Source organism: Rhinatrema bivittatum, chromosome 15 (genome assembly GCF_901001135.1).
Source record: "Rhinatrema bivittatum chromosome 15, aRhiBiv1.1, whole genome shotgun sequence".
NCBI classification, from domain to species: Eukaryota; Metazoa; Chordata; class Amphibia; order Gymnophiona; family Rhinatrematidae; genus Rhinatrema; species Rhinatrema bivittatum.
Window position 1 is genome coordinate 62272787 of NC_042629.1, and position 144179 is coordinate 62416965.

At 44.3% G+C, this 144179-nt stretch overlaps 3 protein-coding genes and 2 long non-coding RNA genes across 11 annotated transcripts; 1 reads left to right on the forward strand and 4 right to left on the reverse strand.

Annotated features, from left to right (window-relative positions):
• Positions 1–7811: 7811 nt before the first annotated feature.
• Positions 7812–51069, reverse strand: TMEM269 (transmembrane protein 269). The gene is made up of 9 exons (XM_029578046.1): positions 51003–51069; positions 50624–50863; positions 49726–50460; positions 42632–42697; positions 22908–23055; positions 21858–21955; positions 14849–14992; positions 13678–13878; positions 7812–10276 (listed from the first exon to the last, which is right to left on the reverse strand). Exons 1-9 carry the CDS (start codon positions 51067–51069, stop codon positions 10167–10169), a joined length of 1809 nt encoding a protein of 602 aa, XP_029433906.1. The 3' UTR covers positions 7812–10166.
• A 753-nt stretch (positions 51070–51822) lies between these two features.
• LOC115076943 lies at positions 51823–73503 on the forward strand. 7 transcript variants are annotated; one of them, XR_003852910.1, is made up of 5 exons: positions 51823–52003; positions 55749–56149; positions 58684–59052; positions 61134–61296; positions 72941–73503. It is a non-coding gene; the product is annotated as an uncharacterized LOC115076943 (long non-coding RNA). The 7 variants fall into 7 exon arrangements; XR_003852909.1 differs by lacking the exon at positions 51823–52003 and adding an exon at positions 52081–52208 and having other exon boundaries at positions 55749–56189; XR_003852908.1 differs by lacking the exon at positions 51823–52003 and adding an exon at positions 52081–52208.
• On the reverse strand, positions 58706–66732 carry LOC115076945. The gene is made up of 4 exons (XR_003852914.1): positions 65758–66732; positions 62991–63162; positions 61369–61480; positions 58706–58837 (listed from the first exon to the last, which is right to left on the reverse strand). It is a non-coding gene; the product is annotated as an uncharacterized LOC115076945 (long non-coding RNA).
• A 9771-nt stretch (positions 73504–83274) lies between the features above and the next one.
• Positions 83275–88803, reverse strand: LOC115076998 (skin secretory protein xP2-like). Its single transcript, XM_029579096.1, has 3 exons — positions 88769–88803; positions 86369–86399; positions 83275–83597 (listed from the first exon to the last, which is right to left on the reverse strand). The coding sequence occupies exons 1-3, from the start codon at positions 88790–88792 to the stop codon at positions 83314–83316; spliced, it is 339 nt and encodes a 112-aa protein (XP_029434956.1). The 5' UTR covers positions 88793–88803; the 3' UTR covers positions 83275–83313.
• Positions 88804–99749: 10946 nt separating this feature from the next.
• Positions 99750–122016, reverse strand: LOC115076727. The gene is made up of 12 exons (XM_029578519.1): positions 121882–122016; positions 116968–116989; positions 115176–115208; positions 113948–114110; positions 112571–112677; positions 107621–107786; positions 105669–105775; positions 104427–104604; positions 103056–103162; positions 102363–102528; positions 101532–101644; positions 99750–99820 (listed from the first exon to the last, which is right to left on the reverse strand). Exons 1-12 carry the CDS (start codon positions 121900–121902, stop codon positions 99813–99815), a joined length of 1191 nt encoding a protein of 396 aa, XP_029434379.1. The 5' UTR covers positions 121903–122016; the 3' UTR covers positions 99750–99812.
• Positions 122017–144179: the final 22163 nt, after the last annotated feature.

Consider the following 144179-nt stretch of genomic DNA (forward strand, 5'->3'; position numbering starts at 1 on the left):
TCAAGCCGTATTCCAATTTCTAAGAATTATTCTGAGGGCTAACAATAAGACTATTCTACAACACCGCCCTTCCCCGATTAACAAACCTTAGTCTCCCAAGTCCACCCTCGGAAGCACCCAATTCATTTTTCTAGGGATCGCACACCAGACCGCACACTCTGTAAAATGTAAGATTCATTGCCAAAATATTTGGATTTGTGGACAGAACAAAACCATGAAGGAGTAAGAGCCACTCTGACCACAACCTCTCCAGGAAACCTGAGTTGTCCCACAGATTTTTATTCAGACCAGGCATCAGTGTAGTCTATGAAAAACTTATATGCAATTACTCAGGTGTCTGAGTTTCCAGCATATTTTTCCCAGACTGTTAACACTTCTCCTATTTCCTGTCTACAACCTGCAAACCAATATTATTTTCCTATCTAGACCTGAGCTGATTCAAATTTTCTAGCAACCTTACCTCAAAAGATTATATCCTGTTGAAGCCTTCCTAAGTCCAGATTCCTCCAATACAATAAATATGGGTAAGGGTATGTCTGTTTTAGCCTGGAATCCATTCTTAACATATCCATTTTGCTCCAATCTCTAAACTATAAATATCTCCAGAAACCTCTTCCGCGTAACCCAAATTCTTCTTGTAACTCCAGAAAAGATTCTAGGTTACCCTTGTCGAAAATACCAGATACTTACAACGTGTCCTTTCCTCCCAAGGAAAACTGTTCCCTGACGTTTTTAGACTGGGGCTCCACCAAAAAGATGCATCCAACAAATGTTCGGAGGACAAACCCCAAAATGTGCACGCTTCCTTGCAAATTCATCAAGAGACCCCTGATAACCAGACGGTTAATCCCACTCCCCTTCCAATTCTGCCTCACCCCATCCAAGATATTGAAGGGACATAAAAATTCCCACTCTGTATTTACCCACTTGGTGGTTCTCTTCTCTAACATTTACCATAGCACACAACGCCAAGTGGAAGACCCATCAATGACGTTTAGGATAAGGCAGACTTAATCCTCTTTCTGTTTTATGTAATTCAGATGAGCTCTTTTCCTTAATTTAGCATGGTTCTTTTGCCATTAAAAAAAAAACGTGTATAGAGAATTTCTACTCTTTTAGAGTATCCGTCAGGTATATACAGGGGATAATGTGAAAATAATTATGTTCAGCTTGTGGTATCATTTTCATCATACGGAGTTTCCCCCGATATTGACAAAGGGGGAAATCTGACCACTTCCTGGGCTCCTCACTTTCCTTTGATAGGACCCACATTTGCCTCTAGCATGTTCTGTCATCCTTTAATTAAAAAATATACTCAAATAGTTGAGCTGATATATTGATTTGAAAATTCTTAAACCTGCAACATTTTTCTAAGTAAAATCTATAATCATAGACTTGGATCAATTAACTGAATAACTCAAAATATTCCCAAAATTCTGTATTATATTTGTAACCTTCCTGAACAATGAGTGACGATCATCTGTGTATGATAGCAACTTATTTTTCTACTTTTGCCACCATGGTTGTCCTTGGAGAGGGGTGAATTGGGCCAACAGTCCCCATTCCTGATTCTCTCATTTTTGATCTGTGCCTCCAATTCTGCTTCCCAAGAGCACCAACGGGAGCTTGGCTTAGGACAGAATATAAATTGATAAAGAAAAGAGATATATCAAGTATACATGGACTTTTCCTCCAGGGACTTGTCTAAACCCTTGCTGAACTCAGCCACACTAACTGCTTTCACCACATCCTCTGGCAGCAAATTCCACAGTTTAATTGTGCACAGAGTAAAAAACTACTTTCTCTGATTTGTTTTAAATGTGCTACCTATTAGCTTCATGGAGTGCCTCCTAGTCCCAGTACTACCATAAGCAGATTGCTGGGCAGACTGAATGGCCCGTTTGGTCTTTATCTGCCGTCACTAGTAAATATATTACTATGATGGACACAGATTTTTTTTTATCATGTAACAAAGCACAGGCATATGTCAATTAAACATCCTAGATATTTGCAGGTCCTGAAATATGCATGATTTTTTTTTTTTTTTGCATGAATGTGCATCTAGGTGTGTCGGTGGGAAGCAACTGTCTTGTGAAGACCAAATGCACAGAAAACGGTGACACCGGAACTAAAGTGCCAAAAGCCAAAACAAGAAAAAAGAAAATGAAGACTGTACACAGAACATTTCTTTTTTAATTCAAAACAGGACATCCATTTCAATTACAATGTTTTCGTGAACTCTGTACAAAATCTTTCCCTCCTTATGCAACCAAAAAAAAAAAATAAAAAAATCACCAGCATTGTAAAAATAATCAAAAACAGCACATCAGCACAAGAATATCAGTGCAAAAATAAATATCTTAAAAGAAAACAGAATCCTTTTATCCAGCCCTAGTCCAAAGAACTGTTACAAATGATTAATCTAGATTTTATTTCTTTTTCTTTTTTTTTTTTTTTTCAAATTCTATCCAGAACTGCACTCATTCTCAGACATTGGCCTGGGGCTGAAGAGAAAAACGCCATCTGCACACGTTTGGCTCATTAAACCCGTCAGCTATGATGTGATGCCCACAGGCTGTGATGTCCTTGAGTGCTACAAGGTCAAAACTCAGCTTTGCTCATCTGTGGGTCCTGGAAAACACCCAACTCCTTCAGAGTTGAAAGTCAGCAAAAAAAAAAAAAGGGGGGGGGATTGAGGAATAGTAAATGTGTGAATAAACGATAAGCGATCCAAAGGAGAAGGAAGAGAAGGCAGACCCAAAAATGAATGCCTAGGTTTTCCTCCCTCATCCTGACTCTTTAACTGGGAGGAGCTGGTACACGAGGGCATGCAAAAACCCGAGCAGCCATATTTAAAATGTAGCCTAAAAAAAATCTCAATAGCACATTTCTGCCAAATCTGAAAAACATGGGTGTAAAAGACTGGTTTGCCTTTCTAAGCCAGAGAGGGTGCAAGGTCATGGTGAGTGTCCTTCAACTCTGCTGGAGGTTGAGGGAGCCCCAGCCACTGCTAATCTGAGCATGGGACACCACCAGAGATACGGGATTTCCCTTCACCAAGGATAATGGCCTCATCTCATCCCAGAGCACCGGAAATGGACTAGAGTTGCAAGACCTTTTATAGACACTGCTGCTACTGTAGAGCTAGTTATACCATACAACAAAATCTTAGTATTACTGAGTCACCTCTGCCTAGGTACTTCATAGTCATACATTTATATGGAAGACTTTGTAAATTTCTAATTCTTTCTTTCTGTAGGGTAAGCCCATGTATGGAGAATGTGCCCAATGTCACAGGAGTGGAAGCATTGGACAAGGTATCCCTTACTGCCGTATTGCTCAGTAGTTCCATACCCTGTAGTTAAAATTACAGAAACATTATTCAGTGCAATCTCCAGGATTTACGTGCAGTATAGCTAGCCTGTGGCTACCCTGAAGTCAGGGGCTTTTAACTTTCCATTTCGTCTTCCATTGACATTAGCTATGGACAAGAATGTCTGTCTCTAGATTAGAGAATAATATAATTTTGGGTGGGGGAGCACAAAGCTCATGCATATTCATTGTGATTATTCTGAAAACCAGACTGGTTGGTCTTGGAAAGCTTCCAAGATGGTTCAGAGCCACTGGCTTAGAAGGCAGTATTTAAATTATATGTTCAGTGTTTTAAACCAACCTGAAGTACTGTTGTGCATGAATGAACATACATATCTATCTGTATATACATATGCACATGCATACAAACATATTACGTAAAGCTTTAGCTCAAACTATTTTGGTAAGGCAAGGAAGATTGTACTAGTTTGCAATCACTGAATGCTAGAACAGGTGCAGCTGGAAGAAAAAAGGGCCAGATGTTGTCCTGGTGACTGTCTGTGGCACCATGTGACCAGTGAGAGGTTAAGCAAATCCTTCTCAGCACTAGAGGTTGTGTAAACCGCAGGTCCCAGAAGGCGCTGAGGCTGAGATGCAAAGACTGAATGGGAAAAAGATCCCATCGATAGGGGAATACTCCTCTATTTTGAATATTTATAACAATGATAAGCTTTCTGTTGTCATATGTGTGTGAGGTGACAGGATGGAAGTAATTTTGGAGGCTCACAATCACCCGCTCTGTTTGAAAATGTATAAATTTTGGAAAATATAGAAAATATAGAAAAAAAGAAGATGAAAAATTGTAAGTTATAGTTGCATGTCTAGTTTTTATTTTCTTGTCTCTTGATTTTGATAAGAAGCCTTTCTACCATGAAAAGTGAAATGGGTAGGAAGTTCCTTTCAGGATTATCATTTTAAAAAGTTACTTTCCTTTATTTATTTATTTTGATTTGACAGTTTCCTCCTGGTCCTTTGTATTACCAGCCCAGTGGGAACCAGGCCTGAGATCATTCACAACTACCTGGGGGATGACACCTCTATTTTATATCTCTAGACTAGAGAACTGGATCGAGGAAGAGTGCTCGATGTGATCTACGTGGATTTCAGCAAAGTTTTTTTGCTGTGGTTTTGCATAGGAGACTCGTGAATAAAATAAGAAGCTTCGGAGTGAGTGCCAAGGTGTTGGCGTGGATTACAAATTGGTTGGTTGATTGATAGGAGACAGCGAGTAATGGTAAATGGAACCTACTCTGAAGAGAAAACCATGTTAAGTGGAGTGCCACAGGGTTCAGTTTTAGGACTGGTTCTGTTCAATATCTTTGTCAGTGACATTGCGGAAGGGATAGAAGGTAAAATTTGTCTATTTGTGGATGATACTAAGATCTGCAATAGAGTGGACAAGCCTGAAGGAGTAGAGAGAATGAAAAGAGATTTAAGAAAGATGGAAGAGTGGTCAAAGATTTGCAGCTGGGATTCAATGCCAAGAAGTGCAGAGTCATGCATCTGGGGTACAACAATCCAAAAGAGTCATAAGTGAGGGGGGATGTAAGACTGATGTGCTCTGACCAGGAGAGAGATCTTGGGGTAATAGTGTCTGGAGATCTGAAGATGGCAAAGCAATGTGACAAAGCGATAGCTAAAGCTAGAAAAATGCTGGGTTGCTTAGAAAGAGGAATAACCAGTAAGGAAAAGGAGTTGATAAATGCCCTTGTATAGGTCTTTGGTGAGGCATCACTTGGAGTACTATGTTCAGTTCTGGAGTCCATATTTCAAGAGGGACAAAGAAAGAATGGAGGCGGTTCAGAGAAGAGTGAACAAAATGGTGTGAGTCTGTATGAGAAGACATATGAGGAGAGGCTGAAGGATCTAAATATGTATTCCCTGGAGGAGAGGACATGCAGGGGATGATACAGACCTTCAGATACCTGAAAGGTTATAGTGATGCACATTCAACAAACCTTTTCTGTTGGAAAGAAATCAATAGAACTAGGAGTCACCAAATGAAACTCCAGGGAGGACGACTCAGAACCAACATCAAGAAATATTTCTTCACGGAAAGGATTGTGGATGCTTGGAATATCCTTCCAGAGGAAGTGGTGAAGACGAAAACTGTGAAAGACTTCAAAAGGGCATGGGATAAACAATGTGGATCCCTAAAGGCTAGAGGATGGAAATGAAGAAAAGAATGCATGGGGTAACTTGCTGATGCAGCGGTTACTACCCTTAATTAATAAACCTTCGTACTCTTGATGCAACTCCATTATGGCTCTCTGCTTTAATGGTAGGGGAAAAAGGGGAATTGAATTTGAACAGCAACCATCTTCCTCCCACTCGAGAATATGCAACTTCTCAGAGAAGGACTGCAATGAATATGCCACTTCCTTGTTAGATAAAATAAATAGATTAAAAACTCAATTCCTCACTTACTCGCTAACAAATGAACATGAAGAAAAACCTGGAAGTCCTACATGGAACACTTTCGACATAGCAACCAAACTAGAAATAAATCAAATCATCTCCAAAATTAAACCTGCTATCATAGAAACATAGAAATGACGGCAGAAGAAGACCGAATGGCCCATCCATTCGGTCTTCTTCTATCCACCTACTAGACCCAATTCCGACAAGTTCCCTGAAAATTGTACATAACGTAATCACTCCATGTATAGTGAAACAAGCCATGATCAAACCAATCCTAAAAAATAAAACTGGCAGAATTGATGAATGGGACAATTATAGACCAATGTCCAACTTGCCATTTATCATAAAAGTTCTGGAAAAAGCAGTGTTATCGCAATTGGAAAATCACTTAGAAGATAATGACATTCTACACCCAAACCAATATGGATTTAGAAAAGATTGCTCGACAGAACCTTTACTCATATCTTTATTCGACCCTGTGCTACAGGGGTTTAATAATGATAAATCCTATATCTTGGTACTATTAGACTTAACAGCAGCATTCGACATGGTTGACCACACTCTGCTATGCCATCAGATGAAAAGAATTGGAATAGATGGAAGTGTACTCAAATGGTTCTCCTCCTTCCTAGCTGATAGGACTTTCCAAGTCAAACTGGGCAACAACCTATCTGACACATTCCCAATTGATACAGATGACCCACAAGGCTCTGCTCTCTTGGCTACTCTCTTCAACATCTATATGCTCCTCTATGTAAATTACTAGCAGATGTAGGAATCAACTTTTTCTTATATGCTGATGACATACAATTCTACATTCCTTTCACCAAATCAATTGAAAATACATCAGCGAAACTCTCAACATTCATGAAGGCAATACAGCAAAAGCTATCTCAGCTAAAATTAACACTAAACAAAAATAAATCTGAAATCGTATGGCTAAGGAGAAACCAATCTCTAATTAAACCGCCATCCCTAGACCTGGGTAACTTTCACATCACACTCTCTGAGCAAGTACAGGATCTAGGAATACAGATCAATGAGAACATCACGATGAAAAAACACATAAACAAATTAATTAAAACAAGGTACTCCAAACTACAAATGTTACATGTGCTAAAGCCTCTACTCACATTCCAGGACTTCCGAACTGTTTTACAGACACTAATATTCTCAAATTTAGATTACTGCAACTCTCTATTATTACGCCTACCCTCGGATTAATTAAAATCATTAAAGCTCCTACAAAATGCTGCTGCATGACTACTGTTAGGGAAAAGAAAATTTGACTACAACACCCTTTCATTGATATTGCTTGCCAATACAAGCAAGAATATGAAGTACTAACACTCATCTTCAACGTAATCAATAATAGTAACTCCTGCTTATTAGGCATGACTCTCCAAACTTACACACCACGACGAACACTTAGATCGCAAAACAAAGGACTATTAACAGTATCTAAACTGCGGAACACCCATCTAACACAAATAAGAGATTGAATGTTTTCTATAGCGGGCCTCAAATTATGGAACTCCACCCAAATCGTTACATCTCATTACAGAAATAAAGAACTTCAAACGTGCACTGAAAACATGGCTCTTCAAAAAAGCGTATGATCTAACATAAAATTACACCTTGTAGAAAACTACATTCACATGTTCGATGAACGATCGACAATTACTAAGAGACTTAAAGAATATTAAGACAACTCACTGACAACCTCATGAAGATTACCTAAAAGAAACTAATTTATCATGAATTACTATTTAACAATCTAGCTAATGTCTTTCTGTTGTGTTGAATTATAATGTGAATTGCGTATGTTTTGATGTTGTGTGGACCTATAATGTAAATGTTGCTTTTGTAAACTGTTGTGATCTTCTTTTGGAATGACAGTATATAAAATGCCTAAATAAATAAACCAATGTGGGTCCCGACTTTTACAGTCTGGGGAAACAAGTATGGGGGTAACTTGCTGATGTGGATTTTACTATCCTTAACCAATAAGCCTAATACTTTGATTCAACTCCACCATTGCTTTCTGCTTCAACGGCAAGGCATAATGGGGCATTGTACTCAAACAGTAACCAACGAAAGCCCTGACTTTTATGGTCTGGAAAACTGATAAGAATGGGGGTAACCTAAACAGCTCAGCAGATACCAGCATAAGCTTGCTGGGCAGACTGGATGTTTCTATGATAATCCTGGTGCGGGGACCATGCTACAGGGATCCTTCCGGAACCTTGCAATCACGTCACGGGCCCAGAATCTTGTCGCTAGTTGTTGCCCTTAGGTAATGACTATGACCCCCCCACTGCTCCCCAAGGGGCTGTGAACACTGCCTGCGCAGCAGCCCCGACTCTTGGAAAGGAAAAAAGGTGCTCTGGAAGCAGCCATTTTTTCCCACTGGCAGAGGGAAACGTGACACATGACTAATCTGGCCAGTAGGTGCCACTGTTCAATAATGTTTGGGACTTCCTTCTTCTCTCTATGTCTCCCTCCACCCTACTATCCCCTTGGGGTTGTGAACACCTCTTCTGCATCATCCCCAATCTGAAGAAGCAACAGCCCAACTCAAGAATTGAACCAGAGACTCCGACCTGGCTCATTTTGTTACATAGAGGGACCAGCTCCATTTTCAAGCTCACATCTTGTTAGGTCACTGTATATATGGCTGGCTGGCAAGCCTAGATGTAGCCATAGGCACCTGCCCAGGGCATCAAAGAAGAGCCTGCTCCCACTTGCTTTAGGTCCATTGCAACTCTACTCCCCTCCCTGCTCTCTGGCCTTACCTATACATTCCAAAATTTTAAGATCAGTCTCCCTGGATGGCAGCATCTTGCCTAAGGTTCACGGTGTTAGTCTTTCCAAAATCTTTATCCATGATAGTCCCCAGTAGTAGAGCAGAGAGAAAACCACCAACTCTTGGGCTGACAAGGTTTTCAGTTCTGAACTCACTCATTTTACAGTTCAATGAAAAACAGAAACACTAAATCTTCATACAGATTAGTAGCACAAACATAACTTTTATTATTTTCTTTCTTACCTAAGCACTCTGTTGTTGGAACTAAAAAAAAACAAAAAACAGAACCCGTGTGTGCTGTTTTAGAAGCTGCCCTACATCAGGATTCATGCAGGAGACTCCAGAACTCCGTGTGGGCCAAGGGATCAGGCTGCAGTGCCCGAAATCCCTCCAGAGCTGGGTATTTATGTGCCTTCTTACTGATAGGAACTTGTGGCTCAGTCAGCTATCATGGTTGCCTGTGACCACTACACCCCTGCCACTCTGTGGCACCTGGGTCTCTAACAGAAGTGCAAGGCAGATCGGAAGTGCAAGTGACAAAGCTGTATAGATGTTTCATTTCCATTGGCTACTGTGATCTATGCTCAAGGTAATGTGGGGAAAACTCAAAATACTTTATACACGTTCCTCTTGGATACAATCAACAGGCTGACCATGGACGCCTGATAGTGGGGGAAGGTCATCTTTGTTACTAGAGACCTGGATATTATGCTGTGGAGTAACTATGAGGAAATCAGTGACAGATGTGGTAAGGATTAAGGTCCCGTCCCCCCCTCCTCCCCAACTTCTTTCTCCCCGTAACACACGATGGTGGCTGACCACCATGAGCTCAGTTCTGGAGCAGGTCTTGAAGGAAGACTTCCTAGCGATGGTAAATGCTGCAGAGACCTGCGTACAGAATGGCATGAGGAAAAAAACATATCGTCCTTTCAAGGCTATGACTATAGAAGTGAAAAGGGAGGCAAACCCTGTTTCCATACAAGAACAGGGATCCAATCCCCAACCAATCTGAAGCTCCCAGACATCTTACTGTACAGTCTCAGGCCCCAACCGGCTTGTTTCTGCCACCATGCAGAGAGGCGTGGCTACCCAAGTCTATTCAACTTTGCCAAAGAGCTTGAGTCTACTTTTCCCTTGTTAGGGATAATAAATGCTACGAAAAACAGTCCGACTCTAATACATCTGAGCAGGAAAGATGGTGGCAATCCCCCCCCCCCCCCCCCCCCCCCCCAAATCTCAATGCACGGTAACTCTGCCTGTAGCATGGGAACAGTGATCCTATGGATCATACCAGTAGTCCCATGGCAATCGCCCAGTGAATAAACCACATGCAATATAATTTCAAACACAAGTCACACGCGAGCTGGTACTTTCTACAAGTCACACTTGATTTGGTAAACTTGTGTGGCCAGGTTTACCGCAATACTATGAAAATGCTGCAGATGTTTTAGTGAAGGGTGTGGTTAAAATATAACGTTAACTCCAGGTCAGTCTGTATTTGGTCAAAGGCCGTGATTTTGACAGATCATATTAGCCCAGGAAGCTTCCCTCTTTGCTCCACAAGTTCTTACAGCTTACAGCTCCACAGGACAAACGGGAAGAGGGTGTAGGAGGAGGACCAAATGAGATAGTACAGGCTTGCCAGAAGAGATGAGGAACATAACAGCATCAGGATACCTGAAATACAAAAGCAATGAGCACAGGTTAGGAGCCTGCCACATGCACTGGTCAAGATCCTGTGCCCTTACAGCGGCTGACACCAGTGTTCATGATGGACCTCCGGACCTCTCAGAGATCAGCGGAAGGAGGAAGGGGCAGGGACCACAGCAGCCAAAACCCAGGAGCTGTCATGTCTAAAGAAAAGATCTGGAACCGCTGGGGTGAAATGCCTCAAGAACAATGCATCACTTCCCAAACTCTGTGCAACTCCTGACAAAAAAAACAGTTTTATGTTGTCTGCTCGCCCCAGGGTTCACCTTTCAGCCATTCTGCTGTTGCCTCTTATCTGCGGCTGCTGTTCCAGAAGCGTTCCAACAGTGACCTATGATATAAAGGAAGGTCTTCCCACCACCTGCAGCATCGGGAAGCAGGGATACTCCATTCATGTCATCTTTTATGTAGGACCTGTTGGGAGGCTTCTGCTCAGAGCTCACAGCTAAGGTACACAAAACCTTTCCTTTAAGGCAGGGGAGAGTGCTGCTGATTTAAAACAATAAAAACAAAACAAAAAACCCACTGCTTCTGTTTACTGTAAGTGATGCTCATTTCACTGATCCGACCAGAAGACCCCATTCACATAAATAAAAGGGACATGGCTAGTGTGACCACGAGACCTGTTCCACAATCGCTTCCAGGGTGGAAAAGAAAGCAAGCTAAACGCTCCCATCACTTTTAACAGGCCAGTCTGTTTGAAAGCTGATGACTTCACGACTTGATTTTCTATTTCAGTTTTTACATTGTTGGACAATTAATGAGTGCTGGCTTCCCACACACACACACACACACACACACACACACTTACACACACTCTGCCCCTTCACAGAACAGGCACAGCACTCGCAGCGGCAGTGCAAAGCACCCACATGTTCCTTGGCAGGCCTGGCTCACTCACAGCTGTAGCACTTGTAAAAGCTGCCAAGGGCTGGTGCTGAATTCTTTTCACCCGTGAGATGGACTGAAGCCCGCTGAGTGTGGGGTTTTGGTGTGAGGGTAGTTATGAAAGGAATCTAGCTGGTTAAGGAAGGAGTGAAAACAGCATCCCGCTGTGGGCAGGGGTCCAGGAGGCAGGATACGTTGAGGTGGGAGGGAGGGGGGAGGGGAGTGGGGAAAAGGGGGAGTTAGCAGGCCAGGCTCTGAGGCTATTCCTGCCTGCAGAGATATTTGGCTAGATCTGAGTGAAGTTTCAGCTATCTTGCCACTAACTCATATCAAATGGGCCCCAGCTCCCAGACATCCCACCTGCATACTCTTCCACATCTTTCCCATCACACGTTCGCAACCTTGGGGTTCTTATTGATAACCATCTTACTTTCAAACCCTTTATTAAATCCATCATCAAGGAATGCTATTTTAAGCTCCAAACCATAAAAAAACTTAGACCTATGCTACACTTTTCTGATTTCCGCACTGTACTCCAGTCTATCATTTTATCTAAGGTAGACTATTGTAATGCACTTTTGCTAGGCATTCCCGTTACTCATACTAAACCCCTACAACTATTACAAAATGCTGCCGCTAGGATTCTAACTAATTCAAAAAAAAGAGATCACATCACCCCCACACTTATCGAACTTCACTGGCTCCCTATACATTTCCGAATTCGCTATAAAGCCCTTTCTATCATCCACAAAAGTCTGCTGAACTCTAACCTTAACTGGATTAACCCCCCACTCCTCCCCCGTACTTCGATTAGACCAACACGTACAGCCCTCCAAGGAACCCTACGCGCCCAACCTATCAAATCTTTTAAATTATCCTCCACCATAAGCAGAGCTTTCTCTCTCGCCGGCCCATCTATTTGGAACTCCCTGCCCTCTGATATACGCCTGGAAACATACACTCCTACCTTCAAAAAAAAACTGAAAACATGGCTCTTCCAGCAAGCTTACCAGATTTCACCAGCCATTACTTAAACCCCCCTGTTTTACTAAAACTCTTTTTAACTAATAATCCTACAATATGACTAAGGAATTCGACCCTGTGGAATCTGTATTATGCCCCTCGATTTGGTACTTTTGAATCGGCTATTTATGTCATTATCTATTGTTTATAGTTTTGTTCTTATATGTATATAGTGATTATGCTGCATCTATTTATTGACTACATGGACTCTGCCCAGTATAGTCAGCTCTATACCCTTCCAAGTTTTAGCCTCCTTTTTATCAGTTACATGTAAGGGCCCCGCCCAAAAGTTACGCTGTTTTACAATGTTATATGTAAGGGTTTCCGCCCATCTGTTACTGTTTAATTGTAAACCGATGCGATGTGTGAACGGTCATCGGTATAAAAGAGACTTTAAATAAATAAATAAATAATAAATAACTATGCCGCTGAAAGCTGGCACTGGCACGTTAAGCTGACAGCAGTATTCTAGACAGCTGCAGGGTTAGGGGCTTGTCAAGAGTCCTGCAAAAAAAACCCAAAAACTCTCATGGATATGGGATAGATATTTATTTTGGAACTGCAAATAAAAATACTTTTTTTTTTTTTTTTTTTTTAAGGAAGGCTGAGCGTGACCCTTGAAACTTGTGTTACTGCTAAATGGTTTCACTGGATAAAGATCCTATGTACTGTGTTTTGCAGGACAGGTACAGTGCCAACCAGCAAAAGTGCTATCCAGCGTTTTCCCAGCCCTCGGGTGGGGGTCAGGATAGGGAGGCCCAGCCATTGTGCAGTGGCAACACTTGGTGGCCAGCTTCAGGTGCGGTGCTCTGGAGGGGGTCCAGGCCCCAGGCTGAGGACCATGGCCATCTTGGCTGGGCTTGACAGGGCTTGGGGGTTGCTACATCTGAGAGAAACCCTCTCTCCTATCCTCGAGAAGTTGCAAATGGAGACTTATTTCACCTAACCCCGATATAAGGCTGTACTGACTGAAGCAGAAGTCCAGAAGCAGCAGGAGGAAATCGCTGAAACCCTGATATAGCATGCGCCCCGCTGAAGTGCCTTATCCTATCACATTAATTTGGGTATGAGCAATCTTTCATTAAACTACGGTACTCTGATTCTGTCAAGCACTCGCTGGCCATCGTTATGCGGACGACCCTGTGATTAGGTGCTGCAGTCACCGTGCATGTCTTAAGCTGATCAGGTCATCAAGTCGTCGCTTCTGAAAAATGTCCTCTCTCTCATCCCTCCCTCCCGCTCAAAGCCTACCTCTCAGGAAATAAGTTCCCACACTAGCTGAGGTTTGGAAACGGAGCCCTCTCCCAAGGTTGAAACCTACGACTGTGTCCTTCCAGCCAGCCGCAGCGGCCCTTTCAGCTCACTGAGGTCAGCAGGGCCTGACCTTCATATAAATCCCCCCCCCCCACACACACACACTCCCCCTCCCCACATTGTCGGAAGCTATTTAAACTCACCTCCTAGAAAGACCATCTTTTTCCAGAGCTGGGATTCCAACACTTTGTCATGAGGATAAAAGCCCTGGTCCACCATGAAGAGGATCATAACGATGGCCACGGTGCGGAGAACCACGAGGCTGCCGCCCGTCAACAGGAAGGCGCAGGCTAGGATGCAGGAGGCGTAGGGGCAGGGCAGTCCACGATACATGAAAGGGATTCCTGAGAGCCAGTGATGAGAGTGAAGGCAAGGGTAAGAAGGATAAAGTGTAATGTACAAACCGAAGCACTGAGGATCGTGATTTGTTCTTTACTGGAAGGGCAGCATCCTCAATAGTGAGGTAACAAACCATCACTGGAGCCAAGAATGATGCCTTTCACATACAGGGCTGGATTTAAAATGTTCCAGTCAAAAAAGAACGATTATCCATCCTGTTTGTTTATTTTTATTTATCTTATTTTTATATTCCGCTTGTTGGCACTTCAAAGCAGATTACATTCAGGGCCTGTAGGTATTTTAACTTGGATAATTTTGGGCTTTTTGTCTGCATATTAAGTCTAAAAAAAAGGCAGTTGAGCTAACCAAAAGCCTCCAAGGAAGTGAACTTAGTGATGGATCACATCACCTAAAGCTGGATTAGCATTCTTTATAATTGGTGTCTTACTCTACTGCATTTTGAAGGCTCGGGGATTAAGCATAAACAGTTTTGAGTGTTGCTTGTTAAAATAATAATGAAATTTCTTCTTAAATTAAGCAGCCATCTCCTGATCTCAACTAGCAAGGTTTTTGGTGTGGAGGTACACACGCTCCATTGTAAAGTCTTTGTGCTAAGAGTTAAGCAATACACAAGCCAAGATGCGTCTTTTTTCCTTTATGTAATGATGCTCCCTCACTGCTCAAAAGGGAAGGTACTGGGGTTGCAGAGGGAAAATCCCCTGTTCAAAATCAGGGATTCAAATGCATCATGGAAACTGGAGAGATATGGCTAAGCTCAACACAGAACCAAAGGCCTTGCTTTGTTTCTTCACTGAGCTTTGATGCAATGAAGGCTAAAGAAAGAGTTCCTATTGAGATTAGTGTTGTCCTGAGTTTTCTTTTGTAAGGCACTAGCCAAGGCTCTCAGCCTTAGTGAGATGCCTTACAGGGTATAGCTAGGTGGGGGGGGAGGAGACTGAAATGCCACCAACTTACCGCTGCAGAAAAAGCAGAGCCGTACAAAGACCGCCAACACGTAGGCGACAACCAGGCATCCATCCAGGAAGTCGTGAGCCTGCAGCAACAAGGCGGTGGCCAGGCCGAAAGAAGTGAAGTCAGCAAAGTCATCTAGTTTGGCTCCTATAAAACACAAAGAATCAAAGAACACTGCACCAAATGGCACCAATAATTCAGATCCTGGCACCTCATGTAACAGATTGTAGGCGGGAGACTCCGACCTGATTATCAGGCTATGTTCCAGATGCTCAAGATGCTTCTCCAACTAGTGCACAGATGCAAGAATAGATGACCGGATGATATCTCCTTTATCTCCAATATGTTGTTAATACTTTATTCATCCTTGGACTGGACTCACCTAGTCGTTTTCACTGGCTCACATCAACGGTTCTGTATAGAACTGCTAATGTAATTAAAAATGGTAAATTTCTTTTCTAAGAAGGGTTGAGTGATCAACTACAGTGGGAGGAATTATTCCAGTTTTCTCGTACATACTGCTCAGTTATTTTTTGGAAGACCATCAGAAGGGATCTCTTAGGTAACTGGATGGATTTGAGCTTGTGTATAAATTAAAAGGGTGATTAAAGGTCATTATCTTTAAGCTGCATCAAACAGTGTCCACTATGGAGATCTTTACTTGGTTTAGATACCAGATCAAGTGGGAAACTGGGGGGGATCAAGCTAACTGAAGCCTCGGAGGGCTCATTTATGGAGAAATTTGTGCCGTTTGTACATAGGTTCCCCCATTTCGAAGCTTGGTTTCAGATTCTATATCAATCCTGCCCTATGCCGGCCTTTTTTATATTGAATTTGGCTGGACGCCCCGAGCTCTCGTTGTCAGGGCTGAAGAGATAAGGGATCCTTTAAATTCATCTGAGGGGACTGCGGCATACTCAGATTTTTCTGGGTAAAAGTAATTGGGCTTAATCAATAAGGTTATCAGAACCAAATGACCTCTGGACCTTCCACTCTTGATGCTAAGATGTAGTCCAGGAAAGGATTTGTTCTTGCTCCTCAGAAAAGGGCCTGGCTCATTACTTGCTGCTTGTAGTCAAAATTTAATTTGCTGCCAAATGGAAATGTATCTTCCTTTCCCAGCCTATCAGACTGGCAGTCTAAGATTTGTCAGTTTCTGGAAATAAAATATTTAACTTTTCAAGTCTCTACATTTTATGACATTTGCTCCCCATTTTTTTTTATATTTGCTCACTGTAACGTGATTGATAATGTAGAATGGTTTTGGAAGATAGGGTTGCCACCTCACCATGGGCCAACTGAGCGAGCTGATGCGGTTTCAGTTTTCCTCATGGTGTGCCAGAAGTTGTAGCTTTGATTGTCTTTTCCCATTGTTCTCCCTAAGAAAATCAGAATTCGAATTCCATGCATGGAAAGGGGCAAAGCCAAGACAGGGTCAGCCTATTTGGGTTGACCTAGGGTGAGGTGGCAGGACCTCTTTGTGTTTCCAGGTTGGAGTTCTGGGATTAGCCCTGGTGTCTTTTCTGCTGGCCTAACTTAATTAACATCCTAGCCATTTTAATTTTTTGAGTTGTGGTTTTTTTTTCATCACACGTTCGGCTTATAGATGATATACGTTCAGTGGGCTTTGCACCTCTGTTTCGCTGGTTTGTTTTAAATACAAATGATGTGCTTTGACTCCCTTGGAATGGGGGTAGGGAGGATTCGGAGGAAGGTTCTTTTTGTCCTGTGCATTGCTATGCCATGTACATATGACAAATGACACTGCTGAAAGAAGATATCACTCTGCAGCTAACCATATCTTGCAGAGGTGGCCCACTCCAGTCCTTGAGAGGCACAAACAGGCCTGGTTTTTAGGATATCTGCAACGAATATGCTTGAAATAGGTTTGCATAAAATGAAGGCAGTGCATGCAAACCCATTTCAAGCACTGCCTCACCTGGGCCCATTTTTGGCTCTTGAGGACCGGACTAAGTCAACCTTGCTGTGCCTCAACAATGTTTTGTGTTCTAGGATCACAACTCTTTCCATATAAAGTGCACGGGAAAGCAAAGCACAAATGCAACTAGTGCTCTCAACTGACTCCATTTGTAATTTTTATTTTTGCTTATAAAAGATTCCTAAGAACCTCCTACTTCCAGATCTGCATAAAAAGAGAGGAACTGATGACATGCAGGTGAACTGGGAGGGCAATGATGATTTAATATGGCATGGCTTTTGCTATGGGCCACTATACTATGACTGGCAGGGACCACTGGATTGTGACCTTGTACTGGGTGGGTGTCTTTTATGTACTGATTATATTGTGCTTTCTGGGGATGTTTTAAGCATGGACTTGCTTTAGCTCCATGTTCTATTAATCTATATCCTTGGGGATGGTACAGGTGGTTCTTGTATTGATTGTTGTATGTTCTTATTGGGTTTGTTTTATGGGAGGGCATGTTTAATTGTATGCTTTTTCTTGTGTGTTTCACTGTAAGCTGCTTTGATGTGTCAGGAAAGGTGGGATATTAGGCTACATAAATAAATTCAAAACAAGAGTAAAGAGTCACCTTTTCACCCCCTCCCCCTGCCAAGGTATTCTGACTTCTAGTTCAGGGCCTCTGATGCGGCTGAAAGAGGCAGCTGTCTGAAAGGCAGGTCTTGCAGAACACTAAGTTCACATCCGTTAACCCGATCAATACTCAAACCAAGAGCCTGATTTAGTCAAGGCTGTCTCATGTTGTGCCTGTGGCAAGGTCTCTTCGGGTCTGCTTCATCAAAGGGCTTCCCACACCACAGGCCAACCCAGACTCGCTCATCCAGGCCTGGCTTTGCCCCATGGCATAGATAGATTATGATTTCCCTAAGAAAAGCAGTAGCATATCTCCATGCCTCCAGTGGGTTAAAACCAGGATTGGATAGCAAGTCTCTTTTGCCATAGAGCCATACGGTCACCTTATCTGAAACCCAAAATCACAAGCTCAGGAATAGCACTATCACCCTCGGTCCTTCCAGCCCCCTCCCCCCATCCCAAAATAACAGCACACCGAGTCCCCTAGTCCTGGGATTAGGCATATTCAGTTGTTCACTATCAGTTGTCTTTTAAAATTTTTAAATGGATGTAGCTTCATGCAGAATGTATGCAGCCAAATGAACTCGGACTGTTCTTTCAACCTGGCTGGCACAGAGAGTTAGCTATGTCAGCTCTGTAAGCAAAAGGAATGTTTCTGCCTCCTACACCCACCAACTCCCACACGGAATTGGCATTGCAGGCTGGATATGTATTACAATAACGGGAGGGTTAAACATAGCCCTTGTTTAAAAAAAAAATGGATAGGAACCAAACAGCTAACTTTGCTGCGTGATTGAGTAATATGCTGGCCTGGGACAAAATGTACCGAACTGGATTGTGAATGCTTAGGTTTTTTACTTGCTCTATGATTCATAATTAAGAGGCTGTCCATTTGCAGAGTTCCTAGTTTCACATACACTTTCACACACACACACACACACACACACACACACACACACATACACGCAGCTCAACACTTCTAGCCAAGGCTTGTGACGTTCCCACCCCAGGAGTTACAGAGATGCACAAGCAACTGAAACCAGGCTTCAGACATGGGCCATGCAAGCAAATATTGTTTCTCCCACGGCAAGACTTCAAGAGATGCAATTCAAAATGATTCAGGTGCAGGCATATGCATCGAATAGCTAAAATCTCTGAATTGTTGGGCATACGGTAGAGATCCCAGTTCTATAAAACACAATTGTCTGCAGTGTTGCAAACTAGTGTCTTCTGGGGAAACAAAATTTGGAATGTTATAAAAGTTATTCCAGATATCCAGTTTGATGGAACGCTTCTATTGATCAGGCAAAAAAAACCCCCAGAATAAAAAAAATAACAAATTGCAGAAGATCGGTTAGACTTTGCACAGTAGTGGCAGGGTAAGCTATTTTGATTAAATGGACAGAAGAAAGGATCTTTGGGTTGGCATTATGATCATTTTGGGGGAAATGGGAAGAAATGACCTATGAGAGTCAAACATGCAGAAAACAGAAGAGCTTTCATTGCAGTACATAATGATACACGTATAAATCGGTTGCCCGGAGAAGCTGGACAAAGTGTTCACCGTATTTTTCCTGATGCTGCAAGAAAGGAGCATTGGCTTGCTCAGCATGATAATGACTACAGCATGAATGGATGTTTTCAAGTATTCTTATGTTAGGGGTTGATGATGGCTGTTGTTCATTATAAAAGAAAAAAAAATATTGGCATTCTAAGGAACATAAATAGTTTTGTATCAAAAGACTTTGATTATAATTCATATATTTATACGAAAAGGATTATTTAAAATAAAAAAGACACTGGTCCTTATCTTGCAGCTGTCCCGCACATGATTACACATTGGAGCCTTGAATTCCAGAAAGAGTTGCCGGAATGCACCTTAAAATATTGGAAGCAGGGCAAAAATGATCCATTGTCCATGGAAGGTGGGAGACTGTGGGCCAGGGGATGGGATAGCAGTTGAAAGAGTCGGTACCTTTAAGTATTCAAAAAGCTGAGAAAGCACATTGTATGGAGGAATCGCCTCCACCAATGAGCAGAGACAAGTACAGAGAGGAGAAAGAGAGACAACATTCCTTACATTCAAAATTCTAGTCTATTTTGACTCTACAGACATGACTTTGGAATCTTAATGGATTGTGATATCTTTCAATGGACCAACACAAATAATGTTCAAGTACGTGAGCTTCTGAGACCACCACAGGTCTTTTCAGATGTGTCTGTAGAGTGGTAAGAAGGAAGCATTTATACTTGGGCAGGAATATTTGTGTAATGTCTTCTCTGTCTCTTACTTCTAGAAGGTAGCTCCTTCGATTTCTCTATGCATGACTTATAACTCAAGGCCATGCACCATTCTGATGGCCTCAGTCTTATTTCCTCCCCTTTTGTAAATCTGGCCTCCAGCACTGAACTCAGTTCTCAAGGTGGGGGGTCTCACCAGAGACCTGCAGAGAGGTAATATTACTTATTTATTTATTTTATTTATTTAAAGGCTTTTTATACCAATATTAGTGGGTACATCATATCGGTTTACATCAAACAGTAGATGGAAAGTACAAAGAACAGGGAAAAGGGGAGGGGACAACATAGTGCAACAACTAGAGAAAACTAAATAGAGGAACAGGAAAAAAAATGGAGAGATAACATATTAACGTCGCATGTTATAAAATCCAGGGTCGGCCCGCGCAGGGGGGTGCACAATTGTGCAACCTGCGCGTGCCGAGCCGAGCAGCCTGTTTCCGTTCCTTCCGAGGCCGCTCCGAAATTGTAGTGGCCTCGGAGGGAACTTTTTTCCCACCCTCTCCACCTTATGCGCGTCCCGGGGCTTTGTGCGCGCCGGCGCGCAAGTCTCCTGCACGTGTAAATCTGGCTGGATTTACGCGCACAGGGCTTTTAAAATCTGCCCCATGTCTATTTTGTTGCAGATTTTCATAGCCCCTGCAAACAGGGCCACTTCCCCTTCTAACACTTTCACAATGTCACTAATTAAGACACTGAAGAGAATTGGGCCTAGCAGTGACCCTTGTGGCACTCCACTGGTCATCTTCACTTCCTCAGTGTTGATCCCATTGACTACCACTTTCCGAGTTCTGTTGCTCAACCAATTTTTCACCCAGTCTACAACTTTTTGCTTCATCTCTCAGGCTGGCTAGCTTGTACACAGTCTTCTATGTAGAACAGTATCGAAGACTTTACTGAAATCCAAACAGAAATCAATCAAGTTTGTTAAGCAGGATCTTCCCCTTTGTATAACCATGTTGCCTATGATCCTGCAATCCACTAATTTCAATGTATTGTAGAGTTTCGTAATTTTGCCTACCACTGACGTCAAACAAGCATATCTCTGGTTTTCTATTTCTTCTTTGATCCCCCCAATGTGGAGTCTTATTACTTCTGCTGTTCTCCAGTCAGGTCCCGTGCCCTCCTTTCCTGCATATTTTTCTAGGTCGGCTAAGTCAGAGCCTGAGGGTCATGGTTAGGTGACGTATTGTCCCACTAGTGTGTTGGGGTTAGCATTGGATAGAGTGTTATGATGCTGATCATCTGTTGGGATATTTCTTGCACTGAAGCAGGAACGTATTGTGGGTTAGGAATTTGAATATATGAATATATGTAGTATTAGTAAGTCTTGCATTTTTTTATCATCGCATGGAAGAATTCCCCTTGGTCCTATGGTTTGTTTCTTCCATCTCTTTTGTTGGCTCTTTAAAAGGTTGCCACAACCTTCTAAGACTCTTGACTTCAAAGGACCGATAAGCTGCTAGAACCACAAGGCTTTGAAGACGCCTTGCATTATCTTTTGGACCATTTTTTTTTCACTCTAGCAAAATATAAATCTTTATTCAAACTCTAGTAATAATTTAGGGGAAATTATTTTAGGGCAAAGCACAGGGCAGAAAATGAGCTCATTACTCTACAGAGGGTTCAGCGGGAGCCAGCTAGTCTGTGGCAGCAGCTTAAATCTTTCGAAACATGCTGATGTGTCGAGCCAGCAAACTCTGAAACTCTGGCCCCTGAAGGTAATTATCCGATGAAAAAGGCAATCAGGAACTCTACTCTGTGGGCCGGCCTGGTGTTAGTGCTGGGCAGTGGGCACTGCCATACAGAGAAACCTCAGTTCGACTCCTAGGTCCGCTGATGCTGGGGTAGCACAGAGGGCAGTACTTGTGACCCCTGGGAGGAAGGGGGGAGATTTCCGATCATTGTGCCGCAGCTCGTGGCTGGAAGAAGGGCCCATCTTACAGTATTCCAGAAGGAGCCCTGGTGTGTGGCCCCTGGAGACTGTGACTGCGCTGACTGCTAAGTCAGTTGGGAAGGGGATATAACATAGGGGCAAAATCCCCTGGGTAGTGAAGGCTCATGGTGCCAGATCCCAGAAACAGTTCCCGCTGAGCTGGATGCCTGCCGGACATCCTCTCCCATCCCTCTGAAATAAAAAAAAAAGTCTTGGTAACTTACCCAGCAGGGAGCACGCATTCAGTAACCTGGCAACGGCTCCATCAGCCAGGTCAAGCAGGTAACTGGTCAGCAACAACCAGCAAGCTTGAGAGTGGAGCCTGAGGGGAAAGAAACATTTTATTTTTTTTTTAAGATGGCATCTCCATGGCAACATCAAGGGGACTGGCTGGCTAGACGGAAGAAGTGAGGAGAACCTTGCTGTTTCGCAGGACGCTACATATCCCAGGTTAGGGGGTGAAGGAGCTCAAAGTTACTGCTGCCTTCACACACCGTGGAAAGCTTAAGAGCCATTAACCCCTTCAACTCACTGAATCCCAAGGGGTGACAGTGTGCAGGCTGACTGTCTACTGAGAACTCTGTTTCTGGTTGCAGATAAGCAAGGAAGAACATTCATTCAGTGGTGCCGCCAAGGGGGGCCTTAATGATTTTCATACAGATGCCTTTAGGTCTGTGATTTTTAATCTCTCTATGGCCCAGTGGTCAGACTTTTCTCCTCTTAGCTAGGAGGGACCAAGGACAATCATTTATGTAATCACCCCTGATGCAGACATCTTGTCAAAACATGGCCATGTCAGGTGTATTGGCTCCATCACAGTGTTAATTTTACATTTGATTTTTGATATTTAATGTATTTGTTGATATCAAATTTGTAATATTTTAAACACATTTTTAATTTTTTGAATATATATATATATATGTATTTATTGTCTTCTTGTCTTTTTATGTACCACTCCTGTGGGCTTTATCTTAAATGTTGCAATTAACAGTTTTAGCATGATCTCTTATAGCATAAAAGGCATTGCCCAGTGCTGGTTAAGGGAAAGGTGGAGGAGGAGGAGCAGAGGGAACTGCTGCCAATTTCCCTGGAGCAGGGGCGCGTCGCCTCTCACCCCTCCTAGCATCAAACCTCCTCTACTGAAATGTTTAATGATAGCTCTGGCAATTTAAAGGAAAGCCCTTTGCCTTTGTAGCAGCTGCACTCGCTCAGCACGACGGCGAGAGGGGGCAGTCGCATCCTGGCGCCCTGCGCTCCTGTCCCGTCCTACTTACCCGTTCAGGCTGCAGAGGATGGAGAGGAGGCCTAGGAGCAGGTTGGCCAGGGACAAGGCATTGGCTGCATGCTTCCGGGCAGACTCCAGGATCTGGGCGCGTCCAAGCTGCTCGCTCAGAAATAGCTTCTTGGTGTACTGAAACACACCTGGAACCGGAGAGAAGAAAGTAAGCGAGAGAAGAAAAGGCAAGAGAACCCTGTGCTGCTTCTTCCAAGGGAAGATTATTACTACTTAAAGGGAGATCAGCGAGGTCTGGCCTTCCAGCCTTTTTTACGTGACAATATTGTGCCTCTTATAGGTGGCAACAGTCCAGGTATTTGGTGTCCATTCAAGTCTGTCCTCACCTGATCCTAGGCTATTTCGGCTATTTCATTTTTTTTTTTTTAATCAAATCTCAGAGGTGATTTGACTGCCATTGCCAACCAATTGTAAACGAAGGACTTTACAGCTCCTGCTACCACCTCCTGTCTTGAGACCGCAATCAGCTTCATCAAGGGATTCTAGTCTATGGTCCGCAGGACAAGGGCCAGACGGGCCTGGGAATGGGAATAAAAATGTCTCACGGAGTGGTAACTGCCAGGCTGTGAGCTTAGGACAGACTTCAAGGCTTTAGGATTGCTGCCACTTAATGGCCTAGCTAGTCTTTAATATCTTCCTGGAGGGGCAGAGCTCACTAATCCCCTCTTAAGTACTGATTTTTAAGAAGAAGGCAAGAGCCTACGGGCACTGTGATAGCATTAGGAGAGAACTGGGAACACTGAATCCGCATTTGATGTTTGATGTAGATTGCATGTAACCTATTTATCAGATCTCCTCGAGGTCTTTAGTTCTTGATGAGTTTTTACGGGTATATATGACTATTTTTTTTAGTCTTTTCATAGTACAGAGGCTTTTAGGCCCAATTGCATGTGTCTGTCGGTTGTTATGAGCTTATCATTTTTTGTCGCTATGTAATTTTATTCTCTTTTTTTGTTTTGGTTTTTTTTGTGTGTTTGTGTTGTTGATTTTTCTGTGCACCGCCCTTGAGTGTTATCGGAAAGGCAGTTTGGAAAATGAAATAAATAAGCAACGCATGGGGCAAACTGAAGGGAAAGCCTGTAAGATGGCTTCACGGGCCTCCTGATCTGATGATTCCATGGATAAGTGCTGTCGTTGTCCGTGGCCTGCCTGGAAGCACCTTGCCCTGAAGAGAACAGAGCCGAACCGGTTTCCTAAGATTTCTCTCATGTCCGTATTTAAGAACTGTGTGTTGCTGAATAGTAGGCTGTCTCTCATCCTATGAGTCATGTCCTTCTCAGTTTACACAGTTTGCCAGCCATTAGAAGAGCTGCCATCTGCTTACTGTGTGCTCTGATAGACGCGCGTGGCCTAAACTAGACTTGGCTCTCTGGCTGCTGAATTTTCTGCATGCCTCCTCCTTGGGGCACTTTCATGCAGAGCTGAAACTCGTTGTGTTCTGTGTGCGCTAAATACTAGGTCTGAAGAGTTGTACCCTAGGGAGCTTGCGCCATTGTGGCTTCTAGAGGAAGAAATAATTTTCTTTCACAGAGTAGGAGAGGAATGGAATTGGCCTCTTATTTCACGCAGTGGTTATTACTAGTATTGTGGCTATTATTATTGGAAACTGAAGGGCAAAGGAATCTAATTTTGCTGTTAATATTTCACGTTTATTTTGCTATAATGTCATTTCCCTTTTCTTAAATGGCACTTGGTTAGGGTCCCACAATCTGAGAGATTTTACTGTGCTGCCTCGAGCAGTAACTCAAGTGTGTGATTTCTTTAAAATTGCTGTCATCCTATAGTCATGGCCTGATATGCATGAGGGGAAACTGGGTGAACACATTTGCTAGTCTGGAAGACAACTGGTGCAAAATGGTGGCTGACGATCCCTTCGCAGTGGTTTCTGGTGTGTTGTATGATCTGTGCAGGATGTACACTGGGCATTCAGTCCATCTCATACCACAACCAACAGGAGTTTAAAACCCCCAACTCTAAAGTACCTTGAGTAGTAGTAACTAACAGTAGCTTCCCACAATTACATACAGAAAAAATTACCTGAACTGGATATACACATATAGCAAATATAAAAAAAATAGATGCGTAAAAAAAATCTTTAAAAGTACTTATCATTAATTACCCAAATCCACCCAATTACTGACTTCTCAATTATAAATAAAACCATGCTTTTAATAAATGCGCCCACCCCAGCTTGTTTTAATTCTAGTTATCTTATATACCTAAACGCCTACTCTTTAGAGAAAATGTTAAGGGTCAAAGTCTCCTACTAGCGTGTTTTGCACCCTGCCCTTGTCGTGTTTCCAATGCCAGCCAAGTTCAAGAGATCCTTCATCTGAAAGAAAACAGCATGTCAGAGGAAAACAAAGGCCACCATCACAAACGCGAAACCAGTCAGCACGGCTCTCGAGTATGTCTTTCAGAAACCTCCCCTCTGCCCCCTCCCCCCCCCCAAAAAAAAGCCCCACTCACCCCAGTCGGCTATTCAAGGGTTGAAGTTGGCCAAATTCAATATGAACCAATCTCTTGACAGGTACATCTTGAACAATTGCCAGTGTTAGGCTTCTGTTTGCCAAAGAACATATTTCTTTGCAATGCTCAAATATTTTGGCAAACATATTAGGGTTGGTTAGACTAATAAATTGGTGCTGCATATTTGATATAAATCAAAAAATGTCCAGTGTGGAAAACCAATGAAACTCACAACAATGCTTAATTCCACACAAAACGTTTTATAAATATTTTGTGAAAAATCTAGCAAAAAAAGCCTTGCAAAGGACATTCTACAAAAAACGTTTTACAAAAATGCACCAAACATAATTGATTAAAGGACCTTCATTTTTTAGGGCAATACCATCGCAAATTATATATTATATAATTTAGGACTGATGATTATATATTATGGGGCTAAGCAATGATTTCTTTGCCATTTGAAGTTTTGCAATGGTATTGCCCTAAAAAATGAATGTCCTTTAATCAATTATGTTTAGTGCTTAAAGTCATAGGTCTTCTCTGTTTAATGTTGAGTTGGGTCATAGATGAAAGAATTTTTGACACTAAAGCTCTTTGCATTTTACCCCTCAGGAATTCTTCTACACCAGGGGTGTCAAACTCCAGCCCTTGAGGTCCACCAAGAGCTCCGGTGGTCAGGATAGCCGGCATGAATATTCATGACATTTACTTGCATCCAGTGGCTCTAGTTTATGGTTAATTTGCATATTTTGGATATCTCGAAAACCAGGTCCATTGGTGACCCTTGAGGACTGGAGTTTGATTCCCCTGCTCTACGCTGAAAAAAGAAACAGTTATTAATGAAAAAGGCATCATTTTTTACAAGCTGCTCCTTTAAGAAGACAATGCAGTCAGCAATTAACTTCCCACACATTTGTTTTCAAATGCATGTAAATAAATGTGTTTGAAAATCAAATGGGATGCATTTAAAATTCATGAAAGCCATAATACAATTAAAATACTAAGAGAAAGCAGACCCAGAGAAGGTTTAGCGAAGAATAGAGACGTGCCCTAGGAAGGGGATCCTATGTCATACACCTGTAGAAGGACTTGCTCTGTGCTCAGGATTTTGTAGATTCCTCTTTAATTTCTCAGCATAAGAATGCAAAGAGCTGAAACAATAGGGTCTATTGTTTCCTGCAAGGGTTGCCGGGGGGGGGGGGGGGGGTGTTCCCTCCCCTCCCCCCCCCTATAATTCAAATGAATCTTTTCAAAATCAGTTCCCCCAGTCCTTTTACAGTCTATAGCCACAGGGGCAGTAAAGGGTCTGGGTCAGAACTGTACAATGAAAACATGCAGTGCATCAGAGAGTACATGAGATAATTTGCTTGACAAAAGATGGCTGCAACATGCAAATGTGTGTAGAATAGGTCCAGATCCCTTCCTTATTCCCCTGTAGGATTTTCTTCTGTGTTGTACAAATGGCTGTGCCAAGCAGTGAGAATCATCTCATAGGGCACCCACCATGCTCGTGGGCCAGGGTGCATCAAAAGGCACCGCTGTGCCCAATCCCTGTCACTGGAATGGTACATTATGGAGATTATTTGTTATATAGACAATCACTGCTCTGGGGTGAATCATAATGCTACAGAAGAAATAATCGATAATATGCCTCACACATGTCCACTGATAAACTGGAAACATGGTTTTGGGCCCGGCTGCAGTAATTTGTGTTGCTGCTTTCTCAAATCTTTGTTTTTTTTTCATCAGCAGTGTACAGCATAAACTCACATGCCTCAGACATTGGAGATGACCCCGCATCCCCGTGGCTTATGTTGCATAACCAATCACTTGACGGCTCAGGGGACAGAGTCTTTTTCTGCTAGCACTGGATGGCTCAGGGGGCTGGTACAGGGATTTTAATCTTTAGGCTAGTGGCTCACGCAGTTTGGCAGCGACTTAATGAAAATCGCCAAGTGCTGATAGGAAATGTGCGCGCTGCCTTAGTTCTCAGCTGCAGACCTCCGTGTCACAAACAGTAACTCTTTAACTGTCCCTCTGAGTGGAGAAGGCCTAGGACTGACACGGCCATAGAAACTGAATCCTCTCACTGGAGGTGGGGAAGAGAAGGAGGGAGTGGCAGAACTCTATCGGGCCGATACAGTAAATCCCGCGGCAGCGCCCGCTCTCCCAACGCGCGCCCAGGCCACTCTCCTGCGCGCGCGATCAAGTATTTAAATGAGGGCCCACGGTAAAAGGAGGCACTAGGGGCACTAGCGCGTCCCTAGCGCCTCTTTTCGGACAGGAGCGGCGGCTGTCAGCGGATTTGACAGCTGGCGCTCAATTTGTCCGGCGTCGGTTCTCGAGGCCGCTGACAGCCACGGGTTCGGAAAACGGACGCCGGCAAAATTGAGCGTCCGTCTTCCGACCCATGGGCACATTTTACTTTTTTTTTTTAATTTTTAATTTCTTTTTATTGTAGGGGCCTTCGACTTAGTATTGCTATGATATTAAGTTGGAGGGTGTTTAGAAAAGCAGTTTTTTCTGCTTTTCTGTACACTTTCCCGGTGCTGGCAGAAATTAAAATGTGCGGCTTGGCTGCACATTTTACTTTCTGTATCGCACGGGAATAACTAATAGGGCCATCAGCATGCATTTGCATGTTGCGGGCGCTATTAGTTCCAGGGGGTTGGCCGTGCGTTTTCGACGCGCCATTACCCCTTACTGAATAAGGGGTAAAAATAGCGTGTACTGTATCAGCCTGTATGTATCGGCGCGTACTATAACGGCCTGTATGTGAGAGAAGCTGGTACTGATGCTTCCTCCTGCTCCTTTGTGGTGTACAGGATGTGGGAGAGGAAGGAGAGACTAGTAATGTTGTCCATGCTGTACCTGTACTCAGGCCGATACAGTACAGTGCGCTTTTGGCTGCTCGTTTTCAACCCTGCTGACCTTACAATAGTTTAAATTCCTAGTTGTGCGTGGTCAATGGCTTCATGCTCTGTTGACGTGAAGTACAATCAAGTTCATGGTCATCCTCTATGCAAGAGGAAGTTTGGGGGTGCTACTATATTCCACTAAAAAAAAACCCCAACCAGTTTTGTGAAGTCACAAATTTGAATAGGACAAGGGACAAAATCTTATCTAAGTAGCAATGGGGAACCATCATAAAGTGACAAACATCTAGAATTCACAAGATGCTGTCACTCACTCCCAGCGCTGTAGATTGCCATCAATATCCTGGCATTCAATAACCTCACATTCTGAGTTGCATCTTACAGCCATCTTTGTGAGCAATACAAAACTGTATACATTCAGGGTGGCCAGCGTTCTCGCTCCAAAGAGCTCTCCGCTTGACCGCTTCCAGCTCCTTTCAATGTCGTATGTTTTACATTTTAAAAAAACCTCTTCCTCGTTAGGTAAATTCTCTTGCTTATCACCAACATGTCCTCCTGCTTGGCAAAGCCAAAATACAGTTAAAAGAAATTCTTCCAAAACAACATGGCTATTACTTCTAGACCACTTCCCATCTATTACATCCCACAGTTATCTGTGTTTTTGATAACTGGATTGTTGACTCTGGGTTTTGTTTTTTTTGGGGGGGGGGGGGTTTTGGAGCAGAAGTGAGATAAGATTCCCAGACTATCACAATTTTTTCTTTTACTGTACCTGCTCTGTCTCCTTGAACCAGACTTGTGCCAGTAAACTCCTGGATAAAACCCTCTATGGTTCTCAGCTGGAGATGCCACCAGCACGTCTAAATCTAAATTTCAGTGGCCCGTGGTCTTTGCTGGGAACTTGTTTCTATCCAGGTTACTCGACATCAGTGACACCTTGCTTTTTCACAGGAAAGGGTCTCCAAAACATTTAAAGTCGATGTTTAACTTAAAATAGGTTTTGGGGTAGAGAAGAGGGATGGGGTATTTTCTACAGTCAATTCCCCTCCCTCTGCTCAGCTATTTCTTTGATTTGACTGGAAGACGGCCATATGGGCCCGTTGAGTCCATACTTTCTCTCATTGCCTAATGCAGGGGGTAGGTAATCTTCTGTCCCTGAGTTGTGTTTTCAGGCTATCCCCAATGAATATGCATCAGACAGATATGCATACAACAGAGGCCATGTGTAGGGAAATCTACCTCATGCATATTCATTAGGGATAGCCTGAAAAAAACTGACTGGAGTGTGGCCCTCGAGGACTGGAAGCTCCCCCATCCCTGGCCCTATGACTCTGTGAAATTCCAGGGGAAGGAAAAGGAAACTTCCTGCCCCTCCCCCCCCCTCATCCCCCCACCACCACAGTGCATCTGGAGCCAATCCTGCAGCAGTAAGAAAAATTATTTCACAACCTCGAAGACGGCAAGTCCCTGGGTTAGCAATTTTCCTAGAGACTCGGCACACTGGATTACCCACCCTTATCTTTTTTCATTGCCTGCATACTATAGTGAGTTCCACAGCAGCAGCCTACGAAAGCTGGATGTAATGTAGTCATAGCCACTTCTGTGTCTCTTACAGTGCCTGCTCTCAGATGGCCAGTAGGGGTCACCACTGGCTCTCCCCTTCCTCCAAGAGCTGAGACCCCTGTCTGTCTGGCATTTTCTGCTTCTCTCTGCAGCATCCCTAGTGACCTTTCTTTTGAAGCACTGCCAGTGCACACTGAGCTAGTCTTATCTTACACGGCCAGCACTTGCACTTTTCTCTTATCACTGAAACCTGATAAGTTTTGTTTCCCTGCAAAGTAACAGTCTGTTCCCTCCAGAAGAGGATCTTAAAACAGATCAGAACAGGAACAGGGGCTCCCGCAATTGTGCACCGTCAATCCAAATTCTCCTTTTTCCCTGTGAAAATATGAAGAGTGTTTCACGTATCTCTAGTGGGTAGCATCTGAAATAAATACACAAGAATTGTAATGGTTCCTGCAGGCAACTATTGCCAAATGTAGATGTAATTTTAAATGAAAGAGCATAATTTTTTTAAAACTGAAAATTACATTTACAAGGAACTCTGCCATGTCAAGGCATTTTGGGACATGCAGCCTGCTTTCTCAATAGGAAAATCAGGGATACTCAAAAGTGGCCCTCCAGTGAAAAAAAATGTAATTGGAATGGAACTGGAATGGAATGCAGGATGATTCTGTCTGGAGATGACAGGGACCAGCAGCACAGCCCCTGCCTATTGACATTAATGTCTGAAGGACCCCAGGCAGTTTTACTCTGTGGTTCTATGTGCAAAACAAGCCATGCTTAATCTGTAACCTGAGCAGAGGAGGCTGAGAGAAGCAAACCAAAGGCCTTGCTTCGCAAAATAATTGTTTCTAACTAGGGCTTTCTGTAAATAAACAGGATTTGCCCCGAATCAAACAGGTAGCCTGGGATTGGCTGACAAGTCATAGATGTCTGTCCTGAACTTGTTTTCTGACCTTCCCCTACCGCAGGGTCCAATAAAAGAGCAAACCGGGTTCAGATTTCGAGGTGGAAATTAGCTAAACTTCTCCCTGGGCTCAGCAACAATGCAAGCAAACAGCACCGCCTTTTAGGGGCCGTGGCATCACAGCTGGGACTCTAGCCAGCTCCAAGGTGGAAGGGTACACATGAGTCAGAGAAACATTTCAGCTGCTATTTCTAATTTTTCACATTGAGTTTAGGAGACATGATCATTCACTTTTTTGGGTCTATATTTAGGGCTCCCACCTGGCTCTGATTGTTTTTCAGGACAAGCTGATCCAGTCTTGGTCCTTCCCCACTTGTAGTCTTGCTTTTCTAGGGGGGTTCACCCTGTCCTGACAGAAATGGAGCCGGCTGGCATTCCTTTTTTAGGTTGCTCTATGTTTCTCTTTCCAGGGTAAATGAAACACATTTTCATAGAAGATATTAAAAAATAATGGAGGACATGTTGAGGCAGTACTAACTGTAATTTAACCTTTCATCCCATTGGTTTCTGGAATGGGAAGGCCCAGGTTCCCAGAGTAAAAAAAAATCCAAAATTTACCAGCTCCAAGATAAGAAAAACAAGATTCCAGAAGTCATGACTTGCCCCTTTCCACTGTCTCTCTCTCTCTCTCTCTCTTATTTTATTGAATTCTGTAATTATCAAAACATCTCCTGGGATTACAAATAACTGTGGAATGGTTTATTTTATATATACAGAGGGCAAACAAATAAATAAATAAACCAATCCAGAACAGTGTGAACCTGTCCTCAATGACCAGAAACAAAGAAAGAGAATTTTATGAAGGGTCTGCTCTGCTGCCAACTGAGTAGCTAGCTCCAGCCATGCTGAAATGTTAAGGTGTTTGATTTGTAACTCCTATCCATTCATCCTAGAGAAGAGCTCTGATGTAGTGAGGAAAGAAGGGACAGGAGTGACTCACAACTCTTGCCAACTGGCTCCAGGTAACCTGCCCTGACTTTCAGACAATTCTGCTAAAGTTTTAAAAGCGTCATCGCAATGAAATAAGGCTATGGAATCCACAGCCCTCCTTTTCCCATGGGGACAGCAGGACTACAATTCCCAGAATGCCTTGAGGTGCAAATTGGAAAAATCACACAGATCAATGTCCTGGGGCCACCAGCGAAATGGTGTGGCAGCGGTCACTGAATCTCTGCCCAGCAAATATCTTGCACTTAATGAAATGAACATTAAATACAAAAAAAACCCTTTTTGAAATGTTAAAAGATTTTGTGTTAACCTGCAGTGGCTCTCAGATGGCATCAACACTGAGCAATCAGACGGGTGCTTAAGTCAGCAGGGAAGAGATATAGGGGCCTATTTACTAACCAACGACGGGTATAATTCACCACAGCTTCCGTTATTGGAAAGGGTCTTATTCACTAATACGAGCCGATGCAATACAGAGCGCTTGGTTTAGCACACAGCATGACGTGCAGTTGGACGCGTGTTTTGGACGTGCTAGAATAACTCCCAATGCAGTAATGGGATTAGCGCATCCAAAACACACGTCCAAACCAATGCATAGCTAATAGCGCTCATCACATGTAAATGACATGCAGATGAGGCTATCAGCTGTTACCCCCGATGCAAAAAAAATCACGGTGCTACTGACGCACACGTGTTAACATGCAAACTTTAACGCCAGCCCCGGTGCTGGCGCTGTTTCACACGCTCCAAGCTGCCACAAAAAAGTCAAAAATACTGCTTTCCTGTGGTTCCTCTTACTTGATATCGTCACAAAAAATGGGTGCCCGGGTTGGTCGCACGTTTTTATGCGCGGCTTATTGCATCGGCCCCATAATGTGGATTACTGCGCATCGCGGGTTGGTTAATAGACCCCCATGGTGAGGGAACTAACCCTAGTGCAGACGATCAATGGCATGAGGGGGCTCTGAAAACATCAGAAACCATTAAACCAGAGGATAAAAAAGGTCCACATGCCACCATTCATCTTCTGTGCCATTTGCAGTAATTATATATATATATAATCTTTGAGATCCCTTTTTTGGATAAATAAGGGAGGAAGGAGGGAGGGAAGATTGAGACCTAGGGAAACACAGCCACCGAAACAGAAATAATGGGGGGGGGGGGGGGGGGGGGAGACCAGGGGGCGAGACCTCGATGGGTCATTTAGCATGCAGTTACTCACTAACTCCCTGGTTATCAGGGCTCTCTTCAAAGCCGTTTGCCCGGATAAGGTGACTTGGGACTTGCCCTCCCCTGCCCAGCTTAAAAACACGCGGGCTTCCAAAATAGGAAGAGGAGGCGTTCCCGGCGGGGATAGGGGAACAACTTGGGTAGATCGCATTTCCAAATCTATGCCCGTTGTTTTCCAGCAAAATTTCTGCCCGCAGAAAAAACACAAATGCAAAGGCTGCGGGTATTTTGTACCTGAAGGCAACTTTCAAAAGGAAACCACCCATGAAGTTTCCTTTTTCAAAATATTGCCATAAGGTAGGTGGGGACAAAGTGGATTTTGCGGCCTCAGGGGCTGTCAAAAATTGGCACTAATGATCCCACACTAGCAGAGGGATAGACTATAACAAGTTTAGGCAACTACGGTCTCGAGTGCCGCAAGCAGGCCTGGTTTTCAGGATCTCCATAATGAATATGCATGAAGAAGATATATTTGCATACACTGTGGGCAGTGCATGCAAATATACCTCATGCGTATTCATTGCGGGTATCTCAAAAATCAGATCTATTTGTGACGCTCAAAGACTGGACTTGCCCATTCTTGGACCATAACCCAGGGAGTCAGCGTGTCACACCAGTCGTTCCGATATCAAAACCCAACAATTCTAAAGCTTCATTTCACTAGCCCCGAATAAGCCTGCAAACAGCTGACATATATTGTTAGAATCTAAAGGTTCTTTTACCTTTCTGTTGGAAAAAGGGGGGATTTTCCAGTGGTCTCCAGTAAGACACGAAGGGTCTTTCATTACCTGCTTGCAATTGCATCAGTTATGAGCATCTTGCCTTAAAAATACTAACAAGAGTTACTCTACTCTTCTAATGCAACTGCCCTAGTTGTCCCATCTTCGACCCCTTTTAACATCCCTAATGCCTCATGGCGGCACCCAGTAAATGGGATTCCACACTCTTGGCAAGCACCAACTGAGCTCTTCAAATGCTGGCCTTTTCACGTATTTTCTCATACTTGATATCTCCAGTTAGCACCTTTCACATAATGCTGAATCTGAAAGACCCTGGCAAAAGGCATCTGAGCATTCTTTTTCACTCAACTATTGCCCAGTAGCTACTATGGAATTTGTTACCAAAACATAAGGCCAGATGTTGCTCAGGGAAGAAGGTTCGAACATCTGGCCCTGTGACATGACAACGTGAAAGGTAAATTAATTGCACTGGTTTGTGCTCTTCACAAAATCAGCCATAAATAATTGCCTTCTCATAGGGCAAAAACAATTTCGACGTTCATGAATACTTGACAAGAGGTTAAGGCTTATTGTCAGTAACTGAAAATCCATGAAACACTGAAAATTGTCAATGATTTATTCATTTCTTTGAATTTCCATCTCAGAAACAAGTGGTGGCAGTGAAATTCTTGGACCTTGTGGCAGCAAAATCTCGGTGCAAGAGAGCAAAGTGTGGAATCCCTTTATGTTAAGCAAGAGATGGCCGAGATACAACGATGCCAGGTAGCAGCAAAGTTTGGAAATGCCTGGAGCAATTCTGAATACATTTTTTTTTTTGTGTCCAATTAGCAAGGAGATTGGGTTTGAGACAAGAAGATCAAAGTTTTGCATCACAAATTGCTATAAATGTATTTTTTGCACCATCAGGCTTTGGCACGGTATAGTTCCAGTGATGTGCGCTGATATCTCAGGGGAAGTGTCTCATAGGACATAAAGAAGACAACCAGTGTCTGTCCAATGCAAAAAAAAACAAACCAGGTCCAGCTTTCAGCATTTCTAGCCAGATTGCTGCTCGTGAAAATATTCACTTGAGGCATTTTTTTGTACTTCGGCTAAACTTTTGTCTAAATTTTGCACTGTCAGCAATAGATTAAAAAAACACAATCCCCACCCTTCCCAAAAGGAAGACAACTGCTGAATCGGGGAAAAAAAAAAGGGGAACAACGCAAAAACAACTGTTTTATTAAACTGCCCGCCCTTCCCCCCACCCACCCCGAAGTGATGCCCAGGAAATGTGCCCCAGCATTTTATTTGCAGAAAAAGAGATGTGTTGTGTCCATGGAACAGTCATTGACTTGCTTTTTTCGCCTTTCCCTTACAAAGCTCTCTTTCTAGTGGCTGCACGTGGCTGGGTAGGAGTGTTTGTGGGGTGATGTCTGTGCTATGGTGGTGGGCAAGCCTCTGTAGTGAAACCACCATGAAACAAACAAAAGCTGGATAATTCTTTGTCTTTTTATAAATGATTTTTTTTTTGTTATGTTCCCTCGATAGATTTATTTTTATATATATGTAAAAATATATTTTTTAGTGTTTCATTCAAACCTGCTGGAAACCTACTGCAAGTTGGTCCGCTAGCTGAAATAAATAGGGTCATTCCATAGGGAGGACCAGGGATAACACACCGCATTGAGACAGAAGGCAAAAAAAGAATCAGCATTAAATCACAACCCTTAGAAGGTCTCTGCACAATTCCTCCTCAAAAAATGGGCACTGAAAACTGAGATCCAGGGGGCGCAAGAAGGGGGAACATCTTCTCAAAAAAGTGGATTGTACCATTGGTGTACGGACCCTGCTTTTCAATGGATGCAACAATACAGTCGTCATTTAGTGATAAGGTCAACAAAAAAAAAAAAGGGGGAGCAGCATTCAAAACCAGAACTCCCAAATCACTCTGGTGCCTCAGAAATTATTCCAGGTCAAGAGATATTTTTACCAGGTGCAGGAAATACGTAAGTCATTGAACTCGGAAGTCAAGGGTGTGATCCTTAGAAGGAAAGTTACAGAAGGGGCGAGGGAAATTATCAAAGTTTTGCTCCAGTATGGCCTCAGCGTTTCCCCCTGAAACATACTGGGACATTTTTTCATTGGTATGGAAGGGCCCATTGGATCCTTACAAGAGCAATGTGTCCCTAGATAGATGGATTGAGCCACCCCCATAGGAACTGCTACAATGGATCATCCCAAGAAATATAATGCACCCCTAGAATGTTCCAGAACCAGAAGTCCACTGTAGGAAGAGAAAGCAGTTTTGCAGACTCTCTTGCAGGTGTTTGCAGAAAGAGCACTAACATAGTTGGATCTGTTGTGTGCTACTGAGAAAAAATACTAACCCAAAGGAAGAGGTTAGTGGGATATTGCTCCCTTTTTTCAGACTGCTACTCTAGGGAGGAAACCTGCTAACTTTTCCACTGTTTTAAGAACTAGGGCTTAGTTAAGGAGCAAAGATTTCTCAGGTACTGCAAAACAGCTTTTATCCTTTGGGCTTCTTGTCACTTGCTGGAAAGAATCCTGTTTTCATTTTGTCAGTTTGGAGATTTTGTGCTCCTAGGGGTATCACAGTACTGGATCCCATTAGATCCCGCTGTGCTAGATCCTGGCTGCAGTGTGCTGGCACAAATCAGAGAGGAACGGCTTCAGGGTTCCAATATTTCAACCACTGAAGCTTCAAAGACTATGGCTGAGGTGAACACGGAGAAAGACCTAACACTTTGGCTCCTCAGCAAATAACGAATTTTATAAGTTTCATTGGTACGTGCCTGCCTTCCCTTGAATACTTATTTGATAAGAGGAGCTCTGCCATTAGCTGTCTATTCACTGAAACGAGGAACTTGCAGTCCCACAAGACTTTGCTTTCATCTCTAAACCCTCCCTACCAGTTCTTAGTGGAGTAACAAAGAACCACTGTGGAGGGCCATTGAATAAATTATTGGTACATTTTTAAATTTTCTTTTTTTTTTCTATTAACCGCTAAGAATCTGGCCTAAACAGAAGATTTCCTGCCAAAACAAGATATTTTCTAGAAAGGCTTCAGTAAATTTGAAATGATATAGTTTTCCTTCCAGTCTGTGAAATTTTTAGTTGATGCTTAAAAAATCTTTCTTGGTGATTTCATGGTAGGTTACAGAATGATCCTTATTAGGAAAGGAATGGAGAACAAAACAGAGAATATCATAATGCCTCTGTATCGCTTTGTATGGTGCGACCTCATCTTGAGTACTGTGTGCAGTTCTGGTCATCTCATCTCAAGAAAGATATAGCAGAATTAGAAAAGGTACAGAGAAGGACGACCAGAATGATAAAGGGGATGGATCAATTCCCCTATGAAGAAAGGCTAAAGAGGTTAGGGCTCTTCAGCCTGGAGAAGAGACGGCTGAGGGGAGATATATAGTTGTCTATAAAATAATGAGAGGAATGGAATGAGTAAACATTGTACTTTTTGAAAGAGTAAACAACTGATTAAAGACCAGGGGACATACAACAAAGTTACTGGGTAATAAATTATTCTCGCTTATTAGTTTTAAATGTTTTACTCAATGCATAATTAAATTCTGGAATTTGTTGCCAGAGGATGTGGTAAAAGCTATTAGTGTAGCTATGTTTAAAAGAAGGTTTGGACAAGTTTCTGAAGGAAAAGTCAATAAACAATTATTAAGGTAGACTTGGGGAAATCCACTTCTTATCCCTGGGATAAGCAGCTTGGAATCTTTCTATCCCTTGGGATCCTGTCAGGTACTTGCGACTTGGATTGGCCACTGTTGGAAACAGGATACTGGGCTTGATGGTCGGACTGAGTATGGCAAATCTTATGTACTTATTTTCTTTTAAACAAAAGATTATAATGGATTACCAACTGAAACAAAAATATTGTCAACTATTTTCAGCGTGTCTTAGAGTGAACTCATACATAGGGGGGAAAATGTGAGGTTTCGGTGCTCAGTCCTTAGTAGCAGGAGAATGGATCAATTTCAAGTGTCTGATCAATCAGAATGTGGGATTTCTATCCCTCCATTCATGTCCATGTTACTTATGTTTTTAATACATCAAGCCTCCAATCTAGTTGGAAAACTGAATTTTTGATGTTATATAGTGACATTTTGGCCCAACCTAATGGCTCAGCAGTACTGCTGTGTGCTGCTGTGCAGAAGATCTAGAGTCAATTTCTGGACCTGACTTCTGCTCACCAGATCAGTGCTGGAGATGCTGCAGACATAGCGCGCCTAACTCCCTGGGGTGGAGGAGAGTCTTAGCCATTGCACAGAGGTGATACTTACTGGCTGGAAATCAGCTTCATGTGCATGGCTTCTGGAAGAAGCTTTGATCTCTGGCTCCTGACCAAGGTCTGTCACTGCAATGATTGGGCTAAGTGTGTGTGTGTTTGTGTGGTGGTGGTGGTGGGGGGGGGGGGGGGGGGTAAACATGTAGTTGTGAATGAAGGTTCAAAGCATAATGGCCCAAAAGAGACCGGTTCCAACTGAGATGGAACCTCAAAGACGCAGGAGGAAACTATTGATCCAAAAAAGCGACATTTCACCTTTTGGAATACTTCTTTAATACAAAAATGACTTGCTCCTGAATAAGTCAGTTGACAGAGCTTTAAACCCCCATACCGCACATATTGCCAATCTCAGCCAAAAGGCCAAGAAGGGACTACTGTCAGCTCATGGCTCAGATCTTATGTTTCATCTTAGCCAAAAATGATACTGAGACGGACTACTTTAGAAATAATGGTTTCTCTTTACTCTTCAGAGAAGTGAATTTTTTTTTTTAGCAGGGGATTTAGTCATTCTGCTTTGCAATGGTTGTTACATTATTCTGTCCCCAATGGGAGCTGAGTGGCAGAAAGTTATTCTCCCACTCCTCCCTCTACCATCACACCCCACACTACAACCACAATCTTAGCTTACCTTTCAGACCTTGGGCTTGGATCTTAGCCAAAAACAGGCCAAGAGGCAAAGTAACTTTAATGTAATGTAAGGATGTCACCAAAGTGTCACTTACTAGAGACATTAGAGTACTTACAGACAGTGAATGATAACATAAGACAGTGGGAGATGTCTAGTGAACAGTGTGCTTAAAAAAAAAATCATGAGCCCACTTTGGCTCATGTTCTTTCATCTGGGCTTCCACCCTGGGAAGGTGACTGAGGCTCAAGGTTCGAGTCCCTTGGCCTTCAAGGAGGAGGGAGATTTCTTAAGACCCAACGAGGAGCCTAAGAGTGAGAGAACCAAAAAAGATGAAGAGTGGTGAGAGGGTTCCCATGCTCCTTGTATCTCACTGGAGGGTGGAGTTTCTGGCTGAGTCAGAAGAAGGGCTACCAGGCTTGAAAACTTGCATCCGAGGTACTGCTTGCCAGAAAGCAGATGTTCATTTCAAGAGTGTTTCGAGTTCTTCTGTAGGATTTCAGAGTCTATATCAAGTGACTCAGCTACCAAGAAGGGAAAACCCAAGGAGGATCCAGCAACCCAGAGTACCTCTGCTTGTAGGTAGTGTGCTAGGAGAAACCCCTGGTATGTGCATATTATGCACGGGCTGTGATTTTTAGACTGTATCCAATTTTTGTTTTTTTATGCATTGCTCTAAAGTGTATCATTTACTGAATGCATTCATGTGCAGCAAATACCCCAGTAAAGGATTTATATTGGAATAACCCCCAAACTGACATGTGGTGTGAGTTTTTGTTACTGGAGATTGTTGGCTAGAGAACCTTCTGATCCTACGAGCCCTGAAAGACATTTTGCTGTCCCCCGTGTTGGAAAGAACCCAAGGGAACATGGGCCCATGCATCAGGTAGAACAGGGGTTATTTTAACTAAAAGAGAAAATAAGTATAGGGTTATTCTGGTTCTTGATTAAATACTAACTTGCTACCTTTTACTGATAGTAACTGTTACTAATTACTTTGGGATTTGGTTACTCACCTTGCCAAATCCATGATCAAGTTGTGTATTAATCAACAACAGTAGGTAGGTCTCTGCCCCCAGAGAGGGCTTAAAATCTAAATTGGTACCTGGCGTCTCTGGGTTTCAGTTCACTGCCATTCCTCCACACATTTAAGAATTAACTTGTGCAACTCTGTCCAAGGATGTTTCGGATTTGTAATTTAATCTGCTTTTCGTTTCTCACTATAGTAGGCAGTGATTGGTTGAGCCCTGGCCAGCGGGGGATGCATGACCTGAATGTTAATTGCATTCTGCTGGCAGCTCCCAAGAAAAAAAGAAAGGAGAGAAGATGAGGTAGAGAGACGAGACACGTGCCTTATGCAAAGCTGACTCTTGTTGGTGTAGTACATTTTGTTCTGGATATTTTTAGCCTGTGAAGCCGCAAGAGGCTTGCAAAAAAAAAAAAAAAAAAATCCTTTGTAAAGAAGGCTCCAGAGAAAGAGGCATGTTTACAAAACAGAAAAAGAAAAAAATTAATTGGCCTCCACTGAAAATTTCTAGCCAAGAAGAGGGAGGCATGTACTCAGGGGTGGTATCGTAATTGTTTGGATTGCTCTGTTAGAACACCGGACCCCAACGTGTTCCGCGGGGACGGCTTTTCAGAAAAGATGCCCCTTTCCAAGGTCAAACCGTACTTTCTTCCCAGGGAATTGTGAAAAGACCTTCTAGAGTCATGGCCTGAGCAGCCAGAGAGGAACACCAGTTGTATATAAGCAAAGGAAGAAAGGTCTACAAGCCACCATGTTGGACCGGAATAGGGGAGAGACAGTTGTACCATCCTGGAGACAAGCGTGGCAGAGAGAGTGCAGGACAGCACTGCCCCTCCATGTTCACCGCCCTTCCCCCGCCACCCCTTCAAGCTCTATTTTGCATTTTCCTGTTTCAGGAGCACCACAACATCCCTTAACCCCTTGTTCCGAGCTTTTCCCCCTGTTAAATCTGCAGAATGGAAAACTCCATGGGCTCTAATCCTCCGCACCCCCACACCATACGAATCATTAAGCAGAAATGTCTGAGAACAGAATGAGGGATTTATCGGTCATAACCAGACCGCGTGAGGTGAATCCTTGGGCCAGTCCGACTTCAGTAGAGGGCAAAACTACGGAAACGATGGCAAAGAAAGCGCGGCACCTTGGCACAAGCACATTACAGGATACCAGGCAGACAACATGATTTCAAAAAGGGGGGATCCTGTCAGACATCTGATTGCATTCTTTAGAGAAGCGATGAAAGTGAAGCATCAGGGAGGTGTAGTAAACATGGCCCATCTGGACTTCAGGGACATTTTTCTTCAATAAAGTCCAGTGTGCAAGCTGGCAGAACTGAAACGTGCTTGGAAAGACAGGTAGGATAAGTGATGGGTGGGGAGACATGCAAGTTTGCTCAGTTGTATGATAATAAGAATATGAATTATTTAGCCTGCTTTCCAAATAGTGCTCAAGGCAGCTTTATAGCATTCTCAGTAATTCAGGTACTTTAACACCCTTCCCCAAAGAGCTTACAATCTGAGGATAGCTTTTAAAGCCATTTCCACAGGTAAATCACCCGCCCCCATGTGCAGATAAACTTAAGCACATAAGTCCTTTTATAACTGCAGTGAGCTGAGGTGTTCCTTGGAGTAAGGGTGAGGAGGGGTAAATTTTCCCCCAAAAAAACATTGGGGCCGATTTTAAATTTTACGTGCGCGGGGTACATTTGTGTGCACTACCTGGTGCGCACAAATGTACACCCGATTTTATAACATGTGCGCGCTACCGCGCGCACATGTTATAAAATCCAGGGTCAGCGCACGCAAGGGGATGCAAACTTGTGCACCTTGCGCGTGCCAAGTCCAAGGGGAGCCCCGATGACTTTCCCCGAAATCGGAGCAGCCTTGGAGGGAACTTTTTTTTGGATCCTCTCCACCTTTCCCTCCCTTCCCCTAACTAACCCACCCCCCAGCCCTACCTAAATCCCCCCCCACCTTATCTTCCAGAGTTACGCCTGCCTCTGGAGGCAGACACCGCTGTAGCATGGAAGCCTCCATGTGGAAGATAGAAGGTGAGGGCCACTTCTGACTGACCCATGATTCCATCATTTGTGCCAATTTTATGTTCGGTTTTCCAAGCAGCAAGCGCCTCCCACTTTCTTTTCCGGCATGGCGCTGTGCCATAGTGATAAAGGAGGAGAGTCGGTCTCAGAGCCTAAACCCCCCCCGAGCGATCCCCCAACAGGCTTGGATCTGCTTGTGCTAGACCTGGACCCCTCTATGTCTTATGACCCAGGTCAACCTTAATAGAATGGTCCTTCCCCCCCCCCCCCCCAACTCACCAAACCCTGGTACTTGTCCACCTGTGCGCCATGGGAGGAGTCCTATAAGCATTTTTCCTATAGGCACAAAATGGGAAAGGCCCTTGAGTACATAAGGCCCCTAGAATGTAAAGGGAATGGGAGTTTAAGAGAACCAGGACGCGCTCTCATTCTATCAAGGCTGACCCGGGCTAAGTAGATTACACCACGTCATCCTAAGGCATCGGGTTAAGCAGGAATTAACAAATCCTTTTTTTGAAACGGAACTGGAATCATATCAGCTCACTGTCTGTCTCCCTGATGGTATCGTCTGTGAATATGAAGCTGTTTCTGCCTCTTTCCGTGCTAGTAAGGATGTTAAATGGCATCACGGCTGGAGTCCAACCATGCTTGTACAATGACACCTGCTCAGAGTTCCCCTACAGAAAAGAATCTAACCAGGTTTGGGGAAAGCTTGACCTCATTTTATAAAGCACGCACTGAATAATGGTAACGGGTGGCTTGTTATTTTGTATGCCTCTGATCTCAAGAACCAGAATTTGGTTGCTGTGAGTTTCCTCTCTGGTCTGCTCAGTTCTGAAAAGCCTATAAGATCATAACGAGGGCCTGAATGAAAGCATGCGCAAAGTCCTCATCCGTACTCACCGGTAGGAGGCAGCAGCATCAACATCGTGGCTGGGCTACGGAGGGAGAGGCAGCCCTCTTCCACAGCTGAGGATTCATGAAAGAGAATTACAGATCATTACGTCAGGCACACTGCACCTTTTACGCTAGCTGAGAAAAGCCAACCAAGAGCCCTGGTAGCAGCAGCATAAGCTACAGCTTATGCTGCTGCTACCAGGGCTACCAGGGCCAGATGCTACCACAGAGCATCAAACAGTTCCACGTGTCCATGGCAAGTTATCATAATTCCACTGCCAGTGCATTCATTTTCTGCTAATAAAGATGATTTTTTTTGTTTTGCTATCATTATTTCATTATAATTAAAGAGGGTTTGGAGGCATGATATAGCAGTTTCTGTCTCCTCCCTTTTATGGGCTCAGGTACATTGGCAAGGATAAACAAATCAATAAACATATCCTGTCTCCAGTCAACTGGTGCATATGGCTTACACATTATTGTCTGTGCAGATAGAAGTTACCAATAAAAGGCAAAAAGGTTTGCCAGCAATCAGCAGGGGGTTTATTTTAAGTTCTGTAAGTATTAGCAGTCTATTGAGTACTCTAAGGTCCTTTTGAGATTTCTATATTTTGCGATTGAACTATTGACAGCAGCCAAGCTAGCAAAGAACGGGCACTGATTAATGGATGCTCACTAGATCTAATTAGTCCATATTGACTGTGCATGCACAAATGACATCATATTCTACATTTACCGATCAGATTCCATTCCATATGAGGCGGCTTGTGACACTGTTCTAAACATGGCTCCTCCCACGTTCAGGGGAAACTCCAGAGGAGAAATCCAAGCAATTCATACAGCAACATAGCAGTCTAATTTTATAACTGGGACAAGATGATAATTGCCATTTGCTCTGAGTACTTTGGAGCTATTACACAATGCGCAGAGGTATGAAAGAATATCTGTCAAAAATATCCCTCCAATGATGCATGTTAATGAGTACAAACAAGACCCTTGAGCTGCCGGCGTGGTTGTTTCTGTGGCTTTGGTTTAATTCGCTGACTACGAATCATTTCTTCAAGTTTAAGCTTCTAAACAGAACCGAGATAAAACTTAGCCAAAGAAGTTGTACACGACCTGTTTAAACCATATGGGGCACCTCTTCATCTGAAGTAAATATTTCTTTTGGCTGAATTCTTGTCTTGGTCCTACAAAGGTGTCTCAACCAGCTGAGAATCCAGTTTTCCCCAGGGCCAACATGGCTACCAAGCGTCTTCCTATAGACACATTGGTTAACAAGAATATTTTGAAAATAAGCAACTGCTGATGTAACACAAAGTAACGAGACATCAAGGCACCAATAGATCGAAGAAGCATCAGGGCAGGCCCAGACGACTTGCCTCAAACCTCAAGGAAATTTCACTAACCAGTGAACATAACGGTTAAAGGTTGAGAAACTTGCAGAGTTGTCAAGCTGCATTAAGTTTATTTGCTGACTCTTTGACTAAGCCACTATCTGGCAGAGACAGCTGTTGATAATAACCGACTTTTTCAATGGCGAAGCTTGGATTAAATAATACAAATAACACAGGAAACCTTCATTCTCTATAAAATCATGACATAAAGGAAGTTGATTCTATATGACTGGAAGTTTACAAAGTTCGGGGGGGGGGGCGGGGGAGAGCATTTTTCCATAGCCCATACCTGTCATGCTAACATGAGCAGCACATGGCAATACCAAACATTGGATAGTAGCTTATGCAAGAACACATCTGATCTTCCTCTTCCATTTTCATGGAAAAAAATGTGCAAAAAAAAAAAAAAATTGTGATAGCCATCCACAGAGATGCCACACTCAACAAAAAAGAAACTCATTTTAAGCAGTGGCTTTTAATCACCAAGAGATTAGCCACAAAAGTGAAAGTGTACTGCCTGCTGGGGAAGTGAAGGGTACCTTTTGCCTTAGTACACAGGGATGGATGTGACGGTCAACCGGCACCCATGCCTAGATGAGGGACCTCAGAAGATAGTATTAAGGATAAGGATAACGAGTAATGGGGGTAGAGTAGGGCCTGAGGCATCCTTAGTCTGTTCCTAATTTACATGCACACCCCCAAAGCTATTTAATCATTAAGGCCAGCAGTGTTGAAGTGGCCATTACAATATACTTGGTATTCAGTGAGACACATGGCCAATGGCCAATATTAAAATAAAAAGGCTGTCCTAACCCAGCAAAAGAAAGACATGCTTAGCACTGATTATATTACATTTTAAAATTCTATATCACAAACCAGATACCAGTTATCTCATGGGGCACCACAACACAAGTAGCATCGCAAGATCGGTCCTACCTGCTCACGGAGCACAGATAATGTTCTTTTTAGTACATCAACGTTATATCAGAGACCTTCCCCAGTCCTTCCCACCCTTCTTCCTGCTGCTCTTCCATCCTTGGTTTTAAAAAGGGAATATTTGGTTTGCTAGTTCTCATGGCAACTGCAGCCTAAGTTTTTAGGGTTCTGTTTTTTCTTTATTTAGGGAAACAGTGGAATGAGTGTATTATTCATCCTGGAGAGAGCAGGTCAGCTCTGGTGGTCCTGGAAAACAAAATGGATTCCTTGCAGGTTGTGTTGCCTTTCAGGAAATCAACAGAAGAATTACCCAGAGGTGATGTAATGGTGCTCATGAGGTCTGGAGACCACATAGGTCCCTTCCTCAAGAGCTTAGACACAGCACCGTCGCCTCTGGTTAACAATTCTGGTGCTCCAATGAAAAGGGATCAGAACATGGAAGCTCCTTGTTGTAATCCAGCCTAGGCTTCCCCCTCCACTCTCCCGATCTACATTTTCCAACCATGCGGAGTCTCAACAGCTTCGTGCACGAGACGCTGAGAAACCAGTGCTGGCAGCGAGTGTGATCCCAGCTGACTTCTTGCAGTACTGTGCAAAACATCTTCCTCTCTGCGAGGAGGAGGAGGAGAAACAGGATTGCGCTACCGAGCAGGGCTCCATTCCCTCACAGACCGGGCATAGTGCATATTCCAAACAGCTAAACGACGACAGAACGGTATGATGCCTTATTAACTATCTCTCAGAACTTTCAATATCAAATGTAATATTATATTCCTCTACCTATGAGGGCCTAAAGCGCTCAGGGAAAAATTTAACAAATGGTCACATTCTGTCTTCCAGTCGGTAGCAAGGAAAGAGAGACACACACACACTCACACAGCGTGACACACACTCACACAACGTGACACACACTCACACAGTGTGACAGCTCAGAACCTCCAACTGAGAATTCTGCATTTTATAGGGTTATCGGGGTTTTGATTCTGCTCCTTTGCATGCATGGACTCGTAGTTCTGATTTTGTTGGGGAACTCAGGGGGGGGGGGGGAATGGGGTAAAGGCAGGAGTGGATCTGTTTACTCTGTTTCACTGGAGTGAGCTGGCAGTTCCGCACACTGACCTGGAACCGTCTGCTGACCTGGCTTTTTGGCAAGCGGACTTACTAGCAACTCTCACAGGTCAATACAGTTTATCCTGTGCCGTGCTGAACGAGGCACATGCTGGCATGCAACCTCGGTTTAAAGAGAAGGACAGACTCCTAACATATACTGCATTATGAAGATAAGCTAAACCAGGAGGAGAGGCAGGAAAGCAGATTAAAGAGGTGTGAATGTTTTGTCAGCAGCCTTTGGTTTTTCTCAAAAGGGTTATCAGCTGCAGTAAAATGGCCACCAGCTCCTCTCCCCATCACAGTAATGTTTTGATCCTTCCACTTCCGCTTATTGCTCTACTCCCTATCATCCTGGGAGAAAAATCATGGAGTGCCGTCATCCGGTCCGGTTTTTCTTTTGACCTGGCGGTTTCATCCTGGGCTAGGGGCCATGCGCCAGGGCTCGTCCTGGAGCCCAGCAGCCATGCTCCCTAACTCTGACCACTAGGTGTCACCCTTACATAATGCCTGGGACTGCCTCCCCCCCCCAGGGGCTGTGAGCGCTGCTTCCGCAGCATCCCTTAACTGCCTCAGGAAGCAAGCTGATTGAACCCAGGCTCCTCTGTAGAGCTGTGCACAGCACTGCCAGTTTACCACGGCCATCAGGCCAGCCCCCGGTCCTGGTTTTCCAGTGATCCTATCCTCGCATTCTGCTCTGTGATGTCTTGTCAATGCAGAATCTGTCTGCTATAGGCTAGGCCTGTGGGGGGGTTTTCCCCCATACAACTTTCTTTTTTATGGATTCAAATAACTTCAACCCTACTGACACATAAACTGCAGTGAACAGAGCGATACAAATTTCAGTGACGCCTCTTGGGTTTACAGGGCAGAAGGTAATTGGCCGAGTGCCATTAACTATTAGCCTCACAAATCTGAAGGAAACAAATATTTACATCTCAGCGGTCAGCATCCAAAGAAAGAGAAACCAGCTTATATAAGATGTTGGCAAGCAAGACAGAGATTCAGGGAGACAAAAGACAGGAAGGAAGGAGAGACGCTGGATAAGCTGCTTAGTTTATGTCTGAACTTTCTTCCTTCTTTTGGGATAAGGCACCAACACGAGTCTATATTTACGACTACCCAGAGGGTTTCTCCCTGTTTTTATATCCCCCTCCCAGCTTACTCAGCCCAGCCTTTGCATGGACAGGTGGCCACACACTAGGGCTTCCTCCAGAACCCTGCAACCCAATGCGCTAAGTCTGACCACTAGGTGTCACTGTTGTGCGAATTCCTCACTCTCCCCCCAGGCATGAGCGCTGCCTCTGCAGTATCCCCAGTTACAGCCGGCTGGGGAATGGAAACCAGGACTTCCACACAGCACAGCACTTACCACTGAGCTGTCTAGCTTGCCCAAGCTGTATCCCCCCCCCCCCCCTAATGTCCATGTTCTCCATTCCTTACGGACTTGTGAGGACTAAAATGCACTGTGCTGAGTGTTAGAATCTAAGACTGGATAAACACCAGAATAATGACCTGGGGCTAGATTGAAAAAGGACAGTTGTATTAGTCCAGTGAGAGCTATTCTATGATCTGTCGGCATGCACGGAAACACCAGGGGGTGGGGAAACGGCAGAAGTAATAGAGTTTAAGGAAATGAGCATCAGACAACAGCAGAGGCAAAGGGGGAGAAATAGAGGCAGTTACATAATACCAGAGGGTATCTAGAGTTCTCAGTTGGCTCCATTTGTTCAAGGCAGGTTGATCCAGTCCTGGTTTTACCCCATTGCATGCAAGGCTATGAGTCTGTACAGGTAGTGGGGTAAAACCCAGGAATGGATCAGCCTATTCTGATAATCTGGAGGAAGCTGGCAACTCTAGCCATGCATAACATCAAATAAACAACCTGCTGAAGTATCTAAAGATCCCCTTCTCTAGGATAACCATCTCACCCCAGGTCAACCAAGCAAGGTAATCCATTCCTGATTTTTCTCCTTTGCATGCACAGAAACTGTAGTTTAGATTTTCTTATCAAAGGGAAAATCAGAGCTACAACTCCCTGTGTGAAATAGATCTGCCTGTTCAGCTGATCTAGGGTGAGGTGATAATTTTACCTGTCCTAGAGCCAGCGCTTGTCTTCGGGAGATGCACAATGAATATGCATGCTTTATGTTTCCGAATATGAGGTCTGTGGTGTGGACAAGTACATCTCATACAGTGTAAAAATGCATTCTAGAAGATATCAGGGGGGGGGGGGGGGGGGGGAGAGAAACTAGAGTGGAGGAGAGAGGGGAAGGCAGTGTGAGACAGCTGACTGCATCACGTGCTGGAAGGTTTTAAAGAAGAACCAGAGAAGATGCAGTCTAAACAGTGTAAACACACCCCTTATGTCAGGACTGCATTAAATATAAGCAGCATAGACTTGGCCGATGGGTCAGCGGCAAATTCTGTGATTTTCCTCCACGTGGAAGGTCCTCGGTTCGATTCCTGGATTGGGGCTTTCCACACCCTAGGTCAGCCAGGGCTGGAGATGTTAGGAAAGCAGCATTCACAGCTGGGGGGGGGGGAGGGGCAGCGTCAAGGTCGTTGTTAAGGGCAACACCTAGCAGGATTTGGAGCCCTAGATACAGGGTTCCAGAATGAAGTCCTGGTGCAGGCTGTAGTGGCCTCAGGACCCCTGCTGAAATGACCAAATGGGTGGATGAAAACACATGGCGACGGGATTCCTGCACTGGTTCCAACTGAGTTGTAAGAGAACGGAGGACCTACTGAGCTATAAAAAGTGAAAAAAAACCCAGGATAGGTTGTCCCAGGGGCTCAGTGGTAGTGGGTGCCATGCGGAGGAGCTGGTTTGATTCACGATTCAGGGCTTTGGCTTTCTGGGGATGGGGATGCTGCTGAGTTAAGTGGAGGGAGTCCCAGTCATTGCACAACAGCGACACCTAGTGTCCAGAATTAGGGCCCATGTTTGCAGGTTTCCGGAAGGAGCCCCAGTGTGCTGACCCTGACTGGACTAAAGTGAGGTGGGAGAAAATGCCCCGTGTAGTTCTGAAGTTCTGAATGAAGGCTCCTGGTGCCAGATTCCAGGCTTGGTTCTGACTGAGCTGGGAACTCAAAAGGAGCAAGAGGAACCTGTCAAACCCCTCCTCCCCCCCCCCCCCAAAAAAAAAAAAAACCAAAGAAAAAAATAAATAGGATAAAGTGTTTTTTTTTCTGGTTACTTCTTTTGATAAATTTTATTCTAACATTTGTTCATTAATTATTTGAGCTTATGGGGATAATGGGGACATGTGCATGCCAGCCCCATCCCCTATCTCCCATCCCCCATACACACATCAACTACATAACTGCACTGCCTTGAAATGCCTCCAGGTCATAGAAATAGGATTTTATTCTGTGTATGTCCCGGTTCCATGACTGACTCCGATCTCATGCCGGGGCTGCAATTCCCAAATCTCTCACTGGAAAGATTTAACCCCTTCATGTAAGAGAGAATAACACCTCCCTACCCAAGACGATAAAAGCCTTTGATTCCCCCCACCTCCCTGCCACCCTAAACTCCTAAGCAGAGTAGGCTGCTTTGAAATGCAAAGCTTTCCACCTCTCCCTGTAGGATCATTTTCAATCAACTGACATTTTCCAGCTAGGAAAGGACCCAGATTAATGACTTTGCAAACTTACCTGCGAAAAGACAAAACAAACCCCCTGAAGAGGGTGAGTATATTCGTGGAACTGGAAACGGGCCAGCAAACGGCAAACTCTGGAGGCTCTGCTTCCTGTTATCCACCTGAACGCTGCCTGTGCATGGGCTGGGGATGCTGGACCCTGAGGGATGCCCTGGGCGAGGAGGAGCGGGACCCACAGGCTCCCCCTGGGCTGAGGCTCTGGGGGGGGTGCTGTGTACTAAGGACTCCAGGAGTCTGTGTCCTCTGAGAACCAGGGAAATGCTGGGGCTCCCTGTGGGTTGTTGGGGGTCTGTGTGTGCTAAGGAAGGACACTGGGACTCTCTCTCTCTCTCTGCCCTGAGGAGGAGGAGGAAGATACTGGGGCTCCCTGTGTCTGAGGAGGAGGATGGTGCTGTCTGAGAATGAGAAGGATGCTGGGATGGAGATGATGCAGGCGCTCGCTCTCTCTCTCTCTCTGTGCAGAGGAGGAGGATGCAGGGGCTCTGAGAATAAGGAGGACGCTGGGGCTCTGAGAATAAGGAGGATGCAGGGGATCTGGAAATAAGGATGCAAATAAGGATGCAGCCCCCTGAGATAAGGAGGACGCTGGGGCTCTGAGAATAAGGAGGATGCAGGGGATCTGGAAATAAGGAGGATGCAGGGGATCTGGAAATAAGGATGCAAATAAGGATGCAGCCCCCTGAGATAAGGAGGACGCTGGGGCTCTGAGAATAAGGAGGATGCAGGGGATCTGGAAATAAGGAGGATGCAGGGGATCTGGAAATAAGGATGCAAATAAGGATGCAGCCCCCTGAGATAAGGAGGATGCTGGGGCTCTGGAAATATGGAGGATGCTGGGGCTCTGAGAATAAGGAGGACGCTGGGGCTCTGAGAATAAGGAGGATGCAGGGGATCTGGAAATAAGGATGCAAATAAGGATGCAGCCCCCTGAGATAAGGAGGATGCTGGGGCTCTGGAAATATGGAGGATGCTGGGGCTCTGAGAATAAGGAGGACGCTGGGGCTCCCTCGGTCCGCGCTGCTCTCGCTGCCCCAGGTAGCTCAGCTCTGTCGCCGATCGCTGCCGCACTGCTAAAGCCGCTCCTGCGCACCCCGCTCTCCGTTTTCCTGATGATGCAGCCGAGCCCAGCGGAGCTTAAGTTCCCCGGGAAAATTCCACAGGAAGTGTCGACACCGCATTCTCGACATTTCTCTCTCCCCGGGCACCCTCCCTCCCTCCCCTGGCACCGAACGTCAGTGCGCCCTGCCAGCCGCCCTCCCCACGCCCCCTCACGTCCGCTGGAGCTCGGACTCAGATCGGGGCCCTGGGAGGGCAGAAACGGTTCCGCTCGCTCTCCCATCTGGGTCCTGGCATTTCAGTTCACTGTTATTATTACTATCATGGAAGGTTTTTTTCTCTCTTGTTCCTTTTTATTTTAAGGGCTTTGGGTTTGATATTGAAAAGCTTTTCACGCACATGAAAACCTGCTTTTATGCGCGTAAATAGGCCTTTGAAATTGGCGCGTGTGCGCCTAAATCTGCGTGTGCACTTATTACACCTGCTTCGTTGCAGCAGGTGCAAATGTTCATGCGCGTTGCCGGAATCTAAAAGGACCCTGATCTGAGTGAGCCCTGATCTTTTTTTGTTTGTCGTTTGCAAGGGGAAGCACCAGCCAGCATTTGACCTCTGCTGTGAAGGCGTTTATGTTTCTTGCTCAGAAAAAGTGCCTTTGGAACAGGGACTGGAAAAAACCTGGGGGCTACTCAGGGTGGATTACAAACTTATTAAAACATTTTTTTTTTCAAAAACATAAAAAGTATACAATTACAGACATAAAACAGTTCTAGGGCTCATATAATGTAGGAATTATTAGTTATATAAATAAGAAAAATCTAATGCAGATCTGTCTCTTGCATATTCATTGTGACTTTCCTGAAAACCGGCTAGGCTAGGGGGGTACTCCAGAACCAGCGTGAGAAACACGGGCTGCAGCTCTACACACATGAAAGTATCCATTTCAGTCCCTCCTTCAGATGGGAAATCACCCACTTTCTCATCTCCGGGCCTTACAAGAATTTCTTTACTTCTAATGGGTTATGGGCTATGGGTGTGGTTCTTATTTGATCCCTAAAAAAAATAATGTGGGGCTCTTTTCCTGGGCACAGTTACAGAAGCGATAACAGCGCTGCATTTGTTTTACGATCCTGAGAAGCTGCTGGAAACTCTTCCATCAAGGTCAGCTCTAGGACCTGTCACCTCCTTTATCATCAAAATGATATACAAGAGTGAGAAAGGTAAAAAAAAAAAAAAGAGGCAGAAGTTAATAATTAGGTCCCCAACACCACTCCTTTCATATCTGTCTCTTTGTATTGTGCAAGGCAAAACAGCAGCGCAATGTATGACATCTGTTCCTAATTGATTTAGTTTTATGTTTTTAAAGTAAAATATGGTATGTAAAGGTGAGACTGCAGAGTTGGATTAGAAATGAAAACCAGAAGGGTAAGACATGTATATTTATTTATTTATTTAAACATTTTTATATACCGGCATTAGTTGTGGACATCATACCGGTTTACAATGAACGGATTAAGCTTGGAAATTACATTTTAACAGGGAAAACGAACTGGGAGAAGGGTAACAAGATATAGCTAAGAAAAGACAGCATAACAAAAACGAGGTTTCTCAAGATGAGGATAGAGAGTATAACAAAAAATATAGTTATAGTTCCTCAATGTGAGGAAAAAAGAGTAGACGCAATGTGGTCTACTAATAGAGACCGTGTGGAAGCCTTTTATTGTGGGTACGCTTGTTTGAACAACCATGTTTTCAATTTCTTTTTGAAGTTGTTCATGCATGGTTCGAGGCGTAGGTCAGGCGGCAGTGTGTTCCAATGCGTTGGCCCTGCGATCGAAAGGGCACAGTCACGTGTAGAGGAGAGGTGGGCTGTTTTCAGGGAGGGTGCCTGATTTGGCCGTTCTGGTGGGTCGACTGGAGTTAGGAGTTGTGAAAGGGACGTCTAACCAATTGGAGTTGTGTGTGTGAATTGCTGTGTGCATTATGGTGAGGGTTTTGTAGATAATACGTGAGGCTATGGGGAGCCAGGGTAGGTCTCTGAGGATGGGAGTGATGTGGTCATATTTGCGGGAATTTGCAGTGAGTCTCGCTGTAGCATGTTGTAACATTTGTAGAGGTTATATTAATTTTATATTAAGCAATGAATGCCACACTAAAGCAAAGCTCTAGCACCAAACTCACCATAATTATTCATTAACAGTGAGGGTACAGAAGCCTAAAAGTCATGCACGGGACATGGCAAATGAGTGAACAAATCTTTTTAAATGTAATTCATTTTTTATGCTTTTTCAGAGTAGGGCCTGCTAAAAATCATTCTTAATTATGGATTTCAGTTAAGCAAAAGAAAAATAATTAACTCCCCTCAACCTCCCCCCCCCTCCCCAAACTCTGCATTTAATATCTGGGGAAAGTTCAGGTTATAGCTTAGGATAGCTCAGAAACAAAACATGAGAGCAGATGCCTGGAGAGTGCAAGGCCCAGCCAGCCTGTCTGGTTTTCCCTTCCTACTGCGATGCCAGCACAGGACAGCTCCCCAGAAATCAACCTGGTCGCTGCTGGCCAGAGACTGCCCGGTCAGTCCATGGGGCAGCAGCCTTGCCAGCTGTTTTAGATTATTACAAAGCTTAGTGGACAGGGATGTGCACAGAAAAAAAAAAGAATTTTGTTTCATTATTTTGTTTAATTCATTTTGTTTTATATTTATTTCAGTTTGCTTTGTTTAATTGAAAACAAAACAAAACACCAATGCAAAAAAAAAAATAGGGAAAGGAAAGGGCCATGTTCCCTCCCCCTGACCCCCCCCCCCAACTGCCATTGTCATTTTGAAAACAAGACCTAGTGGAGCAGGTGCAATTAGAGATTGCTTCTGCCCCCTTTCAGCTTCTAGAATCCCACAGATGGGGTGAGATGGGTGCAGGGATGGGAGGGAATGAGGAAGGTTCGGGTGCGGGGGGTGGTGGTAATTTTTTTTATTGCAGTGGAGGGGGGAGGCTGTGAAGGGGGAAGACTGTGGAGGAGGGAGACTTTGACAGTTACAGCCAGGGGCTGCTTTCCAAAACAAAAAGGATAACCCAATGAATTTTGTTAGATTTTTCTTTTGTTTCAGTTTGAAGCAACACCTAATGAGAGTGTTTCACTGCACGTTTTCATTTCGTTGCAAAACGAATGCATACCCCTAGTGATGGATTACGTTCGGGATTTTGTATGTTTATCTACCCAGAATGGTGGTGAAACTCTGAGGAGGCAAGCATTACCTGACTTGGACAAGGACTGACATATTACAGGAGATCAAACGTCTACAGCTGGCAGCTGGGATATATCCTTGTAATGTGGACAGGAATAATGGCAGATTGGATGGGCCAATTGCTTTTTTTTGTCCTACTATCATCTACCTTATTACCATATTACTGTGTGACTTTGTTATTATATTGCAATGCTGACTTGATCTCCAGCTTTACCCTCACTTTCCCCACTGCTAAGGATTTGGTTATTTGATTTGATTTGAGTGTTTAATATATATATTTTTTTAATTTAATGTTTTATTATGTATTTTATTTGACATTTTTTATTGGAGTTATTTTTTTCAATATGTTGTAAATTGCTTTGAGTGATTTCTAATCAGTGATGCAATACCGAAATCGTATTAAATAAATAAATATGCTGAGTCATCACTAGCTCCTCGGCTAATATTATCCAGGAGACTAGAAATGTGGTGACCATGAAAGTGGTAAAAGATATTCCCATCTTGTTTTTCTCACTCAGTTAGAGGGTCCATGAGTCACCTGAGCTGCTGGGCTGAAATCTGGTTATTTACCTCCAAAAACATACACACAAAATCCAAACACATACACACAAAATCAAACACATACACACAAAATCCGTACACAAGCAATTGGGGTGGACATGATCCTTCCCGAAAGCTCTAATTGGTTGAAGGAAGGCAATATGGAATGAGCAGAAAATGCAAAGTTATTTCCAGCTTCAGCAATTTTTTGTTCTGGTCTTAGGGGAGAGAAGAGTCACACTGTGCTGAGCTGAGCTGTTTGTGCCCTTTAGTGATTGCAGGGAAGCTTAACACAAGAGGAGATGGACCAGGCTGGAGACAAAATCTGAAAGACTGAGATGCATTTGAGAGCTGCATGTGCCCCCCCCCCCCCCCCCAGCTTCAAGGCAGCCCTCAGCTGTGACTGGTAGACACTGAGAGGGCATGACAGCCTAAAATACATTAGCAAGCTCTTTACTATATGCATGAATCTCATTATCCCTTTTTGGACAGGCATAGTTGTTCTGCTGACATCAGCAACATCTGGAATAGAACACAGGAAGTGCACAGAGCAGGCTCATGGTGTGATATCTGTGCAAAGTACAGGTAAAAAGCCACAGAGGATTGCCCACAATTTCAGTCCTTGCTTGGCCTCGATTAAATGTGATTTGAAACATTTACCTGATCCTGCTGCACAGGAAACACACATAAAGGCGGAATATCAAATGTCTAGATTGTTTTGTTTTGTTTTGTTTTTTTAAAAAAACCTCTTAGAACCATCAAAATAAAAAAAAACAAAAACAAAAATCCTGCAAATGCCTTAGGAAGGTAGAATTAAGAACTGCAGTCACAGAAAGCAACTATCCAAAACCAGAGATTTAAAAGGAAACATTCTAGCTTCTCCTTACATGATGATCAGCCCTCTTGCCCACAAAGGTGTAACGCTGATGTCTGGAATGACAAAAGTGCAGCCTTCTCTTACTCAGAACGTGCAGACGTCAAGCCCCTGCAGTGCTTTCTCAGGCCTGCTCATTGTGGCCCCGTGGAACCCGAGGACCAGGCTGAGAGCCACTGCACTAGGATATCCCCTAGAACGGAAGTGCTGGCCGTCTTCTCTTGGAGTTGCAGAGCTGTTGGTGCTTCTTACACTCTTCCTTTCCATGCTCACTCTAATGCTTTGCATTATCCTATGTCTCTTACAGGCTGATTTACTCCCCTTTTCAGCCGCATCATAGCGTGTCGGTTTTCCAGCAGGAGGACTGGCTGGAGGAAGGGTCCGAGAAGCAGTTATCCCAAAATATTTCCCCTCTTCTGACCCACGTTCCCCAGATGACCCTAGAGAACTCTGCTCAGCTTAAGTTCTCAACGCCTCTCGCCTCTCGCCTGCCGCTTTGTGCTTCCCCTCACCTGGACGACTTCAGCACTCTCCTCACCGCTCTCGCTAGCTGCTCTCCACTTTGACGGCGGTGAGGGTGGGGAAGAGGAATTGGATTCAGATGACAACTAACACGGGCCCTGACTTCTACGGTCTGGGATACTGATGCGCAGATATAAGTGAAAAAGCACAGGACTGCTTCTAAGGCCAAGTCCCAAAGTGAAAAAGGTCGGACCTGTCTGAATTTTCAAGAAAATGTTTGCTAGCGGTAAATTTGTATGGGTTATCATAAGGCTTGGGGATAATTGCATGGAGCAGCAGATGCTACACTTAAGAGAACCATGGGGGTGGCCTGCACGGAGCGGCAGACTGGATGGATCATTTGGTCCCTTTCTGCCGTCATTACTATGTTACTGTGTCCTGGCACTGTATGCCCTTTCTTGTTACTCCCATAATGCACTCCCTTCACTGGCTTCTCATTAAATCCCGTGCGATATTAATTAATACCCATCATTGTGTCTGTGGTCTCTCTCCTCTTTTATCCACTACTGACCTTCTTGCTCGCTTTGTTCTCAGTCTTGGGCTCGCCTCTCTGTCCCTGCTCTATGCAAGTGACCCTCGCGCTTGCTCCCTATTGGATCCCTGTCTCTGGGAAAAGCCCCCTGCTCCCCCACCCCCCCACCCTAAATATCTAGGAAACCCCCCTCAGTCTCTCTCTCACTCGTTCAGACTATGCTGAAAACCTGTCTTGGCCAATATACCTGGCCTGAACCATCATCTCCTCCCTCTCTCATCCACCCTCTAATCTATAACTCAAGCCTGCAATCACTGCAATTTATCACATAGCACCGGGGTCAAGGCACTATAAAAGAACCACCGTATATAGAGTTTCTACGTACATTTACTTGTGTTAGAGAAATGTAGTGGCAGAAATAATCATTTCAGCTGTGTGGGATGAAGGAAATGCTATGAATCATTACTTCCTGTATAGAACTGGCATTTCTTATGTCACCGTGTCCTCATCCTAAGCTAAGCGCCGGCTTCCTCCAGACACACAAAGCGGTTTGAGGATTTTAGTTTTGCTCTGGTACAGTGCCCTCGCACGAGAGAGAGAGCACCCTTTGGATGACTCTCCATGTGCCTAAAACATACTTAACATATCCTACATAAGCATAAGGACAGCTGGCAAGCCTGTCCTCCCGTTTCAGCTTCTGTGCAAATCGACCGCGCTGAAAGCTACTGAGGAAGAGCTTAATGCTCAGGCAGAACATGTCACCCACCCCTCCCACACAGCTGTCCATTAGTGCTCAATGCATTCCCAGATGTTTAATACCTGGTACAGGGAATAAATGTGCCTACATTGGAGATCCAGTAATTGCAAATTTGAGGATATCCTGAAAACCTGACTGCTGTGAGGTCAGCAGCCCTGGGATGTAGAATCCAGGATTTTACAAAGCCAGCATTCAGATAAAGTCATTCTCCCAGCCAAACTTTAATAAATAGCACCTGTCTGGCTCTGCAGACAGGTAGAGAACTTTTACGGTGTCGACAATTTCTGTAGAGTGCTCCTAGCAGTGTTTGTGGTTGTTTTAAAAATCTTTAGCAGCTTTCTGTGCTTTGGCATGTCTGGGTCACACCAAGCCTAGCCCTCCCGCTGCCAAATCCCATCCTTCTCATGTTAAATGGTTATTGCAGGCCAGACGGTGGTGTGGTTAGGAGGGTGCCAGTTTCCCAGTGTCACCATTCAATGCTGGAGAGTTAGGATCCTCAGTCACCCTAAGCCTTGATCCCTGCAGAGTCAGAGGGCAGGTGCGGATTAAGGAAAGACAGAACTGACTGGTCTTCTGATTGCCTTATAACAGGTTCCAGTTATGCACAGGAAGGAGAAACATGCAGTGAACATCTGCAGTCTGACCCATTCCTGCCTAACAAAAGATCTTTGTTGGGTTTGGGTTTTTTTTGTTACACTTTGTTTTTCTTTTAGTTTTTTTTTTTCTGGTTCACCGCAAACAATGGGTAGAGAAAGCACAAGTGCCAGAGAGGCACCGCCAGCAGTGACTCAGGAGACAAGCTTCTCAGCGCCAGCAGGGCGCTGATTGAAAGCCCCTATTAACTTCCTGTCACTCCAGGCCAATGGGAAACCCAGTGGGAGCCTCAGCCGACCTCCCAGATAGGTCAGGATTCCAATCAAATTACTATAAAATCTGGCTGAATTTCACACAAGCTCAGGCGGGCACTGTTCTGTAGTTGCGCTGTGTGTATGTGGGCAAACCTTCACCGCCACTCCTTCTTGCGCTGCACCTTCATTTTAATGCTACAATGCGTGAGAGAAGCTTGCACTGCCCCTGCCTGTGCTGTACCTACCCTTCAGCGGGGTTGTGTGCATGAGTGTGAGAGAGAGAGAGAGAGCAGCCTGCATTGCAGCTGTCTGTCCTGTATCTGTTCAGTGCTACTGTGCTGTGTGCATGTATGAGGGAAAGAAAAAGCTTGTTGTTGTATTGTTACCGCCTCTGCATTACCTGTCCTGTGGTGGGCAGTATATGTGTGGTGTGTGTGTGAGAGAGAGAGAGAGGATGCTTGCACTGCTGCTGCCCATGCTGTACCTGTTCTGTGGTGGGGTAGTGCGTGGGGGATGGGAAAAGCTCCAGCAAATTTACTGCCACACAATGTGCTTGTTTCTGCTGGAGATTCAAGTTTATTTTTGCTAGCCGTGTTACACACCAGTCTCACTTAATCCCATTGTCTCTGCCGCATTATGACAGGTTCGAGTGGGAGAAGGTCCTACAAAGTTCAGATGGAATTTGACCCACCCTGGAAATCAGCAGTGAAGAGGATGCAGGACCCAAGGCAAGAAAGCAGAGAATCCATCTGGCTGGATCATGTCACCATCAACCAGTGAAACTCAGATCAGTCACCCTAAAAACAGAAGGGGAAAAAAAAAAAGAAACTCTCAGTATTGGAGGCATCACTTACTGGCGTGTTCCCTGACCTCCCTGTACACTTATGGCAAAGGACGTTTGCTGCTATTAAACACATAGTTTCCAGTGGAAAGTTAAAATGAATTAGACGCTCAAGGGGTGTCTACGTATCTTGTATCAGCATTGGGACATTACTCCGTGCTCTGGTCTCTGGTGAGTATGAAGAAAACATTCTCTGCATTTTAGAAGGGTAAAGATGGGGGGGGGGGGGCAGGAGCAATTTTCAAAAGGATTTACACGTGAAAATGTAGCTGCTATCATAGCAATTTTCAAAAGCCCTCTTACCCGGGTAAAGTGCACTTACACGGGTAAAACCCATGTTTAAGAGTGTAAATGCTTTTGAAAATCAGGCTTGGGGTACACAGTCCTTAACAGCCATGGTCGGGCTTGGTTTTCTGGTTTATCCAAAAATATACAAATTAATCAAACTCTTGGATTGTATGGGATGAATAATTAGAGGTAGATCGTTTGAAGTGCAGGAGTGGTAAAACTATTGGACTGAGATCCAGGGAAGCTGAGATTCAAATCCCAGCTACTCCTACTTATGACCTCGGGCAAATCCCTTCACCTTCCATTGCCTCCGGTACCAACTTAGTGCCCTATTTACTAAACCATTTTTCCCCACAGACACAAAATGGGAGAAAACATTTAGTAAATGATCCCCTTAGTGCTTAAGCCCTCTGGGGAAGGGATCTACTAAATGAACCTGAATATGCAACTGGCCTTGGTTTAGAAAGATGAGTAATTAAATCCAAATTCAGAAAACCAGGCCTGTCTGTAGCCCTGGAGGACTGGCACTGCCCATCCACGGGTAAAGTGATCCAACTTGCAGCACTATCTTTCAGTGGTAGAGTTGTGCACTAATATTCAGAAACACGGGATTTGGTTCCTGGGCCAGGCGTCCGCACCCCGGGTCAGCTGAGGCCGGGGTCGGCAGGGAGACTCCTGGGGGAGGGGAAGGGGGAAAGGGAGTCTTGGCCATCACCCAAGAGCAACACCTAGTGGCCACACTTGGGGTCCACGATTGCTGGATTCCAGGGCGAGGGCCATGGTTCCTGCATTGACTGGGCTGAGTTGGGGATAGGGGGGGGACTATAAAAATAGGGGAATCCCCCCTAAGGCTGGTTGCAAATGAAGGTTCACAGCAACAAAGCCCCAGCAGAGTCTGCTTTTGACTCATCTGGAAGCCCAGAAGGAAACTGCTGTGCTAAATATTTATTTTTTAGTGATCATTGACTTGTTTTTATTTCTCTTACTTCCTGTGTTTTCTTCTTTTTAGGCTTCATTGTTTTTTTTTTGTTTGCTTGTTTGTGCTAATGTACTTTATTTCAAAAGCATCAAACCACAAGGAACAAAGTGTGCACACAGGCAAGTGTGCTTTCATCAGGCAAGTTGCCAAGAGCACCAATATTATAGCGTGGGGAGAAGGGGGCAAAACCATGCCAGTGTGAGGCCCAGAAAAGCGCTGTGCTGGAGCCAATATTGTGAAAGAAGGGAGCGCCGTGCTGGAGCAATGGCTGCTGGTAGGAGGGCGCGTTGTGCTGGAGGGGAGTGCATGACCAAAGATTTGCCCAGGGCGCCAAATACTCTTGCACAGGCCCCGCGTGCACCTTTTATTATTATGATCGCATCAACTGTTTGTTTTAAAACTTTCCCCGGAGTCCACCCTCCTGGTTTTTCTGCATGTGCAAGAGGCAGCCCTGGCTTGAGTGGTTCCAGCTGTGCATTCTAACCCTGCCCCCGCCCCCCCACCTTCCCCTGGCTCAGCTGCTTGGCTGTTGATGGTAACGGCGCCATTAGAAAGTTCCGGCTTGGCCCAGCTCAAGGACCCAGCAGCCCGGAATGGACTCCTGGCTCCACGGTGCAGCAGGGGCTGGGGATCCTCGGGGGAGGGAGTCCCAGTTATTTATTTATTTATTTTTATTTATTTAATTTTATATACCGGCAACCGTTTGCACATCGTGCCGGTTTACAGATAACTTACAACAAGGATATATAGGCAAAGCCTTTACAAGAAACAGTGTAAAGTTAGTGCTCCAGCTCAGCAGGTACAGGCTGCTTATAATAAATCTCACCTGCCTGCCCTGGAATTTAGCAGGTTGCAGGTAATATTTTAAACCCATGCTGGCACGTGCATCACTTTTCACAGAGGGGCAGCCTTTCCCTGACCCTCGAGTGATGCCCACGTTATGCCAGTTTTGCAGTTGTTGGCAATGGCTTTGATTTCCTCTTAGGTGCTGAGGATGCTGGGAATTCCAGGAAACTACAGAGTGCCAGGTATCAAAACGTTTGATAATCTCTTAAGGAGACCTGCAAACTTCAGGAGCTGGAAAGTGCTAGAGGCTTTGGGAATATATGGACGGGCCGGAGAGGAGGTGCAATGAGTGCCTGCAGACGGTGAGATTTCCTATTTGCTGGTGTCCCCTGTAACCAGAGAGTTGTCTTGCTTGTTCGTGAGCGGTAACTCACCCTTGACATGCAGAAGTTTAGAGGGCATGTGAATCGGACTCTGTAGTTGTGGCAGGATGACCCCTTGCTCTGTTTGCTGTTTAAGCAGGCAAACCCAAAAGTGGCATCATACCTGTCCAGGAAAGAGAGATGCAGGGAACAGAAAGGGAGTTATGTAAACAGCTAGAATCCACAAGTAACAGCACCAATGTTGCCCTCTGCTGAAACAGTACAAGATAGCAACAAAGAAACTGTAATTGTTTGTTTTATTACTGATCTTCTCCTTCCCTTTTGACACCCCCTGGCAACCATGAACAGACACTGACCTCCTACAAATGTTTCTGTTGTGTCCCCCAGACCCCCAGACTGCCCAGGACTCTCTCTGCTCTAGACTGTGCCTGGTACATTAGGTCCTTGGCCACTGTTCGGCTATGAAGCACCTCTAATGCAGTCATGGGAACCCACGGGGTGTCACTGTACATACCCCGTATTATACAAGGATATGAATTAATAAGTGAATACCCTTCAGGGACTGAGCAGTGACTGGTACACATTGATGGGGTTTTTTTTTTCTTTTTATACATTTCTGGAAATACAAATTTTTAAAGAGGATTTTGAAAAGTTTTATAAGTAAGGTCAGAGTTTCTGTTTCCTTAATTCTAGATGAGAGTTACCCAACTTCAGAAAAATTACAGGCTCAGGTGTGCTGGTACCTGAAGCCCTGACCTCAGCATCCCCTCTAGTGCTTGAGCAGCAGGGGGCGCTGCAGAGCAGAGCTCTGTTCGTGTCTCTCTCAATGCTGAAGTAGGAGGGGGTGCTGGGGGGGGCAGCACTGGGGGTGCTTTGGCAGAGCTTGGTGTGGGGGAAGGGAAGCTCAGACTAGAAGAGCTGGGGGTGCTGCAGGCCAGGATTGAGCTGCATTGATAGAGCTGTGTGGGGGGTTTCAGTACTGGGAGTTCACAGGGGGCTCCATGGCAGGTTCCAGGTGCATTGGTAGAGTTCCTGTGGGGGGAAGGGGGAGGGAGTGTCAGAATTATAACAGCCAGGGGTGCTGCAGGGCAGGATTGAGGTGCATTAGTAGAGCTCCTCTGTGTGGTGGTGATGGGAGTCTCAATATTGTAACAGCCGGGGGTGCTGCAGGGCAGGATTGAGGTGCATTGGTAGAGCTCCTCTGTGTGGTGGTGATGGGAGTCTCAATATTGTAACAGCCGGGGGTGCTGCTGGGCAGGATTGAGGTGCATTAGTAGAGCTCCTCTGTGTGGTGGTGATGGGAGTCTCAATATTGTAACAGCCGGGGGTGCTGCAGGGCAGGATTGAGGTGCATTGGTAGAGTTGTGTGTGTTTTGGGGGGGGCAGTACTGGAATAGCTGGGGGGGGGGGGGTGCTACAGGGCGAGATTGAGGTGCACTGGTGGAGTTGCATATAAGGGAAGCCCCAGAAGCTTCCTGACTGATAATTGAATTCTATCTTTGCTATCTTCCTAAATGGCAGCTAAAACTGCAGAAAGCAAACGGAGCCTACAGGGCCACTTTGGGGGGGGGGGGGGGGGGCGTTCAGTCGCTGCCTCTGGAGTCTGCCCGGGAATCCACTCTCCGAGCCCAGGACATGGTCTCCCTCCTCCTTAAGCGCCTCCTAGTTCTCACACAGCAAACGTTTGCCCTGTCTCGGAGGCCGGGGCGCCGTCGGTCGTCTGCGCCTCGATTCCGGTGGGGTCGCTGCACATCTGGCCCGGGTATTCCCTCCTGAGCTTGGCTATCGTCTCGTAGTCTCCGGTGCCTTGGGGAGTGTCCCGATTAAACCAAGTGGTCCTGCAGCCTGAGGCAGCGAGAGAAAGAAAGAACAGAGGGGGTTGAAAGCGAGGAACCTGGGGCGCTTCCCGGGCACAGCCCCGAAGGGCACGGGACAGGGTTTAAGGTGGGACTTTGGCCACTCTGGGGAGGGAGGGGGCGATATTCTTCCAGAAGACGAAGCCGGGATGCCTGCGGTGGGATGCGCACAAGAGCTTTGAGCAAGTTTTAGTTTTTGGTAAAGCGGCATCTAAATTTGTAAAGTAAAAAACGAATCTCAGTTATCCGGAGATGGTGATATACAATGCATATAACTTCATGATCTTCCGAAGGGAGCTAACAGAAGCACCGGAACAGTTTAAATTACATTTAAAAAAAACACATAAGAGTTAAATTAAAAAAAAAACAAAACTTTTTGGGGGGTCAGGAATGCTCCGTGACCTTTTTTTTTTTTTTTACATTCTACTCAGACAGAGACACCCCCAGCACAAGAGGGTGAAAGTGCCCCAGAGAGTCACCCCCTGGTGGCCTGATGCATTCTCTGCCACTTCCAGAAAAGACAGTAAAAATAAAGAAGACATCATTATATCTTGTAGTGTAAGAGTCTCCCCTTTGGTAAGCCACCCTGTCAGGCCGATACAGTAAAAGTCGTTCGCCCGCTCTCCTGTGCGCACGATTTAGTATTCAAATGAGGACCCGCAGTAAAAGGAGGCGCTAGGGACACTAGCGCGTCCCTAGCGCCTCCTTTTTGACAGGAGCAGCGGCTGTCAGCGGGTTTGACAGCCGACACTCAATTTTGCCAGCGTCGGTTCTCAAACCCGCTGATAGCCATGGGTTCGGAAACCAGACGCCGGCAAAATTGAGCGTCCGGTTTTCAGCCTGCGAGCTGATTTTAAATTTTTTTTATTTTTAATTATTTTTTACTTTTGGGACCTCCAACTTAATATCGCTATGATATTAAGTCGGAGGGTGCACAGAAAAGCAGTGCTTTTCTGTGCACCCTCCGACAATCAGGGGAAGGTATTGACTACCCTCACCCTGTTTAAAGAGTTGGAAAAACCATCAATTATCACGCTGCGATTATTACTTTGGAAAAAGCTATTTCAAAACTGACAACTGTAACGATGGAAATGAACAGTCGTGTTTTGAAATCAGAAGAAAATTTAGAAAAACAAAATTTTCGGATTGTAGATTTAGAACAAAAGATTTTCACAAATACAGAAAGTACAGGCTAACATCATCCAAGGGGAGACAACTCATACTAGAGGTTTAGAAAGATTAGAAAATGAAAACAAATATTTAAATCTTAGGATTGTAAATTTTCCGTTACCAAAGTATATACATCATTACATGACCAATTTAAAAAAATACACCACAGAAATATTAAAAATTCCAACTGAAGCATTTCCTACAATTGCTAAAATATATTTTATAGCATCAAGGTTAGTAAATGAAGAGCAAGTAACCCCCTTGAATATTTCAGAAATGCTTGAAACAACATCTGAAGGGATAGTGGAAAAGATAGGAACAGTTTTTAGTTAAATTTGTTTTTTCCTCTGATATGCTTATTCCTTAGAAATAGATTGGATAAATTTTGTGATTATCAAATTATGGATATTTCCAGATATCGCAAAATCAACCCAGCGCAGAAGGAAGGAGTTTTTAGCTATGAAGAGCTTAGCAGGTCAACTAGGGGCTCAAATGCTGGTTCGTTATCCTGCTAAATGTCTCCTGAGTATAGAAAATCAGAGATATATATACTATGAACCAGAGCATTAAAAAAGGTTCCTAGAGTCAATAAAAATTAGTTGGTAAGGATACAAAATATGCTAAATACCTTCATTAAAATGGGACATATTACCTAAATTGCTCAGATTTGAGATGTATACTGCAAAATTACATGATATTAATTTCATTCTTATAATTATCTGTAATTATATATTTTTTTCTCTTTTTCTGAAATGTACTTAATGATAGATATTTCTCTTTTATTTTATGTGATAAATGATAGAATATCCCCAGATGCTCAGAAAACAAACGTCCATTTTCCTAATCGGCACACAGCCACGACTCCTGTACGCCTGATGCCATGGACGCGCTAGGGACGCACAATTTATCCCCAGCGCATTCTTTTTAGTGTGGCAGCTCATTTGCTTATTACATCAGGTGCCTAGGAGAGGTGATTGAGTGTGTGTGTGTTAAAAAAAAAACTTGCGCCCGGTTTGAACGCACGTTTTTTAGTGTGTCCATATTACATCGGCCTGAAAATGAGTATCCTGAAAGGCATTGCAAGCTAGGAAACCCTTTTACAAACCTATGTAGGAAGCATGCATGTTGCCCACTTTTAAAGTAGAAATTATTTTTTAAAAGGTATTGTTATTTATTTGTGAACATGTGATATTCCGCATGCTCCCAAAGCTAGTCTCAACCCAGTCAAGGTCTGTGTGCATTCTGTTCAGGAATAGAACCCACTGCATTTTATCATTTTTTTAAAAATTCCAAGTCACAGGGAAACATGGCTTAGAAAACTCTGCAGTAGCTTTCGGTTCATGCATGTCAAAGGTGCAACATGCCTTTTTTTTTTTTTTTTTTTGCACAGGCTTAAAGCTTGCAGAAGACTTACCTCTGCAAAAGTATGGTGAGCAGACAAACTTGACCGAGTAATCCTTACATTCCTTTTTATTCTGATTGATGCAGGAGAAACCATACCAGACATTGTAGCTGGATACAAAACAAGAGCAGACTGTGTGAGTAGGGTTTCCAGCTGACTCCCAAGGTCAGAAGGGACAGGCTGAGCCAGTCTTGGTTTCTCCACCTCTCAATGCATTTGTGAGCTTGCAAGTTCATCTTTCTGTGACACTACAAGGCTACAGATGGAATGGGATAAGACCAGGACTACCATGGGCTGCTCGGCATGATAGGGAGCTTCCTGACCCTAAGTGTGAGTCCAGCAAGAGCCTGAGACCAGAGCTGTATAGATGTTGCTCATGGAATATCTTCCTGTCTTGGCACTGGAATGCCCCAGCTGTGCATCTTTATGAAGAAACCAAGACCTGAAGGATAGGAGCTGACCAGGACTTCAGCTAGAAGGGCATACTCTCCCTCTCTACCTTCCTGATTTGTTCTTGGACTTTTGGCTAAGATCAAGGGTAACCATGGAGTGGATTCATGCTGGCTCTGTCTGCCTAACAGTCTGAAACACCATGTTCTTCTTGCTGATTACCTGGCTTGCACAACCTGCCAGATGGGCAGAAGGAGGCTGTCACATGAAGAAATCCCAGCCAGGGAAGACTGAGAGACAGACTATGAGCCCAGCAGATCTATAATCAATGGGCAAAGGAATTAGGAGAAGGAGTGGCTACTGGCCTGGTGGTTACAACAATGAACTAAGCGCCAAAGAAACCAGGAGATCAAATTCCACGTCTCACACTGAATTTTTTTCCTGCCAGCCCTGATTTTGGCACTTCTGGAACTCGGTACAGTTGCACAGGTCACAGTTCAAAAGCCAGCCCTGAAAAGGCCACCAGAAATATCTGTTTCGTGGAGGAGCCATGCGTTTTCAGGATGAGCCTCTCCTGTTCAACTCATTATAGCTCCCAAAGTGTTCATCTTAGTTACTATGGTATTAGTTTTCAAAGAAAAAAAGCCAGGATTTTCATTTTTCCTTATCTGGGTGATCTTTTAATAGGAACCCTCGTCCTTTTAGGATTAAGCTATAATGGCAAGGGATTGGGTAGTATTGGGTTTGGAGGAAAATGGATGGATCTGCAATTTTGAAAAGTCTTCTCTGATGCTTACACAAGATGTGTGGCATCTGAGGAGAAAGATTTTGTAAAGCCCAGAGCATTGCAAAGTAACCAATGGGAAAACAGTCTGATGAAAGAATCTGTCCAGCTGAGAATGTTATCGGTGGTCCTGGTATCTGCATCTCCAAGGCCTGACGGCCTCAGTCATAGAAAACTTTCTTGGGCCAGGGGTCACAAAAGAGAACCCTTCGATATATTCTCAGAAAGAAATGGCTAACTATCAGATTAAGTTACATTGTCCATGAAGACAGCAACACTCTTACCATTGGGAACTGAACCGAAGATCCCAGACATTGATAATTCTCTGTCTCACATTGGACACCACCATGAATTCCCCCCCCACCCCCACCCCAAAGACTGGTGAGCAACTCTTCTCCCCATGCAACTCAAGATCATTGATCCACACAGGACTATTCTAGGAATAACAACCGTTCTAGGGTAAACTGATGTGATGTTTAAGGGAAAGGCGGTTAACCAAGAAAATGAATGAACTCAACTAAACTGACCTTTATACCATAGTGAGAGTGAAAGAAAGCCCACTGTTGAGATCCAGTGTGGGAGGGGACAGAGAGAAGAGGCACGTACTCATCAATAAGTTCTGGGGTGAGAGACGCCGACAAGCCGGACATCGTCTTGGCTTCGATGCTGAGGGGGTGGTTACACATCTGATTGGGATACGCCTTCTTTATCATAGAAAGTGCTTCAATATCTCCTCTTCCTTCAGGGTTGTCGACGTTAAACCAGCCTGACAAGCAGTCAACCGGAGCTAAAAACAGAACAACCACAGAACAAGTATCGATCTGAGCCTAGAAGTTAAAAAGGATCCTGTTTTAGAAAAAAAAACAACCCTTTACTGCCCAAACTGGGGCAGTGCTGCACACTGCCACGTGAAGGACTAAGGTTTGATTTCCAGGTCAGGTCTTCTGTTCCTCGGGCCAGCCGGAGCTGAGGAGGCTGCAGAGGAAATAGCAACAGCTCCACCTTTTCCTTGCATACGCTAAAGCATCTTTTCTGTCTCCGTCTCAAGTGTGAACTCCCCACAGTCTGGGACACACAGGGTTAAAGAATATTATCTTGGGAGGAGTAATCCCTAAAATGTGTTACCTTTATTTTATTTGTTTAAACATTCCTAGTCCGCCTTTCTCAGTGGTGCTGTACAAGGCGGATTACATTATGGAAACATCAAACCGCTCATCAGTCCTATACAGATGTCAAAGCTACCCAACTCCTTTCTTACATTTGTTTTTCAATTTTCTTCTTGACAATACAACCAACCAGTCATGGGTTTTCATTGGATTTATCTTCACTAACTTTAATTTTGACATGCTAATGCAGTACTTCGTCTACAGCCTATGTACTTTGGGATGAAACTGTGGGACACCTTCAGCGAAATAAACTTTCTAGATGTCAACAGACATTGTAAAAAGATTCTGCTTCAATGGGACTTTTACTCTGTTGCCAAGATGAGGCATCCACATGGCATGAGCTTTAAGTTTTGAGAGTTGTTTTGGTTCATCAGTGTACCCAGGACTGTACAAAAAAAAAATCACGTGGCTATGGTATCCCTATTTCAAAGAGCATTTAATGCAAACTTAAACACAGGGAGATTAAATGGCACATAGAAGGTCGTAAAAGGGATAATGTACAGAGAGATTGGACTGGCTGACTCCAGGTCATGGTGTCAGATGATTTATGGCTGGTTTTGTCCCATGCATATGCAGTCTAACAGCTTTACTTAAGGAAATAAAAACAACTACAAATCCATGTGAAAAAAAGAAACCGGACTGGCTCAGCCTGTCCTTTATGATGCACCGTCATGTGGGACCCATAGAACAGGATCCCCTTGTCTGCACCTCCGGCTACCTGCAAGGACTCTTCTCTACAAGCAGTTAAAAGATAAAGCTTTTGAAATCAGTCAGAGGTGTAGTGCGTCACTTAGCAGAAGAGGTCGAAGAATAATGAGCATAAGGATTCTGGGATATGTTTCTGCCGAGTAATTATTAGCTCCTGGGAAAGCCTAGGTTATTTGGCTGCCTATGGGTTCTTCTTTCAGGTGGGCATGGTGTCAGGGCCAGATCTACCTTTTAAGCCCCCCCCATGCACAGCAGTGAGGCAGGGGTGCCCTCTTCAAGATTCCAGGAGTGGGTATCCGATATCCCCCCCCCCCCAAAAGATACAAGAGGAGTGGGGGGGGGGTCTTTTACCAAACATGCACTGTGTTGAAAGTGGTGCCACCTCCTCCTCAGTCCCGGTGGCACTTTCTCACTAGCACCAGCCCGTCCAAGTGCCAGTGCTGTTTCAAACTTGCTCCCTTAAATGTGCAAGGGAGGGCCCTCAGCAAACCTAGATTATAGTGTCCAACTATCGCTGGGCCACAAGCCCCTGAACATTTAAGACAGTGGGTCTGATGGGTCCCTGCTTCTGTGAGACAGAGGAGGAGAAGATGGCCCATTATTCCTGGTGCCTACTTCGCCTTCTGGGAAATCCAGGCCTAGATGGTACTGAAAGCCAATCCTAAACCAAACTCACCTGTGCAGAAATCTTCAGGACAGGTAAAGCGGACTTTATAATTCTGACACGACCTCTTATTCTGAGCTGCGTTGGTACAAGCGAAACCATAGGATGCGTCAAAACTGCGATCACAGAGAAAGCAGGGACATGTTACACTGAGTGCCAGCCATCATAGAAATCTACAGTTCTGGGGCCTGATTGCCTAATACTGTGGTAGAAGATCCCAAGGTGGCAGTCTTAGCCAGCTCTGAGGGCACTGAGGAGGCTTAGCATCCAATTAAGTGTCAGCAACTAAAAGGACACTCACCGGCTTGGCCACTCTGGATGTTTGCTGACTATGGATTTTAAGCTCATTGAGGCTCTGCATCACTGACCTTTATAGCTTTTCTGGGAACTAGAGAGTAAGTGGCCCCTGTGACAGGGCTCAGAGTGGGAATGAGATGCTAATTAGGGAGGAGAAACTGTGCTTTAGGAGAATCATGCCTGCCACTAACTTTCTGTGTGACTTTAGACAAGTCATGTTGGTACCGATGTACTAATGGGTTGCTCTCATTTTGTGCCTCTAAGCAACATACTTATTACAGGGCTTCCCAAATCCATTCTGGTGACCCTCTCCACCCCAGTGAGTCCGGTTTTCAGGATATCCTCAATGAATATGTGCACCCCTCACTTACTAATCACATGGTACATTCCAGTCACCCTCTTGCAGAGATTGATCGTGGTTTGTCCTGAGGGGTATCGCGCATGCTCAAGCATTGTGAGAGAGCGAAGGAGCCACATGATGTGTCAGCAAATGCAAGAAAAGAGGATATTAGAAAATAACCAGTGATCCTCTGGAGAAGACTTGTGAGAACCTGAGCTGAGAGAGTTCTTTATTGAAAAGCAGAGCTGTGAGTACCAAAAAATCTGGGAGTGCAAACTAAGCCTGGCAGTGCAGGTTCTGAGGTAACAGATGATTATGCAGAAGGAGAATAAACTGAGGGATGAAGAGCGTGACTGAAGTGATCTAAAATGAAAGCAAGCTGGGTTTTAAGGAAACTGACTCTTTTGGACTTTGCTCTGTTAAGTCATGCCAACTAGAGAGGAAGGCAGCCTCAGGACCCATCATGTGATACTGGTGGAGGGTTTGTTGCTGAACGAAAAGTGATGATTAGTAGGGCTTTGACAGAAGGTGGCTCCCAGGCCACACATGCATGAGATACATTTGCATTTTCTGATTCTCCAATATATGTAAATTGACCTCATGTGTATTCTTTTGGGTATCCTGAAAACCCAGCTGGCCGTGGAATCACTGGAACAGGTTTAGGGAAATCCTGATCTGGGTCACCCTAGGGCTCTATGTTTGCCTTCAAAACAAAAGGCACAGGAGGAGCTCAGAGGGTGCACAGAACAGGGGACTATTTTTAAAGTGCTGGGATTTAAGTCCCTCAGGATGGCTTCCTGCTTCATTTCATCCCAAATGGGATTCTATTTGGGATCTGATGGGCATGATTGTCTAAGAACCCTAAAATAGCCACTGTCGGAGGAGACAGGATGCTGGGCTTGATGGATCATTGGTCTGACTCAGCATGACACCTTTTATGCTCTTATGTTCAAATATCCAGGTTAAAAAAAATAAAAACTAGAAAACCCCTAAGAAAAATAAATGCTAGGCCATAAGACCAAGAAAGTGGAAAGTACTATCATTTAATGCCCTGGCTGTATTTCCTTAGGCCTTTAACTCCCTCAGACAGGGCTTTCACTCCCAGTATGTGCCCTGTCCACTGGGGATTATTGCTTGAGTGTGTGCCTTGCTTTAAAACGAACTTCTCCAAAGTGTGTTGGAAAGGAGATCCCATAAAAACACATAGAGAGCAGGTTCATTTTAAAAGCCTTTACCAAGAGGGCAATTATCTGGTCCTGGGCTGAAGGCTTTAGTGATTGTGCATGAGAGAGATTTGCATGTGTTGCCTTCATTGCATGCATATTCCTTATGGATATCCTGCCTGGCTGTGGGCGTCACCGGGTCGGGTTCGGGAGGCCCCAGTTTTAGTAAAGTTGGTCTTACACTGCGATTGCATCCCCGGTGCTGGAGACTGGCTCACCAGCGACGGTCTCAGCTTGGATGGCTTTCGGCTCCCTGCAGACGTCCTCGGGATAGTGGTTTTGAAGGATGGACAGCAGCTCATAGTCTCCATTACCAGAGGCGTCGTCTACGTTGAACCAAACGGTCTGGCAATCTAACAGGGAGAAAAAATACCACGCTAGACACTGGAAGCCTCTACCAAGGACTGCCCTGACAGGGACTTTGACGTTGTTTCCTCTGATTTCAGCCAAATCAAATATCGTAATTCATGTATTTACAAAATATATACCTGCCTATCCACCATTGTGGATTGTGAACCAATACCCTACTTTCATAAAAATGTGGCTGGGGATTTGTTAGTGAATTCTGTCTGCAGAAACTCTCTATCAACTTCGGTGGAACTATGGAAAATCCACAGAAAGTATTTCCAATAGTTTCCATTTTCTTCCAGATCCTCGCATCTCTACTGAGGATTGAGGTGCATTGTCAGAGTAGTGCATGCGTGTGCATCTTATGCTGGTATTGTAGGGGGTGCTGCAAAGTTGGGCTGAGTTGCACTGACAAAGCTGTTGGGAGAGGGGAGCGGAGAAGGATCCAGTACTGGAATAGAATGGGGTGCTGTGGAGCAGGAATGGGGTGCATTGCCAGAGGTGTATATGTGTGTGTATATATCTTATTATTGGAATAGCAGGGGGTGCTGTGCAGCAGGAATGGGGTGCATTGCCAGAGATGTGTGTGTATATATATATCTCATTATTGGAATAGTAGGGGGTGCTGTGCAGCAGGAATGGGGTGCATTGCCAGAGGTATGTGTGTGTGTGTGTATATATATATATATATATATATCATTATTGGAATAGCAGGGGGTGCTGTGGAGCAGGAATGGGGTGCATTGCCAGAGGGGTATATGTGTGTGTATAGATCTCATTATTGGAATAGCAGGGGGTGCTGTGCAGCAGGAATGGGGTGCATTGCCAGAGGTGTATGTGTGTGTGTATATATCTTATTATTGGAATAGCAGGGGGTGCTGTGGAGCAGGAATGGGGTGCATTGCCAGAGGTGTATGTGTGTGTATATATCTCATTATTGGAAAAGCAGGGGGTGCTGTGGAGCAGGAATGGGATGCATTGCCAGAGGAGTGTGTGTGTGTGTATATATATATATATCTCATTATTGGAATAGCAGGGGGTGCTGCAGGGCAGGAGTGAGGTGCACTGGCAGAATTGTGTGGGGGGTGGGGTGTCTCAGTACTGGAATAGCAGGGGGTAGTACTGGCAAGAGAGAGGTGCAGTAGCACTGAGGTCTCCAGCACACAGGGGGCCTTACTGTGACCTCTTTACTTACTTGTGCAGAAGATGCCTGAGCACAGAAACTTGACCTGGTAATTTTCACAGTCTCTGTTGTATTGTTCTTTGTTGAAGCAGATGAGTCCTATGGAGGGATCCAACCTGAGAGTTCAAGAAGGGATAAAAAGCCAGAGTGAGGATGCAGAGAAGAGAGGCTTCCTCTTCTATCCTGGACTAAGTTCTCCCTCTATGAAATAATCCCCAGACTCAGAACATAAAACACTTCTTTGGATGTAATTAAGAGAGTACAGCCGGGGCCCTGCAGAATAAGAAGGACTGACTCTTGATGCAGCAAACTGAAGCCACAGAGACTCAGCTGGATAAGCCAATCCCTTACTGCTTCCACTACAGAGAAAAATAAAAGTACATTACTCAGGACTTTACTGCAGCTTGCGCAAAAGTTTCATTGAATACAGTTTGCAAGTTTAAGATTTTACAGGCACTCTCCTGCAACATGGTTGCTTTCTTTATTCCTTTCCTCAAAGCTACACCTTGGTGCAGCAAACTGAAGTAAAAGGCTTGGGTCAGAAACGGGAGGGTACAGATTCTCTTATTTATTATGATTTTATATTACTAACCTACCATGTTTTTTATTGTACATTTTATTTCTCTTTTTGTTCTTAAATAATATCAGAGCCTTCCTCCCGCTGTCAAAATGTATCTGGAAAGGAATACGACGAGTGAGGTTATCAAATTTGCGGATGATACCAAATTATTCAGAGTAGTTAAATCGCAAGCGGATTGTGATACATTACAGGAGGACCTTGCAAGACTGGAAGATTGGGCATCCAAATGGCAGGTGAAATTTAATGTGGACAAGTGCAAGGTGTTGCATATAGGGAAAAATAACCCTTGCTGTAGTTACACGATGTTAGGTTCCATATTAGGAGCTACCACCCAGGAAAAAAGATCTAGGCATCATAGTGGATAATACTTTAAAATTGTCGGCTCAGTGTGCTGCAGCAGTCAAAAAAGCAAACAGAGTGTTAGGAATTATTAGAAAGGGAATGGTTAATAAAACGGAAAATGTCATAATGCCTCTATATCGCTCCACAGTGAGACCGCACCTTGAATACTGTATACAATTCTGGTCGCTGCATCTCAAAAAAGATATAGTTCCAATGGAGAAGGTACAGAGAAGAGCGACCAAATTGATAAAGGGGATGGAACAGCTCCCCTATGAGGAAAGGCTGAAGAGGTTAGGGCTGTTCAGCTTGGAGAAGAGACGGCTGAGGGGGGATATGATAGAGGTCTTTAAGATCATGAGAGGTCTTGAACAAGTAGCTGTGAATAGGTTATTTACACTTTCAAATAATAGAAGGACTAGGGGGCATTCCATGAAGTTAGAAAGTAACACATTTAAGACTAATCGGAGAAAATTCTTTTTCACTCAACGCACAATAAAGCTCTGGAATTTGTTGCCAGAGGATGTGGTTAGCGCAGTTAGTGTAGCTGGGTTCAAAAAAGGTTTGGATAAGTTCTTGGAGGAGAAGTCCATTAACGGCTATTAATCAAGTTTACTTAGGGAATAGCCACTGCTATTATTGCATCAGTAGCATGGGATCTTCTTAGTGTTTGGGTAATTGCCAGGTTCTGTGGCCTGGTTTGGCCTCTGTGGAAACAGGATGCTGGGCTTGATGGATCCTTGGTCTGACCCAGCATGGCAATTTCTTATGTTCTTATAGGAACATGCCATACTGGGTCAGACCAAGGGTCCATCAAGCCCAGCATCCTTTTCCAACAGTGACCAATCTAGGCCATAAGAACCTGGCAAGTAAGAACATAAGAACATAAGAAATTGCCATGCTGGGTCAGACCAATATATATAAGGATAAACCTCCTGAAAATGCAGATCATCGGGACCAGAGAGATACGGAGGCAAAACTTATTTCTCTTCTTGTTGAAGATACTCATCTAGGGGCAAAGAATTGCAAAACAGATATGGAAAAGCCTGAAGGGACTTCATGAAAGGTATAATTTGAACAGCATACTGTTTCACACATAATACAATTTAGGCTGAGAGAGTCCAAGGAAATGTTGGAACATATTAATGCTGTGTTAGAAATCACAGATAAATTGAGATACTTGGAGGATGATATTAGAGAAAGTCTTGCAATATTACTCTACAGCTTGCCTGATTCCTATGACACCCTTATAAATGCATAAAGACTGAACAAGAATGAGAACTAGCACTGGCCTATAGAATAGAGACTCAGATTAATTTTTCAACATAAATGAGAGATCAAAGGAGACAAAGGAAATAACCACAAGACAAAATCTGCCTGGGGAGAAAGAGACAAAAGATGTTCAAATAGCCCTTGCTTTAGGGGGAAGGGCTGATAGACTAAAACAGCCCAGGTGAGCAAAAATTCCTCACACAGCAAGGGATAAAGCTTGTGGGTGGAAACAGCCCAGAAGAAGCAGAGATGCCTACACAGAAGTGGGTCTAGCAAATGGGTTGTTGCAACCCAAGCTATGTAATCACTGCAGAGAGATGGAACATTTGAAGAGGAACCACACAGCCTGTAACTCTGAGAACTAGAGAATCAGAGACAAAGAAAGTTGTTAAGACTGTGAACAGCTATTTTGTAGCTGAAAGAAAGACTGACTTGTTTTGGAACTTCAGTATTAACTCAATGACAGCAGTAATGCCCTCACCCAGGGCCTTCCCCTAACTATACTTCCCTTTTATTAATAAATCGATAGTTTCACCTTTCCCTCATCCCCCCTACAGCCACCCCTCCCCTAACTACAGGCTTGATACCCCACAGTCCAGCTACTACTACTCTTATTTCTCTGGTTCTTCCAAGTTACTCTTCCAAGTTGCGAACAATGACAACAATTGTCTTACATTGAGTAAGACAATTGTTGTCATTGTTCGCAATGCTTGTTGAATGTAAACCGAACTGATAAGTAACCCTGTTACTTGAACTTCGGTATATAAAAGCTATAAATAAATAATGTGATAGATAGGCATATTGATTTTGGTGGCAATCAGCCACATGACTAGTAATAAAGATTTTTTCAGCTATATTGAAAAATAAAATGTACCTAGCAGATGGGGAAATGTATTTCTGTGATGGGGAATTGGGGAATGACAGCTTACATGTGCCCACCACTGCTGGGTGCAGGGTACAAAATATTCATGAAAGATGTGCTGTATGTACCAGCCCTTAAGGAAAGTCTACTGTCAATGAAACATCTAAAAAGGGAAGGGCTAGACTGTCCTCTTCCACAAGGACATATGCACGATTAAGAAGAGAGAAGGGCTGCCTATATATAATCATTTGCACAGAGGAGCCAAAACAGCATCTGTGCCTCAGGTACAGATGCTGAACAAATAGATGACAATGGATTTAAATATATTCCTGGGTACAGACACACTGACATTCACCTGCTGTCTGAAAAGCAAAATGACATTGCACCACTGCCAGAGGCAAGCCATAGGAGAGCACGTTAGCCACTGTGATCTGTGTAGACCAATGAAGACAGCGACCCCTTCTGGAAACAGATATTTTGTGACCTTCATTGATGATTACTCCAGGTACACAGAAACACTGGAAAAACTCAAGGACTATATGGTAATGAGAAGCAACAAGTTCCAGTATAAACCTGGAACCATCTGCACAGTCAACAGAGGAGAGTAAGTAGATAGGGCAAGCATCCAAACAGAGTGCCCTATGCTCCCAGTCAGAACAGTGTAGCCAAGAGGAAGAGCTCACATTGGAGGAGATAGTTAGGAGTATTGCTGCTGGATGTCAACCTTCCTGACAAATTCTTGGGAGAGCCAGTGATGACTACAACGATCTGCAGAACCTGTTGCCAGAAGGGCATATAAGGTTATACAACACTAAATATGGCAAATCAGAAAACCTTGTGTGAGTCATCTGAGGGCATTTAGCTACAATGGAAAACGTCCAGTGCGGCAGATAGAGGTACAGAGAGCATGCTGTTGGAATACGGAGGAACGAGGTTGGGGATACAGAAATCCTGCTCTCGGGTGAGACTAGGTAAACAGTAACCCAGAGTGGGCACTTTGACAAGGGTTACAAGTCCAACCCAATAGATCTATTTCGGGGGGGTGACATTCTGTGCTGAGGTGACTTACACATGAAGAGTGTTCTTTGCCTCCTCTGGGGTCAGGCCCCTCTCGGTTCTGTGCTTCAATTCTGATGGGATTAGGGCAGATGGATCCAGGAAAGGCACATCCTAAGGTCCTTTAGCAGGCTCCGTCTCTCCTCTGCTGCTCGTTTGTTACTGTCAAACCATGCGGTCCCAACAGACTTTCATGCAGAAACAAGAACATAGGTCACGTAAAGGTAATATAAAGCAGCAACAAGACACGTAACTTAAACATGCACATCTCAGACGCACACCAGGGGACAGAGCTTTGAAAGAGAGAAGGAAGAGTTTGACTTGTGGATAGGAAGCAAGTCTGAACAGGTTTGTGGGCGAGGAGGAGAATTCTTGACTACATCCAGAATGGATGTAAAGATGCAGTATGGGAGTGGGGAATCCAGAGGTGAGAGGTTGCCAAGTGTGATAAGGATTTTTTTTTTTTATCATTTAAATTTTTATTTTAGGTTTTCAAAATATTATGTCACACCACAGAATGTAAAGATATCTGTTAAAGTTCATTATTCCATTATTTCCAAAGGCAGTTTGTTCCACATTACTGATCATAGTGTGACACTGAAGATAGAATTTCCAGAAACTGTTGATCTTAATCTTCGTGTAGGTAAATATTTAGAGATCACATTGGCTAAATGTTCTAGGAAACCCAGATGAACGCATTTGAAAATTAAAGTCAAGCTAAAAATGGGGGCAGTATAATGCTTGTACTCTCTACTGGTACTTCTCTCCACCCAATGTTGACCCCAGTTAGAGGAGAATTGGCTATGGTCAATGGTTGACGAGAAGCCCCAGTGAAACTTCCTTCTTGAGCGAGTATCTGGCTGGCATACAATCAGTAGGCCAGCAATAAGGAGGAGAATGGTGAGTATGTGGCACCTTTCTCTGTGTTTTAGCCCTTTTCCCCAATCCCAACAGTGCATTCTTTCATGCTAAACAAGAAGTATTTATGGAGTAGGAGGAGATGAAGGGAATGGGAGCACTTAATCTCATGCTGCTGCCCTACTGAAAGAACATAGAAGGGGAGATGGACATGGGAGAGAAACATTGGTGAGGAAAGAAGGTGGGGAGAAGAGAAACATGAGGAAGATGAGGGGGAGAGGAACATATTGGGGGAAAGGGATCATGGAGAGATGAGGGCACAATAAACAGTGAAGGGCTGATGGAGTGGCACATAGGAGGGATGTGTAAGAGAATGGAACAAGGGACAGATTAGGTAGAAGAGTGACATATAGAAGAGATAAGGAGTGGAATGTGGAGAGAGATGAGAGGGAGAGGAGATAAAGAAGAGAGATGGGGGGAAGTGGAGAGACAAGGCAGAGGGGGTGAGACAAAATGGAGAGGAGGGAGAGAATTCAACATGAATGGGGGAAGGGGGATGTATAGAAGAGGACAGAGAGAATGTGAAAGATGACTGGAAATATGGGTTTGGAAGAGCAGTAGAGGGGGGGAGAGCGATAAAGAGAGACTGGAGGGCCTAATGAGAGAGAGCCCCTGTAGGAGGTGAAGGAAATACAACACTGCTCTCTTTTCTCCATTAGAAGATTTTATTCAAAAAAACAGAAGTGTTTATGGAATTTGAATTTTCCCTGGATTAGAAAGAGGTGCAAACTGTAATTGCATTAGAAGTAGCTACCAAATTGTCGGACAAATTACTGGTTAACTATAAACAGGATTAGAGGCGAAAACTGGAAGGATTTTTGAATCAGAGATTGTTTACTGCCCATGAAAGTTAGTGATTGGATTGTTATAACCCATTAACCCATTATAGCACTTGGGGCAGTAAATTATCAGGTACAGGATGTGGATTACAGGAGGTTCATGGAAAGTTGTCTATGCATAAAACTACGTAACCGTGCAGAATTTATGAGCCATGTATGACAAGGCTGTGGGGTAAATGAATTGATAAACCACTGGTCCATGGTGGTGTGTGCGGAAATAAATTGTTGGGTGCTTTTAGGGTGCAGTCAGTGTAAATGGGAGATAGGCAGTTGGTGCCCTGTGTGATGATCACAAGGTGTGCTTGAGTCCCTGTGCCAAAAAAAAAAAAACAAACCAAGATAGAGGCTTATAGTTTCCTGGGCAAGATTTGGGAAAGAGACTCCCTCTTCTTTGGCGTGCTGTCAATAGTGCCCTATAACATCCTCAGCCCCAGCCAACCTGAAAAGCAGAAGATCCACCTGTGGGATCAAACCAGGGACTTTCTACATAACAGTCTATGGAGCTTGCCACATGAGCCACTGGACTGGCCCTAGCTTGGGCTGCTCCTAGGAATACATTTCCTGGGTAACTGAGACAGGACATGGCCAGGTGAACTAAATAAGGCAACTTTAGCAAGAGGCAGGAGACGGGAGAAGCTGGAGAACAGGGCCCATACAACATCTGCAGCTCCCCAAGCCAACCCATGGAGGAAGTCTCTGAGGGCAAGGAGCCAGAACCAGCTTTATAGCAACTCCAGCACTGAAGTTAAGTCCTCTTTTTTTCTGAAAAACAGTTAGTGATTAGAAACCATTAGTTATTGGGAGCTTAGAAAATTAAGCGTGAACCAGAGAAGGGTTTCAGAAGGCAGGACTGTCTGGGGGTGAAGGGTTGTTGCATTTTGTGTTTGTTTTACTGAAGCACTGTTTGCAAGTTGTGAGGGCTGCAGCTCTGACTGACTGCATCTCAGAAAGTTGTTGTGTTAAAATAGAGCTGGCTACCTGATGTAGGGAGACTTGTTTGGTTTTAAGTCCATGCTGCCTTCATATGAATGGAGAAGCTGGAATAGCTTGCTGTTTGCCTCTGTGAGTTCTCTTAAAAGTAGAATTTTGGATGCAACCTCTTAGCTAAAACAAAATAATCCTGTCGGATGAAGGAAACTGAAGAACTCTGAGAATATTCAAAGGATAGTTACTTTGCTGTACTTTTGCAATCAAACCCTGGAAACACTTCGGATAATTAGAAAAGTGATAAAGCAAAACCTATGGGATTGAACTGGCATTAACTTGATGATCTTGATTATGAAGACTAAAAATTGCTATGAATGGCATTTGAGCTGCACTAGTGATTATGTGGAAACTACAAAACAAAAGCACAATATGAGGAGAGTTGTTTTGAAGGGTTTTTGTGTTGGGTTATAACTAGAAGAACCACAAAGTGAATTAGGATTACAAAAAGTACAAAGCCTAACTTCATAGACCAGTGCCCAGATAATGAGGATAGTTTAATGGCAGTCCTAGACCGGGTCCACTGGACCTGCTGATGGATAGAAGGAAACTACGGGGTCTTAAATGAGCGGCTGGAGTCAGCTATTAGCTACATATGATTGAGTGTCTTAGGCTCAGAATTATGGGGGGAGAAGGGCTAAGGTTAGAGGCCTGAGGACAGAGAGGTAGTGAACCCTGACCTGAGTTGACTACCTATTTGTGCTGGCCTAGGCTACCCTCCACTTGAACCAAGACTTCTGAGCAGCCCGACAGACGGACTACAATGTACCCTTGCACCTGGAGTCACACCACACCTGTGACTGTGTTTTCCCTCTCCACCCGCACTGTGTTCTGCTCCCCTAGGTTTTTTGGCCCCAAATGCATGGTTTCTCCCCCTTTCTTTTCTGCTATTGGATGACAATTTTGATCAAGCCTCAAACCTTTTTCAGGTTTCTCTTCATTTTTATTCCACTCTTTCTGGGTTGTTCAACCCATAAGGCCTCTTAGTGTCACGTGTGAAAATGTCAAAACTTCCCTTCTAACATCTAAAAAGAAACATGAGCAGCAGTGGAAAAAATACTATCAGGAGAAGGCAAATTTGCTGTTTGACCACCTGAATAAAAGAGAATTTTATTAATGATAAAGTCTCACAGCCTTCAGAATAAACAGAGACATTGATCTGTGGCTTGTTACTTATCTTGATAAGATTGTACATCTTGGTAATAAGAGATGTATTTGGTTGCATTAGGGATTTCTAATTATTTTTATTTGCTTTATTTTATTTGTATTTTTTTATTATATTGATGTGTTTTGTTATGCTGGATTAATGTATTTAATTGCTCTTATAATGTACACCACTTTGTACCCTTTTTTCTGGGGAAGAGAGCAGTATATAAGAATAGAATAGAGTAAATGTGAGAGTGCATCACCAGCTCATGTGATTTTCTTTTTTTAATATACCTATGGAAAGTGCTTATAAATTAATATAGCTGCCCCCCCCCCCCCCATGGTAAAAGCAGATCAGACTAGCTGAGTCTTGGGAGTACTATTTTGTATGTCCGGACCAAATCTCTGGAATTAACCTCCAGACAACTTGGAGGCTGAAATTTCTGTATTTCAAGTTCTGAAAATTACCTTTTTCTATAGGCCTATAATGAAATAGCCTGAAATGTGCATCTTTTCTATGTACACATGATGCTCTCTCAGGATTATATTATGGGCTGATAGGGGCTAGCATTTTTATCATTTGTTTTAATGATACTATATTTATTAGTCTGGTGTCACCTATGTTTTTATGTTATTGTGATATGGTCTTGTTTATGTTGGTTTGTAGTTGTTTTTGTTATTCTAATGATTATATGACTGTGATTTTGTTACCATCCTAGAACTGGCAATAGTGTGGAATATAAGTTGTTTTTTTCAAATATTCTCATTTCAGGTTACTGTAGCACATAAAATTAGTTCTCTGTAAAAAAAAAAAAAAGAATTTGAGTCATGAATTAAAGCCCTGAATATTTAGGAAGCAATTTAAATGATTTTATGCTGATAAACCCATGAGCCTTGGGGGACCTGCAGTTCAGGATCCAGGGGACTGATGAGGTGTCAGCGAAATACAGATTATTGCCTGTCAGACAGAAAGGAGTTGAACCTTGCAACTTACATTGGCCTCTGCATGTGTTAGCATGATGCTGTGATCTATGGTATAAAAAGCAGCTGGAAAAGTGCAACAGCACAAGGGCTACTGCTGGCTTCTATTGTGGTATCTGAGGAGATGATCCAACAGGGCAATGAGTTCTGTCTCAGTTCCCTGGCCCTTTCTGGATCTGACTTGCTAGAGGTCCAACAAGCTTTTCTGTCAGTCATTTAGTTGAGTTTGTACTGTTTGTTCAACTAACTTCCCCAGTAATGAGATATTAGAGGCTGAACCATGGCTGAACCATGGTGTTTTGTTTTGTTTTTTAATTCTAGGTTTGTAGACAGCAGACTCTCAGAGAGGGGAGTTCATGATTTTAATGCCCTGGTTTTAAGGCTTTCACTTGCTAGCTTCACTAACTTGGATGGCCAAGAGTCAAAAGTGCAAGTTGCTGGGCATACGATTATAAGATGTGTAATTTTAGTTCATTCATAATGTCATGGATCACTGGGAATTTCTTGACTGATCTTGCATTCACTGGGCTTATGTGTCCTTAAGCCATGTGTGAAGAGTCCTCTTGTAGTTGAGTGGGTGGCAACCATAGCAATGTTGATAGGTAGTTGATGATCCTTCTTGTGTTTGCCTTTTCTGTGGTCTGGGGTGGACATGGTTTTCTCTCCCCTATATCACTGGAATCCTAAAGGTCACTAGGTTTGATGGCCAAAGCACATCCTGAGTCAGCGATGGATATTGTAGTGGGATGTATTAGTGATGGCAGAAGGTGCTGTCTTAGATAGTGATTGTGCTGATCCTGAGTTTTACCATGTTCAATAAAGTGATGTGTGTTTATTCTTCTTCTAGTATTCTTTTAGTATTTTCAGAGCAGGCAGACACCTCCATTTTGATTGAAAGTGAAGATATGATCAGAACAGATGGAGAATTTTAACTGTGTTTTTTTTCTCCTATAATTGAGGGTGAACCACTTTTAGAATATTTAAATCTTTTCTCATTTGGTGAGATTGTTTCGACTCTACTACCAATCAATGGTTTTTCATTTGGTGAGGTTCTTTCTACAGTCGAGAAATTTTAATATGGATCTCGGTGGGATTGGAAGTACAGTCAAAAATTTACATGGCTCTTTTGGTTGGAATTACAATCCAGTCAGATTATTTACATGGTTTCTCTGTTTTATGAGAATTACAGTACACTCAGGACATTTAAATGATTTCTCTTTGCAGGGTATGGAAAAAGGTATTACCTGAGGAGAGATGCAATTTCTATAGCTTCTGGGTGAAACTTTAAATGGTTTCTCTGGAGTCAGAGCTAGCAAATACAGAGCAAGTTTAAGGTTTCATTACCTGAGGGGAGAGCTATGGAATCCTGTAGCTTGAAGATGCACATGCAGAGGTGCACAAAGTGACATGGACCTTTGGTGCCTGACCCTTCAGTGGGAAGGCCCACCTTTGGTGCTCCCCTGAAGGGGGCCGGCGTCAGTGGTGAGGTCAACAAGATGGTGCTAGGAGAGCCCTGTTCCCATAGAGTGGGGGCAGGCTATGGGAGGAGCCCCGGGAGTGCTGCTGGGCGCTCTCACCTGTTGATCCTGCTCCCTCGGCTGTTTCTTCTCCCTTTAAGGGGGCTGGCGCTGGTGATGATGAGGGGACAGGGCTAGGAGAGCCCCGTTCCTGTGCTGATGTGGGTAAGCTTTGGAAGGGGAGAGATGGATCCCTGGGGAGTGCTGCTGGGCTCTCCTCTCTTTCCCCTGCTGCTGTTGATCCTGCTCCTTCGGCTGTAAGAGAAAGAAGCAGTAAATCTTAAAAAATCTTAAACGCTTGGTTCATGTGTGAAGAAGCAACCTGTCTTGTTTCTTGAAAGCTAATGGATACTTTCTTTTTTTTTTTACATTGGTGCAAGAAAAAACAACTTAGTTACAAGGAGGGCCATGGAGTAGATGAGCTGGTACTTGCAGACTACAACTCTCCAAAGATCAACTGGATCAACTGCCAGCAGACTGGTTGTGGCCAGATACTGTTCAGCGGGCCCACAGGGACCTTGGAAGTCAATTGTTCATCCAACAGTCTTGCTAGATTTGTTAGCTGTTTAGATTACAAAGCTTGGTGGTAAGACATGGGGGACTGGGCATTGGGTTATGGGTGGGTTCTTAATGCTCCTTTCTCTAGAATGGTGGCGAAGCCAAAGAGCCAACCAAAACCAGACTTGGACAAGGAGCGATATCTACAAGCGTTCACACTTCTGTAGCTGGCAGCTGAGCATATCTCCTTAGCTATGTGGACAAGGATAACTCATCGGACTGGATGGGCAAATTTTATTTATGTATTTCTTTGTGTAGATTTAACTCATAACTTCATTGGTTATCTCCGAGGAACTTATATTCAGGTCCCATAGATATCTCCCTGTTCTCAGAGGGCTTACAGTCTTTGGTCATTTTCTGCCATCATCTAGAATGCTAAGTGACCTAATTTATTTATCTCACAGATAGTCCGCAATTAGCAGAGCACAAACACGGATTACAACCAAAATACACAAAATAACAAACTATTAATTAAAAGCTTCAGAGAACAAAAAGGTTTTCGATATCTTTTGAAATATCATAAAGTCAGTAATAACAAGCTCATTCGCTATAGTATTCCACAATTCAGGAATTCCACAAAACAGAAAAGACTTTAGAGCGAGTGCCGATTAAACTAACATGTATGAGATGGAACTGTTAACAAATGCTGAGAAACAGATCACACTGGGTGAGCAGGTACATAAGGGATTATGTTTTCTTTAAACAAAAGGAATCAGAATACAGAGATTTCTGTTCCAAAGACAATATCTTAAACTTCACCCTCTCTGCTTTTTTTGGAAGCCAGTGCAATTTTACTAAAGAAGGAGAAATGCTATCACCATATTTTAAGTAAAAAAGTAATCTGACTGCAGCATTTTGAGTAAGATGTAAAATATACATAAGGAATTTGGGTAATCCTCCAAATAATGAAATGCAATAACCCAGTTAGGCATAAACTATGGATTGAATGACTAATCTAAACTCAGACAAGGGACACAATAATAGCAGTTTATAAAATGTGACACGAAACACCTTTTTCATTTGTGCCATTAAAGTTAACTTGAATCCAAATGCACCCTTAAGTTCCTAGCCTCTGCATGTAATTGTAACTTCTCATTGTCTGGAGAGGATAACCTGTAATCATGAGGCGTCGGCAAAGATCCCAACCTCAAAATTCTGGTCTCTGCAGCATTCAAGATCAAATTATTATCCTTGAACCAACAACCTACACCCTACAGGTTCCAAACAATCCTTAAAAGTAACTTCAGGAAATTCCCTGGCTATCTCACTTGGTAAACAAAATTGCACATTATCAGCATCGACTCTACAAATTTCAGCTAAAGCAGATAATTCTAAAACTAGTGGCTGCAAAAATATATATTTGAAAAAGTACTGTAGATAAGGCAGACCCCTGAGGGAATCCCCAATTATTATTTTAATACAACCATGTAAAAAGGAATAAAACCATTTCATTATTGATCCTCTAATCCCAATGTCTAACAATCTCCTCAATGATTTAGCATGAAAAATAGTATCCAATGCTAATTTGACATGTAACTGGACTAAAATACCACTCTTATGTTTTAAATTATATAACGGGGATACTAAAAGTGTCTCAGTACCTCTTCCTTTCCGAAATTCAAACTGATCATTATGCGTTTGTCCTAAAATTCTTGCAAAGGTACATAAATTAGAGATTGGGTGATTATTTAAGAGAGGTGAATCTTTCATCACTGACCTAATAACAGCTCTTTTCAAGATGTCTTGAACAGATCCAGATTACAAAGAGAGATTAATAAACTTTACAAGTATGTTTTCAAATAATGGAATCCTATTCTAAATTATTAAAAAATGGGCAGGGATCATGATGCACATTAAAGATCTTTTAATCTAGATAATAAGTTTGCCAGAAATGCACTAGACTGGTAAAAAAAAAATCGAGCCACCTGCAATCAACATCACAATCGGTAATGTAATCTCTAACTTCCCAAGATTTTTCCCAATTCAAAATTAGAAACTAAAGACTGAGTTTTAACATGGAAAACCTCTGCTAACTCTCAGCACCTAATATAGCAGAGATAGAAGCAACTGTCACAGGAGGTTTAGTTAAAGATTTAACAAGACTAAAAAGCTCGAGGCTTATTAAGTGAACTAGAAATCAACCATGAGAAATATGGTTTTTTTTTTTCTTGGTATCAGGCAGTAAACCTCTGATAACATCTCTCTGATTCATCGCTTTTTAACTCCCTCCATCTTCTCAAGCCCTCCTAAGGATCCTTTTACAATCATGCAAGTGCCTCAAAATACCAGGGAGCAGTTTTAACTTTCCCTTGTGAGCTCTTGAAGAAAAGTCAGCCTTTGTGGCACCTCCATGCTGTCCAGGCAGTACACAGAATGGAGAAGCGCAATTCTGACCCCGGGCCTTGTAACACCTGTCCCACAGGCCACTCAGGGCCACCCAACACTGTACCTTTAGAAGGTGCGCTTACCTTTGGAAGAAACCGCCAAGAAAGCAACTAGCTGCAAAGAAACCACAAGGAGAAAGGCAGGATTAAAGCAAACAGGGAGGCGGTTATCTGTTCTGTTTACACTCCTAGTTCAGATATATATATGGCAATGATTATGTGTGTCTTTTAATTGAAAACCACTTGTTTTATTTATTGAATTTGACAGACTGCCTACAGCAAATAACTAAGTCATCAAACTATCTCCCTGCAGCAAGTCAAAAGTCTGATAAGCACAAAATGAATTTAGTGTCAAGCAAATGATTCTGAATTTCACAAGTATGCGAACCACGGGAGAAAATGGTAATGTTCACGATATGGTTGCTACAGCTGATGCCCTTGTTTGCTTGGCCACGGCAATCCTCATACTTAAGAAAATGATCCTTTTCTCTTTGTTTTTCCTGAAGGGAGATCCAGTCTTTTCCATGTCTTCCCCCTAAATTTTCCCTTCTGTCTCTGATCTCCTTGGGAGAAGGTTTCACTCGCCAAACCTCCTTCCAAGCCCTGCACGTATGGGTCTGGGCTGCACAGTGCGTTCCTATTTTGAACTTATGAAGATTTGGGCAGCAGCTCCTTTGTTCCAGCTTGTAGTGTGGCAGTACTTTCATACACAGATTTTTAAACGTAGCCTTTCAATTAATATATAAACCCATTCACAGTAAAAACATTATTGTTACCTACTCTAGTTTACCAAGGGAACACCTTAGACACAGTCATAACCGAAGTGATGAGGATAGCTAACAAATCCCCCTAGTTACCCAATACCTCCCCTTAAATCACTCCACTGTGTCGATCTGGAAGGACTTACCATCCTTTACATAGTTGGTTTACTACTGATTTTTAGAAGGGAAAGAGATGAGAAAATTTTGGTCAGGATTTTCACATAGGTAATTGCCCAAGGCACCAAATTTTTTTTTAAGGTGCCACCCAACTGTGCCACTGGCACTGGCCCAGAGTTCAAAGCAACGCTGGTGGGGATCCAGGCCTGCAATAGAAAGACGATTGGCCCGGGGGGGGGGGGGAGGGGGGAGGCTGGTGTGCACTCACAGGCCCTGCAGTGGCCCTGCCCTTCTCATGGTTTTCCTTAGTAAGAGGAAGACAATGAAGGAGGAAGAGACAGGGTCATCTTGGGGGGACTGTGAGCACGCACCGGCTCACAGTCCCCTTGCTGGTCATCTTCCTATTGCTGCCACAAGCTGAGAGGAAAGAGAGGGGAGGACTTGGAAGAAGTTACCAAAGGGATAGGGGAAGACCCAGGAAGGGGCATCTCAGATAACCTCTGCCTGCTCTCCAGTTCCACTCCTCCTTCCTCCCCTTGAGGGTGCCAATGGGTGCTAGAGCTTTAAATCCAGCCCTGGAGATAATCATGCAAGCTTTGAAAGCTTATGAATGGCAGTCAAATCTACTGAGACTCACGACTGAGATTCTCTTTCCCCCATTGTTAGTTTCTTTATTGATATCTGGACAAACCAGATTTTTTTATTTTAATAGATGAATAGGCCAACACTAGCTCAACTTAGCCATCACAGCGAAAATCCTTGGCCAGGGGCCACAAACTGCCTCTCCCTCCAGAACATGGCTAATATGGACCCTAAATCTGGCCATCTGGCTGAGCAACAACAGGGGCTGTAAGTGACGCTGCCTTTGCAGTACTCCCAGCCCTGGCTGACCCAGTGAAGGGAAGACTTGCCATGGGAATGGATCCCAGATCTCTGGCAGGCAGTGAGCTTGCTACAACTGAGCCTCTGCTATGCTTGTGATAAATTTGCCCGTATCTACCTGGCACCTCCTGAATAGGCTTATGGACACAAGACATTCAGGACAAACTCCAAAGGAGTGGAACATGCTGGAGATTCCAGGATAATACTAGAGAGATGATGGAAGGTATCTCCAGCAGGCCCCAGGGTTCCCAAACTCAGCCCTCCAAGGGTTGCAATCCAGGTGGGTTTTCAGGACTTCCACAATGAATATAGAAGAGATCTAATTGCATGCAAATAGATCTTATCAATATTCATTGTGCAAATCCTGAAAAACTGTCTCGGTTGTGACCCTTGAGAATATGATTGGTGACTCCTTGCTTTGACTGAAACCAAGCAGGTTCTCAATATTTTTGATCTGGGAAACCTAAAGCAGAGATTTTCAAACCTGATCCCTGAGAGCCATAAGCAACCGAAAAATACAAATGAAGATCAGCAAATGCAAATATCTCATGGATACTCATTGTAGATAGATCTGCTGAGGGGGATCTGCAAGAGCAGATCTGAAAACTAGCAACTTAGATCCTACATGTGTGCAAAACTGTAGCAATATAAGAGGTCAGGATCCAGAGAAGGGTAAGATTCTGGGCACCAGCCTTCAAGGGTTATCTGTGCTCTGCACTCCTACCTGTATCAGATACGGGATCTTCATCCTTGAGCTGGATTGTCTGAAAACCAACACAGCCAGTAAAAGAGAGAACAAACCATGCTACAGTCTTTAAACTGAAATAAGAATCTTTAGCTATAAATTTTCCAGAAAATAATGTAAGGGTTTTGATTTCCGACAGACCTTTCTTATGTATTGAATATTTTTTCAGATATCTCTGCAAACTGGGAATAGGATCATTTAAGACTGGTTTGTTCAGAGTCACAGAGAGAATTGGTGAGTGCAGCACTGACTCATTACTGAGCAAGCATAGCAGGAGCAGCAGCAGTGCAAGCTTCATGCATGCATGCACATGCATGTACACACATAGATGCACTATCTAACTCCTCTCACAACTTCTGCAGCTGCCCCCTCCCATGTCCATCTCACCTCAGTTATCTCTCCATTTCCCACTCCCCTTAAATTATCTCCCATCTCCTTCTCCCACTGCAAGTTTTATTTTTCCCCAGATGCCCACAGATTCCTCTCCCTCTTTTCCTTCCCCTACCAAGGTCCTCTTTGTTCTTAAATTCCTCTTTCTCAATCTCTCCCTTCCTTTCCTTTAGGTTTCCCTTCACTTGTCCCCTCCCCCATCTCCCTAGGTTCCTCGCCATTTGAAATTGTTTTATTTATTTATTTATTTAAAAACTTTTCTATACCGTCATTAAGTTAGGTACCATCATAACGGTTTACAATAAGGCACAAATAATAATATTGGAAAACATAATAAAATCTATCATTAAACAGGTGCCAAGAATTTACGGTAACATGGCTTGTTTATAATTACTCATAATTGGAAGTGCTGTCTCATGTTATATCATGTCCATTCTTTATTTTAACAGATTTTAAAATTCTAGAATCAAGAGCAAACATTTAAAATAAAAATCTAATATATACCCGTGTAGATTGGGGTAGGGTGCTTGAGTGTTCTGCAGATCGCTTTTCTTATTCCCTGTGTTCTACTCTCCTCTCTCTATGTTGTACTCCTATTTAAATAACCATGTTTTTAAATGTTTTCTGAAGGTTTTGATGTCTGTTTGTAAGTGGATCTCGACGGGCATGGAGTTCCATAACATAGGACCAGCTAAGGAAAGTGCTCTTTCCCTTACTTGGGTTAGTTTAGCTGTTTTAATTGAGGGGATGGTCAGTAAGGCTTTTATTTGCTGATCTCAGGTTTCTGTTAGGGACGTGTACGCGGAGGGCTGTAGTCAGCCATTCGGCTTTTTCATTATGTATTAATTTATGTATGGTGCATAAGTGTTTTATAGTGTATTCTTTGCTCGATGTAACTCTATTAGGGTTTCGGAGATGTGACCTCTTTTGCTTTTACCAGTCAGAATTCTGGCGGCCGTGTTCTGCATTATTTGGAGTGGTCTAATCGTTGTGTGTGTGGTAATACAAGTAGGAGGGCATTACAGTAATCAGTGCTAGCGAAAATTAGAGCTTGCGACACTGAACGGAAGTTATTTATTGCAAGTAGCGGTCATCCCACTCCCAGGATCCTCAGCATCTCCCCCTCCTCTCAGGTTCTTGAGGCAGAGTAGTGGCAGGCCAGCAGGGCGAGGACAAAGTGAGTGCGTGATAACTGTCCCCTGGGTTATTCTTCCCCTCCCCCGGTGCATGCTTCCTCTGTAATCAGGGAGTGTAGGAGGGGGAGAAGGAGCAGTCACAGAGAGCGGTGCTTGCATACTGGGTCCCCTGGCTGCGGGTCTGCCGTCACTGCCGCTGCTGAGTCACTGCCAGAGAGGAGGGGAGGCATAGGAGGAAGCTGCTCCTTGAAACCATGGTAACGTTTGGTACAGCATTTACCAAGGGGTTGGCCTGTATTCTGGGGGTGCCTTAGTAACCACCACTCTAGACAGGCTGCATATCTCTGTATCCATCACCTGAGCCAGCAAATCCTAGAGGTGAAAGGCTCTGTATCTGTGCCCGTTCCCCCGAGCCCTCCAGTCCTAGAGGTGACAGGCTCGGGATCTCTGTGCTCCATCTGATCTCATAGAATAAACAATAATATTACAATGAATGGTTCTTCCAAAACTTAGGGTGGTACAAAATTGAAAGGGCATACAATCTGGCATCCAGGTAACAGTGGGAACAAAGGAACTTCATTCACATAGTTCATCCAAATCAGAATGATAACACTGATGAAAGGAATTTGGTGATTTGAACAAACTGTTCCTTTGTTCCCACTATTACCTGGATGTCAGATTGCATGCCCTCTCATTTGACTGTGAGATGGGCTTTTATCTCCACCTCTGTGCTGTGGTATCTTCCAAACATTACACAGAAACAAGATGAATAACTACATGCAAATAAAGGAAGACCCACATGAATCTGTCTAGCAGTGCTTTAAAAATGATGTAAGTAGCTGCATTTTGAACAGACTTGCCTTTTTCTCTGTGTCTGGCTGTCCATCCCCTGCTGCTTTCGCTGCCGCTGTCTGCTCGCTGTTTAACCCAAGCTGAGCTCTCGTCCCTAGTTTTGCTGGGGGGGAGGCAGGTAGGCAATGTCCTGTTTGCGGGGATTGAATTCCCTTGAACAATACCATGCACCACGCCTGTATCCCTATAGCACTGTCGCCCGTGGGCTCTGCTCACCATCAGCTAGGGTTTCAGGAGACAGGTTACTGGGGATCGGATTAGGAAATATTTGTATTTGAATGGAAACGTGCAAAAAAATATATAAAATGAAAGCAACTGATGCTGAACCCCTCCAGATGCTTTTTTGCACTTAGCGCCTTTTGGCTTCCAGTCCAGTCGGAACCAGCCTCTACTGGGCTAGGGCACCACGAGCCTTTGCGCTTTCGCTGTTGTGCGACGATTGAGCTGTGAAAGCTGCCTGTGCAGCATCCCTCGTCCAGCCTGAGCTTGGGGGCTCTTACGATTCTTATCTTAGTTCTGTACAGCAGGTGCCAGATGTACCCACTGTTGGACAGAGACACGCAACGGGCAGTCCCTGCCCCGTGGAGCTTACTTTCTGCTCAAGATGAAGGCACGCGACAATAAACCAGGCTTTGAGCTACACCAGGCCACAACAGATTTAATGTAGATGGGATTAATCTGAGGAGGCGCAACCTTTTGAAGAGGGTCTGGAAATGTTTCAGGAGATCTCCGGCTATATAAATGGGCTGCTAACCCGCCTTCTGCTGTACAGTGTGGGGGAGGTAGGGAATATCAGAGGTGCAGATGGAGAACTCTTTTTTTTTTTTACAGGAGCAGGGAGAATCGGGGTTCGGGTATTAAAAGCAGCGTCTAAGAGGTGAGTTTTAAGGCCAGATGTGAATCTGGTAAGAGGAAGGCTCTTCCAGGCATTTGGTGCAGCTGAGAGTAGTTTAGGCATCTCACCTGAGAGGTGAGCAGGCGCTGCAGAGCCGGGCAGGAGAAGCCTACATTTTAGGCAGCCGTGCATGGATTTCTACCCACGTTTCCGACAGGGCAAGGCATAGCACTGCTGCTGAGTCACTGGACGGGCCCTAAGCTCAGATTTTCCCCAAAATGTGGGGCAAGTTTCTTTAACTCTGACAAGGTGGACAGGCTCCCCTCCTGTCTTCGAGGTGGTCTGAGAGGGATCCCCGCCAGAGGCTCTGTTTATTATTATTATTATTATTATTATTTTTGTGTCTCCCCGTTTCGGATTTCTTTTAGTTTCCCTCTTCGCTAATTTCTGCCTATCATTAACAGAGGAAGCTTTCTGTCTCTCTGCCAACAATAAGCGCAATTGAAAATTGTGCTACCTGCTGGATCGCGTTGCATTGTTTCCAGCACAGTCTGGAGTAAAGAGCTGAAACCGTTTCCTTCCCTTTATTGTCCTCCAACCCGATAATGTTACAGCCTCCTGAATGGGATGAAATGCATTCTTCCTTCACAGATAAAACTTCATCACTAGGGATTTCACAAAGACATCCCCCGAGCTATTTAATGCAAGGGATTCCTTTCCATACCCATTCCCTGATAGTTCTCCCACCCATGCTAGCCTAAACTCTGGCAAAACGATCTAGGAAAACCATAAGCTAAAGCTTTTTATTTATTAAAAAACCAAAACAAAACGTGGCTAGAGTATTGCCTTAACAGGAAGCCTGCAAGGATGCGAGTTCAAATCGTTTACCATTTTATCTACCTGGATTTCAGGAAATTGCTTTCAAAAATGTTTCTCCCACACTTTCTGCCCCCAAAATTAGACTTAACAGTGGTCAGAGGCAAAACAGTGCAAATACTTGCCTGCTATCTAGTGAAGTCTTTGAGAGCTTGCAGTGGGAAAGATTCAGGCTTTGACAGCCTCCACTCCAAGTTGGCGTAAATGTATTGTGCTGGGAGTGTTGCAGGAAGGCTTTTGAGACTCTGTGCCTGATATCAGCTCAAAGTAAAAGGCAAGAAGCAAAAAACACTTGCCCAATCGTCGGTGACCATATTGCCTCATTTCAGCAGCTTCCAAAAACACAAGGGTAAAATGGATAATTAAAAGAAAATTAGAAAATATTTGATGAAAAACACTTTATCTATACTGAAATTACAGAGCCCACTCTATAAAAGTTTGGGAAAGCTGACATAACTGCACTAATAAAAGAAATACTGTTGCTTCCTATTTCTCTCCCTCACTTATAACCAATACTGAACAGTAAGAGGAAGAAATTATTTTAGGAACATCATATCTCCCTTTCCCACAGCTCCGACCCCTCCTAGGATAGCATGACCTGACACCTCTAAACTGCAGAACAATAACTGGATTGAAGTGGGGCTACCAGATGGCTCCAAGTTATCAGGGATGGCCTGAGCCAATCTTGGTTTTATCCCCAGCATAAGCTTCACAAGTTTTTCTGGCCAAGAATGGTGGTGCTCATCTTTTTAAGAACATAAATTGCCATACTAGGTCAGACCAGGGATCCAAGCCCAGCATCCTGTTTCCAACAGTGGCCAATCCAAGTCACAAGTACCTGGCAAGTACCCAAACATTAAATAGATCTCATGCCAGCAACAAGCAGTGACTATTCCCTATTGATAAATAGCAGTTTATGGACTTCTCCAGGAATTTATCCAAACCTTTTTTACACCCAACTGCACTAACTGCCTTAAACACATCCTCTGGCGATGCATTCCAGAGCTTAATTGTGTGTTGTGTGTGAGAATTTTCTCCAATTTGTTTTAAATGTGCTACTTGCTAACTTCATGGAGTGCCCCCTAGACTTTGTATTATCTGAAAGAGAAATTAACTGATTCACATTTACCCGTTCAAGTCCTTTCATGATTTTAAACACCTCTATCATATCCCCCCTCAGCCGTCTCTTCTCCAAGCTGAATAGCCCTAACCTCTTTAGTCTTTCCTCATAGGAGAGCCGTTCCATGCACAATCGTTAAACCTTTTCCATTAGAAAGAAATCGGTAGAACTAGGGGATATGAAATGAAACTCCGGGAAGGACGACTGAGAACCATCAGGAAATCTTCACGGAGAGGGTGGAGGCTGCTTGTCATGCCCTTCCGGAGAAGCCAAAAACGGTGAAAGAGAATTGAAAGAGGACTGGGATAAACACTGTGGATCCCTAAAGGCTAGAGGATGGAAATGAAGAAAAGCGTGCATGGGGGTAACTTGCTGGTACAATGGTTACACTACCCTTATCCAATAAGCCTTATTATTGTTGATACAACTCCAAGATTGTTCTCTGCTTCAATGGCAGAATGAAAAGAGGAACTGGATTCAGACAGCAACTGAGGGCCCAGATTTTTACAGTTTGGGGAACAAATAAGCATGGGAGAAACTTGCTGATGTGGTTACTACCCTTAACCAATAAGCCAGATACTGTTGATGGAAATCCAACATTGTTCTCTGCTTCAATGGGAAGGGTCAAAGAATTAATGTCGCAACCGCCGATGCTTGGGGCTGTGCTCCGTTCGCTAACGCAATCAGTAATTCAGAGATACAATACGAGACAAATGCTTCTTGTGTGGTAATAAAGGCCGCAGCTTTATTATATAGTTAATAACCTTGAGATGCACGAGTCCCTCGTCATATCATGTCAGTAGCAAACCAGCAGTCCAGGGTACCACCCGCCGTGTCTCCGAGCAAGGCAGCCCCTTCCACCGCCCCCCCCCCCCCACTGTGCTCCTCCTAGCAAGGGGACCCCCTCTCCAGCCTACTAAATTCGGCCATGACTCATGCACCCGCCTAAAGCTGCGACGTATGTTCGTACACTGTAATAATTAACAGAGAACTAAACAACACTGAAAGGCAAAACTAACAGCCGGTATAAATATTTCAGTATAAATAATCCCTCTAGCAACTCTGTCATTTGTTATTCATATTATATGCATATAAACAATTGAGATGGGGTGGGTGGGTAAGGTTTCGCCTGGCCTCGCTGCCACAGGAAAAAGAGCGATGGTGACGGCGAGGCAGGCTTATAGCGGTGCTGCGACACGCTGCCGGAGCGCGTCGCAGCTCAATGACGTCGTGGGCATGTCGGGGGAGGGGGGGGGGGCGCACGCTCACGAGTGGCCCGCCCCCGACGCGCCCAGGAAGACCGACGCCGTGCTGGAGGACGGTGAGTCCTGCCGTCCCAGCGGCGCAACGTTAAGGGCGGGCACGTTCAGGTACGTTAGCCCCTCTATAATTAGATTCAGAACGAAAAACAATGAAGGCTCTGACTTTTACGGTCTGGAAAATAAGCATGGGGGTAACCTACACCGCAGATACTATCATAAGCTGGCTGGACAGACTGCATGGACCATTTTGGTCCTTTTCTGCCATCATTTCTATGTTTCTATGTTTATCATTTTAGTCACTCTCTTCTTTATACATTCTTCAGTGCAACTATATCTTTTTTTGAGATGCAGGAACCAGAATTGCACACAGTATTCAAGGTGCGGTCTCACTATGAAGCGATACAGAGACATAATAACATCCTTCCTTTTATTTGCCATTCCCTTCCTAATAATTCCTAACATTGTTTACTTTTTTGACCTCCACAGCACACTGAGCTGACTATTTCAATGGCTTATCTACTTAGGGGGTCATTTTCGTAGCGTATCGCACCCGATAGCTAGCTCAGGGCGGAGTTGGTCCTGGAAGAGGAGGAGTTGGGGCATCGTCGGGGCGGTTGCGGCAGAAAGATCGCTGGCGGTGAAAAGGTAAGAACCCTTATCGCTGCCAGTAGTGCGCCCAATAGCACCACCTTTTATGATGGTGCTATTGGGTGCGAAAGCCGGCAGCAATTGCACCACGGAGGTGCGATCGCTGCCGGCTTTCGCAGGCCTGCCCCCCCCCCCCCCCCCCCACCCATTACCGCCGGATTCTCTAAGGTCTGTGACCTTAGAGAATCCAGGCCTATGATGCCTCGATCTTTTTCCTGGGTGGTAGCTCCTAATATGGAACCCAACATCGTGTAACTTCTGCATGGGTTACTTTTCCCTATATGCAACACCTTGCACTTATCCACATTAAATTTCATCTGCCACCTGGATGCCCAGTCTTGCAAGGTCCTCCTGTAACGTATCACAATCTGCTTGTGATTTAACTACTCTGAATAATTTTGTGTCATCTGCAAATTTGATTATCTCACTCGTCGTATTCCTTTCCAGATCACTTATAAATATATTGAAAAGCACCGGTCCTAGTACAGATCCCTGAGGCACTCCACTGTTTACCCTTTTCCACTGAGAAAATGGACTTTTTTGACAGGAGGAAGTTAGGTGAATTGCACTCCACTGATATGGAAAATAATTGCAGGTCTTACGGTGAGAGCGAATGAAACTATTTCGTGGTTGGGGCGGATAAGCTGTGCTGAAGATGGATGCAGTACCCCAGCTCTGTTCTTTCCAAACCTTACCAGTAGAGGTTCCTAAAGCTATGTTAAACGAGAGAGAAAATACATTTTTAAAATTCATTTGGAGACCAAGAAACCAGAGTTAGAAAAAAAGAAAAAGTACTATTTTTTGGCCTAGAGGTTTGGGCCTCCCAACCTAGGGCAGTGATGGACTGAGAACAAAATCTTGGAGCGACTTGAAGTCCTCTTTGGGAAAGAGACCCAATATTTGCATTTATATTTGGAATTCCTTGGCCACATCCTCTCCTAACAGATTCCGTAGCTTGATTGTGCGCTGAGTGATTATCTGCCGGTTGCTGGTTTCATGGAGTGTGAGTGTCCCCTCGTCCTAGTGTTATTTGAAAGGGTAAATAACCGTTCTCTATTTACCTGTTCCAACTCGCTCGTGAGTTTATAAATCTCAGTCACATCCCCACTCAGTCATCTCTCTTCCAGGCAATCAGTTTAGCCTTTCTCCATCCCCTTTATCATTTTTCTCGCCCTTCTCGGTACCTCTTCTAGTTCTCCTATGTCTTTTTTTAGATGTGGTAGCCACAACAATGGGAAGGAAGGCCTGAGATCAATGGGAGTCTGTGGTGTGCAGAGAAAGCAATGTGGGCAGAGCAGGTGGGCCCTATGATCTTTATCTGTCGTCATAGTCCGTAGGTCTGTCTGTGTTTCAGACCGTGACACATCTTTCCTTTGCTTGATGAATCTCTCCTGAAGATTAGCTTCTTCCCCTCTTTATCATCCAGAGGCCAATAAAGAACTTGGAAACATCGAGCCTTATGCACAGAACTATTCAGCGCAGATTTTAAATGGGAGATTTTCTGGCTGAAGGAACGCGAAAAGTCACCAATTCCACAGCACTTGCTGAATACAAACGACAGAAAAAAAGGCAGCAAGCTTGCAAATGGAATAAAAATAGGAAATTTTATCATTTTGCTTGTTCTATAAAAAAGTTTTTGTTAGATTTTTATGGCAAAAAAAATGTGCAGAAGAACAAGTTTTTCAGGAATGTTTTTCCGCAGAAGTGTAAAGCTTAATTTTTGCTTTTGGTGTAAACAGTTTCATGCAGCGCCGCCCTCACTCGTTTCTTATGCTCTGCTCTGTACATCACACCTAGTCTAATTTGCCTTTCATTGCCTTTGCATCGTTGTAATTTACACAGGGCCCCTTAGTTTCGGATGCTTTATAAACTGTAAAATGAAAACACAGAGTCCCAGGGGAAGGAGACCAGATCTGAGGAAAAATAACCGCAAAAGGATTTGGAAAACAAAGAAGATGCAAAAACCAAAAAGCATCCGAACAATGGAGAAAGAGAGAGAAAACAAAAGGAGAGATGAAAGGCAGAGCTGAACGGTAGCTGTCAAACCATCTCATTGGAAGGGCTGGCTGCTTGGAAACCATAAACCCGCTTTTGAGGTTCAGGAGAACGTTCGTTCAGAACAAAGCTCCATTCATCGGATGACTCCACCAGGCTGGACCTCTTCTCTGTACCAGCGTTGTCCTTCTTCACCTTGTCGGCAGCTTCTCAGTAACACAGCACCAGCACTGCTTTCCTACAGAGTCATGAATGCCCCAAACAGGCAAGTAACTGGAGAACGTCCCCCACCCAAGACAAATGGGGAGATGTATGGGGTGCTTTATGTTAAGTTCACTCTCTATTTGTCACTGTCCCTATAGCATAGAGTTCTCATTGCACCACTGGTCTTAAAAATAATAATAATAATAATAAAACTGGAATCTTTTTTATAGGCTGTGAGACTTTTTAATGGACCAAGATAAAGATGTTGCAGCTCATTAGTTATCAGTCCACACAGAGACCTTTTTCAGCTGTATGCCAACGTATTTTTGATAGTCTAAGAAAAAGTATCACGGCGTAGAAAGCGAGCGTGCAGGCCCAGATTGTTCCAAGACCTTTGTTACAGCTCTTGCTTCCTTCCCCTGCTAGGCTGTCACAGGGCTGCGGGTGGAGAAGCACATGGCACGCTCAGCTTGTAGAGACAGCATCCATAATCTCTTGCCCCATGAAGACTGAACGGGCCCCCCTTAATTTTCTGCCAGCCAGGGTAGATTACCCCCTCCTAACTTTAGGGGGTCAGCATTTTTTCCAGGCACTAGCAGGAGTCGGAGGGATTGGGTGGGCTCTGGTTGGGCTCAGCCAAGCCCAGCTGGGTAGACCTGGGCCCCACATCTCCTTTTTCAGAGCATGTTAATCTTTCCTTTACATTTTGTGGAAAGGATCTTCCTCTCCCCCTCACATAACATGCATATAATATCGTTATCTGTTGTGCCGCACTGCAATCTTTTATTAATTCAATAACACAATTAAAAAAAGAGAGCTTGCAAGAAAACCTGCAACATGCACGCATACTAGAGAAGGAAAAAAGCATCAAACTGCACTGGAATGGGGGTTTTAGAAACAGATCTGGACTACCGTCTCATGACGACACGGAGCTAAGTTTGCACCGTCTCATGACGACACGGAGCTAAGTTTGCACCGTCTCATGACGACACGGAGCTAAGTTTGCACCGTCTCATGACGACACGGAGCTAAGTTTGCACCGTCTCATGACGACACGGAGCTAAGTTTGCAACAGTTTGAGCAGCAGTCAGCATTTTTTTTAAAACTCCTCTCCTAGCACATTATGTGGTGGTTCGTCCATCTAGCGTCGTCAGAATGCATTTGAAGTCAGTAAACTCAGAAAGGAGCAATACAAAACCAGAGTCGTCCTCCTTCATCCTAAGATATATTTTATTTTAATTAAATTCTGCATATATATATGTATATATATATATATATATACATATATACATACACACACACACACTTAGGGACACTTTGTTACATTTCTGGGAAAAATAATTCCCCCCCCCCCCCCCCCCCAAAAAAAATGTATGAACAAAATTTGGCGAAAAGCAAATGACTCGCTGTTTTCCACTGAATTTTTCCAGTTTTGTTCATTATGGTAAACACCCAGCTAAATACAATGAAGGCCCCTAAATATACTGTTAGCAACTGTCCCCCGCACAAGGAAAGAAATCGAGGGACCAGCAGGAACCGGGACCGGCCCACAGGGACCTACAGAGGCAATGACCGCAGACAGTTTCTTTTTTGCTTTTTTTCTTAATTTGCCGTGCTGGGTTCTTCTCACACTGTTTTTTTCTTCTTCTGGGATCGGGATTTCTACGGCCATCTGACCAAGTCTTCCTCCCCTGTTGCACTAAACTTAACGCCCTTGAGAAAACAAAAATAGAAAGACATTTCTTTTAACTTCTCCCAGAGAGCAAGGTGTGCCCGGCGCTGAACTCCGCCATGGGCAGTCCGCAGAGCAGCGAACTCTGATAATACGGTCCTTGGGAGATTTGGTTATTCCCACATTCCTGCTCTTTCCCATAACTTTAAGTCGCTTCCAATCTGACTCTGTGTTCAAGGCTAGTATCCCGGGCATTGTTTGATTCCCCACTACCACCCATATACTATACCTTAGACCACCCCCCCCCCCCTCTTCCCCTCCACCCCTTTCCAAGCCTGGCATCCTCCTCTCATGGTTTTTATCTCCTTGGCCTTCAGCTGTGAGAGGCTATCGGGTCCGTCCCTCCACTTTCTTACCCATAGTTTAAGTCTAAATCCCTGGATTATTAGCTCTCCCTATCCTTTTCCCTCTCTCCTGCCCCAGTTTTTCACCTCCACATTATCTGCTTAGCAGATGACGCTGTAAGGTGAGTTATCTAAAGGAAAAAAAAAAAAAGCCATATCAAATAGCATTGCAATAACACGAAAACTTCTGCCTCTTCCAAGAAGAAACCAGCGACTGAGAACAATGTGCGTACGTGCCGGAAAGCGATGCACTGAACCTCAGACAATGAAACAATCCAGCTAAGTCATGTTTGCTCTTACTGGTGGTTTGCAACTGTATTCCATGTTAAACTATCTTCCTACCCACCCACCCCTACCACAACTCCTTTAATATTAAAAAGGAGCATCACGTGAAAGTGCCTCACATACTTTAAAGCTAAGTTAAGCTGCTGCAATAACACATTTCAACATTTAAACAGTTAAATTTTTTTTTTCTTTCCACATGCGGTAATGTTTTGTTATCCAGACAGTGAAGACTGGGAAATCAAGCACAATGTTAAAAATATGTGTGTGTGTGTATTAATGGGTCCCACTGAAAAGATTAAAACCAGGCCCATCACATCTAAACGAAATACATTTATTAGCTCAACTGTTTTGCTTCCACATTGAAACTTTTGTCAGGGCTACAATGAACATTTCAGGGGTTTGGTGTTTGTGTGAGTGTAGGTATGTATTAATACATTTTCCACTGCAGACAGGGTATAGGGGAGCCACCCTTCAGTTACAAGGTTACCAGTTCCACTGCAGTAGAAGAAAAAAACCTGAAACTTATAAAACTAAACTGAAGAGCAGAAGCAGCATTCACCCTTCCCCCTCCTGGGAAGGTAGTCTCGGCCACTGTGCGAGAGCAACGTCCCCTGGCCAGCCAGGTTCATGATGCAGGCATTGCAGGCTCTGGAGGGGGCTGTGACTGAGGTGTAATCCTGCGATGACTGAAACCTCCCTGCTCCCCCCTGACTAAGCTATGAATGAAGGCTGATGGCACCCATGGCCACACCAGTGGAGGCTGCTTCTGACCGCGTTGGAAATCCAGAATGACAGGAGGAAACTACCATACGTCCTCCTCCACCCCCAAACAATGATTTTCATGGAAGCGTGCCGTTCAGTCTATCCCGCTGGGCCACGCGACGCACGGTTTCCACCATCTGACTCATTTTGTTAGTAGAACTCCCTATGGGGGTGACACTAAGCAACTTGTTGGGCAGACCGGATGGACCATTTATTAGGTTACTATGTAGATCCCGAGCTGGCTCCTTCTTTTAAAATCATCCCTATCACCCCCACCCCTCCCAAACCACAAGATACTGACCCTTTCCTTGGCAGAAGCTCTGCGGGCAGCTGAACCGGACTTTATAATCCTTGCAGAACAGAACGGGTGGGGTCAGTTTATTCAGACAGACAAATCCAGTGGTGGTGTCGGAGCTATGAAGGGAAAAAGAACGACAGGATCTGTCATGGGGAGGGGGGTGCAAAATGTCTGATAAGCCAGGATTCCCCCCCCCCCCAGAATGGTGACAAACATCAAAGCTACCTCTTCTCTTTCCACCACACAAATGCTGACCATGTCCTGTTGTCCCTGTGTCAGATCTCTACCTCGTTGCTCGCTTTAGTTCCCTGCAAGCTGGCATGAGGGCGGCACTCATTGACGCCCCGCCCCCTCCACGGCTCTGTTTGCTGAGTTTGAGCTCTGCATTGGGAGCAGCTGAGCTGGACCTCGGTACTATGAGCCGGGTGGTAGAGAAGGAAGGGGCGGAAACAGACGGTGCATATCCACTACCTCCCCCCTAGGAAACTGTTCCATGCATTCACCTCCCTATCCAGGAAGACATAGTTTCCTTTACCCCACTCTGAGCCTTATAATCGTAACCCCTTCTTCTAGAACTTTCTCTGAGGTATATGAATGTCTCTATCATATCCCCTCTGACTCTCTTCTCCTCTAGAGTGTGCATACGTACAGTATTCAGGTCCTGAACATTTTTACGCCAAACCATCATAAAACGTACAATGTAGGGAAATTCCGGCTCAGAGCAGTCAGCCCAGATTAGACCGGGATCCTCCAGCCAATCTCCAGGTGATTCTTTGCAAATGTACGCCCCCACCCGCAAGGCCCTTCTACAGCGGAGAGGGTTGCGGCTCTTACTACTGAATCAGAGAGGTTTGCAGGGGGCTGCCATCCAGGGTCTGGACCTCGATCTCAAGGGGGTTCGCGCACAGCTGTCCGGGGTACTCTTGAAGCAGGTTACTCAGGGTCTCATAGTCTCCATATCCACTGGGATCGTCCCGATCGAACCACTGGGTCTTGCAACCTAAAACACAGGGGGACAGAGAGACACACACAGCATAAAGGGGGATTTTGGGTAATTAAATATGTCTACATATTCTGCATGGTAGGAAACAATTATTAGGACACAACTCTTTAAAGGCACAGGTGTCATATTCTGGGCCAGGTTTTCCCATCATACCCTGATACATACAGCCCCCCTCCCATAATTTAAAGATAATCCCCAGTGGTTCCCCATCACACTGAGATGCTCCACCCTTCAGTGTTCTTCTTAAATTTACGATGTCTTGTCATGGGCTATTACAACTACAGTACCTGAGTCACATGTGACATTCTCTCTAGCTCTTTATAGTGACTATGGGTCTGGTGCATCAGGCGCCAACAACTGCTCAAGATTTATCAATGAAAGAGTCCTCCATATTTCAATGGGGAAAATGAGTGGACAGACATGCAGCAACAGAGCTTGTCTGTTAGGTCACTAGACGTTGACATAGACGTGATGGCTTTTAGCAGCAGTAACAAAATCCAGAGTAAGCCAGTGCTGGGCCTTACCTGAGCAGAAGCTCTTGGGGCAGGTGAACTGCACTTCATAATCCTTGCAAAGCTGCACAGGGGCGCTCAGTTGGTTCTGGCAGACAAATCCAGTTGTGGGGTCGTAGCTGTACAGAGGAGTGAAGGAAGAAAAAGGGAGACAGTCAGGAGGGGGGAAAGAACTCCACAGCAAGGAAGAGATCCCCAGGATTCCCCAGAGGAGAGGCCTACCAGATAGACCCCTGCCATTCTGCAGCAGGTATGGCCACACGTCCTTGGTTCAGACTCTTTCCTCATAGCCTCAGACACCTTTCTAAGCTTGCCTTCTTTCAAACACTATAGTTTTTCTTTTCTACAATACCCACTAGTCCCTTACTCCTCCTTTCTCCTGCCTCTCTTCTTTCCTTCCCTCCCATCCAGCCTCTTCAAAGCTTTTGCTTACCTGCTGAGACTAAGGGTCTAATTTACTAAGCTTTTTCCCCCTAGACATAGGATAGGGAAAAGCTTCACTAAATCAGGCCTTTAGAGCATTATAGATCTTAAAATCCGCACTTAACATAGTATCTGATGGCAGAGAACATAAGAACATAAGAAAATGCCATACTGGGTCAGACCAAGGGTCCATCAAGCCCAGCATCCTGTTTCCAACAGTGGCCAATCCAGGCCATAAGAACCTGGCAAGTACCCAAAAACTAAGTCTATTCCATGTAACCATTGCTAATGGCAGTGGCTATTCTCTAAGTGAACTTAATAGCAGGTAATGGACTTCTCCTCCAAGAACTCCTCCAAGAAAGACCATCTGGCCCTCCAAGAAAGACCATCTGGCCCATCCACTCTGTCCAGTTATTTTGCTCTGCCTTGCTCAGTATATGTCCCAGCTGCAAGCCATAGAATCTTGATTGCTTGACTTCCTCTTTGTCTCCCACCATGGCAGGCGGTTGAGTATGCAAGTTTCAACAACTGATCCAACACCCATCCCACCACCCATCCACTCTCTTCCCCATTCCCACTTCAAACCCTGCAGCAATCCAAGCAGCCACCAAGATCAGTCAAGCCATTGCCCAAGCATTGAGTGACCAAAGTTCCCTTGGCCAGATGGTAACCTGCCATCGCCAACCTGTTGGCACTGACCTAGTTGGGTTTTTTTGGGGAGTTGCAGCTTGCCTGGCAACCCCATAACCTGTAGTGTTGCTCATTTAGTCTCTCTCTTTGGCCTTTGTTTTCTCTCTCACCATGGGCGCCTGTGCCCTGACACAACCAAGTGTCTAAAATAAACCCTGCAGTATCCGATTATATTTCTTTCTGAGTAACTCGCCCACTGAGCTCTGATCCCTGTTCCGTCGGCAAACTCATCATGCTGCCCCTTATAAATCTGAAGATTGGCATTCTCACTACTGAATGAGGGAGTTCTGCCCACTGCTGACTGCCAAGATGCCATCCAGGGTCTGAGCCTTGATTCCTATTGGGTTGGCGCACAGCTGATTTGGAAACTCGGTCAGCAGGTCAGATAGCGTTTCATAGTCTCCTTTTCCGCTGGGGTCATCCCGATCAAACCAACGAGTTGTGCAGACTGCAGCACAAGGGGGGGGGGGGGGGGGAAATATGGGTGGGATTGAATGTGTGTTTTCTTAAATTGCTTTCATCCTCTTTATATCCCCCCTATCTTTGATACCCCGCTCTGGATGCCTTAAGGAACCTCTGCCAGCCAGATGGCAGTGAGGGTGCCTCCACTAAAGTGCGTTCTTAGCAACGATCTTTGGTGGGCAGTGGCTACCTAGAAGCATCCATCTCCCCTTGCTCCTGAGTGCATCACCGCTGCAGAGCAGCTACCATTATTATTATTATAATAAAGTGGCACCGATGGATGGGGGTTCCAAGCCTGGCAGCTCACAATGCTCAGCCTGTACCACAAGGTTGGTGCCTTCTGAATGTGAGTTCTTTTCAATATCTGTCTTTGGCCAGGCAGTTTCCTCCCCACTCCATTGGACCTCCACATCATCTAGAATCAGCACAACGACACTTCATACATAACTAACAAGATTTGTTATCCTATTTTTCATAAGCCCCCTACACACACTTTAGCTCAACCACTGCAACAGACCTCATGCACAAGACATCTTATTTCTGAATTCCTGCACTCTCATTGTAAAACCAGTTCCAAATTTCTATCCATTTTGCAATTGGGCTTTTTCTGATTTTCAGTCAAATTCTGAATGGATTAAAACCCAAAATATTTTGGCACTGGCTGCTGAACAGGCATTTTTCATAAATTTAAAAAAAAAAAATTCCATATACATTTTCAATGATCCCAGCTTAAGCAAAAGTCTAAAAGAATAGTTAATTTGAGAGACCGAGACACTTTCCCTGCAGGCATACTGACACTGTCTACTGTAGGATTGTCAATTTATTCATGTCAACCCTTCTGTGCTAATCCAGTTTTGGTTTTGTCCCACTGCATGCAGGGATTTGTAGTTCTGATTTTCATAGGGAGATTGGGAGAATCGGAACTACATCTCCATGCATGCACTGGGGCAAAAACCAAGATTGGAAAAGCCTGTTCAGTTGACCTGGAGTGGCCAACCTAATCTATTGCTATAAACGGATTGTGAAAGCTGCATGTTTACCGGACCTTACCTGAGCAGAAGCTGTCCGGGCAGGTGAACTGAACCTTATAATCCTTGCACATCTCTGCAGGTGGATCATATTTATTCATGCAGCCAAATCCACTGGCGGTGTCATAGCTGTGTGAGGAAAGGGACAGTCAGGAGGGTGACAAGCCTGGGATCTAGCAGATGCCTTGATTCCCTCAGAGCAGCATTCCAGACCACAAGACTACTTTTGCATGGATGGGATTTTGGGTGTTCTGTGGGCGAACGCTTATCTATGAGGGGGTGGGCCGAGCCTCTCCCCATGATAACTGCTATCCTCCTGTTATCCTATTTCTCCAGGTTTTCTATATACAAACTGCATCGTATTCGTTCCTCAACCTGCAAAAAAGCAGAGGCTTTTACGTGCGTGCTAGATACAGAGCCACGTCTGAACGAGACCACTTCCGCTCAGCCACTGCAGTGCCACCTCTTCCTGTGTCCTCCTCTACCAAAGAACCTCTCAGTGTGAGAAACAGGATGAGGATGAGATGAGGCAGGATCTTTTTTATAATTAATAATAAATGCCTGGAATGGGGCACAACCAACACTGTGTCAGCTGGGGTGAGGTGGCAAGCCCAGTACCATAAGCCCTCTGTTGCAATGACCTATTTTTGTAATTTTTTCCCCCTTCATTTTGATCTCTCCCCCTTTCTATCTAGCCCAGCCATTGTTTTGACAATTATTCAGCCAGGGATCATGGACCACAGCTCACTCTGGAAACCAAAACAACTGCATCCTGAATCTGATCATCAGGCGTCAACATTGTACACTGGCTGGAACATTTTCCATGGACCACAACAGACACACCCCTCCCCCCGGGTGGGCACTAAACACTGCATCTGCAGTGCCCCTAACCCCAGCCAGAGGATGAGAGTGGGATCCACTTCACCTGCATGACAGTTTGTGCAGAAGTGCCACTGAACCATCAGGCTGCCACAATAATCGGCAAGCTGGGAGCTCTCTGAGTTTTTTACCCAGAAACTGCAGGATTTTGTCTCTCTGGAGAGAACGTCAGAAATCTCTGGTTGCCTGAAGAAAGAAGTGGCATTGGTCTATATACAGACTGGAAGGAGGAAACATCAGTTTATACAGACTGGAAGGTGGAGGAGGTAGTGGTGGCAGCAGCGGGAGGGTTAGAGGCTGATGAGAGCTGAGCCTGCAGGCAGGAAGGGGGGAGAGTACTAGGGTGAAACCTGGGAAGGAGAGAGTGTATATAAGTATGGGTATTGGTGTGTGACATAGCTTAGGTGGGGAAAGAAAAAATTCAGTTCACGCACCCTTGCCCTATCTACACTAATCTCAGGATAATCTGAACTCAGAAGTTCCCAGGTACGATAATGAGTAACTTAAGATGGGTTCCTGAATGCTATGGCTGGTCTACTGTTATTCTAACACTTAACTCTGGCGCTATTTATTTTATTTATTTATTTATTTATTTATTTAAGAGTTTTTATATACTGTCATTAAGTTATTCACCATCACAACGGTTTACAATAGGGCACCAGTAAAAATATGGGTCATACATTACATAGGTGGTGCCAATAGTGTTCGGTAACAATAAGGTGTTTATTAGGGGGATTAAGTGTAACATAATAATATGACCTGAAGGTTGCCCTCAGTTAAAAAAAAATGTTGAAATAATTCAGTAAAGAATTATAGAATTAGGCATTTGGTGCTTTATTCCGCATATCTTTTACTTCAAATAGCCTGCATCAGTTTTCTTTCTTGAAGGCTTGTATGTAAAGCCAGGTTTTGAGCTGGCTATCACGGTGAAACTGCATCAACCTTTGCTTTTCTGCGTGTGGGTTTCATCTTTTCATCAGCACAGGGCGACACGGGGCATCCTACCCAGCCCGCCCCAAGTGGATCTTTGCACAAACTTTCCCAGCCACTGTCTAATCGAATCCCTCCCCCAACCTTGAGGTTTGCGGTTCTTACTATTGAATCAGAGAGGTTTGCAGGGGGCTGCCATCCAGGGTCCGAGCCTCGATCCCGATGGGGTTGGAGCATAACTGGCCAGGGTTCTCTTGAAGCAGGTTGCTCAGGGTCTCATAGTCTCCAACGCCACTGGGGTCATCCCGATCAAACCAGCGCGTCTTACAGCCTTAAACAAGGTGGGGGAGTGGAGACAGAGAGAGGCAGCACATCTCATTCGTTTTGCATATCGCATACATGTCTATAGATTCCCCATGCAATGAACATGGTAGAAATATTTCTTGCTCTTGTATTTCCAGCCTTCCTTACCTCTGAGGTTTTTCCCGTCCTTAAGCTGAGAAGGCCAGGGCGATCAAAAGTGAGTTTGCGTGTGAATGCAGTCGGAGAGAGTAACCGCGTGCTGCATGCCGCCAGAGCTGCCAAAGTGCCTCAAGGCCCAGCTCAAGGACAAAGATTGGCCGGTCCTGGTTTTCGAACTTAAATCCCAATACATTGTGTATTTGTAGCTCCTGCTTCTACAATTTTGGTAGCAGAATGCATCAGGTTGGAGAGATCCAGAACTGGCCTCAAAGCCCCCTTCACAGCCTGGCTCACATGGCATCTCCGACGTGCATGAGAAAGCTGAGACACTGGAGGCGAGCACAAGGGAGGACACACAGGGAGGTGAAGGCCATTTACCTGTGTACATGGGGTCTATGGAAATTGTGCTCCCTTAGTCCAGCTGAAAGTGCACGTGATGTTCCATAATCTTACCCATACTAATGGCCGCACTTAGGAGAGGCATTTCCAGCGTCATCTTTTGAACGGGATAATACATTCAGATAGAATATTCAAGCGGATGCATGCTATTTTCCATAAAACATCTGCCCAGCTGCAGAAAGGCAGGGGCAAAAGTCCACAGCTGCTGAGCACGCACAGCAAGATTCTGAGGGAAGGCAAGCATGGACTTTCTCTTTTGAAAATCGATGCAAAAGCTTGTGGCTAAAAACAAGTGCCTGCAGGTTGTGCCTCCAAGCATCGGACAGCCTTAAAAATCACTCCCCAGAAAACGTGTACATGGATATTGGGGATCTGGTCCCGGATAACGAGCCATGACCCAAGCTTGGTGCCCTGCCACTGTCCGTCATAGCACCCACTACCAGAGAGATGTGTACATCATCAATATTTATTTAGGTCACGCTTTTCCAGCTAGGGAGCTTTAAGACTGTTACCTACAGAAATAGTACAACATGGTAATCCTAGTATAAGATACCTGTTCAATAGAAGAACAGCAGTTAAATAACATTGGTGAAGTAAGGTACATTAAATAAATAGCGTGATAACTGCATTGCATTATTTGTAGGTAAGGGGCTGCATACAGTGCTGCGGTAAGTTACATTTCATGGAGTCTAAACTACAAAAATTTTAATTTTTAAAGACGGCTTTTCAATTGCCACTGAAGTTCCAACGGGATTCTCCTCCCCTGAATTATCCAGAAAGGAAAGGAGAATAAAACTGAGAATATCATAATGGTTCTGTGTAGATCTATGGTGCGGCTACCCTTTGAGACCTGTGGGCAGGGCTGGTCGCCCTATCTCAAGAAAGATATAGCGGAACTTAGAAAACGTGTAGAAGAAAAAGCAAAACAAATCTTAGAGGGTGGAACGGCTCTCATGTAAAGAAAGGCGACAGCTTAGGGCTCTTCAGCTCGGTGAAAGGGGACATGAAAGAGGTTTATGAATAGGGCAGAACGAATTAATAGGGAACAAGTATTTCCCGTTTCAAATAGTATTAGTACTAGGGGCACTCTATGAAGTTAATGGGTTGCACATTTAAAACAAGATTTAAGAAAGTGGGTGGTTGGTTTTTTGGGTTTTTTTTCATTCAGTGCAGAGTTAAGCTGTGGAACTGGTTTTAAAATGGTTTGGATAAGTTTCTGGAGGACAGGTCCATTAATACTTATTAGCCAGGCAAGTGTGGAGGATCACCATCGCCTTCATCTGGGGATGAGCGACAGGGAAAGGATCTTCAGAGCACTTGCACGTGACCCTGATTGATTGACCGCAGTCAGAGACAGGACCCTGGGCTTGACCGACCATTGGTCTGACCCAGCAGGACGCTTCTTCTGTTCTTATGACCCTGCTTTTGTGTTGAAGAGAAAAAAAAAAGAGGCCTGCAAGTCAATCTGCTTGAACATTGTCGTCTTTTGCTTTAGGCTTTCATTTCTTCTGGGGGGCGGGAGATAAACATTTCCACTCAAACTGGGCCATGAGAAAAACCTCTGCTGAAAGTGCTTTATTTTAAGATTGGGCAAATGTCCCTCGGTGCTCTCTGCACACGGCTTTGCTTGTTCTACAGCGGGGAGGGTCATCTTTCTCGCTGGAAAGCTGTGCTTGGGGTGCAGTTGAACTGTTTGTCATTCTTAGGCCTTTCCTCTTCAACCATACCATATAGAAGAAAGCACAAAAAAAATCCAGTGTGTGGTTTTGTTTTAATGCTTTTGCTATTGGCCGGGCAATACTGATTCTGCCTGCAAAGGTGATCGGATCTGATGGTGATGAAACGGTGTCCAGAGCCAGAGGGATACTAGGGTGCACAGGGCAAGTGGTTACTAATACAAAAAGGAGGCAAAGTTGTCTCTGTGTGGGTTTTTGGTGAGACTCTGCTTAGAGTATTGTGTCCAGTTCCGGAGCCTGTACCTCTGAAAGATGTAGACACAGCGGAGGCAGTCCAGAGAAAAGCTACTTCAGTAGTGTAGGGTATGCACCACAAACCCCCCATATAACATGAGAAGTAAGGGTCTAGATATCAATACCTTAGAGGAGAGAAGCTGGGGCGAGGGGCTTGATAGAGATGGTCAAATACTTCAAAGGTATAAATAATGCTAAAACTTTCCCGGGGCAGTGGAGGGGGAAGAAAGATCTAAGATGAGGTCATAGTATGAAGCTCCAAGGGGCAGAATCGGGAGCAGCATCGAAAAATATTTCTTCCCAGACAGGGTGCTGGTGGATGCATGGAACGGTGTCCCAGAGGAGATGGTGGAGGTTTAACAGTAACTGGATTCAAGAAAGCCTGGAATAAGCACAGAGGATGCTGAATCAGAACGAAATAGATCTGCTGGGGTCCGTGGCACCTGGGTTTCTGTGCTCTTGTAACTCTCTTCTCTTGTGCCTATACTCAATACTCTCAATATCCTCTATAGAGAAAGTTAGAGGGTTTTTTGATGATTCCGACATAAATTAGAAGATGTGTGAACATTTTATGTTTCCTAGATTCCTGCTTTGGTACCAGAGCTGGACTTTGGGGTGAACGAGCGGGGCGGTCGCCAGGGGTGTCAAGAGCTGGGGGCACCCTGGGCACCCCCAGCATCTCCCATGCTGTGACGGCGTGGCTGCAGCAGATCCCAGCCTGCCATGCCTGAAGACAGGCCCGGGGAAGGGGGCGCTTTTCACCCGAGTTGCCATTTGCCCAAAATCCAGTCCTGTTTTGGTACATAAATTCTCACATGGTTTTCGACTACTAACCAATGGCAGGGCAGCTTTCAAAATACTTCATCTCAACCAATGGCTGGGAAACCTTGAAAATGCTCAGCGGCATCCCCCTGACCTACCTGAGATTTTAACTGAACTGGCCAGCTTTCCTACAGGAAAGAAACAGGAAGGAGTCAATGTGGGAGTCACTGGGCGCTGTCCTATCTCTGGCACAAATCTGAATGAAATTGGCCAAAATATTTAAAAAATGTATTATGAGGGGAAAGTGGAGGAGACAGTGCAGTGTGCACACGTGTGACCGTGACTGACAGGGATACAAGCTGTTGAAAGATATGAAAGTTGAACAAGACAAAAAGGGCTTCGGAGCCATCGACATCCTGCATGAAAACCCGGGTGGAGACTGATCCAAGACAACTGCTCATTCTATCTCATTTACGGGACGCAGTTTGACCGGCTCCTCGAAATTTTAAGTTCCATTGATTTATTGCAGGGATAAGTAGCAGAGTATTCAGGTGTATGCAGAAGTTTACCCCTGGTCCAGTTTTATGTTTCAATGGAAGCTGGCACAAAGTTAATCACAAGATGGCGGACTGGTGGGAGATTCTGTTGGAATTTTGCGCCCCTGATGCGGTTTCCTCGCAGCGTGGCTGCACATCGGGTTATTATAACTATGAATACTGGTGATGATATGATGCACTGAATACTTGTCTTCCTTTGTCAAAGAAATTGAAGCAAATTAGAAGGTAAGTGCAATTGCTTTAAGACTGTTTTATCTGCTTTATGTTAAAAATAAAAAAATGAATTTTTTTATGGGACCTATGATGGTATATAAAAAAAATAGGAGCTGTTTCTCCTGTCTTATTCTGACGGTCTTCTGCATAATTTGAATTGTATAGATATTTGGATATATTTTGGGCTTTGCACTCTCACTACAGTCCATTGAATGAATTATGTGCCTTTGAAGTCTTTTTTTTTTTATTGACACTTTAGTTTTTATTATTTAGTGACATCTATTTGCTGATTTTTAACAAGTAGAAAATTATAAAACAGTGAATAAGAAGTGCAAATGTTTGGACACCCTGGTAGTCGATTCAATAATACTGATTTTAAAAGGTTGTTAATAAGTCCATAATGTTGATTGACTCATTAGACCTTCAGGTAGTCAGGTGAAAACAATTCCAGGGTTGAATAAATACTCTGACCTTTCTAACCTCTCAGGTTGTGATTATTTCTACTTTCAACAACCATCAGCTTCTGTAAATAGCAGCTGTTGGAGCATTTGAAAATAATGATAATTCACTCTTACAAAACAGAGGAAAACTATTAAAAAAAAAAAATCTCTAAATACTTCCAGCTAGCAATTTCAACTGTCAGAAGCATTGCCTGTGTGTGTGACTGTCTGGTCTTATTGCAATTCTTACTCCCTAGTCCCCTAACAGCATCACTTTAGATACTTTACCACATATCGCTTACTGGACCTTACCTGAGCAGAAGTTGTCTGGGCAGGTGAACCGAACCTTATAATCCTTGCACATCTCTGCAGGTGGGTCATATTTGTTCTGACAGCTGAATCCATTTGTGGTGTCAGAGCTGTACAAGAGAGAGTCACAATGAATCTGTGATCAATCGGACACCTTGACTCCCTGAAAGAGAAGTACCATGGATCGGCCACCTGCAGTCCTGCTGCCACGGGAAAAGGAATATAGCAGAGTGTGGTCCACACCTTGTACTAATACCAGGATCACATCTCTGCTGTCAGTTCAGCCCTCAGCACCAGAGAAACCGGAAACGGTTGCGATGATGCCACATGAGGTAGAACATTTTTGATAGGTTGTTTCTAGCCCAACAGTATCCTCCTGCCCCATTGGGTATCCAGCTCAATCAAAACCAGTGTCTATTGGGCTATGGTACCATAAACCTTCATTCACCGGTACCCAGGGATTTTTTTTTTCCTATCTTATTTATTTTTACACCCCCCAACTCAGCCCAGCCATTGTAGCAACAGTTCTTGGCTAGGGGTCAAAAACTGTGGCTCCCTCCTGAGCTTGACATGTGGACCCTAAGTCTAGCCACTAGGTGTCACCTTTTGTATATTGACTGAGACCCTTTCCCCAGCTAACCTGGCTTGGGGAGCTGAAGCCTAACCTGGCAACCAGGCAATGTGCAGTGCTGCCACCGAATCACCAAGATGACCCGGTATTTTATCAATTTTTGGGGAGCTGGACAGTTTACTCCTTATTTGAGCTTCCAGATCAGTCGGAACTAGGCTGAGATCCGACACCATGTACCTTCATTCACAATTACCTGTAGAATTATCCTCCATTTTTAATACCTCAACTCGCTGAGCCCTGCCACCACAGCAACAGTCCCTGGCTGGGGGCCACACACCAGGTTCTCCCTCCAGTCATGACCCTCAAATCCAATCACTAGGTGTCACCATTGCATGATGATGGGACTCTCTCTCCTACCTCTCCCCCCCATGTTGTAAATGCTGCCTCTGCAGCATCCCCAACCCTGGCCAACCCCGTGCACAGCACTGTGTCACTGATCACCAGGCCAGCCTGACCCAATATTTTGCTATTTCTATTAAATGCTACTTTAAGTAATAAGTAACTTTATAGGGTGTGTGTGTGTGTGACTATTTTCTGAAAATATTATGGATATTTTTAAATTACACAGTTCAAGACAAGTTTACTCTTATTCTAAAGCTGCGTCCTGGCCCTGTCGGGATGAAAACATCCAGTCATAGGGGTGATGACTGCATTCACCTTCCTGCACTGAGTTAGCCCATCTCTGGGTGGATCTTTGCACACACCCCTTCCCTGAAACCCTTTTAAAATGTGAGTTTTGTGGCTCTTACTGAATCAGAGAGGTTTGCAGGGGGCTGCCGTCCAAGGTCTGCACCTCGATCCCGAGGGGCTTGGCGCACAGCTGGCCAGGGTACTCTTGAAGCAGGTTACTCAGGGTCTCATAATCCCCAACTCCACTGGGATCGTCCCGATCAAACCACCGGGTCTTGCAGCCTTAAACATCAGCCAGGAGGGGGGATAGGGAAGAAAACAGAGCAAGGCAAACTATATGAACACATCTTTTACATATGTATAGAACAGCTCCCGTGCAGCTGGGCACATTGATAGTTATTTATTCCTATGCTTGCATTCTTTTTTTATTTTATTTTTTTATTTTCCCCTTTTCCCCTACCTGCATCATGAGAGGGTCAGGGTTTCTGAAACTGTGCATGTGTGTGTGTGAATGCAAGTCAGAGAGTGACGCACACTGTATGCATGAGACGTGTGCGGAGAGATGTACACAAGGAGCAGTACCTGGGAGAGGAAATAGGAAGTGTGTGTACATGAGACAGAGGATGCATGTGAAGGGAAGAGAGCGTGTGGACATGAGAGAAGGAGCTTGCACAAGTGAGAGAGAGGACAAGTGAGAGAGAGCACATCAGAGAGGGTAAATAGTGTGGGAGAGAGAGTGTGTGTGTGGGGGGGGGGAGAGAGAACATGAGCACAGGAGAGAAGGGACAAAGAGCTGGTGAAAGAGGAGGGGAGTATGAATGAAGTCGTCGCGCAGAGTAAATGAGCGCAAAGAGGGGAGAGCATGCACGAGAAAGCAACAAAGTTTGCACATGTGTGCACGGTCTTATCAAAGAAGAGCTGGGATTCTGTCATCCCCTTTGTCAATAGGTTCTTCAGCTTGGTACATAAAATAATAAAATAGTGCCCATCTGTCTGTGAGTTCCATTAAAACAGTGTCTCAACCAGGCTGACTGCGTGGTCCAGCCAGCACAGGAGGCTTTGGTTCAAGCATCCCACCCTGTATGAGCAACAGGAATCTGGGTGCATCGACGATGTTCTCAAGCAGATAGGAAAGGCATCTACTGTCCTCGGAGCGACCCCCAGCTGGTGCCAGAATGGCACTGAAGGGGGATCGGTCCCTGACCAGCCCTCAGCCAGGGAGAGGGGACCTGAACCACACCACCCCAGTATTTGGGGAGGCAGCATGAAGAGGGTAGAAAGGGGAAGGGGGAGAAACCCAGTGTGAATACATCAGCCATCAGTTTTAGCCATACCCTTCTTCCCTACCTTTTCCTGATGGTCCAGTAGTGCATTCTGTGCCTATAAAAGCAAGAAAAACAAATTAGTCTTTTGCCAGTAATGTTTAACTCTGAACGTGTATCACTATTGAACTAATTTACTAGCAATATAAGGGATTTCATATTTTGAACTGCATATGAATTGTTTGAAAACAATGCGATGTGAAACCATTAACAGGTTTCCAAATGCTTAGTTCACTTATCGAAAGCTCAGCCACCTGGGCATGCAAATGAAGGAGCTGCACGTGTAGATGAGCTGAATGTGCTTCTGGAGATTTTCAGCCGCCTGAAGCCACGCGCAGAAGTTCATAACCATCAAGGAGGGTTCGTGCAGGTAGCTTGTGTTTAAACAACCGGATTGCTTTGTGTGTGCTTAAATACGTGCGTAACTTTACTATTAGACTGAAAATAGACATGATCATAACCATCATGTCTATCCCATCTCACGTGCACCGTGAGAGAGCTAAAAGGAGGCCACGAGATTACAAGGTCCCTTGCCAGAAAAACTTACTCTAAATCTGAGCGCAGGGAGGTCAGATGACCTGCTTAAGGTCAATCAGCCAGAGCTGGGCAAGGGGGAAATTCAGCTGTCCCGGGGTCTGTCCTGCCCATATGCTGTACGTAAGCAGGATTTTGTGTCCTCTGGGAGCCCAGGTGTGGATGGAGCTTTGAGAAACCTCCCCCCTCTGGTCCACAGGCCAAGATATGATAAGACACAACAGTCCAGGGGCTTTCTGGGTTGGAGTCAAGAGGTACCCACATATATTGCTATTTTATAAGAGATGTGTGTGATTAAATTGGGCAACTGGTTTGTGCAGTTTTACACCTGCTATTTATCAAGCACAATCAGTATCAGACTCATCTGATATTCTGGGTGGATGTTCAGGGTGAAGAACTTAATGGCTCTCTGTGAACTGGAGGGGTATCGGCAAACTGGTGATTTCAATTCCATGCATATGTGTTAAAATATATCAAATTCTGTGCATAAACTGGATTTTACGTGAGCAAGTCTGCTTTTTTTTTAATGCATAAAATATATGTGCATATATTCTTAAAATAGTAGGGCAGATACCTGCAATGCATTGAAAGAGTGTATTTGCGCACAACCAAACAGACACACGTATGGTGGGGGTAAACATATATGTATTTTATAATCTGCATGGACCATTTGCTCTTACAAATCTGTGTTTGTGTTCTATGATATAATATACCACTACTCATTCCACCATTTACAAAGGTGGACACTCTAAAGCTGCAAGAAAAGGAAGGCATCCTGAGACTGCCAGGGGGCAGATTTGGTCAGGAAATACAGGAGATGCCAAGAAGGCAGGGACCTTAGAAGCTGGCAGAGGCCTGGAGGCCACCAAGAAGGCAGAGATCTCAGAAGTTGATAGTGGAGCATTGGCCTGGTTGCAAGAGGCCAGGGACACAGGAGCTGATGCTCTGGTAAGGGATATCCCTAAAGGAGGTGGGTGGGTGAAGCATAGGATGACTTTGGGATAGCAGAAGAATATGCCACAGAAGAAGGCATTTAGTGGTTGCAGAGATCCACTGGCTCCAACTGGAAAATAAAATGTTACAGGGAAGGGAAGAGAAATGGGGGGAAGGTGTATGTGGCCTTTTTTGTTTTGTTTTTAATTTTCAATTTAATTTCCAAGTCTTATATTCTGTCTTTATAGCCAACGTTAAATAAAGTAGATTACATCAATTAAAAATAATAAAAAATATATAAAACAGGCAACCATACTTAGTTCACAAATAAAAAAAAGAACTTCACTTACTTGCAAATGAAAGCACCAGAAGCTGAGAAAAATTCAGAGAGATTAAAAACTGTGTGGACAGAATGGTTTAAAAAACCTTCCATACCCACCATAAATATATACTAAATACCCCCACCCAGACAGAATGCTTATCAGGAGTTTAATATAAAACCTTTAAGTGTGGTAAGACTCACCTCTTGTAGTCAACACCTATTGACTTTTAGTCACACCCCATGTCTCTTTCACAACCACATTACCATCAAAGTTATGTCAGATCCAGAGCATTTATTACTGGCATCCAGTTACCTTGTGGAAAGCTTCCACTTAACAAAATTTAAGAAAAAAACTTGTAGCAAGACTAGCCCTGTACTCTTTTCACATTATACCAGGAGAGTGCTCAAATTCCTACTTCTTCTGATAGTGCATAGGCTTTATTCATAATAATCGAGGCTTAATTTGTAGGGAACGGGGTGGAGGAACATTCCCGCGCTTCTTTTCAGGTTTAAGAGGCAGAGCAGCAGGGGTGCGAGTGTTCTGCTCCAGCCCCTCCCCTCCAGGCAGCCTGCAGGGAAGAGAAGAAGAGGGACCGAGCCTGGAGCACACAGAGATGAAAACAGTCACTCTGCTCCCTAATCCAGTCTCTCTCCTCTTGTTCCCTCTCCCCCCCACCTCTCCTCCTGTATTGCAGGGAACAGAGGGGGAGGGGATGATACTGAAGCAGACACCGCAGCGCAAAGAACAGAGATGAAAAAAAGTTTGAATAAGCACAAATTTTAAAAAGTTGAGCAGTAGTGCCAATTGCCAAGGCTTCAATTGTGGTCTTGATGAATGGCTCCTGCTGCAAATAACTTTCAAACGTTTATGCTAATTTATTCCCCTTTTGTGTCCATTACCGAGGGCTTCATTTCTGGCAGAACAAGCCAGAACAGCGTTCTGCCACCATTTTTCTAGGGTCTGAGAAAGTGGAGCAGAGCCCTAAGGAAACAATAGTTGCTTGGATCGTTTATAAACCCCCTCCCAAAAAAAAAGCCCTTGGAGGAAGCAAAGAAGGACAAAGAGTGTTGAAGCTGCTCAGCCACTTGGCTTTGACTTTCTGTGCAATTTCCCAGCACAATTTAGGAGGCTGTGAGGGACAACAGCCAAGGGGGGAAAAAAAAAGACCCGGGGTGAATGCCCGTCAGCCCCACTGCTTCTGCCTCTTTCTGCTCATCGTGCCGCCACCCCGGACCCTGCCACCTCTACTGCTGGTGACCACATTGGTGAGGGTGAGAGTGAAGGAGATGTGGGAAGAGGAAGGAATGAGTGAAGGGACTGGAGGGAGGGAAAGCAGAGTGAATGATGGGACGTGGAGAGGGCAAAAGAGTGAGTGAAGGGATCGGAGAGGCTGTGGGTTGCGTGGGTGAAAGAGTGAGTCAGGGGATCAAAGGTGAGCGAGGGGATTGGAGGGACTATGAGATGATCAGAGTGGGGGCAACCTATGAGAGAAGTGATTAGAAGGGGTTGGAGAAAGGATTGGCTGTGGTGGGGGGAGGGGGAGAGAAGAGAAGAGAATGAGTGAGGAGAGCATGTGACATTGCTCCCTTCCTTTCATCCCCAAAGGAGGTACAAAGCAGGCCATGGTTTTCAATTCCAGGCCCCACACCCATGTCTGAGAAGAGCAGATGGTGCACACTGGTCTGCTCCTGCCCCCTAAAGCAGAGGTGAGCCAGCTGAATCTGGCTTGAAGAGGAGGCCTGTGCTTTTCTGGCCAGGGAGAGAGAGAGAGCTGCCGCAGAGGGAGACGTTCCAGGGAGAAGAGGGGCTTGAGGATCACTAGGGAAAGGGGGTTGCTTGCTTTAGGACCACTGTAAGGAAGGGAGGATAAGGACCACTAGGGAAGTTAAGGGGGTGGAGGCTGGAGCAGAGGATCAGGATTGCCAGGGCAGAGAGGAGGAGGAGGGGGTTAAAAACAGCCCTATTCTCTCTATCAGCCTTCTCCAGTGATCCTGCATCCCCCAACTCCCAGCCATCCTATGCCTACCAGTGCTCATCAAACATGCTAAGGATGTGAAGAATGTGTTCCCGTGTGTGTGCGCGGGAGAGAGAGAGAGAGAAAGAGTTCACACCTGGCCCTGGTCCTGCCCTTTCGCACAGGTCACCTCTGACCCCTTTCCACAGTTGCATTTCCTTTTTGTCTGTAAATTAAGCCCTGATGATGATTTAGATTATCTTTTATCTAAACAAAATCCTAAACTGCTAGCATTCCAATGGAGGGGGAGGGGAGGAGGATAATTTGAGGTTGGAGTAATCTTTCTAATCGGTCAGTTAACAAAGACCTTATCCCAGTTGCCTGTACTGCCTTCCACAGCCTCTAAACCAATGGAAGAGCTCTTCCAGCCACCAGTGCGCCCCACTATAGTATCTCAGCCATCTGTGCGCCCCGTTATAGTATCTCAGCCACCAGTGCGCCCCACTATAGTATCTCAGCCATCTGTGCGCCCCGCTATAGTATCTCAGCCACCTGTGCGCCTCTCTATAGTATCTCAGCCACCTGTGCGCCCCACTATATCTCAGCTACTTGTGTGCCCCGCTATAGTATCTCAGCCACCTGTGCACTCCACTATAGTATCTAAGCCACCTGTGAGCCTCTCTATAGTATCTCAGCCACCTGTGCACTCCACTATAGTATCTCATCCACCTGTGAGCCTCTCTATAGTATCTCAGCCACCTGTGCACTCCACTATAGTATCTAAGCCACCTGTGAGCCTCTCTATAGTATCTCAGCCACCTGTGCACTCCACTATAGTATCTAAGCCACCTGTGAGCCTCTCTATAGTATCTCAGCCACCTGTGCGCCTCTCTATAGTATCTCAGCCACCTGTGTGCCCCACTATAATATCTCAGCTACTTGTGTGCCCCGCTATAGTATCTCAGCCACCTGTGCACTCCACTATAGTATCTAAGCCACCTGTGAGCCTCTCTATAGTATCTCAGCCACCTGTGCACCCCACTATAATATCTCAGCTACTTGTGCGCCCCGCTATAGTATCTCAGCCACCTGTGCACTCCACTATAGTATCTAAGCCACCTGTGAGCCTCTCTATAGTATCTCAGCCACCTGTGCACTCCACTATAGTATCTCATCCACCTGTGAGCCTCTCTATAGTATCTCAGCTACTTGTGTGCCCCGCTATAGTATCTCAGCCACCTGTGTGCCCCGCTCTTCTAGCCACCTGTGCACCCCACTATAATATCTCAGCCACCTGTGCGCCTCTCTATAGTATCTCATCCACCTGTGCGCCCCACTATAATATCTCAGCCACCTGTGCACCCCACTATAATATCTCAGCTACTTGTGCGCCCCGCTATAGTATCTCAGCCACCTGTGCACTCCACTATAGTATCTAAGCCACCTGTGAGCCTCTCTATAGTATCTCAGCCACCTGTGCACTCCACTATAGTATCTCATCCACCTGTGAGCCTCTCTATAGTATCTCAGCTACTTGTGCGCCCCGCTATAGTATCTCAGCCACCTGTGTGCCCCGCTCTTCTAGCCACCTGTGCGCCCCACTATAATATCTCAGCCACCTGTGCGCCTCTCTATAGTATCTCATCCACCTGTGCGCCCCACTATAATATCTCAGCCACCTGTGCGCCCTGCTATAGTATCTCAGCCACCTGTGCGCCCCGCTATAGTATCTCAGCCATCTGTGCGCTCCACTATAGTACCTAAGCCACCTGTGCACCTCTCTATAGTATCTAAGCCACCTGTGCGCCCCACTATAATATCTCAGCCACCTGTGCTCCCCGCTCTTCCAGCCACCTGTGCGCCCCACTATAGTATCTCAGCCACCTGTGCGCCTCTCTATAGTATCTCAGCCAGCTGTGCGCCCCACTACAATATCTCAGCCACCTGTGCACCCCGCTCTTCCAGCCACCTGTGCGCCCCACCATAGTATCTCAGCCACCTGTGCACCTCTCTATAGTATCTCAGCCACCTGTGCACCTCTCTATAGTATCTCAGCCACCTGTGCACCCCGCATGCAAAAAGGTGTAAAAAAGCTTTTTTTAAAATATATTTTAAAAATGAACTTATTACCGGCTGTAGCAAGCTGTTTTAGCAGAGTCCACTACTCACGTTGAAGGTCTTGGAAGAGCTTTGCCGCTCGCATGGAAAGCTGGAGCTTTGATTCAAAGTGTTTCATTACGATTACTGGATAATATTGTCTTTAAGCACTACATGCCTGACAGCGAATAAACAAGAAAGTATTCCCTGAGGAAAGATCCTTCGGGATTTGAGACGCGACCTCGTTGGGTCATTACCTTCAATACAGATAAGTCAGGACATTATTCTATCTTGCTACAGCCAGTAATAAGTTCATTTTTAAAATATATTTAAAAAAAAAAGCTTTTTTACACCTTTTTGCACGCTTCATGTAAATATAAAAACAAAAGAGCGGAAGGAGGAGGAACATTAATGATTACAAAATTTGATAACACCTGGAGTGGTGGTTTATAACATGAAATATGAAACGTTCCTGTCCTCCATAAAAAAATGTTTGCCTTGGTCAGAGTTTTTACCATTTTGAACATAAGAAAAACACTAATACAATCCGCCTTTAGGAGGTATTCAGCTTTACTTTATGGTTAAAGAGTTGTCGAAATAATTTTTTACTAAGAGGTGATATTTTTCTTATTTTGGGTGTCATTACAGTAATCCCTCTAGAATAGCACAGTGCAGTTATTATTACTGCAATCATTTATGTACATTTTTGTATCTTGGTGAATTATATCTATCAGAATGAATGTGTCATTAACTTTTCCATGAGTAATTCCATCCTCTGCACTTACCAGTTAGCTGCACATATTTCTAAAGTATTTCCCAACCTCCCTTCCCCATCACCCTTTCAACCTTCCATTGCCCCAAAGTCACCATTGCAAACCTGGGCTCCTTACCATGCTTAGGAGCGCCCTCATCTCTGCCAGGCAGTGGACAGGTTTCCTGGCTTCTGAGTCGACGGGTCCAGCGCTGGCGTGTGAGAGCTCGGGCAGCCTACGAGTGGCTGATAAAGAGTCCCTGCTGGCCTCACCCACCTGGATCCTTGCGCAATGCCATGAACTCTTCTGGCTGCAGTTCCCTCGCAGCCAGACCTGTGATCCTGAAAAGCCACAATCCTGCTAAATTGAGCCTCCTGCTTCAGAATTACTCAACATGTAGCTTAAGTTACATTCTTTAAAAAGGGCTCCAGGGGCGATCCGGGAAACTACAGACCGGTTAGCCTGACTTCAGTGCCAGGAAAAATAGTGGAACGTGTAAGGGATTTTTTTTTTTACCATCTAAAGGGTACAATTATCTTAAACTATTTTGCTTATGTTGGGCAAGAAAGGAAAAGGATGCCAAAGGTAAAATACATCCTGCTGGGTGTGAACTGAGACAAAGCAATGACAGGAGAGGTTTGACGGCATTTAATATTAGGCAATGTACATGGGATTCGTGAATAGGCTTTTGTGATACTCGTACGTGCTGAATGGGGCAGTACTCGCCTGCAGTTATTAGGGACCTTACCTAGGCCTAGTTAGTTGATGATACATAATAGGGAATGAGTACAAGGTGGCATCCAAAAGTCAGGGGGTCATTTTTCAAAGCGATCGCACGCAAAAAGTAAGAACCCTTTTCGCTGCCTATTTCTCGCCCAATAGCACCACCTTTTATGATGGCGCTATTGGGTGCGAAAGCCCCCCCCGTAGCGCGCGATTCACGACGCCACAGTGTCTTAGAAAATCTAGGCCTTAGTTAGGTGTTTACATACATTCAGCAATGGATAGAAGTGAGGGCAAGAGGTCATTGTTCCATTACCTACGGCACTTCTCAGGGAGAGCACAGAGGCAAATGTCCTGGGCACCTCTATTCCACGAAGGTAGTCCAAATTTTTGAAAATGTGCAAAACAATCACCATCGAATACAGTTTCCAGCACAGAAACCTCCCCCAACATCCTCTTCAGTAAACACCAAAGCTAAGAATTAATTTAGTCTCTTTGCAATGGCCTTATCTTTGCTAAGTGCCCCTCAATTTTCTAATGATCCAACCAACTCCCTCACAGGCTTTCTGATTCAGATATATTTTAAAACGTTTTAGTTATCAGTTTTTTAGCCCTCCTTATCAATGCTAACATCTAACATCCAATGTCTATTCTTTTCCCTATTTTCCTCAGATGGATCCTTTTTTCCAATTTTTAAAAGAAGCTCTTTTGACTAAAATAGCCTTTTTCACTTCACCTTTTAACTATCAGCAGTTGTTTGGCTGCCTTTTCATTTTTTTTTAATACATCTGGACTGGGCTTCCAAGACAGTATTTTTAAACAATGACCACACCTGTTGTACACTCTTAACTTTTGTAGCTGCACCTTTGATTTTTTTTTCTATTTTCCTCATTTTATCAAATTATCCCTTTTGAACATTTAAGTAAACCTACAGATCTAGCATTAATATCCTCCATCCAGTCATTAAATCAAATTTGATGGCACTATGATCACTGTTGCCAAGTGGCCCAACATCATTTCCTCTCGCACCAAGTCCTATGTTCCACTAAAAATTAGATCTAAAATGGCTCCCTCTCTCACTGATACCTGGACCAACTGCTCCATGCAGTAGCCATTTATTTCATCTAGAAACGTTACCTCTCTAGTATACCCCAATGTTACATTTACCCAGTCAATACTGGGGTAATTGAAATCTCTCATTATTACTGTGCCTCCAAATTTGTTACTTTTCTAATATCCATTTTGGCAAGGTGGACTGTAGTATACCCCCACCACTATACTCTTCCCCATCATACATGGAATTTCCACTCATAAAGATTCTACTGTGCATTTAGTCTTCTGCAGGATCTTTATCCTGTTGAACTCTATGCCATCCCTAACATAAAGCATCACCCCCCCCCCCCCCACCACCACCACCAAGATGATACACCCTATCAATGCGATATAATTTGTATGCTGGTATAGCACTGATCCATTGGTTATTCTCCTTTCTCTAGGTCTCTGAAATGCCAATTTTGTCTACCTCTTCATTCAGTGCTATACATTCTAATTCTCTCATCTTACTTTTTAAACTTTTTTGGAATTAGCATACAGACATTTCAAAGTATGTTTTTTGTTTGTATTAACAATTTGTTTATCTGACAGGGGTAATTTTGAATCATTTAACCCAGGTGGTTCTTTACTTATAGGTACATGGACTACTTTTGCTTTTTATTGGTACAAATTTCCTGGGGGATAAAGCACTCGTGGACTTTGTACCAATGCGGGCAGTTAAAATGTTAACCTGACAATGACTACTGCAAGATAGTTCAAGACAGGAATCTGCCATTGCAGAAAAGAACAGTCAAGTTATCTGTAGAACAAAATGATTTAAACTGCTCCTACAGAGGCAAGGATTATTGGCTACTATTACAAGTCATGCAAGGTACGCACAAGTCACCTCAACACTAGTGAGCAAAGATGAGTTGCAGACATCGAATACAGAGAATGTAGTCTACACAATAATGCACTCAATATCAGCCACGTTGTCTTTTACATACAATGGCAAAATATGGAGATGCATTCAATGGATTTGGACATTTACCAGGTAGACTCCACCTTCAAATCTACACATCATTAATAGTGGAAGATTCCAGAACCTTTGAAAGCAGAAATGAAAGTGCATTTGGTTAGTTACCCAAAAAATGGGTATTAAAGAAAGTTGAATGGCCAACTGAATTCAAATAAATTAAATTGATTTATAATCCACCTTTCCAAAGGTTCAAAGAGAATGGTTAAGCAGCATGACTGCAATCGGAAAACCAGGCAAGCTGGCATTGATCCAAAGGGTCATGTTACCCTGTGCCCACTATAGAAGAGATCCTGCCAAGTCTGGCCAAAGTCAAAGTATTCTCTGTCCTAGATGCCAAAGATGGTTTCTTGGTAAGTAAAACTAGAGAGAGAATAAAGTTATCTCTCAGTTTTCTGGACTCTCTTTGGACAGTGCTGGTGGTTTTTGGAACCCATTTGGGATTCCTACAGCCCCAGAGAAGCAACACAGCAGACAACATGAAACTGTCAAAAGACTGCCTGGGGTGAAGTTTATTGCCATGATATTCTTGTGTATGACTGTGAAATACAAAGGTAGAACTTGTAGTGGACAATGACGAAATTCTGATTGGACTGAAGAGAATGCTGATACTGTGAATTTCAGCAGTTCCCTACATTGGACACCTACCGACAGCTGACAGTATATGCCCAGATCCAGATGTATCTAAACCAGACAGCATGGAATTTATGAATTACTTTGCAAAGGTCTTGCCATGTTTCTGTCTGTGAATCACTCCATCAGCTAACTGACAAAGATGGCATCTGGATCTGGCAGACACACCATGATCATGCCATGGAGAAGGTCAAAACACTGGTCACAGGACATCCAGTCTTCAAGCATTAAGAGGTTACTAAGGAAGTTACAATGCAATCTGATGCAAGTAAGATGGGTCTAGGAGCAAAACTGCAAAACACTCAGGGGCCGATGTAGTAATATGTGCGCTGAAAACTGGTGCTAGTACTGAGTGCCCATTGTTTTAGTGTGCACGCAGCCACATCCCCCTGGGCACCTGATGCAATATTTAAATGACATCAACATTAAGGGTGTGCTAAAGGAAAATTGTGTATCCGTAGCGCTCAACATTTTATTGCATCAGGTGCCCAATTGCAACGGGCACTCAATATGAGTGTCCGTTTTTTCATCCCGATTCATTTTTTTGTTACAATATACTTCAGAGACCTCAGCAAAATATTAGGCACCTCTTGCTATGGACATTTAAATTGTGTGGCAATAAGAAAAGTGGCTTTCTTTTAATCAAGTCAAAATATACATTTATTTTCTCTACTACAAGCAGTAAATTGTGTCACAACTACTAAGGAGGAGATCACACTTACCGCAACACAGAGAACCTATTTTTTAAAACATTTTTCGTGAGCCCTTGACTGCGAGTTGACATTACTCCACCTATGAGGCTGGAGTTAAATCCGCCATGTTAAAAAGTGTGTGTTGCACACCCATTGCTTTCCTGCATAGGGGATAATAGCTAATGCCCTCATTTACATGGAATTTACATCTGATGGGCGCTATCAGGTACGCATTTGTTTGGGCTCATGCATTCTGGATGCACTAATTTCCTTACTGCATCATACGCTAGTCTAGTGCGTCCAAAACACATGCCCAACAGCACGTAAATCCTTGCGCTAGTCTGGGCGCACTTTATTGATTGGCCCCTCAGTCAGCTGCATTTGCACCTAGGTCTACATCATGCACAAAATAGAAGTATGCATACATTGAGAAAGTGCCTCGTCATTGTGTTGGTGTGTGAAAGATTTGTCCAGTATTTACATAGCAGAGGTGTGGTCTATGTTGAGTCAAATCACAAGCCTATAGAAAGTATTTAAAAAAAAAAACCTCTGTAGCCCCCTTAACATCTGCAGCACATAATGTTAAGCTTACAGAACATAATGTGAACATAACCTAAGGGCTCAAAGATGTATCTAGCTAATTTCCTGTCTTGAGCACCACTACCTCAAAGGCACTGACATTGATACTGACATTGCAGACTATGAAATCTTTGGCATACAAGCAGAGACTTTCAGTAAATGCTTGGAGCAGATTAATTTTGCTGAATTTGTGTGGGCATCGGACAAGTGTCTTGCACAAATACAAAGACATACCCAACAGAAGGAAGTGCTACAAGCTCTCAAGGCAACAGTTCTTGCTGGATGACCCAAACAGAAGGAAGATATGTCAGTCTGTGTTCAGGATCACCAGGTTTATAGAGATGAATTAACCCTGCGGAATGGAATTCTTTACAAAGGTCACAGAGCTTGGCGTGCAGCCTTTTGCCCAATTGTGCACCCCCTTGCGCGCGCCGACCCTGTATTCTATAACATGCGCGTGGCTGCGTGCGCATGTTATAAATCGGGCGTAGTTTTTAAAATCTGGCCCAATGTGCATCCAAATACGCATATTTTTGCGCTCAGAAATTGCCCAGAGCAGTCGTTAATTTCTGAGTGCCCTCAAAAAGTGCTACAGAAATGCAGAAAATACTGCTTTTCTGTACATCCTCTGACTTAATATTGTGGTGATATTAAGTAAGAGGAACGAAAGATTAAAAAAAACATTTTTTTTAAATAGTGCCGGTGGTCAGGTTTGGGAAACGGATGCTCAGTTAACCAGCGTCTATTTTCTGAACCTCTGGCTGTGCACAGATTAGGAAAATGGATGCCGATAAATTCAGCATCTGTTTTCTTAACCTGTAGACAGGGGCGGATTGGCCTATCGGGGGATCGGGCATCCCCCCCCCCCCCCCGGTGGGCCGGTCGCGCTAGTCACGTGGTCTGCCGAGCGCGGCCGTGACAGAGCCGCGTTCGGCAGACCACGTGGTATCTCCGGGGCCGGCCGGGGCGGTGAATCCCCAGGCCGGTCGTCAGCGGGAATCCGCCCCTGCCTGTAGACAGCCGACTTCTCCCAGGCACCCGCCGTCAAGGACGCTCTAGGGGCACGCAATCGACCCTAGTGCCTCCTTGACAGTGCAACCCCCTAATTTAAATATTGCATGGCGCCCCCAGGAGAGGTGCCTGGGGGTACTTTAGGAAAGCGAGCGCTGAACACTCAGCGTCCACTTTCAGTGCATTTTTGCATTGGCCCCTTGGTGTGTGTGCTGCTCCTGCAGTGCACTGAAAAGCAGCACATTGCAGGAGCTGGGGAGCGAGGGAAAAATGCTCGGCTCCTGGTGAAGCTGTAGCACCCAGGAGGGCTCTGAATTCTGACAGCAGGATGTCCCTACCTCAGTGCTGCATTTGGAACTGTGAGTAGAGCAGGAGACCCTATCTGCCGCTAGCTCTGGGGCAGAAAGATTTCATTGAGCTCTATTCTGTGAGAGGCTTGGTTAGATTTGCAGCCTCATATATACTGGGAGGAGCAAAACACTTATAAATCCTTAAGCCTTATTATGATCTGGAACTGGAAGAGAAGTTAAATCTGAACTTTGCATATTGGACCTATGAATCTAAATCCAAAAGCTCAGCACGGTTTTGTGTGAACTGTGTGTGCTCACTTGCTCCTATGGAGCAACCTGTAGGTAGTTTCTTTCCCCCTTGTGTATATGTCAGACCAGCTTCGGAGCCACCCTTTTGGGGTGCCTGTAATGTCAGCGTCCACACTTTCACACTCCACAGTCTTCCTAACCGCTTTCAAAAAGAACCTCCACCCTGTTAGGGATGACCCGTGAAGAAAGGGTTCACAGTGGGTAGATGGCAATGGAATACGGAGGGAGGTGGAGGGGTAGAGAATGGAAAAGTGGGAAGGGGTAACAGGGGCAGAAAGAAAGAGGGTGTGTGTGTGTGGGGTGCAGTAAAGATGAAAAAGTTGGAGAGAGGAGGGGGGAAGGGTGAGAAATGGGAGTGGAAAGGAATGCACCTGAAAGTTAGGCAGAAATGTTTGTTCAGCTAATTGTAACAGCCACAAGATGGTAGCAGAAGCCCACAGCTGATCACTGTGTACTCCAGGCATCTCTTTATGGAATGAGCTGCTCTTATCTCGCAGCTGATCACTGTGTACTCCTGACATATCTTCATGGAATGAGCTGCTCTTATCTCACAGCTGATCACTGTGTACTCAAGGCATCTCTTTATGGAATGAGCTGCTCTTATCTCGCAGCTGATCGCTGCGTACTCCAGGCATCTCTTCATGGAATGAGCTGCTCTTATCTCGCAGCTGATCGCTGCGTACTCCTGGCATCTCTTCATGGAATGAGCTGCTCTTATCTCGCAGCTGATCGCTGCGTACTCCTGGCATCTCTTCATGGAATGAGCTGCTCTTATCTCGCAGCTGATCGCTGCGTACTCCAGGCATCTCTTCATGGAATGAGCTGCTCTTATCTCGCAGCTGATCGCTGTGTACGCCAGGCATCTCTTCATGGAATGAGCTGCTCTTATCTCGCAGCTGATCGCTGCGTACTCCTGGCATCTCTTCATGGAATGAGCTGCTCTTATCTCGCAGCTGATCGCTGCGTACTCCTGGCATCTCTCATGGAATGAGCTGCTCTTGTCTTGCAGCTGATCGCTGTGTACTCCAGGCACCTCTTCATGGAAGGAGCTGCTCTTATCTCACAGCTGATCACTGTACACTCCTGGCATCGCTTTATGGAATGAGCTGCTCTTATCTCGCAGCTGATCGCTGTGTACTCCAGGCATCTCTTCATGGAATGAGCTGCTCTTATCTCGCAGCTGATCGCTGTGTACTCCAGGCACCTCTTCATGGAAGGAGCTGCTCTTATCTCACAGCTGATCACTGTACACTCCTGGCATCTCTTCATGGAATGAGCTGCTCTTATCTCGCGGCTGATCGCTGTGTACTCCAGGCATCTCTTCATGGAATGAGCTGCTCTTATCTCGCGGCTGATCACTGTGTACTCCAGGCATCTCTTCATGGAATGAGCTGCTCTTATCTCGCAGCTGATCACTGTGTACTCCAGGCATCTCTTCATGGAATGAGCTGCTCTTATCTCGCAGCTGATCGCTGTGTACTCCAGGCACCTCTTCTTGGAAGGAGCTGCTCTTATCTCACAGCTGATCACTGTGTACTCCAGGCATCTCTTCATGGAATGAGCTGCTCTTATCTCGCAGCTGATCGCTGTGTACTCCTGGCATCTCTTTATGGAATGAGATGCTCTTATCTGCTAGAAAGTGACAAGCGGTCACCTTTAACCATTTATCATTCAGGATAAGTGCAGGATGTGACATCACTTGTCCGTCCAGGTAACAGAACATTATACTAATGCAACTTCTTGCTTTTAGGGGGCAATATTCAAACATTTCTACGCAGGTAAACGTTTTTACGAGGGTACAGTGCATACTTTTACCTGCGGAAGAAATGGGGGGGGGGGAGCTTTCATTGTCAAATCTCCGCACGTACTTCCTCCCACCCCGGGCTGACTGTAATGCACCCATGCTGACTGGGGGCTGGAAGAAAAGCTCGGTCACACCTAAGGAGGGGGTCAGCTGGTTTCTTGTATCCTGCTACTTCTTTTCAAATTGTTCCACAGCAGCAACCAAAACTTAACTGTAACCATAACTAGTTACTTTGGGCTTCTCCTAAGTAGCTTTTAACTGCAACTAGTTCTGTCTTCGTGACAGGAGGAATCCCTGAAAGCAAGCTTCCAAGTTCTCTCCCCTTGTTGATTGTAATTTTTGACTTATTCCTACTTATTGTTATCTTTCATTTATGTGAATTTGTTACTCTTGTTGGTTTTCCCTTTGTTAAACTGTAAACCGATCCGATATGGTAATTTACTATGAAGGTCGGTATAAAAAACTGTTAAATAAATACATAAATACATTTCTTGGATCCCAGCAATTAGCTCTAAACCCAGTTTGCCCTAAGCTTCATTGCATCCAACTACGAGTACAACAAGCATTTTGATACTTGGGTGGGGGGAGATATTCTTGCATTTCTAATCTTTTTATTTATTTATTTATTTATTTATTTATTTACATTCTGCCTTTCCGCACTTCAAAGCAGATTACATTCAGGTACTAAATGAGGTTTTGTTCTGGGTTTTATTTATTTATTTATTTATTTTTTGTTCAAATTTGGTTGACAAAGATCAAATAAAATCTGCCTCAGGCAACCAATTACAGTAGATGCAGAGTTAGAATTGATATCTGATTGTTGTACTTAATGGTTATTTGATTTTGACATACAATTTTCAATAAAAATGTAAACGCAACAAAATAATGGTTTCTAAGGATGTTCTTTCTGAGCTGGTCCAGTGCCTCAATGGTCATGCTGTGCACCACATGTGGGTTCCAATCCCCAGTCAGGCTCCTACTTCCCAGGCTAGCTAGAGCCCGCCACCCCATACCCTAAAAACACCCCTAATGCATATGTATAGATGACAGTAGGGAAGACTGAAGTTAGACATTAGGAAAAACATTCTAACTCTGGTCCTGATGTACATAAAAATATGAGTAAGCAAAAGGCACCACCTATTAATGATTCAACGTGGCTCAATCAATGTCAAACAAATCCAAGAGGATATAACATAGAAACATATAGAAACATAGAAACATAGAATTGACGGCAGAAAAAGACCATAACAATGTATATATAAGTGAATATACAATATTTTGTAAGATGCCACATCAGCAAGCCTGGCGACGTGTTCAACCATGCAGAGTTGAACCGTCCGGTCTGATCATCATCTGCGGCTCTTAACGGCTGTGTAGCCTGTGAAGGATGTTAAACATTGTATATTCACTTATATATACTTTTTTTTTCTCTGTTCAGTTAAATTTTAACTGTGTTTGCCCAGTTTATAATGTATGTTCTTAGTTCTATGTATCGCCGTACAGGCAGTTTTCTTGTTCCTTGTAAACCGGTTTGATTTGTATTTAATGCAAGAAGATCGGTATATAAAAACCAAAAATAAATAAATAAATAAATATACATTGTTATATCCTCTTGGATTTGTTTGACATTGATTGAGCCACGTTGAATCATTAATAGGTGGTGCCTTTTGCTTACTCATTTTGATATACAGGACCAATCCAGTGCTCTTTTTGCTGTTTTGTACATAAGAATATAACATAAGGCTTGCCATACTGAGTCAGAACAAGGGTCCATCAAGCATGGTATCCTCTTTCAAATAGTGGCCAAGGTAAGTCAGCAGTACCTGGCAGGATCCCAAGGGGTAGATAGATTCCAAGCTGCTTATCCCTAGAATAAGCAGTGGATTTCTGCAACTCTACCTTAATAATGGTTAATAGACTTTTCCTCCAGCTACACTAATAGCTTTCACCACATCCTCTGGCAATGAATTCCAGAGCTTCATTATGCATTGAGTAAAAAAATATTTTCTCTTATTAGTTTAAAATGTATTACCCAATAACTTAATTTTGTGTCCCCTGGTCTTTGTACTCTTTCAAAAGAGTTAACAACTGATTAACATTTACTTGTTCCATTCTAGTCATTATTTTATAGACCTCTATCATATCTCCCCTCAGCTGTCTCTTCTCCAAGCTGAAAAGTCCTAATCTCTTTAGTTCTGTCCCCTTTATCAACTTGGTCCCCCTTCTCTGTACTTTTTCTAATTCTGCTATATCTTTCTTGAGATGTGGTGACTAGAACTGAACACAATACTGAGGGTGCGGTTGCACCATGGAGAGATACAGAGGCATTAGGATATTCTCTGTTTTATTTTACATTCCTTTCCTAATAATCCCTAGCATTCTATTTGCTTTCTTAGCTGCTGTTGCACACTGAGCAGAAGATTTCAACATATTTTCAGTGATGACGCCTAAATCATTTTCCTGAGTGGTGACTCCTAATGTGGAACTTTGCATCATTTTGCATTTGTCTACATTAAATTTCATTTACCATTTGCATACCCAGTCATCTAGTTTTGCAAGGTCTTCTTGCAATTTTTCATAATCTTCTTGTGATTTAATAACTTTGAATAATCTTGTGTCTCATTGGCAAATTTGATCACCTCACTTGTTGTTCCCATTTCCAGGTCATTTATAAATATACTAAAAAGCAGTGATCACAAAACAGATCCCTGGGGCACTCCACTATTCACCTTTCTCCATTGGGAAAATTTACCATTTAGCCCTACTCTCTGTTTTCTATCTTTTAACCAGTTGGCAATCCACAATATGACACTGCCACCTATCCCATGACTTTCTAATTTATTTATTTAGATTTTATATACCATCATTCCATTTATAGATCACAACGGTTTATAAAATGACATTCATAGTTATAACTAAACAGACAATCAAAGGTTGGTTACTGTGTTATTCATGGACATGCATTAATGTTATCAAATGAAGTTATCTATTGTGTATTAATAATTAATCTAGTCTTTAAGGTAAAGAGTGTGGTGAATTGAATTGATGGGCTTCACATTATATTCTGAGTGTTTGAGATCTTCTTTTCTCTCATTTGGTTTTTCCTAAAACTTCATCTTTAACATAAGAACATAAGAACATAAGAAAATGCCATACTGGGTCAGACCAAGGGTCCATCAAGCCCAGCATCTTGTTTCCAACAGTGGCCAATCCAGGCCATAAGAACCTGGCAAGTACCCAAAAACTAAGTCTATTCCATGTAACCATTGCTAATGGCAGTGGCTATTCTCTAAGTGAACTTAATAGCAGGTAATGGACTTCTCCTCCAAGAACTTATCCAATCCTTTTTTAAACACAGCTATACTAACTGCACGAACCACATTCTCTGGCAACAAATTCCAGAGTTTAATTGTGCGTTGAGTAAAGAAGAACTTTCTCCGATTAGTTTTAAATGTGCCCCATGCTAACTTCATGGAGTGCCCCCTAGTCTTTCTACTATCCGAAAGAGTAAATAACCGATTCACATCTACCCGTTCTAAACCTCTCATGATTTTAAACACCTCTATCATATCCCCCCTCAGCCGTCTCTTCTCCAAGCTGAAAAGTCCTAACCTCTTTAGTCTTTCCTCATAGGGGAGTTGTTCCATTCCCTTTATCATTTTGGTAGCCCTTCTCTGTACCTTCTCCATCGCAATTATATCTTTTTTGAGATGCGGCGACCAGAATTGTACACAGTATTCAAGGTGCGGTCTCACCATGGAGCGATACAGAGGCATTATGACATTTTCCGTTTTATTCACCATTCCTTTTCTAATAATTCCCAACATTCTGTTTGCTTTTTTGACTGCCGCAGCACACTGCACCGACGATTTCAATGTGTTATTCACTATGACACCTAGATCTCTTTCTTGGGTTGTAGCACCTAATATGGAACCCAACATTGTGTAATTATAGCATGGGTTATTTTTCCCTATATGCATCACCTTGCACTTATCCACATTAAATTTCATCTGCCATTTGGATGCCCAATTTTCCAGTCTCACAAGATCTTCCTGCAATTTATCACAATCTGCTTGTGATTTAACTACTCTGAACAATTTTGTGTCATCTGCAAATTTGATTATCTCACTCGTCGAGGGATTTTGTCAAATGCTTTCTGGAAATCCAGATACACTATAACAACTGGTTCATCTTTATCCACATGTTTATTTACACCCTCATAAAATGTAGCAAATTTGTGAGGGAAGAATTCTCTTGGCTAAATCCATGTTGTCTTTGTCCCATTAAATTATGCCTATCTATATGTTCAGTAATTTTGTTCTTTGAGTTTCTACCATTTTGCCTGGCACTGATGTCAGATTCACTGGTCTGTAATTTCCTGGATCACCCCTTGATCACTTTTTTAAAATTGGCATTACATTGGTGACCCTCCAGTCGTCAGGTACCATAGATGATGTTATTGATAGTTTACAAATTTCTAATAGCAGGCCTGCAATTTCATTTCTCAGTTCTTTAGCACTGTGGGATATATACCATCTGGTCCAGGTGATTTGCTACATTTTAGATTGTCAATTTGCCCTAGTCATCTTCCAGGTTCACTGAGATTTGTTTCAGTTCCTCTGAATCATCACCTTTGAATATCATTTCTGGCATGGGTATATCTCTTACATCTTCCTCTGTGAATACTGAAGCAAAGAATTAATTTAGTCTCCCTGTTATGGCTTTGTCATTCTTAAGTGCTCCTTTTACTCCTTAATCATCTAATGGTCCAACTTACTCCGTTGCAGGTTTTTACCTCAAATGTACCTGAAAAGGTTTTTGAGTTTTTGTTTCCATGGCAAGCTACTTTGCAAATTCTCTTTGCCTTCCTTATCATTTCTTTGCATCTGATTTGCCAGTGCTTATGCTGCTTCCTGTTTTCCTTATTCAGATCTCTTTTCCATTTCTTGAAAGGTGTTCTTTTAGATATTATAGCCTCTCTCACCTCACCTTTTAATCATGCTGGTAGTCGTTTAGCCTTCTTTCCACCTTTTCTAATGTGTGGAATACATCTGTTTTAGGTTTCCAAGATGGTATTTTTAAACAACGTCCATGCCCGAGCTAAACTCTTAACCTTTGTTCCTTTCACTTTTTCCCTAACCATTTTCCTCATTTTATCAGTCACATTTTTGAAAGTTAAATGCTGTCATAGTAGACTTCTTTTTTGCGCTCCCTCAAGTTATTAAGTCAAATTTGATCATGTTGTGAACACTATTGCCACGTAGTCCAGTACCTCTTGCACCAAATCCTGTGTTCCACTAAGGACTAAGTCTAAAATAGTTTCCCTTCTTGTTGGTTCTTGTACCAGAAGCAGTCATTTATTTCATCTGGGTACTTTACTTCTCTGGAATGTCCTGATGTAACGTTCACCCAGTCAATGCTGGGGTAATTGAAATCTCCCATTATTACTGTGCTGTTGATTTTTTAGCTTCCCTAATTTCTTTCGCATTTCATTGTCTGTTAGTTCATTCTGGCCAGGTGGACGGTAATACACTCCCATTACTATTTCATTCCCTTTTTTTGCACCTGGAACTTCTATCTTTAAAGATTCAACACTGTGTTTTGTTTCCTGAGGAACTTTTATCCTGTTTGACTCAATGCTCTCTCCAACATAGAGCGCCACCCCTCCAACAATTTGATCTATCCTATCATTTCGATATAATTTGTACCCTGATATTACAGTGTCCCATTGGTTATCCTCCTTCCACCAGGTCTCTGAGACACCAATTATATCTACTTCTACATTCAATGCTATGCTCTCTAACTCTCCAATCTTATTTTTTAGACTTCTAGTATTTATATACAGACATTTTGAAAGTATACTTCTTGTTTGTATTTAACCTGCTCATCAGTTGGCAGAAGTAATTTGGAATCTTTCTGCATTTTACTTAAAGGCACCTGGTCCCCTTTGGCATTTATTGCAGCCTCTCTACTGGGATGTCCTATTTTCCCTGTTCTCTTAGTATCCTTCAAAGATACATCATTCAGATCCATGCGCTTCTGAGAGACCATTGGCTTCCCCCATCATCTAGTTTAAAAGCTGTAAAAAAAAAAAAAAGGTGTGAGCTAAAATTAATATAACATTTTCTTTATTCATGAGATAAAAATTGAGTTAACACCCAATGCAGTAAGCATATAGTATACTAATGCAACCAGAATTATAATAAAGTATACTACCCCAAAAATGTGCACAGAAAACGTGCTTATTCTGCATAAAATACAAATTATGCATAGAAAACATATTTTGTGCCCACAAATAGTATCTACTGAGCAAAAAAGAAGATTTATGCTGACAAAATGCAATTTGTGCCCATAAAAAAAATTAACAAAGCATATTCTCTACTCGTAAACCATGCTTTATGCACAGAAAACTTGATATGTGCACAAAATGAAGGTAACTTTCAAAAGGATTTAGGTGCGTAAAACTGGGTTTTATGTATGTAAATGGGCTTTTGAAAATTGCTGCTTTTAAGCCCATAACTCCTTTGAAGATTCACTCCATGGGGCTGAATTATCAAAAGATTTTACGCACATAAATGGGCTTTTGAAAATTGCTACGTTATCTGCTACTTTTGCACGCGTAACTCCTGTGAGAATTATTACCTCAAATGTGTTTTATGCGCACAAATTGCAAGCATGGGACCCTGTACCACACACTCCAGGTTCAGTCTCATAGGATTGACATAAGCCTGAGGAACTTTACTCCACCTCGGGCCAGACATTACATTTCCAGCAAGAAAGCAGGAGTTAAGCCCGCATGCCTCTAATGCTTTGATTAACGCAGGGAATGCTAATCTGTGCACAGTTTTACACTGATTTGTGTGCACATTTTTTGCATGCAAGCCTCCTGGCTGCTTTGGGAGGAAAGTCTAAACACAAAACACGGGGGCCTCTGAGGGGAGAGACTGAAACGACTTATTGGTGGAGTCTCTGTCACGGAACGTTTTTAAGAGACCCCCCTTCTCTGACTACCATGCCAGAGGAGCCTACCTCTCCTTACTCCTCCAGGGATGGAAGGGAAGCCATCGACCCTCGAGCCTCTCCCCCCCCCCAGAACCCAAACTCATCACCTGTGTGATGCAGTCAAACCCCAATGGCCCTGTGAGAAACGAGGCCTCCCCTTCCCCTGTGCACAATGCTGGGTTCATATCATTGGACCAAGCTTATTTAGACTCTGTTCATCTGTGCTTGGCCGGCCTCTTCCACCTCCTCCCATCTTTGCTGCCTCTTACCCCGCCCGGATATTTCTCCTGTGTTTTTTTTCCTTACGGGATCGCCTAATATGGAACTGGACTCAAACGAGGTTTCCTGTACTTCTGAAATGCGTGCCAGAACCTTGCAGACGAAGCTTTCTTGCCAAGGTGTTCCATTTCCTAGAATTGTCTGGGCCTTTCCTTGCTCGAATGGGTATCTTATTATGGTGACAGAATTCTGGGCAGCATGGGATATTTTTTGCCTAAAAATAAGTGCATGAGCTGGGCTTTCCTCGCATCCTGCTGGAGACAAACTGTCGCCTGCTTAAGTCATTTAGACGCCTCCTCCAGCCACACCAAGATCCCGAGCTCATATAAAAGTCTTCTTTATACCTATCTGAACAGATATAAGGACTTATTCAATAAAGACTTTTTTCCGTAGGCACAAAATGTGGAAGAGTCCATTGTAAATAAGACTGAATGAGTGTATTTAGGAAAGGATCACCCCTAAGCTAGTTTCTGAACCAGGTTCACGTCATCTGGGCAGGCAGTGCCTGTTCTGTTTTTGCCCAGATCTACTAAAGGATTTTCTCCATTTTTGTGTCTATGGGGAAAAAATGCTTAGCACATCTGGCCCTCTACATATGGGCTTGTACTTTCAACCTTTGACAGAAAAGCACAGGTCCTTAGATTGGACACATGGTAACAGACGCAGAAAGGGGTTGAAACCTTGATGATTGGCACTACTGCTCGCAAGTTTCAAACTGGTGCTAATTCAGATTTATTAAGAAAAGCAGGGCAAGTCTGTTGATGCATTTGTGAGCACATTGCCCCGGTCCTGAAGGAATTACACTGGCTAGCAGCGGCCCGGTGAGTGAAATTTAAAATCTTGACCTTTGTGGTTAGAGCTTTTAGGATTGAGGGGCCTACTTACCTTTCCTCTGCATTGTCAGACAGCTTGTCTTCTGTCCAGTTCCCTTCCTTCCACAGAGGCAAACCTATTCCATTTGTGGAAGAATTTTTGCTCCAAGGCACCAGGCCTCGGGCATTTTCAGTGATTTTCCCAACCCTATGGAGCTCTCTCCCACATGAGTTGTGCTTGTGCTTTCGGATAAAAAATGACAAGCTGTGTTGTTCACTGAATAAGGGCTGTTAGCAAGGTAAATCAACTAAGCAGTGGCTTTATGTTTAATGTTTATCGCTTTTTGCATTCTTTTATTGATTGATTTTGTTTAATTATGTTATGTGGAACCCGCTCAGAACTGCTGGGTCCAGATCGAGCTGAATCTAAATATTTTAAATAAATGCAGCGGGGTAGAGCCAGGACTAGCTACATTTGTCCTGGTGACGTGGAACCAGTGGGTAACTCTACACCTTGGTGCTATCTGGCTATCAGGAGATCCTGTCTTGGTTTTCTTTCAAACTTTTTGTATTGACTTTTAAACTTATAGTGTCAGGTTTCGGACAACAGAAGGATAAAAAAAAAATTGCCAAAACACTGCAAGTCAGTTTGTTTTGCCTGATTTTAGAAATAGAGAACCAAGAGACTCTTCAGCACACTGTATAACCCTCTCCCCAGCCCATGTGTCTATATTGACTCTCACCCATATGACAAGTTAGACCCTGCTCTGGTGTTTGTTATGTATGCCTTGTACTATGGGGTGTCCCTTTATTGTTTTTGGTTTATTTAAGGACTGCTCTTACTGAACTTGAGGTTTCAGTCTTACGTTTATGAACTCTCAGCCAAAGTTGTTTCATACACAGTAGGTGACGGTGTGCAGATGTTTGGCTTCACAACCATTGGAAGGGGAGGGCACAATGGGTGGCCACGTAGGATGCCAGGCCTAGAGGACGGGGGTGCCAACACTGTGCACCCATGCACCAGTGCAGAAGGAAAAGGAATTTCTAATGCGTCTGAGGGACCTCTTTTCTTCTTCCCAGCCCTGCTGGCCCAGAGCACCCCTGAGCCTGGTGATGGTTCTGGCTTGGTTAGAGCCCTCATTCAGTACTGAAGAATGCACAAAGCTTGGTGGCAGAGAGGGTGGGACTCATAAGGCTGGAGTCATGGGCGGGCTGAGCTTGGCAGGGGATGAGTAGGACCCACAAGGCTTTGGTATTTTTTATAACATTGAAATTGGTAGCAAAGAGGCTGTGTCACTGGAGAGAAGGCCACGAGCTGTGGTCATTCTCCTGTGGAGGAGTGTTCAGTTTGATGGGAATATGTTTAGGATGGGAGAGTGAGCCATCCCTACTTACGAGTTTGTATGTTCAAATTCACAATCACCAGGTCTGTCTCACAAGATGCCTGGGTTCCCTCATTGTAGCTTCTGCTCCTTGCACCTAATTATATTTTTTTAACCATTGCTCAGTTTTCCATTAGGGAGGAGAGGAGGGAATTCACTTTATCTTGTCCCTAGGAGACCAAAAATTCTAAATATTTCAGTAACTAGGAATGTTTTCCCTTCATATCTCACTAGGGTGCCATTCTGTTCGCTGGGGGCTGTAATCATGACAGACATCAATCTGAGCATTTTTCTGGGAGATTAAGTTTCAGGATTAACTTCAGTTCCCTACCCATCCCTCCGTGTGTAGACGTGACAGGAAGCCATCAGTGGGGGAGACAGAGCTGTCAATGTTTGCAGCCCTGGTTATAAACCTGTCCTGAGAAAGATTAATGATGATTTCTTTGTTGGACTGTGTGCTATAAACCAGAGAAAGGGAGGGGGGAATAAGACAGAGCAGGGGGAAAGCAGGGAGAGAAGCCGATAGAGCAGGAGGGAATGAAAAAGCATAGAGTAGCAGAAGTAAGCAAGACACAGCATGGAAAAATGGGGAGCAAGGCAAGCAGTAGCACAGGAGAACAGCAGGTGCAGGCGGGGACTATTTTAATTGGGGAGGGAGGGCAAGTAGAATAATTCCCCAGGGCCCCAACGCCTGCAGGGGGGTCCCCTTAAAGAAGCTGAGTATTTTCACTGAGCCAGAGCTTCATGGCACCTGGCTCAGGCTGTCCACGTCTTCGTTTTTGACCTGAGGCACGGTGTGTCTAAGGCTAGCCCTGGGATCCCAAGAAACAGTGGAAGAATCAGGCCAAGATGCAGCACGGGAGAATGGGAGGAGTAGGCGATGGGATGGGATGGGTGCATGTGCGGGGAGAGGAGGGGGGAGCGGAATGAGATGGGCAGGACAAGAGAACAAGCGCCCTGTACAGGCCATTGGCGAGGCCTTACCGGGAGTGCTGTGTCCAGTTCTGGAGTCCGTATCTCAAAGAGGATATGAGAAGTCCAGGGAAAGGCATCCTCCATGAAAAGACAGTTGAGCCTGGAGGACTTACATATTAGGATTGTGCAGCCAAAACGATTTGGTTTTCGTTTTGGTTTTTCATTTGTGGTGTCTATTTTATTTGTTTTCATTCCATTCGTTTTAGTGTGCACTATTTTTTTTTTTTTTATTGGTGTTCACTGAAAAAATGAGTGAACACCACATCAAAATAAAAGGAAAGAAACAAATGCACATCCATCCTAAATATGTATACCTTAAAGGAGAGGAGAGATGGGGGGAGGAGGTGGGCAGATATGATACAGACCTTTAAATACCCGAAAGGCATGAAAAGTGCAGAAGAAATAAATCTTTTCCGATGGAAAGAAATCTATGTAACTAGAGCTTAAGATATGAAGCGCCAGGGAGCAAATCAGGAATTTATTTTTTTTTCATGGAGGGAGTGGCAGATGCCTGGGATGCTCTCCCGGAGATGGTGGTGGATACACACAGAGGATCCCTGGTGCCAAGAGGGTAGAAATGAAGCAGTGGGGGGAGGGGGTAATAACTTTCCTGCAAGGAGGGTAACCTGCACACCTTGCCGGGAGACCGGATGGATCATTTTGGTCGCTCTTTGCCGTCATTTACTCTGTTACTAGAACCAGGACAAGAAGCAGGAGAAGAGGGAAATAAACTGTAGAAAGACGCACAATTATGTTTGAAATCATTTCCTTTTTTTTTGCAAATGAAATTGAAAAAGTAAAAGTAACAACTCCTGTTGACAAATTATAAATAATGGACCACAGATGAAATCTATTACTGATTTCTTTTTAAAAAGTTCTGATTTCATCTTGCTGGCCAGTACTGTTTCTCCCCTTTGAGTACATTTTATTACTTTCTTGGCTGAGTGGCAAGGAATAAAACTGCCTTAAATTCAACTCATGCCCAGTTGTTTGCTCTAGGACTGGATAACTCGGGAGGGCTCAGAGTCTTCGTAGGGATAGCAGAGCCTGTGACTAAGACTGGATGGCTTCAGGACTGAGGCAGGGATGCCACGCTTGTCACCTCTAAGCCCGGGTGGATTGGGATTTTATTACTCACTTTTTTGAAAGCTGACCTCAAGGCTTGTTATAATTCAGGTACGATTGGTAGCTTTTGGCTCCTGAGAGGGCAGCTGGGGCACTGGAGGGCAGTGACTTGCCAGAAGGAAGGGTCAGTGGGAGAAGTGTGACTTTAAACCCCAGCCTCCCTGGTCCTCAGCTCGTTGCTCTGTCTCGCAGGGGTGGGCACAGGGGATACAGACTGAGTCTGTTGTCTCTAGGACTGGAGAACTGGGGACAGGCATAGGCAGTCTTTCAGATCTAAATTAGGATCCATGTGGTTCCTCATGCTCATGGACAACATCTGGATAATTCTTTTTTTTTTTTTTTCTTTTTTTTCCCCTTGCTCCTTTGTACTTCCATCTCAATCACACCAAGGCTTGGGATCTGGCACCGTGAGCTTTCATGCTCAGCACCATGGAGACAGTTCCCCTGTTGTCTATCCCACCCAACGTACTTTAAAGCGGTCATTCCAGCGGTGGTCCTCACTCTGGGGGCTGTGCATCGGGGCTCAACTGTTTGTTTGGCCTTTTTTTCTGTCATCGCCCATTATCCGGTCTGCCCAGTTGTTCGGGGCTTTTTTTTTTTTGGCTAGTTTTTCACGTTACTAAAGATACATTCCAGCTGCAAAATCTTCCTCCTCATCCAGGTCCCTTTTTTTTTTGGTCTTCCCCCCATACTACTCCAATGTAGGGAGATGAGTATCCTCTCTTTCTTCCCTCCTTCACCCCACCTTTCTCAAGTCTAGCCACAAAGCACAATAATAATCTAAATAGGCAGCAGTACCAGGGTGGTCATTGCCCAAACATCCGGCTTCCGATGTAGCCTGCCCGACAGACCCAGCTCCGCGAGTGCCTGCGTTTTCCACTGGCTCTTGTATCCATTGCAGGCAGCCAGACGGACCCAGCTACTCGTTGATTCTGCTATTGCAGCCTGACAGACAATCCTGGCTGCAGGGTTGCCTGTGCTGCTGGCGATTTCTAGCGTTTCATATTAATTGTTTCACCATTTATTCTGGCAGCCTCAACACTAATGGTTGAATCAGTCGAGGGCAGCGCTGTGCACACTTACGTGCCACTAATTCACGCCGTCTCCGCTTAATCTCGGGCCCTAAATCCAGCCACTAGGGGTCCCATAGAAAACATAGATGTGACGGCAGAAAAGGACCCTATGGCCCATCCAGTCTGCCCAGCAAGCTCCCAGAGTTATCAGTTTCCCATGCTTATCAGTTATTCAGACCACCAAGGTCAGGGCTCTTGTTGATTTCTGTTCGAGTCCAATTTCCTTTCACCCCCTGCAGTTGAAGCAGAGAGCGATATTGGAGTTGCATCAGAAGTGTATCAAGCTTTTTGGTTAAGGGTAGTAACTGCCGCAACAAACAAGTTAACCCCGTGCTTATTTGTTTTCCCAGACTGTACAGTTCAATGTCCTTGTTTGTTGTTGCCTGAATACAATTTCTCTTTTCTTCTTTCCCCCCTGCCGTTGAAGCAGTGAGCAGAGATAGAGTTGTATCAACACTATGAAGGCTTATTTGTTAAGGGTAGTAACCGCCACACCAGCAAGTTACCCCCATGCCTCTTACTACATTCCCCTCCCCCTTGCCTTTAGGGATCCACAGTGTTTATCCCATGCCCCTTTGAATTTTTTCATAGTTTTCGTCTTCACCACCTCGTCTGGGAGGTCATTCCAGGCCTCCACCACCCTCTCCGTGAAGAAATATTTCCTGATGTTGGTTCTGAGTCGTCCTCAATGACTGGTGCTCCCTCCCCTCCCAGAAATGCTGTCTCTGCTGTAACCCCAGTCCCCCATGGACCTAAAAAGCAGACCTCAGCCGTGCCTGGAACCCAGGATCCCAGCTTTCTGGATAATTCTAATGTTGCTCCAATGAAAGGTAATCTGCCATAATTCACAAAGAATCCACTGCCTCCCTTTTATAACACATCTTTCTAGAAAGATCCTTTCTTATAAAAACTGAAGTCATTTCCCCCCGCTTCCTGCCCACAAGCCGCCTTGTGCGGCACACATTATAACAGGCGACTCTGTTATAGCAGACTATCTTTTCAGAAGGAGACTCTATCTGTGGGCTTCCAGCCTGGCTAATACACAGAGGAATCACTGTAAACACGGCCAAGAGCTGTAAACGGATGGGCTCAGAGGCGTCTCAAGCAATATGCACATAATGATAACCAGGCTATCTTACAAACACTTATTTATCCCAGTGGGAAAAGTTTGAAGCAATCAAGGAGAATACATGTAAAACTCCAGTGGGTGGGCGTGGAGCCTGCATGGAAGGGTGCCCAGGGTCCGTTTGCATCATTCGTCCCCTGCTAGAGGCAGTGAGTCACCAGCTTGGTATGGGCGTTGTGGACAGAGGTCTCATTTAATGCTCCTTTCATTGAAAAGGAAAACCACTGCTTCCTCTGACTCTATGCATAGTGTAAGGGGCGAGCTGCCTTCTCTGTAGGCTTTAATCAGTGTGTGGTGGTGTCAAAGGAGAGCTGCCTTCTCGGCATTAAAGGAGACCTGCCATGCCACACGGCAGGACTGAGAAGCAAGAGCAAAGCCCAAACGCTCTGGTTTCTGTGGGCCTACGTTGATGTGAGATGTATCTAACAGGCTGACGCAGAACTCTGCGTTCAGCACAACGCACCTTTCTCCCTGCGCTTCAAGGCACGTCTTCTGCGTGCATGATGACTCACTTTGCTGCAACAAGGAGTTTTGCATGCAGAAAATGCGCATT

Bases quoted from the DNA above. Each gene is read 5' to 3' on its own strand.
- TMEM269 (XM_029578046.1), bottom strand. From the start codon at position 51,069: ATGGGAGAGCGAGCGGAACCGTTTCTGCCCTCCCAGGGCCCCGATCTG. The intron at 50,461-50,623 runs ATCCCCTGCATC...CCTTATTTCCAG, and splicing joins ATTTGCATCCTTATTTCCAG to ATCCCCTGCATCCTCCTTAT. The intron at 14,993-21,857 runs GTAAGTTACCAA...TGTGTTTTATAG, and splicing joins GAATGCGTGCTCCCTGCTGG to GAGCCAAACTAGATGACTTT.
- LOC115076998 (XM_029579096.1), bottom strand. From the start codon at position 88,792: ATGAAGATCCCGTATCTGATACAG. The intron at 86,400-88,768 runs GTAGGAGTGCAG...GTTTCTTTGCAG, and splicing joins AGATCCCGTATCTGATACAG to CTAGTTGCTTTCTTGGCGGT. The intron at 83,598-86,368 runs GTAAGCGCACCT...TTTCTCTTACAG, and splicing joins CTTGGCGGTTTCTTCCAAAG to CCGAAGGAGCAGGATCAACA.
- LOC115076727 (XM_029578519.1), bottom strand. From the start codon at position 121,902: ATGAGGGCGCTCCTAAGCATG. The intron at 103,163-104,426 runs GTGAGAATGCCA...TCCTCTGTACAG, and splicing joins CAGAACTCCCTCATTCAGTA to CTACGACCCCACAACTGGAT. The intron at 101,645-102,362 runs GTAAGAGCCGCA...TTCCCTTCATAG, and splicing joins CAAACCTCTCTGATTCAGTA to CTCCGACACCACCACTGGAT.